The 121,896-nt window shown below is 40.5% G+C and overlaps 2 protein-coding genes across 6 annotated transcripts; both read left to right on the forward strand.

Moving 5' to 3' along the window:
- The first annotated feature begins 41,674 nt into the window (after positions 1 to 41,674).
- LOC140494680 (BTB/POZ domain-containing protein 2-like) lies at positions 41,675 to 90,943 on the forward strand. 5 transcript variants are annotated; one of them, XM_072594142.1, is made up of 9 exons: positions 41,675 to 42,148; positions 58,730 to 58,946; positions 61,356 to 61,529; positions 68,636 to 68,741; positions 71,694 to 71,891; positions 75,696 to 75,888; positions 77,444 to 77,531; positions 79,669 to 79,815; positions 85,753 to 90,943. In XM_072594142.1, the coding sequence occupies exons 1-9, from the start codon at positions 41,694 to 41,696 to the stop codon at positions 85,912 to 85,914; spliced, it is 1,740 nt and encodes a 579-aa protein (XP_072450243.1). In that variant the 5' UTR covers positions 41,675 to 41,693; the 3' UTR covers positions 85,915 to 90,943. The 5 variants fall into 5 exon arrangements, with proteins under 5 accessions (XP_072450243.1, XP_072450244.1, XP_072450245.1 ...); XM_072594143.1 differs by having other exon boundaries at positions 41,676 to 42,148; positions 58,730 to 58,886; XM_072594146.1 differs by lacking the exon at positions 41,675 to 42,148 and adding an exon at positions 42,482 to 42,588.
- A 5,543-nt stretch (positions 90,944 to 96,486) lies between these two features.
- Positions 96,487 to 113,242, forward strand: LOC140494430 (E-selectin-like). The gene is made up of 8 exons (XM_072593614.1): positions 96,487 to 96,544; positions 97,656 to 98,021; positions 101,053 to 101,160; positions 104,619 to 104,726; positions 107,625 to 107,732; positions 108,734 to 108,919; positions 112,944 to 113,123; positions 113,220 to 113,242. The coding sequence occupies exons 1-8, from the start codon at positions 96,487 to 96,489 to the stop codon at positions 113,240 to 113,242; spliced, it is 1,137 nt and encodes a 378-aa protein (XP_072449715.1).
- Positions 113,243 to 121,896: the final 8,654 nt, after the last annotated feature.

Below are 121,896 nucleotides of genomic sequence, written 5' to 3' on the forward strand. Positions count from 1 at the left end.
ACATAACAAAGGCTACAGCAAACTATGGTTAGATTCCTGACACATGGCAGGACATAACCCTGAAGCTGAGAAGATAAACCCAAAAAAGTGCAGCAAGCCTCTGCAACATTCTCCTTTTCAACAAAATGACAAAAGTTAAATCTGAACTATTGGATTAAGTCAACAACATCAATATGTTGTGTTTTGATTCTTTTTCAAAACAAGTAAAGCACATCATGTCTCACTGTTGATTCTATAACTTCCAGGTAATAAAGGGTGCTTGTGACATTTCTATTCAGGAGATCAGAATATTTCTATAATTAGACTTTGTATAATGTAGATAGTTAGTCATAACTTTGATAATTTCTTCCTGTAGTGAGGAGTTTCAGCATGTTGTCCTGCAGCTGTTTGAATAGAAGACCTGGGAATACTGCCTCTATCAAGAATAAACCCTCCAATCTTTGATTTAACCATTTGAAGATGTCAGTTATGCCTCAGTTGGTAAACATTGTTTGTACGTGAAACACAGAAAGTGTGCGCCAAGCTAGTTGATTGGTTTAGGAAAAGAAAATCAGTGATAGTTTCTGTTTGTGATTGCTATCCATGCTGGAACATATTTGTAGGTAGAACTTGGCTAAAGGCAGGCTTACACATAGCTATAATGTTATGTTGTTGTCTTGTCCAACACACAAAGTAACAGTCTTTTAGTCAAGGCATTGAAGACAACCTGGCAACTGTGGAACCTTACTGCTACAGAAATGGTTAGAGTAAGCACATTGGTGGGAAGAATAGAAGAGCTGAACATTATTTAATTGGAGAAACATTGTAGAAAGCAGCAATAATTTGTGATTTAAGGGTCCTCAAATGTGAATCACAAAAAGATCACAAACATATCCAAGTTGAGTAGGTAATAGGGAATAGAGTGTAAAATGGGGAGGTCTTGCTAAAACCATATGAAGCATGGGTCAGACCACTGCAGGAATACTGTGAACAGTTTTGGTCACTTTACCCAAAGAAAGATATACTGCCATTGGAGGCTGTTTGAAGAAGGGTCACTAGTTTAATTGCATGTATAGAGGAATTGTTTTATTTGGAGTAGTTGAGTAGATTGGACCTGTACTCATTGGAGTTCAGAGGAATGAGAAGCAACCTTGTTGAAAGAAATATGATTCTTTCATAGGTTGACAAGGTCATTGTGGAGAAGTTGTTTCCCATTGTTGCAGAATCTAGAACCAGACGGCATAATTTCAGAGTAAAGGATAGCTCTTTTAAGACAGAGATGAGGATTTCTTTTCTCTCTCAGAGGCTATGAATTGATGGAATTCTTTACCACAGAGGATTGTAGAGGTTGGTTTGTTGAGTATGTTTAAAGCAGAGATTTTTAATCAATATGAGAACCAACAGTTATGGAAATAAAGTTGGAAAATGGAGTTGAGGATAATCAGACCTCATTGAATGCTGGCATAGCCTCAATCAGCTGAACAGACCACTTCTCCTACATCTTTTGGTCTTATAGTCATCAACATTTTGATATGGAGAGACAAATGGCAATAAAAGAATATTGACTGAAATAAAGATTGTTTCTGAATCCACTTCCCAGCAACTGTTATTTATGGTATTGGATTCTGATTATGACTTCCTTTGTGAAGGCAATGAAGAACTTTCAGTCAAAGTAAATTTGCAGGAGTGCATGTAAACACCAATGAATGGATGTCTAGACCTCAATACCATTCCAAAATTCATTAATGCAAATTGAAGTACCACTGGGCAACGTGAGTTTAAAGCCTAATGGCATTATCACTAGACTATTAATCAAGAGACCCAGGTAATGTTCAGGAGACCAGGGTTCGAATCTCACCATGGCAGATGGTGGAAGTTGAATGAAATAATAATCTGGAAATAAAAGTCTAATGGTGACCATGAAATCATTGCTGATTATCAGGAAAAGCCCTTCTCATTCACTGATGTCCTTTAGGGAAGCAAATCTATCATCCTTACCTGGTCTGGCTACATGTGACTCCAGATCCATAGCAGTGTGGTTGACTCTTAACTATTCTCTGGGCACTAAAGGTGGGTAATAAATGCTGACATAGCTAGTAATGCCCACATCCCATTTATGAATTTAAATAATTGCTTAACAGCAGCCAAAGTAAATTAAATGCCTAATACTTCACTGGTGGGTGGGTTCCCTGCAAATCTGATATGTTTTATATTATGAGTAAATTAATGAAATATTTTTAGTTTAAGTTTTAAGTCTTATATGATACCATCATCAAATATATATTGAATGTTACCTAGATCTCCAGTGACCTGAAAGGGGAAAGTGAACTCAGAATGTAATCAAGGATTTGGGACTGGCTTCAGAGCATTGCAGCTAAATGAGTTTAATGGATAATTAAGTTCCTGAACTTGGATGTGGCATTCGAACTGTTTCCTTTTCCCCAGCCATTTCTAACTCTCAACCCCCCTTCACTTGCTGACTCCTCTTGGTATATGCTCCTGTAGATGTTAGCTGCTCTTTGATGTTGTTACTATACCACATAAAGCATAATCAAGTTGGTCCTATTCTCATCTGGCATCTGCATACGGGTACTTATCAACAGAGTTTCATAAAAAGGGATCAGGCAAAGAAATCCAATTATTGTAAGGGGAATAAAATTAAAATGTTATGGTTCAGTTGTTCAGGATACTGATGAAAGGCCACATCTGGAGTTGGTCTCCCTGTTTAAGGGTTGACCTTAGTGAGGTTTATAAAATCATGAGGGGCATAGATACGGTGAATACAAGGGTCTTTCCCCTTGGGTGGGGGAATTCAAAACTAGGGAATATTTTTACAGTGAGAGGAGAAAGATTTAAAAAGGTCATGTGGCCAATTTTTTACAGAGTGTTTTGTATGTGGAATGAACTGTCAGAGAATGTAGTGGATGCAAGTACAGTTACAATGTTTACAGGAGATTTGGAGAAGTTCATGAATAGAAAAGGTTTGGAGGTATATGGGACAAGGGCGGGTAGGACTGGTTTCGTTCGAGAACATGGTCAGCGTGGAATGGTTGAACTGAAGGGTCTGTTTCCATGCTGCATGATTCTATGGCTCAATGAAAGATGCAAATACATTGGAAGCAGTTCAGAGAAGATTCACTAGACTTATACCTGGAATGGGTGGATTGCCTTATGGGGAAACATTTGACAAGCTGGTCTTGTATCCACTGGATTTTAAAAGTAAGAGAAGACTTGATAGGAAAACAATAGATGTGAAGTGGACTCAAGTGGGTGAATATTGAAGAGGCTGTTTACTCTAATAGAAAATTCTAGAAGTAGAGGTTCACTATTTATAAATAAGGGGGTCACCTATTTAAGGAAGAAGTGAGAACTTAATTCTCTCAAAGGGCTGTGAGTCTTCAGAACTTTCTTCCTCAAAGGTAGTGGAAGCAGAATCTTCAAATATGTTTAATACAGAGGTGGATAGATCCTTGCTAAGTAAGGGAGTGAAAGGTCTTGGAGGTAGGTGAGAATGTGAAATTGAGATGATAATCAGACTAACTAAGATCATATGATATGCAGAGCAGTCTTGAGAGGGCAAATGGCTGACTTCAGCTTCTATCGCATATGTTCATAAACAGAAGGAGATTTTTATCAACTCAACTACAGTGCACACACCAGAAACTGAAGCTCGAATTTTCCTGTTCTCTGGAGTGTTTCCCTGCTGTTATGTTATTAAAAGCAATTTTAACTCAGTGATACATCAGAAAGAAGCTTTTCACACCTCATTCACCTTCCAGCCATTATTTAACTTATTGCTAATTGTCCATGTTCACTGGTAGGAATTTTTGTATTTAGAAATAAACTCGATAGTTTTGTAAACAGTTCTGCATGTAGGTTTACAGTCTTGCTGGAAATATGGGTTTTAATTGTTTGTTTTGTTTCGTGGCTGTTTTACTGCCTGTGTTGTATGGAAGAAAGTAATTTGAAAATCTGGTACGTTATCTCTGATATACAAGGTTGTTATTTGGAGCAATTGCAGCCGACTGCTGGTTATTCTGCCAGTAAAAGTGCCACAATTGTTGTGAGAGGTGATTTAACACAAATGCCCAATGAAGTTTTATCCTTCACAAATGAATCTGCTTTTCCACCATCAAACTAGAAAGTACACTGCAACAATTTAAGACAGAATATTGAGCGTTCTCTTAATTGATTGGAATAATGGGTAGGCAATGGCCTTGTGGTATTATCACTGGATTGATAATCCAGAGATCCAGGTGATGTTCTGGGGACCCAGAATTCAAATCCTGTCATGGAATTTGAATCCAATTAAGAGTCTAATTATGATCCTGAATGAATTGTCATAAAAGCACAACTGGGTTACTCATGCCCTTCAGGAAACTGCCATCTTTACCTAGTTGGGCCTATTTGTGACTCCAGACCCACAGAGATATACTTGACTCCGAACTACCCTCTGAGCAATTAGGGATGGGCAATAAGTACTGGCTTAGCCAGATTCACCCTCATCCCATAAAGGAATAAAAAAAAACCTCAGCAGATACTCTGTTAAACTCACCAAGGCTCCTTCTGCAGCACCTTCCAATTCTGTGACCACTACCATCTAGAAGGACAGCAGATACATGGGAACACCACCATCTGCAAGTTCTCCTCCAAGCCACACACCATCCTGACTTGGAAATACATTCCTGTTCCTTCACTGTCACTCAGTCAAAATCCTGGAATTCCTTCTCCAACTGGTTGTATCTACATCGTATAGACAGCAACAGTTCAAGAAAGCACCCACCACCTTCTGAAGGGAAGTTAAGGCAGGATAACAAATGCTGATTTGATAGCAATGCCCACATTCCATGAAATAATTGTTCAAAAACAGTGTAATCATAATTTCTGCTGAATTACACAATGGCCAATTGAGAATATTTCCAGAAAATTCCTGCCTTGTGTCTCAAGGACCTAGCATTAATTCTTTTCTCTGTCAAAAATATCTGCTCAATGTTAGCTTTTCTTCTGAAGCCTCTGATGGCGGGGTTCAGTTTGATGGGCATCAAGACTGCTGCAAAGAACTATCTGTCATTATTCTTCAGCTGTGAATGGAGAGGGGCCAAGTCAGCAGGTCAGTTGACCTTGGATGAGGACAACACACTTGAGCTCAATAGCATGGTCACCCAAGTTGAGTGCACTTTCCACCTGGAATTGTTGGAGCAGGAGACTGACTGATCCCCTCAAATCTTACCTTTTTCTAACCCAATGACATTGACACGAATGATAGTGACACCTACTGCTACGTTAATTGAGATCAGTTAATGCAATAAGGACTCGGGTTTGAATTGGTGCTTGGCGATGTGGTTTGAATGTTACATCTCAGTTCACAAATGAAGAACAATCTTTAGGATGAGTTACTGAAGTGGGTCTGGGCCATTCATCAGGAACTCTTACACATTGTAAATTCTATCAAACCTATTCATTGTGAAGTTTTCCTTACAATCAGATCTTTCTTTTTACAGTGATGGTGGTATAGTGGCAATGTCAATGGGCTGGTTATCCAGAGGACAAGGATAATGAATTGGGGAAACAGCTTCAGATCCTATCATGGCCACTGATAGAATTTAAATTGTACAGGACATTAGTGAGGCCTCTTCAGGAGTACTATGTGCACTTCTGGTTGCCCTGCTATAGGAAGGATATTCCTGAAGAAGGGCTGATGCCCGAAACATCGATTCTCCTGCTCCTTGGATGCTGCCTGACCTGCTGCGCTTTTCCAGCAACACATTTTCAGCTCTGATACTCCAGCATCTGCAGTCCTCACTTTCTCCTCGAAGGATATCATTAAACTGGAGAGGGTTCAGAAAAGATTTACCTGGATATTGTTGGGAATGGAGGGTTTGAGTTATAATGAGAGGCTGGATAGGCTGGGACTTTTTTCACTGGAGTATAGAGAGGTTGAGGGGTGACATAATGGAAGTTTATAAATCATGAGGAAGTGAATAAAAAAGGACTTTTCCCTTAGGTGAGGGAGTTCAAAAGCAAGAGGGCATTTTTCTTAAGGTGAGAGGAGAAAGGTTTAAAAAAGGTCTGAGGAGCAACTTTTTTTACACAGAGAGTGGTTCGTGTGTGGATGCAGACACAGTTACAGCATTTAAAAGACATTTAAAAGTACATATTTGGAGGCATTTGGGCCAAATATAGGCAGTGGGACTTGTTTAATTTGGGAACATGGTTAGTGTGGACTGGTTGGACTAAAAGGTCTGCTTCCATGTTTGTGTAACTCTATGACTCTAATAAATATGGAATAAAAATGCCAGTGATGGGAATAATGAAATTATCATTGATATTTGGGAAAACTCATTTGGTTAACTAATGTCCTTTAAGGGAGGAAATCTGTCATCCTTACCTGGCCTGCAGGTGACTCCAGACCTACAGTAATGTAACTGACTCTTAACTATTCTCAGGAATAGCCTAGCAAGCCATTCAGTACAAAGACAGTGATAGGCATCAGCTGGCCTTGCCAGTGATGACCGTATCCTGGGAAAGAACAAAAGAAAGCAAATTACAGCACAGTGACTCTGGTTTCCTCCCAGCGGATCATTGTAATCACCTGCAGCTGCTCCATCTATGTACACTTTTGTACATAATCCAGTTTTTTTACACCATAATTAAACCTTTGTCAAAAAGTTATTTATTTGACTGACCATTTAATTATTTCCTCATATCTCCTGTTCTGACTTGGTGCAAAAACTTTCTCACTTTATTTCCCTGTGAAGTGCTTTTTGATGTGTTCTTGCATTAAAGGTGCTACATAAATGCAAAGCTGTGTTTTTTTTCTTCTGACTATAATACAGTAATAGATATATATTATAAGAACCACTTGAGGGTGGAATCAAACCCGTGGGCGGCACGGTGGCACAGCGGTTAGCACTGCTGCCTCACAGTGGCAGAGACCCGGGTTCAATTCCCGCCTCAGGCGACTGACTGTGTGGAGTTTGCACGTTCTCCCTGTGTCTGCCTGGGTTTGCTCCGGTTTCCTCCCACAGTCCAAAGATGTGCAGGTCAGGTGAATTGGCCATGCTAAATTGCCCGTAGTGTTAGGTAAGGGGTAAATGTAGGGGTATGGGTGGGTTACGCTTCGGTGGTTCGGTGTGGACTTGTTGGTCCACCGAAGGGCCTGTTTCCACACTGTAATGTAATCTAATCTTAAAAAAAAACCCAAGTCCTTGGTGCTGTGAGGCAGCAATGCTTACCACTGTGCCACCCTGATAATTGAAAAAGCATTTCAAAAAGTAATTAATAAGGTTAATAACGTGTATTTGAACAATGCTCTTAACTAACCAGAATTACTTGTGTGTAGAGTGCCCTTTGATATTCTGGGTTTGTTTCCTGTTTCTGGTACGCTGAATATATCTGAAGTGATTATGTGGTCATGTGATATAATTCTCATATTGAGGCTGAGTAAATAGGGGTAGACAAGTCAACCTTGTTACACTGATCAAGATGTATTATTTGAGAAAAGGAGAGTCCCTAGTCTTCACACTGAGGATAATGTATTAGAAAATTTCTATTTTTCCAGCAAAGAGCCATCTTCATGTTGATTAATACCAAAGTCTTTAAAGTGAAATTTTAAACAGATTTTGCGACAAAAAAAAGTTTCTCTTTTGCAGTTTTTAATGCATTGCTTGTTCAGAAAGACTTGCAAGTATTAGCAGTTAGTGGTGAGTTTGATAAAACATATACGTGCGAAATTGGGGTGTACAACAGCCCACACAAACCAAAAGATAGTCAGGAAGTTACTGAAAAGAAATAGAGCTTATACAAATGCAAGTACATGTAGAAAATAGATATAAAAGTAAAGCAGGTCATGGAGGGTTAAGTTCATGTTGTTAAACACATGCAGCAAATGTCACAGTGATGGGAACCAACAGGGTGGAGAGAGTCATAAACAACAGTGAGTGAAGAGGAAGAGTCGAAATTCTAATCATAAAGAAACAGTTGATAAATACAGGAGGTTGAAATTGTGCCCCACCCATGCAGACCACACATTTGCTGAGTGTGTTCAGCTCTCATTTTTCATAATGTTATATAAATCTAAATTAATTTGCCATGATACATAATTTCTTTGTTTTGTTCTCTTTGCACCCAGTATCACTGGTTCACTGTAACTTGAAGGCTGCTCGTAAATTTGACTTTGTCACATCCCTAATTTAGAAAAAAAGCAATACAAAAACATTAAGAACATGTTTTTACATAATAAAAGATCTGAAACAGCTTCACAAGAGTGTCATCAAAGAAATAGGTCTTAAAGAGAAATTGGAGGAGGACAGCAAGTTAGAAAGGTGCAATTTAATGCCAGAGTTTAAGGCCTTAGGATCTGAAAGCTGAGTCATCAATAGTGGAGTGAATAAAATTAGGATTGCTCAAGAAAACAGAATTACAGGGGCATTGCTACCTTGGATTGATGTGGGACTACAAATTACAGATGTAGGGAGGGAGGCGCTGCTACAAAATTTATAAAATAAGATTTTAATTTATATAATTTAGTGATAGAAATGGTGTGCATTGATCTGTGGTTCTAAAGCCATACAGGATATTATGATAAAATCCATAGAAACAGATATCTACTTGGTTGAAGAAATGAGGATTGACTTAGCTAATGTCAAAAGGCCATTCAAAATCTCGACTAGATGAAGGAGAAAATTCATAATAATTATTAAAATTTACGTTAGATTAAGAATATTTTCCTCATAACTATCTATCCTCCTCCACACAGATACGTATTTCCATGGATACTGACCGGAAAACCAAATATACGTTTTAATTACTTGATATATCTGCTAGAGATGTACTTAAATATTTCTTTGCCTCAACTTTTAGTGACATGTATTTGAGTCTTGTTCATCTATTGGAATGTATATAACAAAAATTACCCCAAAGACATTTCAGCTTTGATGATATCTACTGAATTAAGTTATAAATACTGAATGAGTAATCAACACCAACAATTTTCAGTTAATGAAGCTCTCACAATCCATAAGATGATGTTTTATGTTTATTCAACAATAGAATTTCTCAAAAATGTTATTGTTTGAATTGTTTTTTGTTCATTCATTTATAATAAATACAAGTTGCCTGTAGATTGTACATTTCCATTAAGATTTTATGAAATCTTTTGGAAATGGGACAATTTATACTTTATAGTTCAGATGACTTAATGTTTGTGGGATAAAGTGCATTTCTGGTAGAACTTTTAACTCAATAATAGGATCAACTTCACCTTGCTAAATGCAACACACTACTTCCTCCACAATACATCAACTATAGAGCTGTGAGGTATTGAAAATTGTCCTGCCTTGATTCTATCTGGAGTGTTTTCAAAGTACAGACCTATAGATGATTCTGGATTTACTTTGATCATAACTTATAAGTTCTCAGCAACCAGAGGTTTTGTCAATACCGAACCTCAATAACTACATATTGTTCTCTTTGCTACATGTGTGTTTAAGTTAAGACAGTTGATCAGTTGGGGGTCATCAAATATGCCAATTCTCTGCTTTTTATTCAGTAAAATTAGATTAACTGAACAGAACTTAATCATGAAAGTCATGTGCTAACATCCTCATCACATAACCTAATCATGTCTATTCTCACTCTGCTCAAGGATATGGCCCCATTGTTTAAACTATGTATAAACATTAGTGTAGTATTAAGGGACTGCTGTTTCCTCAGAAGTCAATGCCACCTTCTGGTGAGATGTGGGCACCTATCTGTTTATAGATGGACATAACCCCTGGCACTATTCAAAGAAAAGCAAGGAGTTTTCCCAGAATCATAGTCAACCCCTTAACTAAAACCACCAAAAACAAATCTGTTGCCATTGGTTTCATTAGATCTTTGGTGGGATCTTGCTGTGTATACATTGGCTGCTGCATTTACTGCCATCACAACAATGATTGTGCTTCAAACGCTGGCTGTGGATACCGTGAGATCTCCTGAAGAAAGGATAAGATATTGTAAGTACAAGTCATTTCTTCTTCTTAAATAAATGCAAGTTATAACTGATAAGGAGAAAGTGAGGACTGCAGATGCTGGAGATCAGAGCTGAAAATGTGTTGCTGGAAAAGCGCAGCAGGTCAGGCAGCATCCAAGGAGCAGGAGAATCGACGTTTCGGGCATGAGCCCTTCTTCAGGAATGAGGAAGGTGTGCCAAGCAGGCTAAGATAAAAGGTAGGAAGGGGGGACTTGGGGGAGGGGCGCTGGGAGCATGATAGGTGGAAGGAGGTTATGGTGAGGGTGATAGGCCGGAGAGGGAGAGGTCGGGAAGAAGATTGCAGGTCAAGAAGGCGGTGCTGAGTCCGAGGGTTGGGACTGAGATAAGGTGGGAGGAGGGGAAATGAGGATGCTGGAGAAATCTGCATTCATCCCTTGTGGTTGGAGGTTCCTAGGCAGAAGATGAGGCGCTCGTCCTCCAGGCGTCGTGTTGCCAGGGTGTGGCGATGGAGGAGGCTAAGGACCTGCATGTCCTTGGTGGAGTGGGAGGGGGTGAGGGGGAGTTAAAGTGTTCAGCCACGGGGCGGTTGGGTTGGTTGGTGCGGGTGTCCCAGAGGTGTTCTCTGAAACATTCCGCAAGTAGGCGGCCTGTCTCCCCAATGTAGAGGAGGCCACATCGGGTGCAGTGGATGCAGTAAATGATGTTTTTGGAGGTGCAGGTGAATTTGTGATGGATATGGAAGGATCCCTTGTGGCCTTTGAGGGAAGTGAGGGGGGAGGTGTGGGCGCACGTTTTGCATTTCTTGCGGTTGCAGGGGAAGGTGCCGGGAGTGGAGATTAGGTTGGTGGGGGGTGTGGACCTGACGAGAGAGTCGCAGAGGGAGTGGTCTTTGTGGAACGCTGATAGGGGAGGGGAGGGAAATATATCCCTGGTGGTGGGGTCTGTTTGGAGGTGGCGGAAATGACGAAGGATGATATGATGTATCTGGAGGTTGGTGGGGTGGTAGGTGAGGACCAATGGGGTTCTGTCCTGGTGGCGATTGGAGGGGCGGGGTTCAAGGGCGGAGGAGCGGGAAGTGGACTGTGCTAACAATGACTCATGAGTTTCTGCTTCCTGCTATTGAAGTCTTCATTTTTATAGAATATGATTTCACCAGTTCAGAGGAGCTGAATAGGACTGTCCTTCACACTCTTGGACAGACAGCACCCCTCAAAAAAAAATCTAGTAAAATGTGGCTCTTCCTTAGGACGGTTAAATAAGTATTTAAAGGTATTCTAAAAAGGCTTTTAAAAAGGATAAAAGCAAATTACTGCAGATGCTAGAATCTGAAAGTAAAAGAGAAAAATGCTGAAAAATCTCAGCAGTTCTGGCAGCATCTGGAAGGAGAGAAAAGAGCTGACGTTTCGAGTCTAACTGACCCTTTGTCAAAGCTTTGTCTCCTTACAGATGCTGCCAGACCTGCTGAGATTTTCCAGCATTTTCTCTTTCGGCTTTTAAAAAGGCTCCCCAACATCCCAATGAATACGGTTGGTATTGAGGTTTACTAATGAGAAAGATCCAAGGTTAAATTCTAACCAGTGCTGAGTTAGCTGCTGAAACAAGGTAGTGATTCAGATGCCTGCATACTGAGTACAGTGCCACTAGGCTAGAAATTACAAAGAAATCATCAGACTTCCTGCTCCTGGTGCTTAGCCAGTGACTGCAGCTTGAGGGTCCTCGTGTGTGAACATTAGATATACAGAGGGGTAGGCAGACTGTGATGCTGCCATAATCATATCAGCCTGGCTTTTGACAAATGCATGGAAGTACTACTGGTGTCAGGGAACCATACTCTAACATGAGTCATTGTCTTTGTGCTGGAAAGGCAAACTTTTAAAAAAGGAATATATTCACTAAGTTTAACAAACATGAAAAATGGGCAAACCAAAAGTGAGAAAGTATTTCATCATCACCAAGTGGCTTTTGTATCCTTGAGAGTCTCAGCAAATCTGCAGTTGGTTCTGCCTCTAACATAGAGTCATAGAGATGTGCAGCATAGAAACAGACCCTTCAGTCCAACTCGTCCATGCCGACTAGATATCCCAACCCAATCTAGTCCCACCTGCCAGCACCTGGCCCATATCCCTCCAAACCCTTCCTATTCATATACCCATCCAAATGCCTCTTAAATGTTGCAATTGTACCAGCCTCCACCACATCCTCTGGCAGCTCATTCCATACACGAAAAAGTTGCCCCTTAGGTCTCTTTTATATCTTTCCCCTCTCACCCGAAACCTATACCCTCTAGTTCTGGACTCCCCGACCCCAGGGAAAAGAATTTGTCTATTTATCCTATCCATAATGCACCAGGAGTACTGGGGCAGCGCCAGTCATCAAAACAGCCAGGGAAGGGCTGCAGGTTACCTGCTGTGAACTGACCATTTTCCCAACATGGCTGAAAAAGCACCAGGCACTGGAAACAGGCCATCAGGAACATCTTCCTGATGAAGGGCTTTTGCCTGAAACGTCGATTTTACTTCTCCTTGGATGTTGCCTGACCTGCTGAGCTTTTCCAGCACCACCCTAATCTTGACTCTGATCTCCAGCATCTGTAGTACCTACTTCTGCCATCAGGAACACAAGCTCAGGTTAAAGGAGCAGCTAAGACGAAACAGGGGCAAAGGACAAAAGTACTTTTTTTAAAAAATGAGTAATGGTAACTCCTCAGCACCTGTCCCCAAATTATGTGCTCAATTGGAGCACTGTTCAGATGCCCTTTGGGTGGTAGAGTGGTTCAGTGGTTTGCACTCCTACTTCACAGCACAGGGACTCATGTTCAGTTCCAGCCTCAGGTGTCTGTGTGGAGTTAGTACATTCTCCCCATGTCTGTGTGGGTTTCTGCTGAGTGCTCTAGTTTCCTCCCACAGTCCAAATACATGCAGGTTATGTGTATTAGCCATGGGAAATGCAGGTTTACAGGGGTGGGGTTGGGTCTGTGTGGATACTCTTCGGAGTGTTGGTGTGGACTTTATGAGTTGAATGCCTGCTTCCACACTGTAGGGATTTTATAAAGTTCAGCAACCCAGTTGTTTTATGTTTCTTGCTCACACAGGGGACAACTCGATGCTGCACAAACACATTTCAATGAACTGCTCCAATCACTGCATTAACGACAAAAGGAAATATGAAGGAGAAACGAGAATATGGAAAGACAAATAGGACAGATTTCAAATGGATATGATGGTACTTCTCAAGTTAAATAAGGAACAAAACTTGGCTTTTGGTCTATTTTGAGAATTTAAGGTGAAATGCTAGTTGTATAGTTTCACATTTTGTTTTGATTCTATTTTACAGCTCTCAGCAATAAATTCCAATCAATCACAGCAGCAGACCTTAACGTTAAAAATCACACAACACCAGGTTATAGTCCAACAGGTTTAATTGGAAGCACACTAGCTTTCGGAGCGACACTCCTTCATGTTGTGTGATTTCTAATGTTGTACACCCCAGTCCAACACCGGCATCTCCAAAGCAGACATTAATGAAGACTGCTCATAATCATTTTGCTCTGACAGTACCCAGACTCTCTGGCCACCAGGGGGCACAGTAAAGAAAAACGTCCTGAACATTGTGAAATAAAGCAAGCAAAAGAATTCATTTTTAAATACAAATAGTTTTGACATAACAATCACTTTTAATGAAGTCAGATGTGTCCTAGACTACTTTTAAGTAGGCACTTGCATGGAATTAGGTCAAACATTAAAGACCTAATTGAAGGTATCCTTAACAGATATCATGATTTGGAGATACCGGTGTTGGACTGGGCAATCACCTGATGAAGGAGTGTCACTCCGAAAGTTAGTGTGCTTCCAATTAAACCTATTGGACTATAACCTGGTGTTGTGTGATTTTTAACTTTTAACAGATATCCTAATGTTAATTTTCTAAATGTTTTCTCAGACTACAGCCAATAGTGCATGGCCAGCTGTTTCTTGACCAATCTGAGAAATTGGTGTTGAGCCTTGTCTTTCAGTCTCTGCAATGCTATTCCTGATGGCATTCTCTACAGTTATAGGTTAGAGAATACCAGAGTACTGACTCAGTTACAGCATAGAAATGGCAATATATGACCAGGCCAGGATGGTGGGCAACTTAAAGGGAAACTTGAACGTGCTGGTTCCAGGGTATGCATTGAGTCAATGGCAGATGTGCTGAACAAGTGAACTGCTTTTTGCAGGATGGTGTCAAGCTTCCCAGTATTATTGCAAAGAATGACTGAACTGCAGAGGTGTTACAATGTAGAAGGAGGCTATATATCCCATCATGCACTGCAATGTACTGACTGGTCAATATTCTATATACTCTATTTCATTCTGTCTTGGAAAATAGACAAAATTCTGAAGAATTGGAGATGAGACACTCTTTTCAGAGTATTCATCGTTTGCTCTTGTAGTCAATGTGTTGCTGTGACTAGTTTAGATAAACTGCTAGTCAGCAATTGCTCACAAGTTGGCGGTGGTGTTATTGATAGTCAAGGGCTGAGGTCAGGGTGAGGGTTGGTGCTGGTGAGAAGTGGCTGGGCTCACTCTTCTTTGATATGATCATTACTTGTTGTAACAGTCATCTTCTGCTTTATGAGCACATGCTTAAGTGCTTTACAGCTTTTTCTGAGCAGAACATTGTACAATTATTAGCAAGCAATTCCACTGCTATATTTATTGAAGATGGAATGTCATTGATGAATAAGGGAAAGGAAGTTTTTCTGAGGAACTCCTGTGAAGATATCCTCGTCTGCAAGAGCTGGCCTCTGACAGCAACCTTCCTATATGTTAATTGCAAAACGATTTTTTCTGGGTTCCTTGACTCCATACATACTCAAATTGTGCCTTAATGTCAACAGCAACTACACTGGATTCAACTTCTCAGGGTTTTAGCTTTTACATCTAGAGTTTTATGATTCATTCCTCTGAGTTCTGGGAGGGAGTAAGGGATAAAACCCCACGTGCCTGATGAACTTAAAAGCCATTCTTCACAAATCTATAGGTTGCTTGGCTACTGCATCTGCAAAATATCAACAACCTGGATTAGAAATCAGATCCATAGAGGTAGATCTTACCTTCTCAAGATTAATTAGGTTGAACAATCAATCCTGGCTGTGCCAGTGACACTCACATCCCGGAAATAAATTTTTAAATTTTAATTTTAAATTTGGCCCTTAGCTGTGTTCCAACAATCCATGCACGCAAAGAAACATTACCTAATTAAATTCTTATGTCAGAATTTGAAATGATCCTAATGTGCTGAAAGTTTTAAATAAGTCCAAGGTAAGTTAGTTATAATTGAGTTGCAATTTAATTTTGTCTCCTCCCTTATGAAATGTAGTTAAAATCAGGAAAGGCAGTCTTTGTGTTCTATCACTTGGGTATGTGCCAACACAGAGACAAGTCACCTACACATTCTCAATTTCCAATATTCATTTCTTCCACTATACAGTAGATAGCCCCAAGCACAACAGTTTTGCACGATGCCTGTTGACTTACCTGCCCTCAAAAAATCTTTTAGTACTTTACATCTGTATGAATTGAGAGTTTTGTGTAAAGGGTTGATGTTGTTTTGCTTAGTTTTTGGGCACTGATAGCCCATTTTATTCTCCAGGCTATAATGGTGCATTAGCAATCATAACAATAATTTGCACTTACAGTCTTTAATGTGACAAACTCTCCAAGTTACTTCACTGAGGCAGGAGGAAGATGGACAATGAGCCATTTAGGCAAGGGTTAGTGTGAGTGACTAAAAACGGACAAAAGATGGGCTTTAAAAAGTCTTTTAGCCTGGAGGGATGAAGTTCCAGTTGTCTGAAACAATGGTTTTCGATCAGTGTGTTGTTGCAGTGGCAAGAAATTCATTTCCAGATGTTTCCATTGAATTTAATTTATGAGATTAGGCCAGGTGTTTAATTTTCAGTAGTACGACCTTTTAGATGCTTAAATTGTTTCTTTAAGACCTTTAAAAAATTTATTCTTGGGATATGAACATTGCTGACAAGGCCAACATTTATTGCCCTTTTCTAATTACCTTTTGAAGGGATGCAATAAACCTGTAGAATCCAGGGTTTCCAATCCAGGTAGATATTGGCAGTTCCAATAGCCAGATATACAGATAGATGCAGGGACCTTTCAGTCTATTGGTCTCATGAGGTTCTAGTCTTTGCTCTTCCAGCATTCAAAGGAATGATCTTTCTGTTATAATCCCAGCTGACATTACTGCTAGGAGAAAGTGAGATCTACAGATGCTAGAGATCAGAGTCAAGAGTATGTTGCTGGAAAAGCACAGCAGGTCAGGTAGCATCTGAGGAGCAGGAGAGTTGACGTTATGGGCTGGAGCCCTTCATTAGGAATGAGGCTGGGAGCCTCAGGGCTGGAGAGAAACATGGGTGGGGGTAGGGCTGGGGAGAAGGTAGCTGAGAGTGCAATAGGTGGATGGAGATGGGGGTAAAGACGATAGGTCAGAGAGGAGGGAGTGGATAGGTGGGAAGGAAGATTGACAGATGGGACAGGTCGTGAGGACGGTGCTGAGCTGGAAGGTTGGAACTGGGGTGAGGTGGGGGATGGGGAAATTAGGAAACTGATGAAGTCAACATTGATGCCTCTGGGGTTGAAGTGTTCCGAGGCGGAAGATAAGGTGTTCTTCCTCCAGGCGTCAGGTGGTGAGGGAATGGCGATGGAGGAAGCCCAGGACCGGCATGTTTTTGGCAGAGGGGGAGGAAGAGTTGAAATGTTCAGCCGCAGGGCGGTGTGGTTGATTGGTGCGGGTGTCCTAGAGATGTTATCTAAAGTGGTCTGCGAGAAGGCGTCCAGTCTCCCCAATGTAGAGGAGACCGTATTGGGAGCAACGGATACAATAAATGACGTATATGGAAGTGCAGGTGAAACTTTGATGGATGTGGAAGGCTCCCTTGGGGCCTTGATTGGAGGTGAGGGGGGGAAGTATGTACGCAGGTTTTGCAATTCCTGTGGTGACAGGGAAAGGTGCCAGGAGGGAAGGGTGGCCAGGTAGTCATGGGGGGAATGGTCTTTGTGGAAAGTGGATAGGGGTGGGGAGGGAAATATATCCTTGGTGGTGGGGTCCATTTGTAGGTGGCAGAAATCTCAGCGGATGATGCGATTTATGCGGAGGATGGTGGGGTGGAAGGTGAGAAACAGGGGGGTTCTGTCCTTGTTGCGGTTGGAGGGGTGGGGTGCGAGGGCAGAGGTGCAGGACATGGATAAGATGCATTAAAGGGTATCTTCAACCACGTGGAAGGGGTCTTTAAAGAAGGAGGCCATCTGGGGGAACTGGGAATACGGGATAGCATTTTTGCAGGAGGTAGGGTGGGAGGAGGTATAATCCAGGTAGCTATGGGAGTTGGTGGGTTTGTAAAAAATATCAGAGTTGAGTCGGTCCTCGTGGATGGAGGTCTAGGAAGGGGATGGAGGTCTAGGAAGGGGAGGGAGGTGTCAGAGATGGTCCAGGTGAATCTGAGGTCGGGGTGGAATGTGTTTGTGAAATTGATGAACTGTTCAGCTTCCTCGTGGGAGCACGAGGTGGCGCTGATGCAGTCATCAAATATTGTGGAGGAAGAGGTGGGGAGTGGTGCTGGTGTGCTGGTGTAACTCCGGAAGATGGACTGTTCCACATAACTGACAAAGAGATAGACATAGCTGGGGCCCATGCGGGTGCTCATGGCTACCCCTTTCATCTGGAGGAAGTGGGAGGATTGGAAGGAGAAATTGTTGAGGGTGAGGATCAGTTCAGCAAAATGAATAAGAGTGTCAGTGGAAGGCTACTGGTGGGGATGTCAGGAGAGGATGTAACGTAAGGCTGGAGGCCCTGGTCATGGTGGATGGAGGTGCAGAGGGACTGGATGTCCATGGTGAAGATGAGGCATTGAGGGCTGGAGAAACAGCCATCTTGGAGGAGGTGAAGAGCGTGGGTGGTGTCCCAAACGTTTGTGGGGAATTCCTGGGCCAGTGGGGATAGGACAGTATTGAGGTAAGTGGAGATGAGTTCGGTAGGGCAGGAGCAGGCTGAGATGATAGGTCGGCCAGGGTAGTAGATCTTGGGTAGGAGGTAGAATCGAGCGGTGCAGGGTTCCCGAACTATGAGGTTGGAAGCTATGGGTGGGAGATCCCCTGAGGTGATGAGGTTGTGTATGATCTGGGAGATGATGGTTTGGTGATTGGGGGGGGGGGGGGGGGGTGAGGTCATGGTCGAGGGGCGGTAAGAAAAGGTGTCTTCGAGTTGGCGCCTGATTTCAGCGGTCTAGAGGTCAGTGCGCCAATTTTTATTGTTAGGTAAGTATGATTCCAGATTAAAACCTGATATGATAGACCCTAACATTTTTATTTAAACTGTGGAGGTCAGTTACTGAACACATTCACAAGAATCTGCCAATCTACTTTGAAAACAAGTCTACTTTTAAAAAAATTAGATAAGAGACTAGTGAACCATCTTACACTAAAAATAGGTTGTAAATGTTTCATTATACTTTTTTTATTTCAAAAATATTCTTTATTCATAAAATAATTTGATGGTCTGTACAGTTGGTCATGCCATACATATGTAAACATTTACATACAGAGATCAGAATTTATCATTTGTATATACAGGTCTGTACGTTTTTCAATCATATGCCCATATATTTAGCTGAGGCATCAGCAGAGCCCAAATGACTGAGTGGGTCCCCTGTTCTTCTTTAGACAGGCAGATGTTACACAGTGGTCTTTCCCCACCGCGCCTTGGCGGCAGCTGCCCCAAGCTTCAGCGTGTCCTTCAACACATAGTCCTGGACCTTGGAATGTGCCAGTCTGCAACACTCAGTCAGGGTCAACTCCTTCAGCTGGAAGATCAACAGGTTTCGGACCGCCCAGAGAGCGTCCTTCACCAAGTTGATGATCCTCCAGGCACAGTTGATGTTCATCTTGGTATGCGTCCCGGGGAACAGACCATAGAGCACGGAGTCCCACATCACGGCGCTGCTCAGGACAAACCTCGACAAACACCACTGCATTCCTCTCCAGACTTCTTCTGCGTAGGCACATTCCAGAAGGAGGTGTGTGACAGTCTCGCTCCCCCCCGTAGCCGCTTCGAGGGCAGCGTGCGGTGCGGCTGAGAGTCTGGGTGCCGGGCGTGCATAAAGGATCTCACCGGCAGAGCTCTTCTCACCACCAGCCAAGCCATGTCTTGGTGCTTGTTGGAAAGTTCTGGCGATGAGGCATTCTGCCAAATGGCTTTGACAGTCTGCTCAAGGAACCGCTCGATAGGATCCGCCCTCTCCTTTTCCCGAAGGGTCTCAAGGACACTACGTGCTGACCACTTCCTGATGGACTTGTGGTCAAAGGTGTTTTTCTTCATAAACTTCTCCACGAAGGACAGGTGATACGGAACGGTCCAACTACTCAGAGCGTTCCGTGGCAGCGAGGCCAGGCCCATCCTTCACAACACCGGGGACAGGTTTTTTTTTTATTTCAAAAATATACTTTATTCATAAATGATTTGATGGTCTGTACATTGGATCATGCCATACATATGTCCATATTTACAAACACAGATTCGACTTTATTCTTGTCCTTTACAATCCTGTGCATTTTTTCAATCTTGTATATATACATATATTTGGCTGAGGCATCAGCAGAGCCCAAAAAAACGTCTGTATGGGCCCCCTGTTCTTCTTTCGGCAGGCCGATCTTACACAGTGGTCTTTCCCCACCGCGCCTTGGCGGCAGCTGCCCCAAGCTTCAGCGCGTCCCTCAACACGTAGTCTTGGACCTTGGAATGTGCCAGTCTGCAACACTCGGTCGGGGTCAACTCCTTCAGCTGGAAGATCAACAGGTTTCGGACCGCCCAGAGAGCGTCCTTCACCGAGTTGATGATCCTCCAGGCGCAGTTAATGTTCGTCTCGGTGTGAGTCCCGGGGAACAGGCCGTAGAGCACGGAGTCCCGCGTCACGGCGCTGCTCGGGACGAACCTCGACAAGCACCACTGCATTCCTCTCCAGACTTCCTCTGCATAGGCACATTCCAGAAGGAGGTGTGTGACAGTCTCGTCCCCCCCGCAGCCACTTCGAGGGCAGCGTGCGGTGCGGCAGAGAGTCCGGGCATGCATAAAGGATCTCACAGGCAGAGCCCTTCTCACCACCAGCCAAGCCACGTCTTGGTGCTTGTTGGAAAGTTCTGGCGATGAGGCATTCTGCCAAATGGCTTTGACAGTCTGCTCAGGGAACCGCTCGACAGGATCCGCCCTCTCCTTTTCCCGAAGGGTCTCAAGGACGCTACGTGCTGACCACTTCCTGATGGACTTGTGGTCAAAGGTGTTTTTCCTCATAAATATCTCCACGAAGGACAGGTGATACGGAACGGTCCAACTACTCGGAGCGTTCCGCGGCAGCGAGGCCAGGCCCATCCTTCGCAACACCGGGGACAGGTAGAACCTCAGTACGTAGTGACACTTGGTGTTTGAGTACCGGGGATCCACGCACAGCTTGATGCAGCCACACACAAAGGTGGCCATCATGGTGAGGGTGGCATTGGGCGTGTTTTTTCCCCCATTGCACCGGTCTTTGTACATTGAGTCTCTTCGGACCCGGTCCATCTTTGATCTCCAAATGAATTGGAAGATGGCCCGGGTGACTGCGGCGGCACAGGTCCTGGGGATAGGCCAGACCTGTGCCACATATAGCAATACTGAGAGTACCTCACACCTGATGACCAGGTTTTTTCCCGCGATGGAGAGCGACCGTTGCCCCCATCTGCCTAGTTTCTGTCTCATCTTCCTGATCCGCTCCTCCCAGGTCTTGGCGCACGCCCCAGCCCCCCCGAACCAAATACCCAGCACCTTCAGGTGGTCAGTCCTGACGGTGAAGGGGATAGAGGATTGGTCGGCCCAGTTCCCGAAGAGCATGGCCTCGCTCTTGCCTCGGTTTACCTTGGCCCCCGAGGCCCGTTCGAACTGGTCGCAGATGCACACGAGTCTGTGCACGGACAGCGGATCCGAGCAGAAAACAGCGACGTCATCCATGTACAGGGAGGCCTTAACCTGCAGGCCCCCGCTGCCAGGAATAGTCACCCCTCTCAGGCTCGCATCCTTCCTGATGGATTCGGCAAATGGCTCTATGCAACACACAAACAAGGCGGGTGAGAGGGGGCATCCCTGCCTGACTCCAGATCTTACAGGGAAGCTATCTGATTCCCACCCATTGATTGAGACTGCACTGACAATGTTGGTGTAGAGCAGTCTGATCCAATTTCCGATTCCCTCCCCAAAGCCCATTTTGGAGAGGACATCCCTCATATATGTATGCGATATCCTGTCAAAGGCTTTCTCCTGGTCAAGGCTGATGAGGCAGGTGTCCACCCCCCTGTCCTGCACGTAGGCGATCGTATCCCTGAGGAGTGCGAGACTCTCAGAGATCTTCCTGCCCGGTACAGCACAGGTTTGGTCCGGGTGGATCACCGATCCCAGAGCAGACCTGACCCGGTTGGCGATGACCTTTGACAGGATTTTGTAGTCTGCATTTAACAGTGAGATCGGTCTCCAATTTCTAATTTCCTCCCTCTCCCCCTTCCGCTTGTAGACGAGGGTGATGATGCCTTTCCTCATGGATTCACTCATGGTACCTGCCCGGAGCATACTGACATACACCTCCAGCAGGTCCTGGCCGATCAAGTCCCAAAGAGCGGAATAAACCTCGACCGGTAAGCCGTCGCTTCCGGGAGTTTTATTCTTTTCGAAGGACTCGAGGGCCTTGGTCAGTTCATCCAGAGATAGCGGCTGGTCCAGCCTCTCTCGTGTTCCGTCATCTAGGACCTCCGTGATAGAGGACAGGAACGACTGGGAGGCCGCGCTGTCGGTCGGCTTCGAGTCATACAGGCTGGCGTAGAAGGATTTGCTGATCCTCATGACGTCAGCCTGAGATGACGTTACCGAGCCATCTTCTTTCTTCAGGCTGCTGAGCACGGAGCTCTCTTTGTGCACCTTCTGGAAGAAGAAACGTGAGCACGTCTCGTCCTGCTCCACCGAGCAGACCCTGGACCGGAAGATTATCTACCGGGGACAGGTAGAACCTCAGTATGTAGTGACACTTGGTGTTTGCATACTGGGGATCCAAGCACAGCTTGATGCAGCCACTCACAAAGGTGGCCATCAGGGTGAGGGTGGCATTGGGTGTGTTTTTTCCCCTGTTGCCCAGATCTTTGTACAGCGAGTCCCTTCGGACCCAGTCCATCTTTGACCTCCATATAAACTAGAAGATGGCCCGGGTGACTGCAGCGGCACGGGTTCTGGGAATAGGCCAGACCTGTGCCACGTATAACAGCAATGACAGTGCCTCACACCTTATACATTTCTTTTATCCCAACAATAACCTCACAAATAGCCAATCACAGTGAAGATTTACTATTGTCTCCATATTCAGGCTTCCTGTTTAGGTTGGCACAATACAACCAGTTGACTTCTAACAAATATCTAGGTAATCATTCATTAAACACCTTTTCTTCAACTAGCACCTCTCCCGGAGACACCTAAAACAAGCTACAAATTAAACTTCTGAGCAAGTGCAAGCTTCTTAAATTCCCAGCAGTCCTACTGATTTCCTGCAAGAGAGTTTAGCACTCCTGTCTGCGCCGTCTGGCACACATACACTGACAAGAGTCCCTTTGGATTTTTCTGGATCTCTGTGTGTCCCTTGGACCTCTGTAGCTAGGCAACATTGCAGACTGTTTTCCTATCTCATTGTTTTAATGCACTTAACTACTCACCCCGATCTCTTCACTTCAAAGGTTGTAAAGCCTCATTACAAATGCAGATAAACAAACAGGCCTCTAGACATCTTGGTGCCAAGGTCACAAAATTAACCCCAAAAACTTAACATAGAGTCATAGAGCATAGAAATAAGCCCTTCGGACCCTGTCTATGCTGACAACAAACACCAAACCAAACTGATCCCGTTTAGCTGCACTTGATCTATAGCTGACTATGCCCTGGTAATTTTAGTGTTAATCCAGTGCCTGCCTCCACCACCCTCTCAAGCATTCCATACTTACCACCATTTACTCCTCACCTTAAATTTGTATCCTCTGGTCTTAGACATGTCTAACAAAAAATCCTCACAATCTACCTTATCAATGTCTCTCTTAATTTTGTATACTACAGTCAGATTCTAATCACCCCACCCCCACCCCCATCGCTCCCTTAATGATAAAAAAGATAAAATTAAAGTTATACATTGTTCCTAACATTTACCATTCAATGAATGAATCAGTGTAACTTTGAATTTTGTTTCCCACATCAAATTTGTGCACTCAGTTAAAATTTTCCACAAACTCCAACTGAGTTTAATCACATTGTTGTTTTACTTGTCCTGTTGATCCATTTGAATTTCATGGGGATGCATCAATTTTATATCAAACACGACTGTCAATATTGTGTACTGACAGATCCATGTCACAATAGGAAGGGAGCTGAAAGGTTCATAAACAATGTGAGATGGATTAAGAACCAGTAATGGAGTAATACAACTGACTACAAATTTGTGTAATTTGTAGCATTCTGCAGAACATTAAGATTGGATAGTTGATTTTAACTTGTAAATAAAAAAGTTTTATACATTTCTTCATATGCAATTAGGAGATTGTGAAAACCACAACTGAACTTAGTGATTCAGGAATTGATGATGCATGGAATTATTTGACAGATATAAATTTACTGGTTGTTTTATCCAGTGGTACTTGAGATATAAGCGGAATGAATTATAACTGGGAGTGTTTTCTGAGGCTCTCAAAAAGATTACACGAATTATGAAACTGCAGTAAACCTCAATGAGTTCAATTCCAGGAGAACAGCCATGAAATTTGTTTTAAGGAGAGCTTTGTTATAACTGAGAAGGAATGGGTGTGTTCCTTTGTAACGTGAGATCCCTACAAATATAGTCTATGCGGGATGAAATACCGTAAAGTTGTAAATGTGTGAAAAAGTCTTTATTTGATTTTCTGTCAGATTAAAATGACTTAAGCTTGCAAAAAATCAGTGCAGCAAAAAAGACATGTTACAAAGATATGTTACATCGCACATATTGTTATTGAAATAATTGTACATGTCGCTGCTTTAACAAGGAAGTTTCCAGAACGGCGTTAATGTGGATTATGGTTCTCATGCAGAACATTAGGTTCTAAAGTATTACAAATGCAATGAACCCAAATCAACAAAACTTGCCCTCACATTTTGAAATATTGAATGCAGAACTTTGGATAAACACTTTTACCATTCTGTTAATTGTTGTTTATGGAGAAAATAAAAATTAAAAAAGAAAATAAAAGTTGTTGTCTATTGGTTCTACTGCAACCAGTCACAGCCAGTGTGTGTTCCTCATTCTTTGCACAAGTAGTTTAGAGACTCTTAGAGACTGAGAAAAATGTATATGAATCTAATATTATTATTTACTCAGTTGAACAAATTATAAATGATAACATGATACTACGCTAGTGAGAATAGTGGATTGTGAGGACATGCTCAGCAACTTCAGATGAACATTAACAAGTTGGCCAAATGGGAATACATCTGGCAGATGAATTTCAATGCAGAGAAATGTGAGATAATGCATTTTGATGGAAGAAACATGAAGAGACAATGCAGGCTCAATGGTATGACTCTGAGGGGAGTACAGGAGCAGAGAGATCTTGGGGATTACGTGGATAATTCTCAGAAGGTGGCCAAGCAAGTTGAAACAGTTGTTAAGAAATCTTGGATTTATAAATAGAGGCATAGAGTACAAAAGTAAGGAAGTGATGCTGAACATCTACAAATCATTGGTCAGACCACAGTTAGTGTATTATGTTCAGTTCTGGGCACCTTATTTATGGAAATATGTTAAAACCCTGGAGAGAATGCAAAGGAGTTTTAGTAGAATGATACTCAAGGAAATATCAGAGAAATTGGGCTAATTCTCCTTGAAGCAGAGAAGATCAAGAGATGACCTGACTGAATTGTTCAAAATTATAAATAATATTTACGGGTAAAAAGGGTATTCTGTTTCCACTCATTGGTATGTCAGTAAGAAGGAGTCACAATTTCAAGGTTGTCACCAAGAGAGCTAGAAATGATATGAGGAGGCATTTCTCTCCTCAGAGAGTTGTTGGGATTTGGAATGCGCTGCCTGGGAGAATGTTGGAGGTGGATTAGATTAGATTACTTACAGTGTGGAAACAGGCCCTCCGGCCCAACAAGCCCACACCGCCCCGCCGAAGCGTAACCCACCCATACCCCTACATCTACATCTACCCCTTACCTAACACTACGGGCAATTTAGCATGGCCAATTCACCTGACCTGCACATCTTTGGATTGTGGGAGGAAACCGGAGCACCCGGAGGAAACCCACGCAGACACGGGGAGAACGTGCAAACTCCACACAGTCAGTCGCCTGAGGCGGGAATTGAACCCGGGTCTCCGGCGCTGTGAGGCAGCAGTGCTAACCACTGTGCCACCGTGCCGCCCCAAAAAACCTGTTGGAGGTTTCAATATTTGATCGTAATGAATTTAGAGAGCTATGGAAATAGAGCTGGAGAATGGGACTACCAGGGTAGTTCCTTTGGGAGCCAGTAAAGACATGACGGGGCAAATGGCCTCCATCTATACTGTAAAATTCTATGATGCTTTGATTCTATATTTGATCAGGAATTTAAGAGCTGCACACCATATCAATGACATGGAACCTGAAACCTATCTGAGATACAGACATATTGGTTACTTCTACCATAGATACAGTCAATATGAATTAAAAAATCATTGGCTGAAGAACTACAGAGAATAAGATCACAGGATTCTTTAATTCTTGTGCCATTCAAAATATTATTTTCAAATTGTTGTGGTGTGATTGCCCAACAGTTGGCCCTGACCACAATCTTCCTTTCTCTTCACTTGAAAAATTCCTTTCAGCTGTTGCTGGGTGTGGTTCAGCAGGATTGGGAATCTTTACATCTCTCAAGTTTAAAGAGAGGAAATATCAGAGTAGCTTTCTGCTGCTGATTACTAGCTATTAACTCCCATTTGAGGACAGACCTTGTTAACATCAGGCAAGTTTAATCAGGTTGCGATTTATATTGTAGTGGAATACTCTGCCAGAGGCCACTGTCTAGACACACTTGAGGAATATCACAAGGAACAAGATACAAGAGGTTGGTATTGATAGAAATTGCTGAATAAGTTGTTGCTGGGTGGTTATACGAACCCATTCTTCGAGAAGCTGAGCAATCTACAATGAACATGTTCTGTTATCATTAGAAATTTTCAGAATTCCTATCTTCTCTTTATCTTTAGCTACAGTTTCATTTCTCAACAGAGGAGAGAACAGTAGGAAAATCAACTGGAAAAAAATGTATGACAATACCTGACCAGAGTTTGAGAGCTCTAAATTCACAGCCAACTAAAAAAAAAATTTCTTTCTTATTCCCAATTGCCATTACATTCCTAAATACTCCACCTCTAAAATAATATTCATTTCCTTCCTTTTCCACTTTAAAATTTACATCAGATATAAACTCGAATTTTCTCACACAAAATTCACCCTTCCCCAAGCAAGTTAAACTTCTCTGAATGTTGGCTCACAGGAACCCTGACTCTGGTTATGTGAAAGTTTGCAGCCTGCATCTGTTCTGCTCAAAAGCAGGTCTGAAGCCACAGTTTTTGTACTATGTCATTTCTAATATAAAGTGAGAATAAAATATGTAGTGTTTCTTGGGCTGCAAAAAATCTACAAGAGTTACCAGTCCTTTTTGATAATGGCGAGTGATTTTTTTAAATCTTGTGAGGGAACCTATATTGAGGCAATACTGCAGATCAGATACTCTGAGCACTTCACATTGGCTGATATTCCCCTTCTGTGGAGGCACTTTCATGTTCATATATAAAAGCATTTGTGTTGCAATCCACCTCCTGGCAGCAACTTCAAACTTTGCAATCTTGATAGGGCTCGTAGTTTTTGTTCCCATCAGAAAAATCTAAATTTGAACACTATCCCACTGAAGCAATGGAAGTGCACAAATCAATTGGATGTTAAATTTTAAATAACTAAACAGAGTTTTTTAAAATGAAGGCAAGCTGATTAAGAGAACAAGTAAAGCTGGGCGAGTTGCAACCAGAAATCATTTTTGATGTCAAAATGTTCATCTGTGCCAAATGGTGAAAATTTCATGAAAGCTTCCTGTTTAGAAAGCTGATGTGGTCAGAACAGGGCGTAACTGGTAATGACTGAAGGCTGATACATTTGGAAAGAAACAGTGTACACTGCAAAATGGCATAGCATCTTGAATGGTCTGCAGCATTTAATATTGTGTTGACACAATAAACTAAAGCAAACAATTTTCATTCATGAAGGCACAATTCTAATGTAGAAAGGTTCTAAAGCAAAATTATAATTTCATGGCAGGAACTTTGATGTATTCTTATGGTTTGACTGAAGTGCAAATTAAATGATCATTGTCTTTGCACTAACCAGTATATTAGTAATCACTGCTTTTTATCTCTTGTTGATGGCGTACTTTATGGCTTTATAAATATCCAAATTCTTCCTTTTTCAAAGGAAATATGATCTTTGAATCTATTTATATGATTAAAAGATTTTATATAGAACAGGCAACTTTACATTATATCAATCATCATTCCTTGTGGGATCAAATCCCACTATAGCATATCCAATTAGCACAAAATGAACAATTAGTTACAGTGAGGTATATCTGTTAAATTATCCAAAAGCTGATTGACATTCCATGAATGAGTCAAAAGCCTTTGGATATACCAATAAGGAAGGAATGAGCACAAAACTCAAGGCTAAATCTTACATTTCTTTGGTTAAGTCGGAGTTGTGTCGAGTTTTTTGGAGGGATGTCTGTTGCAAGATCTAGTGAGTTTTCTCATTGGATCATACCATACTCACCTTATTAACTATAACCCACTCCCATGGCATCCCTCACATCTATTTCTGGCCCCACCTTACCATGCAATATTTTCAGAACAATTTGCTATTCAGTTGATATGTGCCAAGAGACCATCATACCTTCTGGTGTCTGCAACAGTGCAGCGAGTCATGCACCTGTCAGGCTGCCTCTGCGGGCAGAGTGAAACCCGCCATGGAGAGCCAGGTCCAGCACTGTCAGAGGCTGCTGGAGAGGTGCCCAAACCACACTCCATTCCCCTAACTACTGGCCTTCAGGATTGAAGCCATGGTGACAGTGGAGAGGCAACTTGGCTTGCACTTCAAGTGCTCCTTCCTCGCAAGAAGACAGGACAATGCGAGGAGGCATCAAGCAAGAGGAGAAAGGATACACAGACAACAGCCCCTACAAAAATCTCCACTCAAAACACTCAAGGGGTTTTTAAGCCACACACCTCCCCACCTCCCCACCTCCGCACCCCCCCCCCCCCCCCCCCCCATCTCCATCTTGCTTGTCTCCCTCCAAACCTTGGTAGATCAAATTGGCATGAAGACTTTGTGCATGTCTGGGCAATTTTTACAAAAGGACACTAGGGTTTCCTGACCAAAGTTCCAGAGCCACAGGATCCACAAATGAACAGGGTCCCTCCAGCCCAGCTGTGGAACAAGAATGTACACAAAGCCATAATGGAGGGCAGAGGAAGAAAACATATTGAAGGTACTTTGAAGACATGTACTCTATATTTTGCACTTTGTCACTGCTTTCACCTTACAACTAGTTGGTTGTCTCTCTGTGTGGCCCTGAATGACATTGTTACATCATGAGGTATACCTGCATGACCACACACAATGTTTTATGGATAGAGGTCTGTGTGAGACCTGCTGGGAGCAAGAGGAACAAGGTGTTTATAAGGCCTTGGGTGCTGTTAATAGCTTTGTCCCTCCTCCTCCTCCTACAACAGCCCATATCTTTCCCAGCTTCTGTATCCAAACATGACGGTGTGAATGAGTTGGTCAGAAATATTTGAGGCAAGGAGGTGCAGCCTGTACATGAGGCATCAATGCTTTAGGAATGGACAGGGATTAGGATCCTGCCGGGCTGTGTCCTATGCAGCGCATGAGTCTATGGGATATGTACTTTCCCCTTAAAAGTCTTAATATCAGTGGGCCCTGTAGCCCGGTTCTTCACAGGTTGAATCACTTACTCTGTCCAATCCAACTGTGGTCATTGCCATTTTCTTCCCCATTGCACACTTTTGATTTCCAACACAATGAAAGGGGATAGTGAGTGCTCCTTGGTCAGTGGCTCTCAGCCTTTACCTCTTTGTCTCAGTAAGTCCCCAAATATCCAAATCCCCTTCCTAGTAGCCTGCCCTGCAAACCCCATGTCTTCGCACCTACCAGGTCCCTGCACAACCCATCTCCATGAGCCTCCACCTGCCCATCTTATTCTTAACCCAACCACCCCATGAAATATGGGGTAACCATGCCCGGTCTGGTCATACACTTTTAGATAAAGCCACGGTTCCCCTGATTGTGGATGAACATATTCCCACATAACCTCCTGCCCATCAATGATTTATTGTATTCCACCTATAATGGATACTGTTACCCCACTTCACATTTGTGAGCAAATACAACCCCTTCCCCCCATCACCCCCAGCTTGCAACCTCTACTCCTGAACAGTAATTTGCTGTCTCCTTCATGCGGTAGTGACTCCCCATTGTCCTGCTCCAACATCCTTTTCCCTTTAGTTTCTCTGGGCAAACCGTGGTCCACCCCCTTAAGTGACCTAACCAGACAGTCTGTGTATGAAGTGCCCAGACCCCTGACTGTGGTTGTACATCTCCCTGATTGCCACTTGTTTTAAGCGAAATTCATAGAAATGCCTCCTTCTGTATGTACCCCTAGATGAAGGGGACCCCATTTCTTCAACTACTATTGTGGACCTCCATGAGTGGTGGAATACTTCTTTGTTTGATGAATGAGTTCTTGACCTCTACTTATACAGGGCTATCCAATTACCAGAATAATCAGTGATGTGTGTGTTTTCCCTCCCTAATAGTATAATCTTCTTGGTCTGGCTCAAAGGTAGGACTGGGAAGAAAGTCAGAACTGTTAGTGTCAGGCTGGTGAAAGGCCAATATGTTCCTGCCTGTGGGTGACTTTCCCAGAAGCAGGTGAAGACCGTCACCCTCTACCCAACTGGCAACAGCAGGCAACTGATCTCCACAATGAATTGCCCATTTTGTGGACAGGTTGGCAATGGACTTTCCTGATGGCAGATGGGGCCCAGAATGAGGCCAGTGCCAAATGGTTACCGGCAACTGGCTTGCCATTGGCTGGTCAGTATGGTCTCATGAAGCTTTCTGTTCCAATCCTGTCACGGTGCCACAGGTATCAATGGGCCACTGTTCCTGCTGGCCATCCCGTATTGCCCTTCTACAGGGAATGGCAGCTGTGGGCACAGTTTATTTTATTAAAGCAAATATCTTTTCAGGGGAGATATCTTTAAGATGGAGACAATCTTGCATTTCCCTCCTGCAGAAGTGCCCATCTCTAATGATGAGGGTGCTGAAGCTATATGTTCTCAGATTGTGTCCACAGCCTCAGGAAGAACCCCTCCTACACCCCCAGTCTTAATTAGGTAGTGATCAGGAACCATTTTCTATTTGGCTGCCTCTGGAAAAATCTCCCCAAGTTTGCACTGAGACAGTCAGTACTGGGTAAAAACAAAAACTGCAGATGCTGGAAACCAGAGTTTAGATCAGAGTGGTGCTGGAAAAGCAGAGCAGTTCAGGCAGCATCCGAGGAGCAGGAAAATCAACGTTTCGGTACCTGTAGGGTCAGGATATGCATATAATCCCAGCTCAATCCTGACAGCATAAGATTCTTTGCCCTGTATGCAACTGATCAAATGCATTACCTCAATATGATTTTGACATTCATGCTTAAGTAGGTTGATTTCTGCTTGAGGAATGCCAAAGGATGACTATTATGTCAAGATTGAACATGACTTTCCTCCAAACTCGGTAATGAAATCATGGTCTGACAAAATGGAAGATGGTATGATATAATTGTTACTGAACTGATAACTCTGAGCTTACAATCCAGAGACATATGTTCAAATTCCACCATAGCAGCCGGTAAAATTTTAATTCAATGAAATCTGGAATTAAAAACTAACCTTATGATGACCATGTAGCCTTTCAGTGCCCCCAGTTGGCTATTTGGCCAGGTTACAATGATTGGCTAATCATGGATTCCCAGGACATGTTGCCTTTTTACATAATTCATTTAAGTCTCTGAAAATGAAACTCAGCTACTTTGATTTCAATGCAAACGTTTACTGGTAGAATAATGTTGATGGAAACATTTGGTGCGAAAAGCCCCATGGATTATTTTTATGCAGTTAATGGTAGCAGACGAGACAGACAGAGTCAGAAAGGGGAGTAGTAGAGAGAGAAAGGGGTGAGAAAGAGATAGATAGAGGGAAATGAATAAGAGAAAAGGCAAAAGGGGTTACAATGAAAGGGATTTTAGGAGGGTGTGCAGGAGGTAGAGTGAAGGTGGGAAGAAGAGTGAGAAGGAGTGCGGGAGAGAAGGAGAGTGAGTGAGAATAAAGATAGGAGGAACAGAAAATAAGGGAGGATGTAAAGGGAGAATAACCAGAGTATGTAAATGAAGGAGGGACACAAAGTCTGTGAATCTTGAGACTGAAACTGAGCCAGCAAACCATTCCCTTCTCCTGCTTGCCCAAAAGACCTTTCTACAAAGCAATGTTGGAGAATAGGAAACTCCAGGATGAAAGGCAATCTGCTTCTGACCCCTTCTTTCCTGTGAATTCCTCTGTGAGCGCCACCACATTTGGATATACTCAACTCCTTAGCTCAAACCCAGTGACCCCCACTGATCACTAGGTCTTGAGGCCAAGTCAGTCTCCCTAGCACTGTTTCTTCGCGAAAAAGTAAAAAAAAAAGGCTTTATTAGTCATTCATTTAAAAATCAATTTCTTTCTCTAAAATTCATGTTTACTGTTGTACCAAATTATATTTTACTGAAATTTGCTCACTGGACCTCTGGACAAGAAAACAAAACTGAAATGAATCCCCTCCAGGTGAAAGGGTTGGACAACTCTGGTTTTAGTCCACATGTTCTCACTGTCTTGTTAGTGGATCAGTAATCCAGTTTTTGGACAAAATAAGAAAACATGGATCTGATTATTAAAACTGATGTATATATGTAAATACATGTATTGCACCCCTACTGCAGAATTTTCCTAATCAAGGACACAAATGGAACCTTAGCAACTACCATGTCACCAGCAAACAAGAAGACTGACACCAACCAATTAAGAAGGTGCCTCCAGTTACAGTCATGACAACAGCAGAACCAATTATTTGGTTTGCTGTTCAGTGAAAACACTCACCTCCTTGATAAGATAATGCTGAAACAGTCTGTATAATTGTATCTTCTAGTTAAAAAAGCTATTCACCTTCATTCACTTACTGCACTACTTAAAATATAATATTTGATTTTAAAAAGCTTTAAAAGGTCAATTAAATGTATTTATCCAACAGGTATGTCCAATGCCAAATACAGCAATTAATTCTGTTATTCATTAAAGCTCCTTAGATGGCACTTTCCAAACACAGACCACTACCATCTAAAAGGACAAGGGAAGCTCCCCTCCAAAACACTCATTATCCTGACTTGGAAACATTTTGCTGTTCACTCATCGTCAAAATTCTGGAAGACACTGCCTAACAGCACTGCAAGTATACCTACATTAAATGGGCTGCAGGGGTTCAAGATGGTAGCTCACCACCACTTTCTCAAGGGCAGCTAGAGGTAAGTAATAAGTGCTGGCCCAGGCAACCACCCCCAGATCCCCAGAATTAATGAAAATAATTTGGCTAGGTCTGCCCATTAGGTCAACCTATCCATATAGCCTTTGATGTGTATCCACCTATCAGGAGATGTATATGAACATGCAACATTTAATGGTGCTGGCATTATGACTTTTTTTTAGAAACGTGGTTCCAGTGAATGCAGCTATTGTCACTTACAATATTGTACACCGACAGCATTAAACTCCTACTCCATCTAGTGGCCATTATAAAATGCGGTTTTCCTTTCTGCATAATCACATTGGAACAAAAATTGCCAGGCCACGCTGACCACCTACATTCTTATCAAACATGGGCACTGACCCAAGATAAATTAGGCCTTTAACACTGTAACTATGGTTCTGCATCTCTCAGTCTGGTAAAGTCTTAAAACAGAAGTGTGTCATAATTTTGTTGCAAGTTTAGGTGAGATCAGGCTTCTTTTTAACAAAAGAAATATGGAAAACGTTTTGTAGCCTTTTATATCATATTCAAAATAATGTGTGAGCAATTTTGCTGTATGACATTTTTTCCCATTTGAATTAGTTATCAGTTTTTTTTTCTAATCAGTCATCATGGATTCTGAATAATGCTTCTTTAAAACGTTGGAAGCAGCTAAAGAACTCAAAGACAAGCACAAATTAAATAACTGGATGGTTAATATATGAATAGATCAATGATCTAAAATTAAGCAGGTTAGTTAAAAAAATGCATTTTTAAAGACTACAGGATTTTAATAAAGGAAACTAAGGTATGCTTTCCTCAGCTCATATTATGATAAGTGTTAGTGAAACTGACTTACTAACTCACAGGCAATGACTTTGTCCTATTTCAAACCATACAATTCAATTCAATTAAGTTTATAATTAGTGGTCTAACCTCAGAAACTGATCAACAGAAAACCCTGACTGCTTCAATATACTCCATGTACTTTTCGCTTGACACTTCAGTGGTAGAATTTCAGCAGTGTTTTCTAGTCTTTTGCTTTAATATTGACAGATATTGTGTGAATGTCTCTCTTTGTGTCTTCCACAGAAGTTGGTAGCTAAAACAGAAATTCAGGAACCTCCCCCATCATAATTACCATGTGGATTAGTGCAGCAAATATCCTCGTGCCAAGAACAAATGTTACAAAGTATAGATTTTACATAACTTCGTCTTGAAAATTAAACACTGTCAGTGTGTAGTGTTAATATAATTACAAGGGTTGACACTTGTGGAGACAGGAATGTTTATATCAGCATTATTACTCTGGAGTATGCCACAGCCAAAATGTTCATACATAGAGTTATGAGAAACAAAATCATGATGGTTGTTCTCTGCTGAAAATTTAATGTCCCAATAAAGAAAATGTAATTGTATATCAAGTGCACAAGATTTTAAATTTCCAATACCTGGCATGTGGCGTTTTTGTAACTGGACAAGAGAAATAAGGTGCAAGTCAATGATTGGGTTAAACTACTCTCCCTAAACTTTATAGAATCTGCAAAGGTGTTCAAACAAGGGATGGGGACTATTCAACAGATGCAGATAAGGAAGGGGCAGGCTGAAGAAACTACCACACACTGGATGGAGGTGCCTGGAGCACAGATCTGCAGAAGCGGATTCATAGAGTTCATGATTTTTAACCCATGATTTTCAAAACAGGTGGTTATACTCATAATTATTAACTATACCTCCAATGCTGTAATATATTGAGCCTTGCTTAAACTGAATAAAATATAGAATCAGCTGCCACCAACATTGGTTAGATTGAATCATTTATAGGTTATGAATGAATAGTTAACTGACCAGATCTCATAACTCTTCAACATAAGATTTTAGATTATGAATCTGTAGCATTTAGTAAAGACACATTTTGCAGAGCAGTGTTCAAACCGTTGCCCTGATTTGCTAGTCAATTGTACATGGCAATTGAAGCTTAAGCAATTGTTAAATTTAAATCAAATATTAACCAGCACAGCCTAGAAGAACTTCTGTTAACCACAAACTATTCAGGGGTATAGATTAAAATTGAGCATTTAGAGTTAGATCACAGTTCAGCCATAATTTTATTAAATTACAGAACAGGCTCAAGGGACTAAATGGCCACTCCTGCTCCCACACTGTGACTAATTATAACATTTTTCCTTTCCTTTTAATCGCCACAGGCAGTTGTATAAGAGCTGATCTCTTGGTAGATTTTCTGATCCTTAGCCAATTATACTATAGACTAAAATTGTTGGAAAAGCCGGTCATCTATTGAAGTGTTTTCAATTAAGTGGATAAGCTCTCAGTCGTGAGCCTGCAGTGCAGGGAAAGACAAGCTTGGCAACTGGACGATCTCAATTTCATTTTTTCTGATTTGTGGAATTTGCTGATAATTTTCAATTTCACTTGAGTAGTCCGATGTGTTCCACATCACACATACCTGAAAACTTCAACAAAAATATCATGCTTCATAAAGGGTTATCATGCTTCATAAGATCCTAAGACTTATGATTAGCAGTAGATCATTCAGTCAATCAAATCCCCTCCAACGCTCAATTAGATCATGGCTGATTAAAAATCTGGTTATCTCTACCTTGAATAAATTAAACAATTTAGTCTTGACAGCCCTCTCAGGTAAGTAATTCCAGAGAGAAAAAAAATTATTTCTCATCTCTGTCTTAAATGGGCAACGCCTTACTCTGGGATTATGCCTTTTTTAGTCCTAACACTCCTACAGGTGTACACAAACTCTCTGCATCTACCCTGTTAAGCCCCCTAAGAATCTTTAATGTTTCAATAAGGTCTCCCTTCATTCTTTTAAACCCCAATGAGTACAAGTACAACCTACTCAACCTGTCCTCATAAGAAAATTCTTCCATACCCAGGATCAAGATAATGAGCCTCCTCTGGACTATCTCCAATGTTAACACATCTTCCCTTAGATAAAGGGACCAAAACTGTTCATGGTATTCCACAGATCTGTGGTCTGACTGGTCCCTTTTATAATTTTAGCAAACATTCCCTGTTTTTATACTCTATGGGGGGGGGCAACATTCCATTTGAATGATAGAATCCTTGCAGCGTGGAAAGAGCCTGTTTAGCCCATCAAGTCCACACCACCCCTCCAAACCCACACAAACCCAGCTGCCTACCCTATCACTGTACCTCAGCACTTCCTATGACTAATCCACCTATCCTGCACATCCCTGTTCACTATGGGCCAAATTTAGCATGGCTAATCCACCTAATTTGCACATCTTTGGACTATGGGAGGAAACCAGAACATGAGGCAGAAACCCATGCAGATGCAGGGAGAATGTGCAAACAAAAAGACAGAGGGTGGTGGAAGGTCATTTTTCAGACTGGAGGCCTGTGACCAGTGAATGCCACAAGGATCAGCGCTGGGTCCACTACTTTTCGTCATTTATAGAAAGATTTGGATGTGAGCATTAGTAAGTTTGCAGATGACATCAAAATTGGAGGTCTAGTCGACAGCAAAGAAGGTTACATCAGATTACAACGGGATTTTGATCAAATGGGCAAATGGGCCAATGGGCTGAGGAGTGGCAGATGGAGTTTAATTTAGATAAATGCGAGATGCTGCATTTTGGGAAAGCAAATCTTAGCAGGACTCACACACTTAATGGTAAGGTCCTAGTGAGTGTTGCTGAACAAAGACACCTTAGAGTGCAGGTTCATAGCTCCTTGAAAGTAGAAGTGCAGGTAGACAGGATCGTGAAGAAGGCATTTGTATGCTTTCCTTTTTTAGTCAAAGTATTGAGTACAGGAGTTGGGAGGTCATGTTGCGGCTGTACAGGGCATTGGTTTGGCCATTTTTGGAATATTGCATGCAATTCTGGTCTACTTCCTATTGGAAGGATGTTGTGAAACTTGAAAGGGTTCAGAAAAGATTTACAAGGATGTTGCCAGGGTTGGAGGATTTGATCTATAGGGAGACGTTGAATAGGTCAGGGCTGTTTTCCCTGGAGCTTCAGAGGCTGAGGGGTGACCTTATAGAGAATTATAAAATCATGAGAGGCATGGATAGGATAAATTGACAAAGTCTTTTCCCTGGGGTGGGGGAGTCCAGAACTTGAGACCATTGGTTTAGGGTGAGAGGGGAAAGGTATAAAAGAGACCTAAGGGGCAACATTTTCATGCCGATGGTGGTGAGTGTATGGAATGAGTTGCCAGAGGAAGTGGTGGAGGCTGATACAATTGCAACATTAAGAGGCATCTGGATGGGTAAATGAATAGGAAGGGTTTGGAGGGATATGGGCCGGGTGCTGGCAAGTGGGACCACATTAGGTTGGGATGTGTGGTCAGCATGGATGAGTTCGACTGAAGGGTCTGTTTCTGTGCTGTACATCTCTTTGACGCTACACAGATAGTCGCCTGAGGCTGGAATTAAATCCAGATCTTTATTGCTGTGAGACAGCAGTGCTAACCACTGAGTCACCATGCCGTCCTATTGCCCTCCCTATTATCCCCTGAACTTGTATGCTAGCTGTTTTTATTTTGTTCATACACCGGGACTCCCAAATTCCTAGGTGCTGCAGCATTCTGCAGTTGATCTCCATTTAAAGGATATTCTCTTCTATTTTTTCTTACAAAAGTGCATAACTTCACATCTTCCCACACTGTATTCCATCTAGCAATATTTTGCTTATTCACTTAACTTTCTAAATTCCTCACTGTCTCACCACTTGCTTTTCCAACTATTTTTGTGTCATCCGCAAACTTGGATATAGTACATTCACTTGCATCATCCAAGTCATTAATATATTGTAAATAATTGTAGTCCCAGAACTGAACCCTGCCGTACTCTACTTGTTCCAGGTTGCCATCCTGAAAATATCCCCCTTACTCCAACACTCTGTTTTCTATTAGCTTGCCAATCCTCTGTCCATGTTAATACACTTCCCCAACACCATGGGCTCTTATCTGATGAATGGTACCTTATTGAATGTTCTTTTGAAATCCAAATGCATTACTTCAACTGGTTGCCCTTTATCTAGTTGGCATGTTATCTGCTTAAAGAAAACAACCTATTGTTCTAGGAAACTCTCCTACATATACACTATGAATTATTCCTCATGGCTACTCCCCCAATTTGATTTTCCCAATCTACATGAAGATTGGGAGAAGATGAAGATTAAAATCACCCATGATTAATGCCCTGCCTTTTTTTTATATGCTGTCATTATTTTCTGTTTTATTCTTTGTCCTACAGAACAACTACTTTTCGAGGTTCTATACAATACCTCCACCCGTACATCATTTGATCCAACATCACCTTTTGCTAATGTACTCATTCTATCTCGTACTAACAAAGCTAGCCCATCACCCTTATTTGTCTTTTCAAAAGAGCACATACCCCTGAATATTTAGACCACTAGCATCGATCTCTTTGTAACCATGTCCCCATAATGGCTATAATATCATACCTATTAACCTCTATTTATGCCATTAATTTTGTACATTTCAGAGCCATTAATTTTGTCTTTTTACTGTGGAATATAGAACGTAGAACAATACAGTGCAGAACAGGCCCTTCGGCCCTCGATGTTGCGCCGACCTGTGTACTTTTCTCAGCTCGTCCCCCTACACTATCCCATCATCATCCATGAGCTTATCTAACGATTGTTTAAATCTCCCTAATGTGGCTGAGTTGACTACATTAGCAGGTAGGGCTTTTCACGCCCCTACCACTCTCTGTGAAAAGAACTTGCCTCTGACATCAGTCTTAAATCTATCGCCCCTCAATTTGTAGTTATGCCCTCTTGTACAAGCTGACCTCATCATCCTAGGAAAAAGTCTTTCTCTGTCTACCATATGTAATCCTCTGATCATCTTGTATGTCTCTATCAAATCCCCCCTTAGCCTTCTTCTTTCCAATGAGAAAACACCCAAGTCTCTCAGCCTTTCCTCATAAGACCTTCCCTTCAGACCAGGCAACATCCTGATAAATCTCCTCTGCACCTTTGCCAATGCTTTCCCATCCTTTTTGTAATGGGGCAACCAGAACTGTACACAGTATTCCAAGTGTGGCCGCACCAGTGTTTTGTATAGTTGCAGCATGACATTGCGGTTCCGAAACTCAATCCCTCCACCAATGAAACCTAACACACCGTATGCCTTCTTAACAGCACTATCCACCTGGGTGGCAACTTTCAGGGATCTATGCACATGGACTCCAAGATCCCTCTGCACATCCACACTACCAAGAACCTTTCCATTGACCAAGTACTCTGCCATCCTGTTATTCTTCCCAAAGGGCATCACCTCACATTTAGCTGCATTGAACTCCATTTGCCACCTCTCAGCCCAATTCTGCAGTTTATGCAAATCCCTCTGCAACCTGTAACATTCTTCCAAACTGTACACTACTCCACCGACTTTAGTGTCGTCTGCAAATTTACTAATCCATTCACCTATGCCTGCGTCTAAGTCATTTATAAAAATGACAAACAGCAGTGGTCCCAAAACAGATCTTTGTGGAACACCACTAGTAACTGGACTCCAGATTGAATATTTTCCATCAACCACCACTCACTGCCTTCTTTCAGAAAGCCAGTTTCTGATCCAAACTGCTAAATTACCCTCGATTCCATGCCTCTGCATTTTCTCCAATAGCCTACCATGTGGAGCCTTATCAAAGGCTTTTCTGAAGTCCATGTATACCACATCAACTGCCCTACCCTCATCTACATGCTTGGTCACCTTCCCAAAAAACTCAATGAGGTTTGTGAGACACGACCTGCCCTTGACGAAACCATGTTATCTGAAATCAAATTGTTGCTTGCTAGATGATTATAAATCTTATCTCTTACAATCCTTTCCAAAACCTTTCCTACAACAGAAGTAAGGCTGACTGGTCTATAATTACCTGGGTCATCTCTGCTGCCCTTCTTGAACAAGGGCACAACATTTGCAATCCTCCAGTCCTCAGGTACGAAACCCGTAGACAATGATGACTTAAATATCAAAGCCAAAGGCTCTGCTTTCTTCTCCCTAGCTTCCCAGAAAATACTTGGATAAATCCCATCCAGCCCAGGGGACTTGTTTACTTTCACTCCTTCTAGAATTGATAACACCTGTGTGTAACTAACCTCAATCCTTTCTAATCTAATATCTTGTACCTCATTTTTCTCCTCTATAATATTCTCCTTTTCCTGAGTAAACACCAATGAGAAATGTTCATTTAGCACTTCTCCAGTCTCTACAGGGTCCACACTCAACTTCCTACTTCTGTTTTTGATTGGCCCATTCCTACCCTAATTATCCTTTTATTCCTCACATACTTATAGAAAGCTTTAGGGTTCTCCTTTATTCTATTTGCTAAAGACTGCTCGTGTCCTCTCTTTGCTCTTCTTAACTCTCTCCTTAAATCCTTCCTGGCTAATCTGTAACTCTCCATCGCCTATCTGTACCACCTTGCCTCATCAACACATAAGCCTCTTTCTTCTTCTTAACAAGAGATGCAATTTCTGTAGTAAACCACGGTTCCCTTACCTTATCACTTCCTCCCTGCCTGACAGGGACATACCTATCAAGGACACGTGATATCTGTTCTTTAAACCAGCTCCACATTTCGATTGTCTGTATCCCCTGCATTTTGCTACCCCATTCTATGCATCCTAATTCTTGCCTAATCGCATTATAATTGCCCTTGCCCGATCTTACCACACAGAGTAGATGACACAGAATAAATGCATCAGTGAAGACAGAAATTGAGTTAACATTTCAAGTCCAGTATGACACTTCTTCTGACTAACTCTGATTCTCTCTCCACAGATGCTGCTAGACCTGGTGAGTTCCTTCAGCACTTGGTGTATTTATTTCAGATTTCAAGCATCTGCAACATTTTGCATTTATCAAATCAACCACCAGTGAATTGACATGTTATGATTTCAGAAAAAGGGGGCTGTTAGTTCACTTTACTATCCTGTATATTAAAATGATAAAGGTTCATCGTTAATTATTTGTGCTTAAATGGCTAGACAATGGGCAGATAATAGATATAATGTTAGAGTTGAACTGGAATAGAGTTAGATAGAACACCAGAGAATTTACAGTGATCATTTCAGTAGATGGAGTTGAGGGAACTTTTCCACCCTTTGAATAGATAAATATGATTTATAATATTTATTTCTTATGGAAAATAACACACAAAGTAGAAATCGATGAAGGAATGTTGTTTGCCAAACACAAAAAAAAAGATAAGTGATAAATTCAGCAAAGGGGCCAAAATCATTTATCGTCCCACATGTTAATATAATAAATATGGTTAATTATTCATTATTTGTGATTGAAAAGGACAGAGATAACGGAGAGATTGGTGAGAGGTTGTACCAACAGCAATCAGAATGGAATTATTGAGTACCGATGGATTTACAAATAATAATTTCAGCAAATGGGGCTGAAATCATTTATCATCCTGCATATTAATATGAAAAATACAGTTAATAATTTATTATTTGTGATTAAAAGGTCAGAGTTAATTGAAAGATGTGTGCAAAAAGCTGTAACAACAGGAACAAGAATGAAATTATTGAATACCAGTGAATGTACAACTAATAATTTCAGCAAAAGGGGGGGACAAAGCCATTTATCATCCCGCATATAAATACAGTAAATAAGGTTAATAATTCATTATTTGTAATTAAAAGGGGCATAGATAACAGAGAAATCGGTGGGGTGCTGTAACACAGCAACCATAATGGAATTGTTGAGTGCCAATGGATTTACAAGTGATAATTTTAGCAAAGGAAGCTGGGGTTACTAAATTTAAGGCCATATATATATTAATGTTTGTGATTAAAATGGAGAGAGGTTCGAGGGGGGGAGGGTGCTGCGTTAAGTGGGGATTTCTATCTGGCTTTAAGGAGGGCCATGCTCTCTGCAGCTGCTGTTTATAAACAGATGCCACTTCAAGATGGCGGCGGGAGGGAGCAACCTCAGCGCCTGTAACCGAGTCAACATCCCTAATGGCGGCGGAGGCTCGGGCAGCCCGAGCCTGGGCACCAACTCCTCGTCGCCTTCCTCGCTGTCCGGCGGGGTCGGGCCGGGAGGAGCAGGAGCGGGAGTAGGTGGAGGAGGAGGAGGATCGGCGGCGGCGGTGGTCATTTACCGGGAGCCCATGTACAACTGGCAGGCCACCAAGACGACGGTGAAGGAGCGCTTCGCCTTCCTGTTCAACAACGAGATCCTGAGCGACGTGCACTTCCTGGTGGGCAAGGGGATGGGGACGCAGAGGATCCCCGCTCACCGCTTCGTGCTGGCCGTCGGCAGCGCTGTCTTCGACGCCATGTTCAACGGCGGCATGGCCACCACCTCCACCGAGATCGAGCTGCCCGATGTCGAGCCCGCCGCCTTCCTGGCCCTCCTCAAGTGAGTGCGGCCTTGGGGGGGCGGGGGAGGGTCGGTTATTCATCAAACTTTACATCGGGGGTTGAGGCCTGTCTGGATCATTCCTGCTTTGGGGGGGGTCGGCCCTGTACAAGTCTTGTGCAGGATTATTTTATTTTTTATTCCTCCCGGCCCTTTACAGCATTTGGTGCGAAGGCGTTTCTAAATTGATGTCCTCTCCTAATGTTTGAAGATGTTTTCGTGGCTTTATGTTTAAATTCACAGTCGGGAAGGCGCAGCCTGAAGTTTTTTTTTAATAAAATGGTTCACGCCCTTTTTTTTTGTGGGGGAGGCGGGAGGGTGGACTTTTGTATCCTGAGAGCTTCATTCATAGTCAGCAGAAGGTTGCAGCTGCGCTGATCCAGATGATGCTTTCTTGACTTAAATGGGGACTTGCTTCAGGCAGACTTGTCCTTTCTAAGGTACCAAAATTGCATCGCTTTCGGTTTTCGTGGCAGGCGAGGTTATGTTTCATGGTGGTGGTGGTGGTGGAGGAGAAGGATGATGCTGCTGCTGCACTTGTGGTATTTTTGTTTTTGGTTTGTGGACCGTGGAAGGGTCTCATTTTCGATGCTTATAACGAAGGCAAGATGGCTAATGCACCGCAGAGCATTGAAAGCTCCTGCACATCGTCAGTCTGAAGACTTATTTATTCAAATTAGATTTATGTGAAAAGCTCAATCCCTGCTATTCAAATTAGATTTATGTGAAAAGCTCAATCCCTGCTATTCAAATTAGATTTATGTGAAAAGCTCAATCCCTGCTATACGCTTAAATTTTAGCAAGTGTCAGCAACATGTTTATTTTTTAAAGGGGTCAGAGGTTTCTGTTTATTGCTCCACCCAATTCTTTGTCCACTGTTGCATCACTTATTGGAATTAAAAATTCAATAGCTTCCAGGTTTCTCTGCACCCCCCCCACCCCCACCCATTTAAATTGTAGTTCATAAATATTTGGTGAAAAGTCTGTTTAAGCTGTGAGTTTTAATGCGGCTGATACAAAATGCATATCATGACTCTTGCCAAACTTGCACAGGGTTAGAGTTTTCAATCCTGTAAAGGCCAGTTTAGTCTTTTTTTTTTGCTGTTGATGTGCATCAAGTGAGATATTGTGCAATGATGTACAAATTGACATAATACAGCTGTTATTGTCTCTGAAAAGAGACATTTTAGACTGACTATTGAATCTGTATGGCTTTCTTACTTATCCCTCTGGTTACTTGGTGTCAGGCTTTCCAAAGCTTATTTATAATAACTGTGTTGTCTTTGTCACTGGAATGGTGGCATTATTCACATGAGGACTTGCTTTAATAAGTGTAATTGTTTGTCTGAGCTGTGACATTGTGTTGCTATATTCAGCAATTGAGCCTAATTTTGTCTAATGTTGATGCACCCTTTCTGGTAGGGTACTTTTAAATACTCAGCAGGAACTGGAATTCCAGGTAATGCATCCTCACCTGAGAAGGGAAGGGAGGGCAGCTGAAAAAAGAACCCTTGTGACGTTTTCATTTTCTAATCACTTGGGAGATGCTACCAAATTGGTAACTAATGCTCTAGGGAATTTGTTTCAATCCACAGCAGCTGGTGGAGTTTAAATATCATTCGAGTTGAAATCTAGATTCTTTAAGGTGCCTGTGATACCACTGGTTATCATATTTTTAAAAATTCTGAATAGGTCACTTCATTCTGTAGTTTTTTTAACTTGCTCTGGCTGCCTTGTGGATTTTGTGGCATTATTCTTAAAATTGTAATCGTATTTGATTAGCTGATCCCTGTTAGGAAATAAAAGCATGCTTCGAAGTTACAAGTGGCTTTCTTGGTCAACCACAATATTCTGCCCTCTTGTCCTGAAGGTGGTGACGTATACCAGGATACAATTTGTGTAAACACTGTCCTCCTTTCAGGGCACAACATAAGCTCCTGTTTCCAACTGTGGATTAAATAATGCTTGATTGTTGGTTGAAAATGTAAAAAAGAACATTTTGTTTTCAACTAATGTCTACGCAGCTGTTATTTGCTGACCACTACTAATCCTGGAAAAAGAACCTCTAGTTACTGTACTGACAGACCAGCGGTTAAGTAGTTTCTCTTCGGTGTAGCTCTTTACTACATAGTGCATTTACCCATTAAACTACACTTTTAAGGATAGGTTAGCTCATAGACAATTGGTGTGTGATGCAGTAATGCCAACAGCATGGGTTTCATTCCTGCACCAGTGGAGGTTACTGTGGAGGACTCCCCTTCTCAACCTCTCCCTTTGCTTGAGGTATGGTGACCCTCCGGTTAAACCACCTGCAGTCATGTATCTCTAATGAGAGAGCAAATCAATTGTCCAGTTAGACTATGGTGATGTTTTTTCTTGTGGAATACATAAGTTCTTGTCAAGGTCTTAAATGTTTTTTTTTGTTGTAAACTGAGTTGGTTTTGATTATTGTAGGTGTGAATTTGCTGGGCAGAGGTGTTGGAATATCTGCATTTAATCTTCCATATGGTTTAGATTCAGCAAAAAAAAGTTAAATGGAATGTCTATCTTGTGATTTATATGGGTTCTTTGAAAGATAGTAGACTGTAAATTTACTGGTCCTCTTTTTTCCAAGGTGAATCATTTTTGATTTATGACATGTAGCTCCTTTTTAAATAAGCATTCCCTGGCAACCTCTAGTCTTATCACCTGCAGTATGATTCCAGTTTTGGTCTTTTTATTTAAGACTTTGTATCCATGTTTAAAATTGCAAAGTGACTATCCTGGTTGCAAGTCAAATATTTTTTCAGGTGCAAAATTGACAGTATACAAAACACACTAAGTTTGGTGGCTATTACTAATTGTAAAACTGTATACTTTACTATATTCAAACCTTTTCATCTTGCCGATCTGTTCCTGCTTATATAGATTATTTTCTCCAGTGGCTAGCTCACTTGGCTCCAATCTCCCTCAACTAGGATTAAATAACACCAAAACTATTGGATTTTTGTTAGACTTTGAGGGCAGCAGCATAAGACCATTGGAAATAGGAATTGGCCATTTGGCCCCTTGAGCCAGCTGCAACATTTAGTGAGATTTGTGTCTGTTCTAAGATTCCTCCTGTCCACTTTGCTACCCTTTCTCTGTAACTCAGATTCCACTACTGATCAAGAATCTATCTCTGTCTTAAATATATACAAGGATATGCCCCCCACAGCTCTCTGGCAAGAAGTTCCAAAGACAGTTCATCCTCAGGAAATTATTCCACGTGTTCGTCTTAAACTGGTGCCCTTTTATTCTGTGACTGAGCTCTCTGGTCCTGGACTTGCTCTGAGGAGAAACATCCTCTCTCTATTTATCCTATTAAGCTTCTTAAAAATCCTGGGTTTCAATGAAATCACCTCTTATTATTCTAAAGTCCAGTGAGCAGAGTGCCAGTTTGTTTAACCTTTGCTCATAAGACAATCCCTCCATACCAGGGATCATCTTATTGAATCTTCTTTGAACTGCTTCCACTGAAATTATATCTTTCCTTATAAGGGAACCAAAACTGCTCACACTATTCCAGATCTTATCTCTCCAGCACCTTGCAGTTGCAGTAAGACTTCGTTACTCTTCCATATTAACCCCTTTTAAATAAGGGCCAATGTTCCATTAGCCTTCCTCATTCCCTACTGCATTTGTGCTAGCTTTCTATGTCTCGTGCATATGTACCCCCCAAGTCCTTTTGTATTACAGCTGTCTGCAGTTTTGCTCCAGTTAAATATTCTGTTCTTTTGTTCTTCCTTCCAAAATGCATACCTTCCCACTTTTTTACATTAATCTCCATTTGCCAACTTTTTGTCCACTTGCATAACTTATCTATATTTCTGAATAAATGGTTTGTATCCCTTCACAAGCTGCCTTTACACCTATCTAGTAAAATGATTGCAACTTGTAAGGCCTCTTGATTTTATAATTGAAATGGCTCTATGCCATTTTGTGTATTGCAATATACTTAATTGGTAAAGTTGTGACATTGTGTTATACATGAATAGTGAGTGATTTGTAGAAGCACTCTGCATGCATGTCATCTTTGCTAGTAATTATAGATTCAGAGTGAAACCAGTGACCACATCAATTATGGGGTGCTTTGTTAGAAATATATGAAATGATGGTGTTCTGTCTGAATTTTATAAAGACTAATTAAAACATTTTTATGACTGAATTATTGATACCACAATCAAGAAGGATAATAATGCCTTTACTTCCTGTAGTGTGGCAGTTCTGTTTTTCAAACTCTGCTCACTTGCTTTTGTGATGTTTTTCTGTTCTTCTGACTTAATATGCCTTTCAGCAACTTGTATGCTTAAAGATGAATACTATTTAGACATTCCACTCTTTAAAAATCTAGTAGGAATCACACTAGAAATACCAATCAAGAAGACATGACTTTTCTTTCACTATGACTTTTTTAATCGGTTGGTCAATGGTAAGTCTCACTGACTCTGTGTCCGAACATACAAATTAAGAGCAGGAGTATTCCTTGGACTATTTTTTTTTCCCAATCAACCTGTTCAGTGATGTTATTACAGACCTCTGGAGCAGATGGGACTTCCCAAGTAGGGACATTACCATTGGGCCACAAGAGGGCTTCCTTTGACCTCATACATTCCTGCCTACCCTTGATGATCTCTCCTCCCTTGCTAATCCAGAATCTGTCTACGTCTACTTTAAAACCATTGAAGAACTTTCACTGCTTTTCTGAAAAGAGTTCAAAGACTCATGATGCCTTTTCGAGGAAATTTCACCTCATCTGTTTTAAATGAATGACTCCTGATCTTTTAAATAGTTACACCTTGTTCTATAATCTAGATCAGGGGTGGGGAACCTGCGGCCGCCTTGGCCATTGTGTAGCGTTTTGAATGAATCCAAATTTTGCAGAACAAATCTTTTATTTTTTACTAATTTTTTTTGTCCTTTATTATTTTTATTTTAATCTTAAAATGAATGTATTTAAAATAACAGAGTAAAAGAAATACAATGAAAGGTTCTCTGACTTTGAGAATCATGACATCACACTCAGATTAGCATTTCAGCCACACCTAGTTGATGTCTTCAAGGCTCCTAAAGAACTACAGATTGAATTGATTGAGCTCTCAGAAGATGACATTTTAAAGTCCTTATTTGATGCTAAGAAAGATCCAATTGAAATATGGAAGAATGCAATAGAATACCTGTACCTTTGGCAACATGCACGAGAAATGTTTTCTTGCTTTTCAACCACTTTTTGCTGTGAATCTACATTCTCCGACTTAACCCAAATAAAGTTCTCCCTTTAAGGTCACAATGACGGATACCTATCTAGAGGATCAGCTAAAACTGCAGACCTCCATGCTGCAACCAAATATTCAAATGCTTTCCTTCAAAAAGCAGTCACAACAAAGTCATTAAAAGGTTAGTTAACTTTAGAATTAACATTTTTTCATTCTTTTTAGTTAGTACATTGTTTTGTAAAAATCTAACTACTAATGTGAATTTTGAAGAATATATAATTGAAGCTTCTTGGATGCAGAGAGTGTTCCCCACCTCTGATCTAGATATTCCCTTAAGAGGAAACATCTCTACATCTCCCTGTCAAAACCTCTTGGGATTTTTGTTTCAATTAAGAAGTATCAGGATGAGCACTTAAAATGCCAGGGCATAGTAAGATATGTTAAAAACAAGATGCTGGAAACCAGAGTCTAGATTAGAGTGATGCTGGAAAATTACAGCAGTTCAGGCAGCATCCGAGGTGCAGGAAAATCGACATTTCGGGCAAAAGCCCTTCATCAGGCCTTCCTGATCTTTTGCCTGAAATGTCGATTTTCCTGCTCCATAGTAAGATATGGACCAAGTGCAGTAAATGGGATTAAAGTAGTTTGGTGTTTGTTGGTTGGCATAGACATGATGGGCTAAGGGGCCAATTGCTACACTGTGACTGTGACTATGACCTCTTGCTCTTCTAAACTCCAATGGCTAAAAGCCTAACTTGTCTAGCCTTTCCTCATAAGACAGCTGTTTACCAAACCAGGCATTGGTTTGGTAAACCTTCTCCAAAGTATTTATATCCTTTTTTAAATAAGCTGAACGGTACTGCGCACAGTATTTCAGATGTGATCTGTTCGTACCCTGTATATCTGAAGCATAACTTCCCTAGTTTTGTATTCAATTCTTTTTGCAATAAATTATAACATTTTTTGTTAGCTTTCCTAATTTCTTGCTGTAGACCCTGCAAAATCCTGTCTTCAGTCATCTAGAAAATTTGTGGAATGGACCTGCCCAATGTAATTTAATTGTGGCGCCAGTTGGAGGAATTCTCTGGTTGTCCAACAAGTGATTTTACCAAGAAGAGTATGCAGCCACTTTTGAAGTTTGCAAAGTGCAATAGACAGTTGGACATGCAGAGATTTGAAATAGAACATTTTTAAAAAAAATTAAATGTGGGATTTCTTATAATGGAGACATTTGATGTTGAACAAGTGTAAAATTACTCTTGCCAAAGTCATCAAGCTGTTTTGCAGCAGTTATAAACTTAGGACGGTATCAAAACCCAGTTACAGGTTATTCTCTGCAATAATGGGCGTTTCATTAATGCGAGTTCATTGTAACAGGATTGACTAGTTGGAGACACTGTTTCTAAAGCACAAACTTCTAAAGCCTGTGTTGGTTATAACTCCATTCCAGCCCTATTAGTTTAAATTATGCTGCTATCACATGACTTTCTTAACACAGGGTTGCACGAGAACGGAATGACTGCGTTGTAGAACTGACTATATCTCATTCAATAGTCTAACTCTTTCTTTTGCAAGGTTTTTTAACTCCAAGTAGAAATTCTCGTTTTTTTTTACTTGATTGTAGTATAGTGGGCCTCAACAGTGCACCTCCTGGAGAAGTATAGAATTATTTTAGTGGCTTCTGGATTTTCCTATTTAACTTCACAGGTTGAACTCTTTAATTTGTTCATGGGTTGTGGGCATCACTGCATTTATTGCCCACCCCTAAACTGCTTTGGAGAAGGTGGTGGTGAGCTGCTTTCTTGAACTGTTGCAGTCCTTTGGGTGTAGGGACAGCCACACTGCTGTTTGGAAATGAGTTCCAGAAGTTTGATTCAGCAGCAGTGAAGAAATGGTGACTTAGAATTCTCTGTTAGGATGTGGTGTGGAGATGTTGGAGAGGAACTTGCATCTGGTGATATTCCCATGCATCTACAGTTATCTCACTCTCCTCTTTTCCCCCCTCCCCTCTCTCTTTTCTCTTTTTTTATTCCCCCTTTTTTTTAGGAGCCACTGACAGTGACAATCTTAAAACTATGTCTGGGTAGCTGCAAACATCGATATATAAACTTGAGTTTTTGCAGTGCCTTTTAACAAAATGTAAGGTGCAGTTTTGGCGATGTCACATGGTGATGTAATTTGAATAGCAATCTGGGGGCCAGGCTAATTCCTCAGGTAGGGAATTAAATCTTCCCCACTACAGGTGGTGGAATTTAAATTCAGTTCATCAAATTTGTTTCATGCTCACTATCGATTTGTACTAAAATCATAGTTCGCTAATATCCTTTTAAGGGAAGGAAATCTGTTCTTTCTTGGTCTATGAATGTGTTTCCAGACCCACAGCAATGTGATTCCTAACTGCCCTCTGATATGGCTGTGCAAGCTACTCAAGGGGAATTAGGACTGGGTTTTGCCAGCAACACCCATCTTCAGGAAAAGATACACTTTCTTTGAAAAGGTTAATGCATTTTTCTTCTCTAGAAGATTGACTCCTAGTGACAAAGGACAGAAGCTTAAATTACAAAGACCAGGGCTAGTCTTTGATTATCAAAGGCTAAATCTTATGAAATAACCATGGTTATGATATCTTTCCTAAGACTTATTTTGGTGGCCAGAGATAGATAGAACAGGAACTATATATTGGAACTCTTGAACATGGAGATGATCCTAAAGATACTTTACAGTGATTTGCTAGAAAGGTTTGTCCATTCTGAATTATTTCTAGTAATTGTGCATAAAATTTAGCAAGATGCACACTCTGCAATCTGAAAACGTTGTTACAGTTTTATTGGAGAGTTGATTCCATGTGCTTTGTAGTGCCAAATTTATTTAGTCTTTGGCGACTGACTTGTATTGCAATACAATCCTGCCACGGCAGATGGTGGAATCTGAATTCAATAAAAATGTATACTTGAGTCTAATTATGACTGTTGGAAGAATACATGTGGTTCACTAATCTCCTTTTTAGAGAAGGAAACCACTGTCCTTATCTACTGAGACCTACACGTGACACCAGAGCACAGCAATGTCGTTGACTCTTAACTGCCCTTTGGGCAATCATGGATGAACAATGAATACTAGCCTAATCATTGCCCAAACCTTGTGAATAAATTTAAAAAAAAACATTAGAAGTACTGACTGGTTTCATACTTTAGGATATCCCAAAACCCAATCATTGATCCAGTAATGATAAATAGGAAGCAAATGGAAAAGTTCAAGGAAACCATACCAGTGTGAAATATCAGGGAGAGTTGATTGAATGCTGTGTTTCAGGAGACAGTCACGTCCCTTAGACTGGCTAACTCCAATTTAGCCAGTGGTCAGGGAGAGGGCGGTGTGGCTATGAATGAGGCAAATAGAGGGATCCAGGAGATAGAGTTGCAGGAATCTCACCCTCTCCTTGTCCCAACAGGGTCAAGAGTTTTGCTCCCTTTGTGGACTGGAATGGGGACTGCAGGGAGCATGAGCTGACTGACCACAGCACCATGATGCAGGGAGCCATTCAAGTTGGTGGATAATATAGTTAGAGACCTAGACACTGTTCTCTGTGACCAGGATAGAGTCCTGAGGGTTGTGTTATCTGTCTGGTGCTCTAGTTCGGTATATCTCACTTGGGCTGCAGAGGGACTTGGAGTGGGAGGGTAAAAATCCAGTGATTGTGGTCGACACAGTACCAACAACATAAATAAAACTAGGGCACAGGTGCTGCTAAGGGAGTATGAACAGCTAGGAGTGAAATTGAAAAGCAGAACCAAAAAAGTGGTTATCTCTGGATTGCTACCTGAGCCATGAGCTAATCGGCATAGAGTCAATAAGATTAAGCAGGTAAATGCATGCTCAAAGATTGGTGTGGCAAAATGGGTTTGAATTCATGGGACGTTGACACCAGCACTGGGGAAAAAGAGGCCTGTTCTGAGGGATGGTCTTCATTTGAACTGTGCTGGGATTAGAGGCCCAGTGAATTGCATAACTAGGCCTGTAGACAAGGCTTTAAGCTAAATGGGGAGGGGAGGGTTCAATTATAGGGGAAATTAGAAAACCAGAATTAAAGGAGATGGTAAGCGTTCAGAACTCAGGAGATTTATTAAAATCTCCAGCACAGACACAAGTACGACAATGTATAGAAAGGGTTAGCAATCAAACTTCAAGCACACTGGACAAACGAATGACCATGAGAAGAGGATGGTTAATACAGGACCAAAGGTGTTATATCTGAATTATGACACGATGTAAACCCCTCTGCTAATTTCAACCCAACACACACTAGCTCACCTCTTGCTGTAATCTGTTGACTCTCGAAATTCAAAGAACTATCTCCGGTCACTATTTAAAGTAAACATTAACAATCTTATTCTTTAAGTCCAACAGAGTATTAAAACCAACAACCATTTGCAACTCCTTTCTCTATCATTTACTTTCCACTCTACAATACTAGTCTGATTTCAAAACCCTAATTAAGATTTACAAAAAAAAATCATGTTTCAAAACCAGTCAGCTGATTCTTCCCCTTTTAACTTTTCCACTATAGATTTTTCTTTGGCTGAGATGTTCTGCTGCACGTACTACTTATGGATAAGTGCCTTTCAGAGAGCTGCTCAGCTAGCAGTGCACTTGTTGGTGTCCTTGGTGGTTCTCCCCCCTAACTGTACAAAATGTCTGGTTTTATACCCCAAAACATTGGATCATTTCATTGGTTTGATGTCATCCCAAACAGTAAAATTCAAATTCAATTGGGTTTTGGTATCTGGGGCATAATTTAAACTGGCTGAATTTGAATTTGCTTTTGTTCCATAGCAACACCAACTCCAGCTATTTGTTTCAACCAAGTGTTTTATTTTTTACTTTGTTCAGGACTCTGTGCTTTCAGTCAGTCCTTGCTCGCTTTTCAACTCTCTAAAAGTACTATTCACACCTGTACCTTCATAATAGAATGCATGCAGTATAAGAAATAAGGTAAATGAGCTTGTGCAGATTGAAATTGGCAGGTGGGACGTGGACATCACGGAGACGTGGCTGCAAGGGGATCCGGATTGGGAACTGAATATTCAAGGATATACATCCTATTGCAAAGATAAGTAGGTAGGTAGTGGATGGGGTTGCCTTATTTGTAAGAAATGAAATTAAATCAATAGTAAGAAACTAAGTAGAGTCAGATGGTGTAGAATCTGTCTGGGTAGAATTGAGGAACTGTGAAGATTTTAAAAATAACACAGTTGAAGTTACGTACAGGCCTCCAAATAATAGTCAGGAGCTAGGACGCAAGATCTATCAGGAGATAGAAAAGGCAAAGTTACAGCGTTAATGGGGGATTTCAACATACAGGTGGACTGGGAAATCAGGTTGGTTGTGGTTGACAAGAAAAGGAATTTGTGGAATGTTTGAGATGGCTTTTTGGAGCAACTAGTGGTATTGCCCACTAGGGAACACAGTACTGGATATAGTATTCTGCAGTGAAGCAGACTTGATAAGGGAGTTTAATGTGAAGGAACCCTTCAGAAGTAGTGATCATAATGTGATTTGAATTTAATCTGCAATTTGACAGAAGAAAAAATCAGAGGTAACAATATTACAGCTGAATAAACAACTGAGAGAGGAGTGGTGTAGAATTGACTGGGAGAGAAGCCTAGCAGGAAAGACAATGGAACAACAATAGCAGGTATTTCTGGGAATAATTCAGGGGACACAGCAGACAGACATCCCGAGGAAAAAGAAGCGTGATACAAGGGGGATGAAGCAACCATGGCTGACTAGGGAAGTCAGATAGCATGAAAGCAAAACAAAAAGCAGAAAATAGGGCAAAGGGCAGTGGGAAACCAGAGGATCGGGAAGCTTCCAAAGACAGACAAAGGACAACAAGATTAGATATGAGGGTAAGCTAGCCAATAATATAAAGGAAGACTGAGTTTCTTTAGTATCAATGGCAAAAGAGAGGCAAAGGTGGACATTGGGCCACCGCAAAATTATGCTGGAGAGTTAATAGTCGGGACAAGGAATGGCTGAGGAACTGAATAATTACTTGCCAGTCTTCATGGTGGAAGACATGAGTAATATTCCAAAACTTTGAGACTAAGGGGGCAGAGCTGAGTATGGTGGCCCTAACCAAGGAGAAAGTGCTGGAAAAACTGATCTGAAGGTGGATAAATTACCTGGACCAGATGGTCTGTACACCAGAGTTCTAAGGGACAAAGCTGAAGAGATAGTGGAGGCATTAGTGCTGATCTTACAGGAATTGCTAGAATCAGGGAGGGTCCCAAAGGACTGGAAAATTGCTAACATGACGCCCCTGTTTAAAAAAGGAGTAAGGCAAAAGACAGAAAGTTACAGACCACTTAGCCTAACCTCCATCATGGGTAAGATCCTGGAGTCCATTGTGAAGGATGGCATTTTTGAATACTCAAATGTTAGGTAAATAGGGCAAAGTCAGCATGGTTTCATCAATGGGAGATCTTGCCTGACAAATCTGCTAGAATTCTTTTGAGGAAGTAACAAGCAGGTTAGACCAAAGATGTTATCTACCTGGACTTCAAGAAGACCTTTGACAAGGTGCTGCACAAGAGGCTACTGATAAGGGCTCATGGTGTCAGAGGCAAGATTGTAGTATGGATAGAAACTTTGGCCTTTTGGCAGAAAGCAGTGTGTGGGGATAAAAGGGTCCTTCTCGGGATGGCAGCTGGTGACCAGTGGTGTTCCACAAGGCTTTGGGTTGGGGTCACAACTTTTCACTTTTTATACATTAACAATATCGGTGAAGGAACTGAGGGCATTCTGGTTAAGTTCGCAGATGATACAAAATAGTAGCATTGAGGAGGTGGGGAGGCTGCAGAAGGATTTGCACAGGTTAGGAAAGTGGGCAAAGAAATGACCGATGGAGTAAAAATTGGGAAAGTGAGGTCATGCACTTTGGTAGGAAGAGTAGAGGCATGGAGTATTTTCTAAATGGGGTGAGAATTCAGACATCTGAAATGCAAAGAGACTTGGGAGTTCTAGTCCAGGATTCTCTCAAAGTAAACTTGCAGGTTGAGTCAGTTAGGAAGGCAAATGCAATGATGGCATTTATTTTGAGAGGGCTTGAATATAAAAGCAGAGATGTACTTCTGAGGCTCCGTGATGCTCTGGTCAGACCACATTTGGAGTATTGTATGTGGTTTTGGGCCCCTTATTTCTGGAAGGATGTACTGACACTGAAGCGTGTTCAGAGGAGGTTCACGAGAATGGTCCCAGGAATGAAAAGCTTAACGTAAAAGAAGCATTTGAGGATTCTGGGTTTATACTCTATGGAGATCAGAAGGATGAGGGGCGGATCTAATTGAAACATATAGAATACTGAATGGCCGAGACAGCAGATGTTGGGAAGATCTTTCCATTGGTAAGAGAGATGAGGACCCAAGGGCATAGCCTTAAAAGGAAGGCATTTTAGAACTGAGATGAAGAGAAACACGTTCAGCTAGAGAGTCGTGATTCTGTCGAATTCATTGCCACAGAAGACACTGGGGACCAGTTCATTGAGTATATTTTATGATAGGTATGTCTTTGATATCAAGGGTTATGGGGAGAAAGTGGCAGAATAGGGTTGAGAAATTTTGTCAGCCATGATTGAATGGCAGAACAGAGTTAAGGCCATTCAGCCCATTATTTCTGCTCTAATCTTATGGTCTTGTCTTAGGCTTGCATCTCCACTTTTTGTCTGCTTAGATCCTGAAGTTTGATCAACTTGTTGCAGGGATTTGAATTTGACCTAGAAATTAAAAATAATGAAATGTATTAACTGTCACTTGTGGGATCAGAAGCATGCCAGTTGATCAAATATTCCAGGTAATCAAGCTGTGCATGTAACCGTAGTAAATTTTGACCAAGCAAAGTTTTGAGACATCAATATCCCTTTTTTAAAATAAACTATGTAAAAGCATTAACACACTACCTAAAATCAATTGGTATAATTGCAACATTTTAAGAGGCATTTGGATGGGTATATGAATAGGAAATGTTTGGAGGGATATGGGCTGGGTGCTGGCAGATGGGACTAGATTGGGTTGGGATATCTGGTCGGCATGGACAGGTTGGACCGAAGGGTCTGTTTCCATGCTGTATATAACTCTGACTCTAATTTAGTAAGTAATAGGAGCATATTTCAGAGGGCACACACATCTGTTATATTATTTGCATCAGTGATATTTGTTATATGTAATTGTTGTTGGTTTATTCAGACTCTGCAGTGTTATTATTTTTAGGTTAGTAGTTATCCAGTTCTGTCTACCCATGTTAATCTGAGATTTCATTTGAATTGCTGAATAAATCAACAGCACAACATTTATGTTTTGATACAATTGCATAATTAGAATAATGGGAGTGAGGAGTTGCTTATTATGGTATTGATGACCTTCCTGTTTTAATGAAATGTCATCTTTTTGGGTGACACTAAGCCAAGAAGATGGTTTGGTACTTTTTGAAAATGCTTCATACACTTTAAAAGCAGCAACTTGTTGGCTGAACTATACTTATTTCCTGAATTATGCAGTATATAGAGTAGCTAAAAAAATAACAAGTTGTAAACCGTACAAAAGCATGTCAGCAGGCAGTGGATACCAGCTTTTATAAAATCTGTAATTGGGAGAGTCCTACAGCATGGAACGTGACCCTTTGGTCCAACCAATCCACAGAACATAATCTCAAACTAAACTAGTCCCACCTGCCTACTCCTGGACCCTCTCCCTCCAAACAGTTCCTGTTAATGTATCTATTCAAATGTCTTTTTAAACCACATCCACTACTTACTTTGGAAATTCATTCCACACGCGAACCACCGTCTTGTGTGTAAACAAAACCAAAAAACCTTGTCTTTTATAAATCTGTCTTCTCTCGCCATAAGTGTGCCCCCTAGTCTTGAAATCCCCCTTCTGAGGGAAATGACAACTACCACTAACTCATCTGTGGGAGAAAGATCTGCTACCTGTCCACCTACAGCATGACCACATAAGAAACAGTCAGGTCTGCAAAACAGAGATCAAGCCTGCCAACACAGACCACATCCACGATGCCCCAGTCTTGGCCAAACCGGCTAAGAAAGAAACCAGACATGGCCAATCTACTCCCAGAGCAGAGAATGCACTTCCCAAACAGCTCTGTGAGCTCCCAGTCCCGATTAGCATTGCAGTCCCATACCCTATAGGCAGGCTCGTTTCCCATTGAAACCAATATAGCATAAGCAAACAGGCAGACGGAGGGACCCCGGAAGACTTCCTCCGCTGGAGGGACACCACGGACCGCCTGGATGCCAGGAGAAGGGACATTCGCTCATATTAGTGTGGACGGGAAATACAATGAAGAATCCTCTCATTTTAACATTCTCACCTCATCACTGAGATGGCTGGAATCTCCTGTGTCAATTACAAATGAATTGCTGCTGCTGGACGCTTGATTAATTTCCATTCAGTTTATTGTTTTAATCGCTATGCAATTTTCACCATTGTACTGTAACTGCTTTGCGCTTATCACCTTTGTGTTGTAACCCTATAAAACCTGCCTGCACCTTCTGCCCAGGGAAGAGAATCGTGAAAGAGTCCCAGCCAATCCAGCCTTTCTTTATAACGCAAACCCTCCATACTCTGCAACATCCTGGTTCATCTGTTATGAACTTCTCCAGCTTGATATCCTCCCTGTAACTGGGTGACCTGGAGGCCTCACCAATGTCCTGTATGTCCTCAACATGACTTCCCAACTACTATACTCAAAGGACTGAGTAATGAAGGTAAGTGTGCCAAACGAATTTTTAACCACCCCATCAATATGGACGCAAGCTTCAAAGAATTATGTACTTCCACCCCCTATGTCCTTCTGTTCTACAATACTACCCAAGGCCGTACCCTTGTTTGTTGTACCAAAATGTTGTACTTTGCATTTATCCAGATTAAACTCCATCTGCCATTTTTCATCTTAATCACCCATTTGATCAAGATCCCTTTGTAATTTTAGAAAACCTCCTTCACTGTCTATATTGCCACCAATTTTGGTGTCATCTTCAAACTTACTAACCATGCCTTCTATATTCTCATCCAAATCATTTATATAAATGCCAAACGAAGAGGACTCAGAACCAATCCCTGTGGAACAGCACTGGTCACAGGTCTGCAGTCTGAAAACCCTCCACCATTAGTCTCCTGCCATTAAGCCAATTATGTATCGAATTGGCAAGCTCACTGAATCCCATGTGACCTAACTCTACTAATTTGTCTCTCATGCGGAACCTTTTCAAAGTCTTTACTAAAATCCAAATAAATAACGTCTACTGCTCTGCCATCATCAGTCGTTCTGAGAAAGTTACTAAAAAATTTAAATAAAGTTTGAGACATGATTTTCATCAAATGATTGGCTGTTTGGGAACTGTAATTATAGGATTTGTGCACGAACACTGGCAATGCATAATGTTCTTTGGGAAACCACACTCCTTTTCTGAATAAGGAATTATTGATGAGGATGCTGTCTGAGGGAAGTATTAGGATTTCTGGGTTGGCGTTTCCACTATTTCAAAGTTAATGGTAACCAGGCTTGTGCATTCAATAATTCTAACATAGGTTTGATAGGTGATGTGCAAAGTTTGATTTAGTATGCAAATGCATTGTATGCTGTATTGTACAGACCACAAAAGATCTGGGTTCAAACTCCCATATGTGCTGAATTATTGGATCTTGCGTGAGGCAACAATGCAAATGCTACAGTTGGCTTCAATGATCCTAAATTAGAGGAGAAAACTTTTTTAAATGTTTCTGTGCCACACCATACTTGAAACTTTTGTATGGACGTGGATATCATTGGCTGTGGCAGATGCTCCCATCTCCTCTCGCTATATGATAGTCATGGGTGCTCTACTTGAGTGGCTTGGTCTTTCTTTATAGTTTCTTATCCTTGCCTGGTGTTGGCATTGCATTGTTTTCCAAATATAATGGATGTTCTCATCTTTAAACTTCGTTGTTTGTTCATGCAGGAAGATTTTAAACTTGCTTCACAATCCAAGCAGTCTTTTGAAAAGTTCCTTCGCAGAAGCTTGGCGATTCTGTCAAAAATTTGGATTTTTCAATTTGACCAAAGAAGCTTATCTTGTTTTGATATGAACCCATCATATGCCTGCTTATAAATTGAATTATTTTAAATGATGCTGCTAATCAATATAAATTAATTTCAGTCAAATTTGGTGATTGGATTCAATAATCCACTTTTTTTTTTAGGGTTTAAGTTAGTGTTGTGTACCAGACTGAAATTAGTGTATGTTTGAAGTTCCAGAAAAGTGACTTGTTGTATATTTGTTATCCTGCAGATTCCTTTATTCTGACGAAGTCCAGATTGGACCAGAAACTGTTATGACTACACTGTACACTGCTAAAAAGTATGCAGTACCTGCCCTTGAAGCACACTGTGTGGAGTTCTTGAAGAAGAACCTCCGAGCAGACAATGCATTTATGCTTCTTACACAGGTACGTTGGAACATTCATGTCGTGCATGATATCTGTCTGCAGAAGGAACTAAGAAGGATGGTAAGTGTTGATCCCTATTACTCAAAGTATATAAGCCTTCAGTTTTGTTTTTTGCCCCATGTAATATTGGCTTCCATGGCAAGAAAATCGGAATATTATAAAAACTTAGTGTGCAGTGTTAATTCACTCTGAAGGTTGATTGCATTATAATCATTATAAGTACTGCTGATTTTTTTTTTAATCTACCCAGCAGCACTACTGAATTGTGGAAATTTAAGGCAAATTCTGGTTCAAACTTGACTGCTTTAATTAAGTCGCTGGATATAATCTGAGATTCAACTGTTCCCTTAGTTTAATAAAGTAAAGCCTACTTCATTAATCACTTCATATAAGGATGAACAAGCTTCTGCAGTTCACCAAGATTCATGAATAGTTAACAAGAATGACAATCCTATGTTTTTTATTTTCACTGCTACACTCCTCTTCTCTATCCTACCCCCCCCCCCCACGTGCGTGCACACACGCATGTACACACACCTCCTCCCCCATTATGCACGCACACATTCATACTCTTTTCCTGAAGGTGACTACTTAAGTTGTGGTACCCTTTATTGGAGTTTTAAGAGTAGTCTTTGGCCTCATTCTTTGCATACAAAAGCAAGGTACTGCAAACGCTAGATATGTTCACGCCAAGGATAGGCAGCATTCCTTAGGGTGAACTGGATTATATTTCATTTAACTATATTCCATAACTTTTTTTGGAGCTGGAAAAATGTTAGACTATTTCCAGTAAGCCCAGGGAACATTAGTGGATTGTTTATTGTAACTAGTTCCAAATATGCCAGCAGCAAAGTTGAGTATATCTTTTCCACAAACTTTTTCTGACCCTGCCTATTTGTTTTTAGTTATAGAGATTAACATAGATCGAACTATCCATCGAGGATCAACTTTTGTTTTTAACTTGTTTGAGTTTATTATTCAGAGGTAGATTCAAGTGTGCTAACTTGAATCTGAGGTTGATGCCTTCACAAGGCAGAACAGCTGATAGTCGTTGTATGATAACTTAGAATCTCTGTCTGTTAGCTTTGAATTATTTTCTTATGTTTAAGAATTTCTGATAGCACCTTGCAGCTGGTTTAGATGATTCTGATGTTTCATGATGCAACAAAACTGGGGAAAATGGATTTTTGTAGGTATTACTAGATTTGAATTAAAATCCATGTAGTGTTGATTTAGTTAAGATAATGGAATAAGAGCTAAATAATTTAGCAAGTGCAGTTGTGAATATTTGGAATTCACAAACACCTGAAGGTAGTATGGGCTCACTTGGTGAGTATATGTCAAGGTTGACTGACTTTCGGAATTTCAAAAAAATTTGTTGACACGGGTAGGATTGGGTTCAGAATTGGAGGTAAAACAGAAGATTCATTAAGATTGTATTGAATGGTGAGACAGGTAGAGGGACCCATGGTCTACATTTGTACCATTTTTCTTTTTAATGTTAAATATAAAAGCTGATTGCTGCAGGGTGTGGTGAAACTGCCACAATGTGATTAAATCCAACCTATCCTCCAGTTACACTGTAAGTAAGCAGGACATCTGATACCATGCAGCATAACCTTCAAATAGAATTGTTTAGTCTGGTGGTAACCTGGGAATTCATGTCAAACACATACATGACGTTTAAAAAAAATTTAAATATTGGGATTCCCACTTCATATCTTGATGCATTTACTTTGCAATTTATTTTATTTCCTTCCTTGTAAAACTGTTAGGAACATTATAGATATTAGCTTAAGTTTTAAGCTCCTAGTTTACTAGTGTTTAGGATTGATAGATGGCATTCATTTTAATAACATCAAGGTTGAGTAAAGGGAATTTTTTTTAATGGCAAAATTGAATAAGTCTTGGGAGGTGGTACAAGTTGCAGGAAACTAACAATGGAAAAAGTGGTATGAATTGGGGGGGTGTAGATACATTTTTCAAATGAATCAAAATGAGACCTGAAAACCAAGAGGAAAATGGACAAATTTGGAAATGACATCACCCCAATGAAAATGAGGGGTACTGATCGATCAGGTGATTTGCTCAATGACTTAAACTTGGCATAGTAAGTAGGCCACAAGCCTTGGTACCTAAGATTTCAGTTTTGGCAGGATGGTTGGAAAACTTTAGTGACTCAAATTTTCCAACATTAACTACTAGAATTTTTCCCAGAATACATAACACAGCTGTGGGCCATAACATTTTGTTTTAGACCCTCATGCTTAGTCAAGGGATATGTGGAAACAGGCAGTGAGTTAATAGTAACAGTACCATCAAGCAAACTGATGAATCATACGCATTGGCTTGCGGAATGGTTTATTGTGCTAAAATCACTTTTCCCATTGTCCTTTTTTATACCATACATAGCTGTGGTATTAAATTTTTAAATTGCAGTTTTTACAACTATTTTTAATAATATTGCAGAGGCACAGAGCTATGTGTGGTAATACCTCCGTAATGTCAGGCGAAGCAGTCGTGGGACAGCCGTCTGGATGCCAGGGTTCAGTTTCTGTATGGCCACGGAACAGGGAGGATCAAGAGAAAGCACTAAACTGGGACGAGGAGTTTAAGGAAGGAGACCAAGTTGGAGAGGGAGAGGTAGGGCAGGAGAGACTTGAAAAGCAATCCAGTAGAAAAATGTTGGTGGGGTTTACTTTTCAAAGGCATGAGGGGAGGGGGAAAACTACTGAACTAAGGGATTAAATTCCTGTGTTTTCTGTCTCCATCACCTGTAATTTTATAAACTGCTTTTGTATTCCATTGTGGGAAACTTTTTGGTGAAATAGCAAATCTCTGTTAATACACTTGAATTAAATTCACAATATAGTGTTATAAACTTACTAATTTTACATTATTGATCTGTATTATGCTGCATGAGGTAACACCATTTAAAGGGGATTCCATTTTGATTTATAGTCTGAACCGTCAGATTTGAAAATGGTGATTTGAAGTTAATGGATGGCAATCTCAGTATAAATTTTTTGGGTTTTAAAGGGAGATAGAAGTCTTGAGGAAGCAGCATTGAGAAAAAGTAAGGACTGTGGTTTTATATTCGTGTGTGCAAAATATTTAATAAGCAATGTACAACAAGGAATATGTTGAGATTAACTTTACTACCAATGACAATAGGCCATTTACCTGATTTGTTCTTGTGTCCTTATGACACAGCCCCCATTTATAACATTCAACTGCATTGTGAAGACCCGTAATATTTTAGACTGCATTATTTGCCGGATTACACAATATTATTAACAATTACTACATTTAATAATCAATTCAATTCAACTTACTTTCCAGAGGGAATGAGTTGGGATGGTGAATTCTTTTCTAGATGGCCAACAGAAAGCAAGGTGAAAGCATTTGGACAGAGAAAGTCTGCAGTAAGTTTGTAGTGGCTGAATGCTGTGTAAGCAAGGGCATGTTCTGGAGGGTAGTATCACCACCAAAGCAGGTGGACATTACTATATAGTGACAAGGAGGAATTTATATAATCATTCTAAATATTTACCACTCTTGGGCAAAAATTCTTCGTAATACTTTTTTTTTCACAAATTGCATTTCAATCATTTAAATTTGTCTGACATTCCTGGTTTAATTTCTAGTACCATTCTGGAGTTCCATATTTGCAGAGCCACCGAGAAAGGGCGGGGAGTGTAACTTGTCGTTGCGCTTGCAGAGAGCCCACGTGGACATGAGCTGAATGGCATGAATCTTTTCTATAATTCTTTATCACCCATCATTTCATCAAATGTCTATTCTATACTTGTTTCCTGCTTTAGACATTTTTTTTTAATGCTGTAACCAGATTACTGTCTACTCCTTTTGGCTTGTTTCTCTTATGTCATGCTTTTTCTGTCAGTCAGTCCCTGTGCTTCATTGTATTAGACTCAATACCAGAAACAGAACTAGCCACGAATTGTCTTTGCTTTCACACTTCTAAAATCCTGTAGGCTTGAACCCACATCTACCATTCTTTTCCATGGTTACCAATTAGATCGCACACTGAGCATTCTTCTAATTTGACATTCTAATCCTTTCATAAGAGACTCATTTAAATATAACTGCAATATTCTTTTGATTACAAAATAAAACTTAATAAATAGCAGGTGTAGACCTTGAGCCTATTAGGATCATGGCTGATCTTCCTCCACTCCATTCTACTTCCTTGCCCATTCCCAATGTTCCCTGATTTCCTTCTTTTTACAAAAAAAATCTGTCTATCCCAGCCTTGAATTGGACTTGCACAACCCTCTGGAGTTAAGTACCAAAGAATCACATTGTATGTGTGAAGAAATTTTCCCTCTTAAAATATTGTTTTAGCTGCTGTACAGTAATCTCCATTTTTAAAAAATTTATCTACAGCAATTTACATGTATTAAGTCTCTTCTCCTTCAGTTTGTTACCCAGTGCAAAAATGCAACCACTGCCCCTTTTTGAAATTGAATAGCATTCTTAATCTTCCTCCCCTGGTTATTCTTCAGGTGACAGTCCACGTGGAAAGGGCAATATTGTGGTTGTCACTCTAGCCAGATGTGGTAGTTTGTTTGATCAAGAGAAAGCTTTGAATATTTTAAGCCTAACTAAATACATTGCCCTGCATGATATCTGCTAAATAAATACAAATAGAAGTTGAATCAATTTTTTTGCCTGTCAGCAATATCAAATCATATAATGTTGTGTTTTAACACATTAAAAGTAAAACTGGTAAATTTCGATCACTGTTGAAATCCACGGTATTGAATGCTCCATTTTAAAGCTTTTTTTTTGCGCCAAGAATACTTTTTTAAAAATCTATTCCCGACTGGTGAGTAACAGTCTTGTATGTTTGTAACTTTTATCAATGTTTTGAAATCTACATTTGATGTAATAAATAGCAAAAATGAGGCTTCAATGTTTTCCTATTTGTTATAACTGGCAGTAAAGTGCTGTTAATGAGCTGTTGATAAATCAAACGGTTTTTGTTTCGTACATGATGTGTTTTTTCAGTTTAGTTTGTAAGTAGGAAACCTGTAAACTGTTTCTTTATTGAGGAACTGGCAAATAATGTGTGCTTTATAAACTAAGTTTTTTGTTTCATTGTATCATTTTTTGACTGTATATTAAGTGTTAGTTCTGTTCTGTTATATTGAGTGCTTACTATGATTTGACCAGTCTTTACACTGAAACCAAATGGTTGAACAGGTTGCTACTTTACCCATGTGAAGTTTGGAAAGATTATGTTCAATGATTTGTGTTATTACAGGAGGTTTGCTGAAATTATCATCGGAAAGAATGTACACATTGTAGAGCAGCTGATTAGGCTTAGTTTGATTCGACTAATCTTAGAGTAAGGTTTCATGCTCACTTAATCAAGATCATCATGCTAACAGTTTGTGAACATCTATTTCTCCTCTTAACAATCTGAAATATTCCTTCCCAAGCTTTATTAATAAAAGTGCAAAACAGTGTTCGTTTACTGGCTAAACTGCTAGTTGCATGAAGTGACATTGCTTTAATTTAGATTCCAGGTTGTTGACACCTAAGATCCAGCTTCCAACTGTTGCATTGCTTAATCTGGCTTCCTTATCTCAGTGGACTCAGACACAGGAAAACTTAGGTCTGTGCTCAGATTGAGTCTGATTCAGCAGTGTAAGTGATCTGAAGGAGAGTCTGTATGAAATCTAAACTCGTCAGAATTTCTTCGTCACATATCCACCTGTTTAGGTCTTGTTAATGAACTAGTTTAAATGGTCAGTGAGCAAAAGTGCAGAATATTGTCAGGCATCTAGTTCCTAAGTGACTCCATTTCAAATTGAAGAATGGAATAAATTAGAGATGAAAAATCTTTTAAGTTAATGTATATTTGAGCAGTGTGATGAGTATTCAGAAAGGTTTGCTGTTATTTATATCTCAGCATGACCGCGTTCAAAATTGTATCTAGTGGTTAAATCCACCTGTTGGAACAGAAAAACCTCCAACTCTCTGCAACCCGATTTTACAGATGTGCAGTGAATTCCTGATATCTAAATCATCATTTAGCTATCTGGCTTCCAGTTAATATCTGTTGCTCCTCTAAACCCAGGATTCTTGTAGGTACCAGACTTCTGCCTTTAGAGCAGTGGTGGGACCTACTCAAATTATTAAATTGTATTGGCTTCCTTGATCTTCTGGCTATCAGAATTCATGTTATGTGCCAGGCTTATTATTTTCAACTGATGAATTCATGGCCTGGCATCTTTCCGGTACTACTTGAGATGCAAAATTATAGTTAATATTAAGTCAACAGGAGGCTTCGACTGGCTGGCTGTTAATTAACCTATATGTTTGCCATCAGTCTTTGTGAAATAGTTGTTTATAATTATCTATTTAATTCAGATTTTGAGGAGGCGATGCATGATCTTGTTCAAGTGGACGTCAGGAAGTCTCTTCACTCTAAAAACCTAATATCTTCTCTTTTGATTATGTTGCCTAAAATGCAAGATGTACTTCACTGAAAAGACGTTGGACAATATCACAAGAAAAAGAGAAAACTGGAATCCTGCTCCAAAGAAAAATTCCAATCCAGTTTATTCTGAATTAGGACCAGTGAGAACATTGTTATTAGTTTTTGGCCTCTCTGAACATTTTATTGTGTTGGATGCTGAGAATGGGAATGGACTAGAATATCATATGCCTATGATTTGAATAGCTTGTCAGCATACTGACCATCAGAAGATAGCGAAACTGGATGAGGCACTGCAGGGTTGTTTGCTGTGTCAATGAAATTGTATTGTGAATTCAACCTGTCATCTGAAGAAAATGAAGTTGCGAGTGATTTTATTCTATTCACTTGGCTGTTTACCTCTTCTTTTTCTCTTTACAAGAAAGGAATGCATTACCTTTTGGCGATACTGCTCCAAGAGCATATGCATTAAAACTTTTCCAAACCAAATAAGAACCAGGAATTTGAAGTGGGATTCCCCCAAGCTGTAACTCATTCATGCCTTAATTGAACAAAAGTATTTTCTGTCAATAGTCAATTGATCAATAGTCATGTCATGGTGACAGAAAGTGGCCATAATGGTTGTATATCTTTTTGGTTAAACTTGAACTTATGTTAGTATCTATTTTAAAACTTTATTAATGCAGATCTTTATTCTTTTAATAATCATATATGAGCAAAATGTCTCATTTTGATTGTGATGCCTTGATTATTACTATATACTCTCCATCCAACACCACTGACAGCATATCTCCTGGGAGAAAGTTTTTAAAAATAAAACTACATTTAATAATTGGTTAATTTGTGGAGGGGACCTTCTAGGTGATACCTTTTTGGTTCATTATAGTAGATTACTTCGGCTGCCTCAATCAAAAAATGATTGGCTTGAAGGAGTTTAGCAAATTGCCATCATGCAGGATGACCCACAATTCCAGAAATTCACTATTCCTTGAGAACAGGATCTCCACATTTTGCTCAGATCTAACCTTGCACCATCTAAGATTTTGTCCCTCAATCTATTTAATTGACAGAGGAGAAAAAAACTTCCAATTGGAGCATAGTGTATTTTCTTTATAAGCTGACATAACCTGTGGTTTTGGTAAGGCCACACCTGGAATGCTGTGTACTGTTTTGTTGCTGTAGCTAAGGAATAAAGTGCTTGGAGCAGATGCACTGAGGATCCACTTAATTGATTTTTTTTTTGGAATTGGAGCATCGGCTGGCTCTGTTTTGTGTGGAGTTTGGAAGAATGAGAGGCGATTTCATTGCAGCATAAGATTTTGATAAGATTGCACTGGTTCGAGGCAGAGGGGCAGTTTTTTTTGGCCCCTTCCCACAAAACTTAAAACTAGGGAAATTTGGCATACATCTTGCCCTGAGATGAGGAAAACTGTTTTCCCTCATTGTATTGCCACTCATAGTCATAGAGATGTACAGCATAGAAACAGACCCTTTGGTCCATGCCGACCAGTTATCCCAACCCAATCTAGTCCCACCTGCCAGCACCTGGCCCATTTCCCTCCAAACCCTTCCTATTCATATACCCATCCAAATGCCTCTTCAATGTTACAATTGTACCAGCCTCCACCACTTCCTCTGGCAGCTCATTTCAAACCTGTATCAACCTCTGTGAAAAAGTTGCCCCTTAAGTCTCTTTTATATCTTTCCCCTCTTACCCTAAACCTATGCCCCCTAATTCTGGACTCCCTGACCCCAGGGAAAAGACTTGGCCTATTTACCCTATCCATGCCCCTCATAATTTTGTAAACCTCTATAAGGTCACCCCTCCACCTCCTACACTCCAGAGAAAACAGGCCCAGCCTGTTCAGCCTCTCCCTATAGCTCAAATCCTCCAACCACTCCTTGGGTTTGTCTGCCTATCTGGTTTCTCAGTCATTAAGTATATTCAAGATTGAGATAGAACCCAAAGAAATTTGAAGGATATTGAGATTTAGTAAGAAAGTGGTGTTAAAGTTTAAGATCAGCTGTGATTTTTACTGAATTGAGGAGGTGGTTCAAACTCCTGTTTTCTTTTAAATCAACCTGAGTTTATACTTCCTTAAAATGTTGACTCCCAAATGCTTTGGCATACCTTGATAACTTTTTTAAACTGACTTATACTGAGAATTAGTTTATTGGCCCTCCTGTACATTCTCTCCAAAGCCAGCTTACCCACAATATGAAGATACCAAAGTGTAACAGTTTTCCAATTGTGGAAGGACGAAGTAGTATTTAGCAAAATCAGGAAATGCTGTAAATATTCAATGGGTCAGGTAGCATCTGTGGAGAGAAACAGAATTAATGTCTCTGGTCAGTGAGCTTTATCAGCACTGTAATCTATACTTACCAATGTCCATCTTGTCCCTTTTTAAAGATGTGCATTATGTTAGCCTGTTTTCAGTTTATGACTGTCCTAGAATGCAGTAAACTACTAAAATTATGGGTACATGTCAAGTCCCCTTGAGGGATGTCTGGATACTGTACATCTGAGTTGCTCTTTGTATTTTAATTCCTTGATTTGATCTAAAATACTAAATTCAATGAGTAGGATATCACTGGTTTTCTTGATGTTTAAATTTTCATCATGGAGGATAAGTTTCAAGAATGCATTTATTCCTACCATACTCAGTAAGTCCTTTGCAACTGTCCTTAAGTATCTTTCAATTATTAGGTCGTCTTTGTTCTCTGAATCATTGCATAGCAGACAAGTTTTTTCTTTCATTGCTTCCAGAATTTTCTGAAATCTTTTTCTATTTTGCTTTTTAGTTGATGTAAATAGCTTTTTGTGTTTCCTTTGCTTTTCCTTAAACTAAAATCTGGTTCAAGATTAGACTTTTTCTAGAAATATGTTCTTAATATGTATTTCCATCCAGCTTAAAATAAATGCTAACAAATTTAGGAAATTGAAAGCGAAAACTTCTTAATGGAGGAAATCTACTTATCAGCTTTAATGGTCTTAATCAGTTTATTTTTACTCCATGACTACTTGCACTGTACTTAAACACGAAATTGAATAACTACTTAAAGTAAAAGAAAATTTATTACTTGAAATGAGTTTCTATTTTAAATAAAAAGCTGCTGTAGTCCCGAAAGTCTGGCTTAGTATGTCTTCCAGTGCTAAAAAATTGCAAATTTTGATGCCTATAAAATGTTTAGTCACTTTTTTTGGACTGTTTATTTGCAGGAGGAAAATATATGCTTGTGTATATATAGTGCAAGTCTAATGCACCTGTTTGTTCCTCAGGCAAGACTCTTTGATGAACCACAGCTTGCCAGCTTATGTCTGGAAAATATTGATAAAAACACTTCAGATGCAATCAATGCAGAAGGTTTTACAGATATTGATTTAGGTAAGTTTATGACTAAAGCAGATGAGTTTTTAGCCTTTTTTAAACCACTTCAGTTTTTAGGTATGCAATGAAGAAATATTTTTGAGAAGTGATAGGAAATGGGAAAAATTGTTTTTTTAGATTTTTTTCATTTGTTAATTCTACTTCTAATTCAAAATGGATGTTGTGATTCTTATGCCACTTTTTAAAATCTTTCATGATTGAAAATATTAATTTCAAAATGAATTATTAATTATAAGTATTCTGATTTAAATGATATTCCAAATTTAGAATTATGCAGCTTAGGACAAAAATGTAAAATAAAAAGCAAACAACCTTTTGTTTATTCAAAGGTTTTTGATGTCACTGGCTCGGGCAGTATTTATTGCCAATCCCTAATTGCATAGAGGGCAGTTAAGAGCCAAGTATATTGCTATGGGTCTGGAGTCATATGCAGGCTAGACCAGGTCAAGATGGTAGTTTCTTTCCCTAAAGGACATTAGTGAACCTGATGGGGGCTTTGTTTCCCCAGTAATTGGCAATGATTTCATGATCATCACTAGACTGCTAATTCCACATTTATTTCAGATAAAATTCCAATATGTGCCATGGTAGGATTGGAACAGAAGTCCCTAGAACATTAACAGAATCTCTGGATTAGTATTCTAGTGATAATGCCACTAGGCCAACACCTCCCCTCCCTAAATGACATGACTGGCATAACCTTCATTCTCAAGATGTAAACTATGTATGAGATATCTTCTCAACCAGAAATTGTGCACCTACATCTTTAGTTGGCTCCAAATTTTCTTTGGCAAAACTTTTGCCTTAATTAGAAAAGTCTGATCTGAGAAACCAAATATCTTGTGTTTGTCAAAACCTTTTGATACATACAATGTCTAAGCAGTTCAGTGTGGAAACACCAACAACTCCATATTTCCCTGAGTAGAGAGATAAGTTAGTTTGAATTTCCTAGATCTGATGTTTTCTCTCTCTCTCTCTCTCTCTCTCTCTCTCTCTCTCTCTCTCTCTCTCTCTCTCTCTCTCTCTCTCTCTCTCTCGCTCAAGACCATCAAACCAGTTTTTACATGCACTGGTTATAATTAATCAGCAGTAAACAATGTTCTTATGAATAAGACTCCCAGAGATGGAAGGGTTCTTTCGAAACAGCAGATACTCTCCTGTCCTACTTCATATTTCAAGACTGTCTTGGCAACTTATATCAAGTCTTAAGTATTTTTATTTATAGTCAGTCAAATCCAAATTCCATTTAAAAGAAAAATCAATGTACAGTGGAACCTCTATTATCGGAAGGACACAGGCGGGGTGTATTTCATTCGTTAAATCAAGTTCAGGATGATCGAATGCCAGATAACATAGTTTAACCAAGCATCAGGACCTTGTGATCTTGCCAGATAATGTGAAATTCAGATAATCGCGTTTCCTCTGTATATGCGATTATACCAAATTTTAATCCCAGTCAAACCTGGAATATCTTGTGGTCCCCTCAGGATTATTCCTCACTTACCATGCAATGGCCCAACCACCAAATTTAACTGTTTCCACAAGAGATTTGAATTTTTCTCTCCTTTATTAACTATTTAGTGCATTCAATGATGTAGCTGCTACTATCTAGACAAGAGGAATCCTGGAGACAGTAATTTTCTTTCAGGTTGTCTTGGCTGTTTTGTACATGTTTTACTACCATAACGAGTTCCTAAAAATCCTGTTAACTGTTCGTAATTACTCCAGATGTTTTTTTAAAATGTAGTGTAATATGCCTGATTAATAGTTAGATGTAAATTTTGTCTTAAGTTTCTGATTGCATAGTAGCCTGGACTTGGATTTCTGTAGTATAATGGATCCTAACACTTTCTAATATTTTATCCCATATTTAGTCCTTCTATTTGGTTTTTAGCATAATGCAAAATGCTAGTACCAAATCATATAGTAGGTATATAATGTCATATTTTCCTTACTCAAGAATTAATATTCAATGATTGACCTGTATAACACAGAATGGAACTGCATATTGATAACGAATTTTACAGCCTTTGTAGCCATTCAGGCATGTGCTACTTTTCCTGAACTGAAATTTGGTGCAATCCAAATACCTTTCTTTCCCCTCACCAATATCTTCAAATGCTTTACAAATTCCTGAGTATATCTTCCTCCAACAACCTTTCAATTCCATCTTAAATACTGCACCTATGTCATCTTGCTTGCAAATTTCCTCTCGTACCACACCAATCCAAATCTTCTGACTGATTGTCATATAAGGTTCTGAAAGCCACTTGTTTATGACAAAAGCCTGCTTACAATCTAAATTTATGTAAAATAGGACTTCTTTTGAAAGAATAAAAATACATCTACAATCTGATTATCTGTGCATTGATTTACAATGTGCTCACATACTTGTCAGTTGCAGACTCAGTTCCCAAAATTTCTTATTGTTCTTTTAAACTTTGTTTATGTCACTGGATGTTTAACAATATAAATTACAATAGAGTTTCAAAAAGAGAATTCAACAGATGGTGAAAACTAAATAGTGGTGTGTACACAGTTTAAAAATCACCCAACACCAGGTTATAGTCCAACAGGTTTAATTGGAAGCACTAGCTTTTGGAGCACCACTCCTTCAGGTGGTTGCTTGTGCTTGCAATTAAACCTGTTGGACTAAACCTGATGTGATTTTTAACATTATCCAGATGGATTTTCATCAATATGTCGTAGTGTTGTTACTCTGCTTTTGGCACTTGGAGCTCTCTAACATTTTGAACTTATTCTCATCAAAGTTCTGGTCTTGGACATTTTGGTTTCTGAACTGGAGTTGCACTATAAGTATTCTATGTATTGGCATATGGGACAGAGATTAAGGATCTTTGGATACTTTTTTGGAGTGGTGTATTTGTTACTAAGAAAAAGTCTCATCTGGAGGCTTCCAAGTTGCTGACTTCAACATTTGTCTCTCAGATACGCTGATGGCAGTGCTAGAACGTGACACTCTTGGAATTCGAGAAATTCGGTTATTTAATGCTGTGGTTCGCTGGGCAGAAGCAGAATGCCAACGACAGCAGCTTCAACTTACTCCTGAAAACAAACGTAAAGTGTTAGGAAAAGCATTGTCACTGATTCGTTTTCCTCTAATGACCATTGAGGAGTTTGCAGCAGGTAACTGACTATGGCATGATTTATTACTTGAAAGTATAAATGAATTTCTAAGACTTTATGTAGTCCAGTTCTCTTCATGAAACTGTTGAACTTGTGTAGTATGTTTTAATTTAGTAGTCAGTGCTTCAGATGTCAGTGTTATGTACATCTAGGCATTATGTACAGCATGGAAATGGACCCTTCAGTCCAATTTGTCCAAGCTGACTAGATATCCCAACTGAAATCTAGTCCCACCTGCCAGCACCCAGCCCATATCCCTCCAAACCCATCCAAATGCCTTTTAAATGTTGTAATTGTTCAAGCTTCCACCACTTCCTCTGGCAGCTCATTCTATATACGTACCACCCTCTGTGCAGAAGACGTTGACACCTTGGGTCTTTTTTTTTTCTCTTTCCCCTCTCTCATCCTAAACCTATGCCCTCTAGTTCCAGACTTCCCCAACCCAGGGAAAAAACTTTGTCTATTTATCGTATCTATGCCCCTCATGATCTTAAACCTCTATAAGGTCACCCTCTCAGCCACCAATGCTCCAGGGAAAACAGCCCCAGCCTAGTCAACCTCTTCCTCTAGCTTAAATCATACATGCCTGGCAGCATCCTTATAAATCTTTTCTGAACCCTTTTCAAGTTTTACAACATCTTTCAGATAGAAAGGAGACCAGATTTGCACGCAATTATCCAACAGTGTCCTGTACAGCCGCAACATGACCTCTCAACTCCTATACTCAATACTCTGACCAATAAAAGAAAGCATACCAAACGCCGCCTTCACTATCCTATCTACCTGTGACTTCACTTTCAAGGAGCTATGAACCTGCACTCCAAGGTCTTTGTTCAGCAACACTCCCTAGGACCTTACCATTAAGTGTATAAGTCCTGCTAAGATTTGCTTTCCCAAAATGCAGCACCTCGCATTTATCTGAATTAAACTCCATCTGCCACTTCTCAGCCCATTGGTCCATCTGGTCAAGATCCCGTTGTAATCTGAGATAACCTTCTTTGCTATCCATTACACCTCCAATTTTGGTGTCATATACCTCCTATGTCACATCCAAGTCATTTTTATAAATGACAAAGTAGTAGACCCAGCACTGATCCTTATGGCACTCTACTGGTCACAGGTCTCCAGTCTGAAAACTAACCCTCCACCACCACCCTCTGTCTTCTACCTTCGAGCCTGTTCTGTATCCAAATGGTTAGTTCTCTCTTATATTCCATGAGCTTGAACCTTGCTAACCAGTCTCCTATGGGAAACCTTGTGGAATGCCTTACTGAAGTCAGATCACATCCACTGCTCTGCCCTTCTCAATCCTCTTGATTGACTTTTTGAAGTAGTAACAAAGTTTGTGAGACATGACTTCCCACACACAAAAGCCATGTTGACTATCTCTAATTAGTCCTTACCTTTCCAAATATATGTGCATCCTGTCCCTCAGGATGCCCTCCAATAACTTGTCCACCACTGTCAGGCTCACCGGTCTATAGTTCCCTGACTTGTCCTTGCCACCTTTCTTAAACAGTGGCACCACATTATCCAACCTCCAGTCTTCTGGCACCTCATCTGTGACTATCTCAGCAAAGGGGCCAGCAATCACTTTTCTAGCTTCCCACTGAATTCTGGGTTACTCTTGATCAGGTCTTGGGGATTTATCCACCTTTATGCGTTTCAAAACATCCAGCACTTCCTCCTCCTATGGGCATTTTTCAAAATGTCACCATCTATTTCCCTACATTTTTATATCGTCAATGTCCTTTTCCACAGTAAACACTGATGCAAAATATTCATTTAGTATCTTCCCCCATCTCCTGCGGCTCCACACAAAAGCCGTCCTGCTGATCTTTGAGGAGATTCTCTCCCTAGTTGCCCTTTTTTTTTATTGTTAATGTATTTGTAATAACCCTTTGGATTCTCCTTCACTCTATTTGCCAAAGCTATTTCATATCCCCTTTTAGCCCTCCTGATTTCCCCCACCCCTCTCCCCAGTATATTCCTACTGGCTTTATACTCTTCTAAGGATTCACTTGATCTATTCTATCCTTTTCTTCACTAAATAAATTGAGGGTTTGGTTATCCAGCATTCCCTACACTAACCAGCCTTTCCTTTCACCCTAACAGGAATATACTGTTTCTGGACTCTCATTTTTCATTTCTGAAGCATCCCATTTTCCAGCTGTCCTTTTACCTATGAACATCTGCCCCCAATCATCTTTTGAAAGTTCTTGCCTAATACCATCAAAATTGGCCTTCCTCCAATTTAGAACTTCAACTTTTATATCTAGTCTGTCCTTTCCATCACTATTTTAAAGCTATTTTAAAGAATTATGGTCGCTGGCCCCAAAGTGCTCCCTTGCTGACACCTCAGTCACCCGCTCTACCATTTTTCCCCAAGAGTAGGTCAAGGTTTGCACCTTCTCTAGTAGGTACATCCCCTCACTGAATCAGAAAATGTTCTCTTACGAGAACATTTATCAGAACTGACTGTACATATACATCTTTTTTTCCACTTCCATGTGGCCATTGATATCTGCCCATGGTGTTTGAGTGGTAGCTATGGAATTGGGACTGGAGGGCACGAAGAAGTAATAAGTAATGTGGATAATGGGAAACCTGTAGATGTGGTGTACTTGGGTTTCCAAAAGGCATTTGAGGTGCAACAGCAAAGGTTACTCCACACAAAGAAAATGAGACTATGGTTTGGGATAACATTTTAACATAAAGGATTTAGCTAACAGAGTTAATGGTTCATTTTCAGATAAATAAATAGTTATTAGTAGAGTGGCATAGAATCACCGTTGGGACCCCAATTGTTTATGATCTGTTAATGACTTGGATGAAGGGACCAAATGTATGATTCTTAAATTTACTGATGGCATAAAGTTAATTTGGAGAGTATGTTGTGGTGGGGATAAAATGAGGCTCGACAGGGAATGAGTGGGCAAACATTTGACAGATTGGGCATAAAATGGGAAAATATGAACTTAGAAAGCATAGCACCATTTCTTTTTACAGAAAGAGATGTTAACTTTTGAGTTAGAGAATCTGGGTATCGTGGCATGTGAATGTCCCAAAGCTCATTTCCAGGTGCAGCAAGTGATTAGGAAAACAAATGGCATGTTGCTTATCGCAAGGGGAATGGAATAGATTTTTTTTTTAGTCGACCTATTCGGAGAAGTTATTTACACATCCATAAATCAGGTGGGATGTGAACCCAGGTCTCCTGGCTCAAAGGTATGGACAATACTATTCCATCGATAGACTTTACCATTTGCTTATTCAGTCACAGCTGTCCAATATTGTCCCCAGGGTCCTGGCAGTGTGCTCCTTTTTCTGTTGTCACCAGCAACAGCACTTCTAATGCTTCCGTGCTAAAGATAGTCACACTGGGTCCTGCACCACCTCCGACGCTGGACATAGACTGTCGGGTCCTGGCTCAGAATCAACCAGAGTCCTGGCTCATCATCTGATACTGTCACCTGAGATGGGTTCAGGTTAAAATCAATTCAGTAATGATCTCCTTGAAAGGAAGAGCAGCCTAAAAGGGTGGGGTCTCCTACTCTTGATCCTTGTTTGAGAGATCTGGTCATCACATGGTTTCCACTTGCATTTTTCAGAGGGGCCCACTAAATATCAATTTTTTTTTGTGTGTGGTTTTCTCTCCTGAGCATAGGGCAACTGAAACCAATTGCCCACTCCCTACCACCACTATGGCTTAGTTTCTTTATTTGTCAGACAAATGGAAAATTTAGTTTTCGTGATAACTAATTTCTAAAATCCGAATAAAATAAAATGTTTTACCTCCCACAGGACCTGCACAGTCAGGAATTCTAACAGACCGAGAGGTCGTTAGTCTTTTTCTACATTTTACAGTCAACCCGAAGCCTAGAGTAGAGTTTATAGACAGACCTCGATGTTGTCTGAGAGGCAAAGAGTGTAGCATCAATCGTTTCCAACAAGTGGAAAGCCGTTGGGGCTACAGTGGTACAAGCGATCGAATAAGGTAAGGGATTTCTATTCGGGTAAATCTCCAAGGTTCATTGGTGACAGGAATTAATAATTTGATGCTGAGATTTATGGACTCTGGATGCCCCATTTTTATTTGATCTTCCTTTTTATTTGTGAGAATTGGACACCTAAACTGAGGTAGTGTACAAAAGTCCTTGCGTCTGCTGTAGATCTATTAATCATCCAGGATTCCTGTTTCAGCTTGTTACCCAATGATTCCCCTAATAGAAGGTTGACTGTAAGTTCCACTTTTCATGTCACTACTCTGCAAACCATTTCCACCCCCCCCCCCCATAGCAAGTTCAAATAAATTGCTAATGGTGTCTAGACTTCAGTGAAGGACTACATGTGCAATAAATAAGTATCTATCAGCAGCACTTGAACAACAACAGAAGGGAACAAAATGTGAGGGAATTTGTGGAAAAGGCAGTGTTTTCAGAAGCCAGACCTTGATCTAAAGTCAATTTTTAGACATCTTTACCTAAGCTTGGAAATGTGTTCCTACTTAATTAGTAATATAAGATACTTTCTTGGGATATATAGCAACGTGTTGCAATCTGGAATGCTACCTTAAGCACTAACCAGGAACTGATTTAATAGCTTTCAAATATGATATATACTTGAAAACTTTTAGGGTTAGGAAGCAACGATTAATTTATTAGCTATTTCAAAGATCAGAATTGGCCACCTTGTGTGTTGCATGATTCCGATGCAGTTGTGTTCTTATTGTTTAAACTAAATTTGCAAGTCACTATCCGATTTTTAAAAAAGGGTATCCAAAGTTGTTTCTCTATTAAGAGCCCCTATGATGTGGAAGCAGGCCATTTGTCCTATCCAGTCCACACCGACCTTCCAAAGAGTAACCCATCCAAACACATTCTCCTACCCTATACTTATCCCTGACTACTGATTTCCTGAGGAAAGGCTTATGCCTGAAACATGCTCATGCTCATCGGATGCTGTATGACCTGCTGTGCTTTTCTAGCACCATACTCTCTCCTCTAATCTCCAGCATCTGCAGTGCTCACTTTCTCCTGTTGCACCTAACCTACATATCCCTGAATAACCTGAAATTTAGGGTATCTTAAGCCTAATTCTTCTGTTACTTGCTAAACTAAGCCAAAACAAGATATTTGTTCAATATTCATTTATCATTGTGAAACCTCTTCACACTTTTGAAGTGTGGGAAGATCTGCTATCTCATTGGTCAGTTTAGGTCCCAAATCCACTAATTGCCTTTCCACAACTATTTGGGTTTTTAAATATCTAGTAGATTTTCACCAGTTGAAAAGAAACTCTACAGCTGAAGTTCAGGTGTAGTTTCAAAAAGTAGCATCAGGTCAAAGGGACTGTCATCCAGATAGAATGTACTGAGAGCTGCAGTTTAGCATCAGTATGATTTTAGGCAATCATACGAGGAATATTGTGTAGTAATAGCAGTTGAATTATGTTCCCTACAATATAAATTTACTGGTCAGTTTTCTTCTGATTGGAAGATGACATGGATTTAAACTGTTCTAATATGATCTTTTTGTTTTTTAATTCCACAGGTTTACTGTGAATAGAAGGATATTTGTGGTTGGGTTTGGCTTGTATGGATCAATACATGGACCCACAGACTATCAAGTAAATATACAGGTAAAATAAATCCAATTTCTATAGCATTGTTCAGGAATAGAAAGTCCTGTTCTAGAACACTTAACAACCAATTGAGCTTTTTTTTTCCCAAGTGTAGCTATTGGTATAATATAGGAAATATTGACCGTTCGCTTGATCATTGAAGGGTCTTGAACATGAATATAACATTGTAATCTATTTGTGGTGATTGAGGGATAAATACGAATCAGAATGCTGTGAAGAAGGTAGGGCATAAGGTATTGGAATCTTATGCTCATCTTTTAAAAGGGCAAATGCAGCTTCTGTTTAGCAGTTGAACCAAAGGATGGCTATGTAGTGTCTCAGTAATGCACTGATAGTTTGGATTAAATGTTCTGGAGTTGGAGCTTAGCCAACAGCTGCCTGATTCGGAGTTGAATATGTCACAAACTGAGCCACAGGTGACACTGATACCCTAATTATTCCTAATGCTAACGCAAGTCACTTTGTGCCAAAATAAATTGTGATAATCAGCAATTAACATTACTAGATGATTTTAGAATTATGAAGGAAATATGGTAAGAAAAGTGTGTGTGGACAGAGGGGGATATCACTGGAGAAGTTCGACAGTTTTGGTAGCATCTGTGGAGTTAAAGCAGTGGTAATGTTTGAGATTCGATTACCCTTCATCAGAACTAATAGAGGTCTATATGCTGCAGATAGTGGGTGAGGACAGTATGTAGTCCAACAGGTTTATTTGGAAGCTTGTACTTGTACTCCCAATGTAACCTGGTGTTGTGTGATTTTTAACTTTGTCCACCCCAGTCCAACACCGGCACCACCTCCTCCTCACTCTTCCTGCAGTAGGTGGAGATGGAGCCCCAGAAAGAGAGCACAGCAGTCAGGGAACTAAAGGGTTGGACATTGGTGAGGGAGGGAGAAAGAAAAGCTGAACATGAGGCAACAGGTGAAAATGGGGTTGGCTGTGCCTGAAGCAGCCCCATGTCATGACAAGGGCCTGAGCTGTGGGCTGGGTTGGGTGAGTCCAGAACTAGAGGGCATAGGTTTAGGGTGAGAGGGGAGAGATATAAAGGGACCCAAGGGGCAACTTTTTCGCCCAGTGGGTGGTGCGTGTGTGGAATGAACTGCCAGAGGAAGTGGTGGAAGCTGGTATAGTTAGACATTTTAAAAGGTATCTAGATGATGGGTTTATAGGGATTTGGGCCAATTGCTGGCAAATGGAACTAGATTAATTTAGAATATCTGGTTGGCATGGTGAGTTGGACTAAAGGGTCTGTTTCCGTACCTCCTACTATAGGAGGAAGTCGGAGTGTAACAGTAAATGGAATTAACTGGGTAGGGACAGCTAATTTGCATCATGAATATTTTAAACCTTTTTGAAAAAAAACAAACTTTTGCTCTTTCATTTAGCTTCAAATTATTTCTAAATTTCTAAAATTAAATATCTACGAAAATAAAATTCTCGTCGATCATCAGACTATCTCAAACACACTTGTACACAAGTGCTATTTTTTAAAAATCCTAAATTGTTGTGAAATGTGGAGGTGGTAAAGATTGTTATTACCTATCCCTTTTGGGTGCCTTGAGCAGGTGATAGACTCTCTTCTTGGACTTTGCAGTTCTTTGGTGATGCTCAGGTGGATTAGTTGGAGATTATACCCACTTCAGGATGGCTTTGTGATTATTTATAAACTCCTCTCAATGAAGTTCCAATGATGTAATACCTCTTTTTTTTAATATATATATATATATATATTATACTGTTCACAGGCCTGGGGTACACTCAGAATAAGCTTGGCTAAAAGCTGTAGTGTTATATAGCAAATGTATCTTCCTTTTACTGAGATTAGTGAAAAGTTACTTTCTGTATAAGGTACAGCTGTCTGCCTTTTCATACATACATTGCAAGTAGTTTGGATGCTTTGGAATGCTTTCTAATGTCAATTACTAGTAAATTTTTGGTTTTGCAACTTATCTGTAAATATTTACAATTAACATTCTATGATGCTGATGTTAATTTAATTTGCATTTGACTACAAAGAATTTACGTTGTGTAAGTTTAGCCTGCATTCATACAGTGATAGCTTTGTTCATAATGAGTTCTAAATTTACAGATATTCTTTACTGATGGCGTTTATAATGTTTGATTCTTCTTTAGATTATACATACTGATAGTAATACGATTCTGGGACAGAATGACACTGGTTTCAGCTGTGATGGATCATCCAACACTTTCAGGGTTATGTTCAAGGAACCAGTGGAGATTTTACCCAATGTTAACTATACTGCATGCGCTACATTAAAGGTATAGCAAGAAACATGTTTGTTTTTAAAAATTAGCACTTGCATTGTGTTAATTCCTGCAAGTCAGTGGTGCATCATCTCTTTCAAAATTGGCTTTAAGTTGTTGAAATTCATGTCTGTGAATGTTCATTGGTCTACTAGCTACTGGCAATAACACAGTGGAAATTCAGGCAAAGTGTGGCCAATGAACATAACTTATATTCTTAACATTAAACTTATTTTACTGTAACTTAATTTTGGTGTAGCATCACTTGTATGTCAAAAATAGTGTTTCATTTTCATCCAAGCATTATCAAAGTTTTAAGATGTTTAAATTATTCCCAGATATCTTTCCTTTCTGTCGCTCTTGTCTCTCTTTCTATTTATCTTTTTATTTTAAAACGTACATACATTTCTCTTTCACTGATATGAAATGTCCTGGGTAGGCAATCATATTTGTCAGCAAGTGATTGCTGATGACATTTCTTTCTTTTTAGATTGTATGATCTGGTAGCTGTTCTGTACCTTTTTTTTCCTTAAAGATGTACTTTCAGAATTTTTGGATGTAGGTTTGCTCGCTAAGCTGGAAGGTTCATTTCCAGACATTTCATTACCTTACTAGGTAACATCCTCAGTGGGCCTTAAGTGAAGAAATGCTGAAAATTCCTGCTTTCTATTTAAATGTTTGTTTGGGTTTCTTTAGGTTGGTGATTTTTATTTCCGGCGGTGAAGTCACTTCCGGTTCCTTTTCTCAGGAGGTGTAGATAAGGTCTAACTCGATGGGTTTGTTGAGTTCCAGTTGGAATGCCATGTTTCTAGGAATTCTCATGTGTGTCTTGGTTTGGCTTGTCCTAGGATGGGTGTGTTGTCCCAGTCGAAGCAGTGTGTGGATACTAGTGAGAGAGGGTCACGTCTTTTTGTGGCTAGTTGATGTTCATGTATCCTGATGGCGAGTTTTCTGCCTGTTTGTCCAATGTAGTGTTTGTTACATTGTTACAATAGGAGAATTCCTAGAAGCATGACATTCCAATCAGAACTCTATCAACAAACCTATCGAGTTAGATTCTGGATTAGTGGTGCTGGAAGAGCACAGCAGTTCAGGCAGCATCCAGGTAGCTTCAAAATCGACACTTCGAGCAAAAGCCCTTCATCAGGAATAAAGGCAGTGAGCCTGAAGCGTGGAGAGATAAGCTAGAGGAGGGTGGGGTGGGGAGAAAGTAGCATAGAGTACAATGGGTAAGTCGGGGAGGAGATGAAGGTGATAGGTCAGGGAGGAGAGGGTGGAGTGGATAGGTGGAAAAGGAGATAGGCAGGTCGGACAAGTCATGGGGACAGAGCTGAGCTGGAAGATTAGAACTAGGGTGAGGTGGGGGAAGGGGAAATGAGGAAACTGTTGAAGTCCACATTGATGCCCTGGGGTTGAAGTGTTCGGCGACGGAAGATGAGGCGTTCTTCCTCCAGGCGCCTGGTGGTGAGGGAGCAGCGGTGAAGGAGGCCCAGGACCTCCATGTCCTCGGCAGAGTGGGAGGGGGAGTTGAAATGTTGGGCCACGGGGCGGTGTGGTTGATTGGTGTGGGTGTCCCGGAGATGTTCCCTAAAGCGCTCTGCTAGGAGGCGCCCAGTCTCCCCAATGTAGAGGAGACCGCATCAGGAGCAACGGATACAATAAATGATATTAGTGGATGTGCAAGTAAAACTTTGATGGATGTGGAAGGCTCCTTTAGGGCCTTGGATAGAGGGAGGGAGGGAGGAGGTGTGGGCGCAGGTTTTACAGTTCCTGCGGTGGTAGGGGAAAGTGCCAGGATGGGAGGGTGGGTTGTAGGGGGGCATGGACCTGACCAAGTAGTCACGGAGGGAACTGTCTTTGTGGAAGTCGGAAAGGGGTGGGGAGGGAAATATATTCCTGTGGTGGGGTCTGTTTGGAGGTGGCGGAAATGTCGGCGGATGATTTGGTTGATGCGAAGGTTTGTAGGGTGGAAGGTAAGCACCAGGGGCGTTCTGTCCGTGTTACGGTTGGAGGGGTGGGGTCTGAGGGCGGAGGTACGGGATGTGGACAAGATGTGTTGGAGGGCATCTTTAACCACGTGGGAAGGGAAATTGCGGTCTCTAAAGAAGGAGGCCATCTGGTAGGTTTTGTGGTGGAACTGGTCCTCCTGGGAGCAGATCCGGTGGAGGCTGAGGAATTGGGAATACTGGATGGCATTTTTGCAAGAGATAGGGTGGGAAGAGGTGTAATCCAGGTAGCTGTGGGAGTCGGTGGGTTTGTAAAAAATTGTCAGTGTCAAGTCAGTCGTCACTAATGGAGATGGAGAGATCCAGGAAGAGGAGGGAGGTGTCAGAGATGGTCCAGGTAAATTTCAGGTCAGGGTGGAATGTGTTGGTGAAGTTGATGAATTGCTCAACCTCCTCACGGGAGCACGAGTTGGCACCAATGCAGTCACCATTGTAGCAGAGGAAGAGGTGGGGAGTGGTGCCGGTGTTATTACGGAAGATCAACTGCTCTACGTAGCCAACAAAGAGACTGGCATAGCTGGGGCCCATACGTGTGCCCATGGCTACCCCTTTGGTCTGGAGGAAGTGGGAGGATTCAAAGGAGAAATTGTTATGGGTGAGGACCAGTTCGGCCAAACGAATGTGTCGGTGGAAGGATACTGTTGGGGACGTCTGGAGAGGGGAAAAACAGAGGGCTTGGAGGCCCTGGTCATGGCGAATGGAGTTGTAGAGAGATTGGATATCCATGGTGAAGATGAGGAGTTGGGGGCCAGGGAAACGGAAGTCTTAGAGGAGGTGGTGGGCGCGGGTGGTGTCTCGAACGTATGTGGGGAGTTCCTGGACTAGGGGGGATAGGACAGTGTCGAGGTAGGTAGAGGTGAGTTCAGTGGGGCTGGAGCATGCTGAGACAATGGGCTGGCCAGGGTGGTCAGGCTTGTGGATCTTGGGAAGGAGGTAGAACCGGGCAGTGCGGGGTTCCCGGATTATGAGGTTGGAAGCTGTGGGTGGGAGATCTCCTGAGGTGATGAAGTTCTGTATGGTCTAGGAGATGATGGTTTGGTGATTGGTGGGGTGGGGGGGGGTCATGGTTGCCACGCTGGCCTATTACCTGCCCTCGACCTCTTAATTTCCAACTGCTGCCGGGACATTAACTGCCTCAACCTGTCTACCTCCCTCCCCCACTCCAAACTCTCACCGTCACAACGTGTAGCCCTCCAAACCCTCTGCTCTAATCCCAACCTCACCGTCAAGCCAGCGGATAAAGGGGGCACAGTGGTAATCTGGCGCACTGACCTCTACACCGCTGAAGCCAAACGTCAACTTGAGGACACCTCTTCCTACTGCCCCCTCGACCATGACCCCACCCCCCATCACCAAACCATCATCTCCCAGACCATACAGAACCTCATCACCTCAGGACATCTCCCACCCACAGGTTCCAACCTCATAGTCTGGGAACCCCGCACTGCCCGGTTCTACCTCCTTCCCAAGATCCACAAGCCTGACCACCCTGGCCGATCCATTGTCTGAGCATGCTCCTGCCCCACTGAACTCATCTCTACCTACCTCGACACTGCCCTATTTTTTCCCCCCCTAGTCCAGGAACTCCCCACTTACGTTCGAGACACCACCCGCGCCCACCACCTCCTCTAAGACTTCTGTTTCCCTGGCCCCCAATGCCTCATCTTCACCATGGATATCCAATCCCTCTACACCTCCATTCGCCATGACCAGGGCCTCCAAGCACTCCGTTTTTTCCTCTCCCAGACGTCCCCAAAAGTACCCTTCCACTAACATACTCATTCGTTTGGCCGAATTGGTCCTCGCCCATAACAATTTCTCCTTTTGAATCCTCCCACTTCCTCCAGACCAAAGGGGTAGCCATGGGCACACGTATGGGCCCCAGCTATGTCTGTCTCTTTGTTGGCTACGTAGAGCAGTTGATCTTCCATAATTACACTGGCACCACTCCCCACCTCTACCTCCGCTACAATGGTGACTGCATTGGCACCACCTCGTGCTCCCGTGAGGAGGTTGAGCAATTCATCAACTTCACCAACACATTCCACCCTGACCTGAAATTTACCTGGACCATCTCTGACACCTCCCTCCCCTTCCTGGATCTCTCCATCTCCATTAATGACGACCGACTTGACACTGACATTTTTTTTACAAACCCACCAACTCTCCCAGCTACCTGGATTAGACCTCTTCCCACCCTACCTCTTGCAAAAATGCCATCCCGTATTCCCAATTCCTCCGCCTCTGCCGGATCTGCTCCCAGGAGGACCAGTTCCACCACAGAACACACCAGATGGCCTCCTTCTTTAGAGACCGCAATTTCCCTTCCCATGTGGTTAAAGATGCTCTCCAACGCATCTCGTCCACATTCCGCCCTCAGACCCCACCCCTCCAACCGTAAAAACGACAGTGCCCCTGGTGCTCACTTTCAACCCTACCAACCTTTGCATAAACCAAATCGTCTGCCGACATTTCCGCCACCTCCAAACAGACCCCACCACCAGGAATATATTTCCCTCCCCACCCCTTTCCGACTTCCACAAAGACCGTTCCCTCCGTGACTACCTGGTCAGGTCCACGCCCCCCTACAACCCACCCTCCCATCCTGGCACTTTCCCCTACCACCGCAGGAACTGTAAAACCTGCACCCACACCATCTCCCTCCCCTCTATCCAAGGCCCTAAAGGAGGCTTCCACATCCATCAAAGTTTTACTTGCACATCCACTAATATCATTTATTGTATCCGTTGCTCCTGATGCGGTCTCCTCTACATTGGGGAGACTGGGCGCCTCCTAGCAGAGCGCTTTAGGGAACATCTCCGAGACACCCACACCGCCCCGTGGCCCAACATTTAACTCCCCCTCCCACTCTGCCGAGGACATTGAGGTCCTGGACCTCCTTCACCGCCATTCCCTCACTACCAGACGCCTGGAGGAAGAACGCCTCATCTTCCGCCTCGGAACACTTCAACCCCAGGGCATCAATGTGGACTTCAACAGTTTCCTCATTTCCCCTTCCCCCACCTCACCCTAGTTCTAATCTTCCAGCTCAGCACTGTCCCCGTGACTTGTCCGGACTTGTCCTACCTGCCTATCTCCTTTTCCACCTATCCACTCCACCCTCTCCTCCCTGACCTATCACCTTCATCCCCTCTCCCACTCACCCATTGTACTCTATGCTACTTTCTCCCCACCCCCACCCTCCTCTAGCTTATCTCTCCACGCTTCAGGCTCACTGTCTTTATTCCTGATGAAGGGCTTTTGCCCGAAACATCGATTTCAAAGCTACCTTGATGCTGCCTGAACTGCTGTGCTCTTCCAGCACTGCTAATCCAGAATCTGGTTTCCAGCATCTGCAGTTATTGTTTTTTACCTCTATCGAGTTAGACCCCATCTACCACCCCCGAGAAAAGGAACAGCAAGTGATTTCACAGGAAATGACATCACCAACCCAAAGAAACCCAAACATATAAATAGAAAGCAGGAATTTTCACTAAGGCCCACTGAAGATTTTACCTAGTAGGGTAACAAAATGTCTGGAATTGAACCTTCCAGCTCAGCATGCAAAAAACCTCAACCTGAGCTATGAATCTTGTCAAAACTCACTTTCAGAACTAATAAGCAGTAAGGAAATCTTGGCGTCCCTCCCTTTTTTATCCCTTCCCTACGTGGAAAGTGCCTCAATTGGCTTCTCTGCCTATCCATTCCTCAAAATTGTTGTACAATAAATGCATTAAACAGATGTGAGTTCATTATACTCTGATTCAACCTGCATAGTTGAGATAACACAGCCTTCTGTCTTCAAGCTTGTTTGAATATAACTTAGTTTTCAAGATTACTTAAGTAATTTTCAATTAAATTTGATTTTCTTTTATGGCTCTATGGTACAATTTTTGGTACTGAAGATTATTTGACTCTGATTTTTTTTTCGTTTATACATGTACAGGGGCCAGATTCACACTATGGAACAAAAGGACTTCGTAAAGTCATCCATGAATCTCCGACAACAGGCACGAAAACAGTCTTTACTTTCTGTTATGCTGCTGGAAATAATAATGGAACATCAGTAGAAGATGGACAGGTTCCGGAGATTATCTTTTACACGTAGTTGAGCTCAGCAAGTCCTCAGAGGCCTTGGCTAATCTGTCAAATACAAACTGGTTGTATGCTACTGTATATTTGAAATGAGGAGTAATGTGCCTACTGCTAGGCACATGTTTTGAATATTGTGCTTTATTTTTAAATGTTATTGGCTGGCAGTGTAAAGAAATAAGCTTTTTTTCCTTGCTCTCTCCCCACCCCAGCTCTGTATTGTCACAGAATATGGGAGTATTGATATTGTGGTGCCAATTCTAAGCAAACATTTTGCTTATTGATGTGTGAAAAGCACTTATGTAACCAGGGCTGTAGCAAAGCTAAGTACTTAAGCCTTGAAGTTTCAGTTTAAACAACCAAAGTGTTATGACAATAAAGAAGGACCTTTTTGTGGTGGTGGTCAAGGCCAAAGCCATTACACTGACTAGAGGAGAGCTTCAAATAAGCATATATAACATGTTCTGTAAAAACTTTGGATTGGACCAGAAGTCTGTGATAAAAGAAACAATATCAAGATTTTAAAAAGGGAGTGTGTTAACTTGTAATGTTTAATGAAGTGAATTAGTAAATAAAATGAGAATGTTCATCAGCATTACATTGTAATTAGAAACCTACAGTATGTAATAATCTGTTTTCAGCTCAATAGCTGTTAACAATTGTAACTGGTGTACCAAACATTTCACTAGAAAATTGTTTTCAGACTATTGCCATAATTATGTGAGTTTGTCAGCTATGTGTGGGCCCAATTTCCAGGAACATTACCTAATTGATCACAGTTTGACAAGGTTATTAATGTTTTTCTGATATTGATACATAATTATAGCAAAAGTACATATGTTTAGTAAGATTATAGAAAAATTCGCATGTTTTTTCCAAGTTAAAAGTGATTTTGTACTCAGTTTAACAAACATCACACAATAACTACAGTTCAAAATAAATACAGGTTGCCACTCAGCATTCTATTTCTGCCCTTTATACTGCCCACTGTAGTGTCATGCACTTTGTATTTCAGTGAAAATGCTGTTGAGTTGACAGACCTGCAATCCCCTTTGTTTTCATGATCAAGTGGGATCTGAATCAGAACCGTGGCAAATCTGTGAGCAAGATGTCATTGACGCGACAGCTTTCAGCAGATGTTCTGATTAGAAGGGACGACAGTATATAAGCAGATTAAACAAAATCAGAAGAATATAGAGTGTTGTTTTACATTTCTAGCATAGATTATAGCACCAACCTAAGGAATATAAACAGTTTGAAATAAAGATCCCATTCCCCACACAACTCCTGCACCTAAGAGCCCATTATGCTAACTTGCATTTCCTCAAATGTATTATGCACAGAATATCTTGTGGAAATCGATTTGATTTGTATTAATTTTTTTTTCCCTTCGCTCAACAACACCTCTTCTTTCCCCCCCCCCCCCCCCCCCCCCCCCCAACCACCACCTGTAACTGATTATGATTTGCTATATTATGCAAGTTTGCCATGAAAGGTTTAATAGATACTGCATTGGTTTCAAATTACCAATAAGGCAACGTTTATTTGAAAATGCATTTAAATTCAAACCAGATTGAAAAGAAATGCCATACCTTCTCAGTATGAGAGCCACTCATTGGTTTATGCATCTATACCAGTGCTGGCTCTAGATTTGGACCTATTTACTCTAATCCTATGACCCAGCTGTTTTCCCCTTGTACCTTTTAAATCAACTGTGGAGTTGAACAGCTAATCTGACTCTGTCTTAGCAATTAAACCTGTCTCTTTCAATGAGTCATGCAGAGAAAATGGTCTGTTCGTTTTTCACTTTGTCTTATCAACTATGAACAATAGTGCAGCAAAATATTTTAAAATGTTTTCTAGAAGTTTAGCCACTTTTAGTGCTAGCGGGAGTAAATGCACAAAATCACAAATTCTTCTTTCAAGAACAGTTGGCATTTTTCTTGTTCCGTTTAGTTGCATTGGTGCTCTATTCACAAGTGCAGTTCTAATGTACATGTTGCTGTGCAGGCACCTTTTAATAAACTAAGTGCAGAACACTTTCATAACTAAAGGCATTGTAAAACATTTGTGGTATTAATATTTGTATGTGGAAAGCTGAACAGATAATGGTGCTAATTAGCCAACTATATTGGTGTAAAACTGGTAGTTCTGGCCACTTGAAATTTAATCTCTGCTTTGTAAAATAAGATTTGGCACTATTTTCTTTTATCTAGCAGATATCAGGAAGACCATTTTGATGCCTAACCCTGTGGATAGATTTTCTTTTTCCATTGGGATTAAATCTGGTTTGTGATAGAGGAAATGGATTGCCCTCATTCAAGACCTTTTTTTTTTTTGTTCACCCCAACCCCACCCCACCCCAAAATAAAATCTGTTGGCCACTAAAATTCTTGTGATTTGTAAGGCGCTCAACGATTTTATCATAACAATTTCAAAAATACCTTGGAGTAGAATTCAGGGGCCTGCAAAATGCAGATTCATTGCCAGTACTGTGAAATAGCTAAGATACTACTTTTAAAAAGTAAACATTTTTGGCACATTCCTTATGCTTAAACAATCAGTGTTTTGATGTTTTTTTTGGTGGGGGCGGAAAGGGGCTTGGATTGACTTCCTTTAAACTGAAGTTTATAAATTGAACAGTAGTGTGCTGTGACACATGGTTGTCTGCCAGCAAAGTACACTTCATAGTTGTGACTACAAGATTTTAAGGTTCTAAATTATTTTAAAATGAAACCTAAAAATGTTAATACTTTTGTGAAGTAATATACATTGCAGTAATGATTGAGTACTAAAGTATTATGTGCAAATTTAAAAATAGCTAAATAAGGGAAGGGTAAGATGCTCAGTAAGATAAAATACGAATGAGGCTTTATTTTTGGTTCTCTGCCCCCTACCATTGTTAAACTGTTCTAATCTTGATCATTTGAGACTAATTTTAAAGATGAGGGACCCATTTAAAACAACAAAATTCGTTTTATTCAAAATTGTCAATTGTTTATCTCCCCTGACAGATTCTATTTTTAAAAAAAAGCTAAATTTCAGCCAATTGGAAGCTAGATTTTTGTTGGGAAATGTTTATCTGAAATGATATTAGTTTTTCAAAGGTTGTAACAGCTGAAGAATGCAGCTTTGTGCAAATAGATAGCCTACTAGTGAAAGCAAAGTTATGTCTGATTTGCAGCTCGGAAGTACCTCCTTTAGTTGCTGTTGATTTTCTAAAGTATCATTTCTGTGCACTTGATCTACTGGAATCAGCTACCAAGTGCAGCTCTGTATAATTGGAAAACTGGAATAAAAATGTGTCACATCAGCAGTTAGCCACCATAGTGATGCACTGAAACTTGAAGGCTTGCTGAACAGCAACTTTGTTGTTGCCCTTTCATCAACCAATACACAAACCGTGGCATTACTTAAAATAACTTTTTGCTTATTTTTAGACTATGAATGTATTGGTAATTTTTTTTATTTTAGAAAACTGCCTGTTAGCATTCGCAAGCAAATATATCATGTAAATTAAAAAGGAGTACTTTAGAATCTTAGATGCTGTACAATGAATGTATAAAATGATCAGTAAACTTATCCTAAATGTATTCTCATTTCATAAGCTTTGAGAGCCCATCTTGTAAAGATGTCTACAATTCAGGAAGACGTGGAAGTGTGTAGTGTGGTATTGTGTATGATTGAATCATCAGTGTGTAAATTCACCAATACAGTATACAGTACAGACATTTGAACAGGCTTTGTATTTGAAAACTTTAAAAAGTAAATTCAAAATCATGCAGATTAGTTTGCAACATAAACTTAAAACATTGAGTATCCGAACATTCCCAAAATAGATATGATTCCGGCTGCATCCTGAATGTGAAGCCGTATAGTGTTGATTCCAAAAGAATATTCCTTCAAATTGATTTTGTCAAAACTCATGCATAACTTGGTAAAGTCTACAGGATATAGTTGCAACAACCACCTTGTCCCCTTTCAATAGCCCAGTCCTAAACAAATACACTACAGTGGGGCTATCTGTTCATAGCTTGACTGATTTGCAGCTCTCTGAAACTTTGTTTTCAGTTTGGTGTTTTTTTTTAATTTAAAAGGAGAAAACTTAAGTCAGTAGATGCAGTAGCTCCATTAGCTTTCTGTGGTCATTGAGCATTTTTAAAACTGAATTTTATGATCATAAAATGTAGTTACTCTATATTAATATGCACTTTACAAACCACTGTAGATCCATAAATTTATAGAGATCACTGTTTCTAACAGTGCTATTAGTTGACCATAAGGGGTACTACAGTGCAGTCCTGCTATACAATGTAGAATACTTAAAACCATAGTGTATTTTGGTTTTATTTCTATTTTACGTGTCTATGACTTTGTTTGGACTACAGGTGCACAAAGTTCTTGGGATGTATAGTAATCTAATTGCCTCTTCCGGGAGGCTGTTACGAAAGGAAGCAAGCGAGCAAGTTGGTCAGTGAATGTTAGGATGTTTTTGGTAAGAAATTGCAAGTTCATTATGGTTCTCCTCACTTGGCACTAGAAATTCAGCCCTCAGTGTAACCGATCAAACATAGTTTTGAATATTTGCACGTGGGTTGTATTAATGGCATAAAGTGCATAAAGAATGGCTCCTGGTAAAGGCCATCCATGATTCTTTGACTATACTATTGAGAGGTATAGAGTAATGCATTGGTAGGAGGGAGTTAGCCTAGCAGTTGTACTATCAGGGGTTCTGACTGAAGTTTGACTGATGCGTACATTGTATCAACCCCAGAGACTGAATGCTTTTACTCCTCCTATCTGTTATTTTTATATATAAACAGTTTGAATCTTATTCATGGATTTGTATGGATTGCTGCATTTAAAACTGCTTCACATCCTCAAGTAATGTCAATGTGTGCATGTTACAAGTAGGATGACACCATTTTAAAAGAAAAAATCACTGTGGCAAACAAATTATTTGATACATCCTAACAGTACAAAGCTCAGAAAAAGTTGTGTTTCACAAATCTACTTTGTTACAAATAAAGAACTTTAAAAATCAATCCTGTGTAATTCACGTTACTGTCCAATGCATCTAAATATTGCAGTGTCCTTTAAAAAAAGTTTGCAACCAAAGATCATTCTTTGCAGAAATGACTTGAATTTCAAAAAGCCTTACCTTTTATAAAGCTAATGAGCTGAACAAAAAAAACAACCATTATAATAAAGCAAAACTGCAGATGTTGGAGATCAGAGGCAAACAAAAACTGAAATTTGCTGGAGAATCTCAGCAAGTGTGGAAGCATTTTGAGAGAAAAGTGAACAATTTGAGTCTAGTGGCACTTAGGAATTCTGAAGTGTCACTGGACTCGGTTTTTAATGGCACATTTTAAACTGGTGATTACTGATTTTTTTCAAACAATGTAGAAAATATGATTGGTTTGTGGGGAGAATGTAGTTAAAATGTAGGGGAGACAATGGTGATAAAACCACTGGACTTACATTCACTGAATAGTTTAAAATAGCAGATTAGTCCATTTGGCCCCTTTAGCCTGTTCTGTCAACTAGTTCAACCACTACCTCTCTATGTTAAATTCCACTTTCTCATCTATCCCCAAATTTTTTTTTATCCCCTTGCCTAACAGAAATCTATCTGACTCTGCCGTAACAATTTACATTTACTACTTCCATTCTCTTCTGTAGCAGAGTTATAAAGTTGCACAACCTTCAGAGAAGAAAGGTCATTGCACTCCTAAAATGGCGACACCTTGTTCTGGACTGATTCACAAGAGAATCCTATGTATTACAACATGTGTTATACTCTACAAATTTCTTCCTACAGCCCCTGTTTTCTATTTTTCCGAGTAGAGGAGAAAACAGGGACAGGGTAGTGAGTTGGATGATTTGCCATGGTCATATTGAATCACAGAAGAGTCTCAAATGGCTAAATATCCTACTTCTGTGTTGTTTTTGTTTCAGTCAAGTTGCCAATAAAAATATGTCCAGGCTGTCTAATCTATCTCCAGACAACCACTCATTCCGGTTATCAATCTGGAAGACCTCTGATCTGTCTTCAATGCATCTATATCTTTGCTTAAGAAAGAGAATCTAGACTGTATTCAAATGCAATCTTAATTTCCTCTGTAGTTGAAGTGTAACATCTTTTTATGTCCAATTCCTCCACGTATATGGGATTGAATCCCATTTGGCTTCTTGATTAGATGCTGTACCTGTGTACTAACCTTTTGTGATCCATGCACTAGAATATTTCAATCTTTCACATCAGAATTTCACTGCTGTTCTCCATTTTCAGAATTCTCTGCTTTTACATTCTTCATGTCAAAGTGAACAACATCATATTTCCCACATTCTATGCCAGAATTCTGCCCACATGCTAAGCCTGTCTATACCTGCAAAATTCTGTCTCCTTCACAACATACTTTCCTACGTATAACCAGAAAATGCAATGGAAACCCAGCAGGTATGGCAGCATCGATGCAGTGAGAAAAAAACATCAAAGTTAATTTTAAATCGGAGATACAATTTTGTTAAGCAAAGATATTCAGGGGCATAGGCCAAAGGCAGATATGTGGAGTCAGGTCAAGGATCAGCCATGATCTCTCTCAATGATGTAACAGGCTTGAGGGCCTGAATGGACGACTACTGTTCCAATGTTCCCAAGCCCAATATTACTTAATTGGAACTGAAGGGTTTTGGGAAATTATGCTTTTTATACTTTTGATAAAGTGGTGGAGCAAATGAAAATGCTGGTGAGAGCGCCTAGAGCAAAAGGTAAAGGATAATGGTAGTAGAGAAGTAATATGGATGCCATGATTTGGAGATGCTGGTGTTGGACTGGGGTGTACAAAGTTAAAAATCACACAACACCAGGTAATAGTCCAACAGGTTTAATTGGAAGCACACTAGCTTTTGGAGCGCTGCTCCTTCATCAGATTGTGTCCTCCACAACCATCTGATGAAGGAGTGGCGCTCTGAAAGCTAGTGCTTCCAGTTAAACCTGTTGGACTATAACCTGGTGTTGTGTGATTTTTAACTTAATATGGATGCAAAATAGATGTTAATAACAAAAAAAACAAGTCAGCTCTGCTGAGAATAAAGCCATGCAATCAAGGTTTTGTAATTTAATTGAAGGATAATGTTCATGGTCTGGAGTTATTGAACTCAATGTTGAGCCCTGAAGGCCATAAAGTTGAAAATGATATGCTGTTTCTTCAGCTTGCATTGGACTTAATTGGAACACTGCTGTAAGCCTAGATTAACATGAGAACAAAGTGAATATTGGCAAGTGACTGGAAGTGTCATTCTTATGGACCAAGCAGAGGCCTTCTAGCAAAATGTTCCCTAATCTGCATTTCGTTTTGCCAATTGCAGAAAGTGTACCAATTGGCCTTTTCCTTCCTCAGCTCATTCTCCAAGGGCCCAAAAACACCTTCCAATTGAAGCAGCAACTTAGTTATACTTCTAATCTGGTCTACTGTATTTGTAGCCTTCTCCACATTGGTGAAAGGAAATGCAGATCTCCATCATCCACAGTACTTTGCTTTTATACTTACCTACTTACCTTGATGTCATCTGTGCATCAAGTTACCATGTCATCACTCCCTGCATCTAAGTCATTGACATAAATTGTAAAATATTTAGGATTCAGCATAGACCCCTGTGAGACTCCATTTATCACAACCTGCTATTAGACAAGGATCCATTTACACATTTTGGCAATAAGCATCTTGTTTTCCACCAGCCAGAAAATATTCCATTTATGCTACCTCTTACAACATGAGCTTATAACTTCCTCAATGGGGGGTGCATGGTGGTTCAGCAGTTAGCACTGCTACCTCACAGCACCAGGGTCCCAGGTTCGATTCCAGCCTCGGGCTAATATCTGTGTGGAGTTTGCACATTCTCCCTGTGTCTGTGTGGGTTTCCTCCCACAGTCCAAAGATGTGTAGGTGAATTGGCCATGCTAAATTGCCCATAGGTTAGGTGCATTAGTCAGAGGAAAATGGGTCTGGGTGAGTTACTCTTCGGAGGGTCGGTGTGGACTTGTTGGGCTGAAGGGCCTGTTTCCACACCGTAGAGAATCTAATCTAATAACCTTAGATGTGACAATATCAAATGCTTTCTGGCCATTTAAACAAAGTTTATCTTTCTATGGTTGAGGGGCTTGAGTGTTCCATTGATCCTGCTGATGCTCTCAGCTCCTGGCAGGGTCACCCATGATGGTAAGGTCAGAGGGGAGGAACCATACAATGAACAACCCAAAACAAGTACTCAGTAGTGATCCAGGTAGAAGATAATTGTGTGTTATATCGACAGCTGGTAAAGGCTGCAGCGGGAGTTACACATTTGTCAAAGTTTCCTTGCCACTGAAACCAGATCTATCTTTGATCAGTGTGACTATTGATGCGCAACAGGATTCCCACGTTTAAAAAATAACAAAGCACAAAGCAGCTGCCTGGATCAAATCCATTGTTAGGAAACACCTGCCAAAAGTATTCTTGGAAATGTGGCTGTAGGATCAAACTCATCAGCCATGCGAGGTTCCACAGAACCCATGACCAGTAACATGGAATTTCCTAGCTGGACAATCATACTCATAAGTGAGGGATTGCTGACGATGACAACTATCTCCTATTTATCCACAACACATGTTAACCCTTCAAAGAAATCTAATAAATTGATTAAACATGACGTATCTTTCATAAAATCATGCTTATTCTCCCCACTTACCTTGAGTTTTTTCCAAGTGCCCAGTTTTAATTTCTTTAATGATAAATTCTGACTGGCCTATAGTGTCCTGCTTTAAGCCTCCCTTCCTTGGAAATGGTTCTGAGTTGTGGGTTCAAAACCCACCACAGCAGCTGCTGCAAAATATACTTAATTCACCCAAATGTAGAAAATGAAGCCAGTGAAACAAGGCAATAGCAGGTTAATCTATTTTTGGCAGTATCAATTGAAGGACAATGGTGGTGAGCTCCCTGCTCTCCCAATTGTGCTATGGAGCCTTTCACACTTATCTCAAGAATGTAAACAGTAGTACAGGAAGGAGTGAAACCTGTGCAGGTATAATAGCATAGATATTCTATGAATTGCATTGGAGTAGTTATGACTGAAGTTTAAAGATACTCAGGGGTATTAGCAAATCCAAAACTCAACTGTCAAATCACTTTGATGGAATGTTACTGTTGCAAGTAGAATGTAAAACTATACTGCCAAATATCATTTTGAGTGAGTCCTACTTATATTGTGGAATTAAACTCTAGAGTTATGCAAACATATATGCATCTGTCATCTGAATTGTTTTCATTTAGCTTGCAAACTCTGGATTATATCTTGTTGCATATGCTAGTGAGCATCGAGAAGGGAGGATTGATTGAACACATGGCTGGAGAACTGGAAGAGGAGTGAGAACATTAGATTTCAGAAGCATTGGGACCAGTTCTGGGCTGGTTGAAACATGTACAAGACAGGCAGACTGCATCTTAGCAGGACTAGCACTAGCAGATTAAGCGGTTTTAGATTTGATTCCCTACAGTGTGGAAACAGGCCATTCGGCCCAACCAATGCACACCAACCCTCCAAAGGGTAACCCACCCAGACCCACTTTCCTCTGACTAATGCACCTATCACTATGGGCAATTTTAGCACAGCCAATTCACCTGGCTGGCATATCTTTGGACCGTGGGAGGAAACTGGAGCAAACCCACACAGACAGTCGCCCAAGGCTGGAATCGAACCTGTGACCCTAGCACTATGAGGCAGCTGTGCTAACCACTGAGCCACTGTGTTCAGGAGGGTTTAAACTTGATGGACAGGAGGATGTGAACCTGAGAGGGATATCACACTAGAAGGAAGCAAAATTAATAAAAGGAAGTAGAAAAGTAGAAGTAAAAAATAGAAGACAGAGGAAGTAGGGGTAAATCTGAAATAGGATTGATCAAAAATAACAATACAAAAACAAACTTCCCAGCTTTCTATTTGATTGCACATAACATTCGGAAAGAGATTGATGATTTGAATGCCCAACTGAGATATGACTTAATTGCCATTACAGAGACCATCGTTACAGGATAACCAGAATTGTGAACTGAATACCCAAGAATACTGAGCATTTAGAAGGATAGGCAAAAAGGAAAAGGAGGTGAGCTAGCAGTCTGAATAAGGAACAAAATCAGTATATTAGTAAGAGAGGAGCTTTGATTGAAGGAACAAGATGTTGAATTAGTTTTGGTAGAGTTAAGAAACAACATTGTTAATGACCACCAAACTGTTGTAATATTGGACACAGTATAAAGGAACAAATTAAAGATGCGTTTCATGTTGGTCATACAGCAGTAATGTGTGACTTCAATTTATACAACTGCTCATTAACCAAATCAGCAGTAATACAGTGGAGGATGAATTCCTGGAGCATGTAGGAGATGAGTTTCTGGAGCAATATGTTGAAAAGCCTATCAGAGACCAGGCTATTTTGGATTTAATATTGTACAATGAAAAGGCTAATAATTTGTAGCCTTGCTATAAAGAAATCTTTGGGAAATAGTGAACATAATATCACAGACCTGTGAAAATTTAGACATTCAACATGCTCAACACAGAAATTGTTGGATCTCTGGAGACAAAGATATCAAAGGAATACAGAGGTAGTGTGAAAAAAAATAAATTAGAGCAAATGATCGGCCATGAGCTAGTTGCTACTTTGGCAGACTGAATCGCTTATCCATGTTCCTTATTGAAACATATTATATCCTAAGGGAACTTGACAGGGTGAATGCTGAAGGGATGTTACCTTTTATGGGAGAGAAAAGAACTAAAGGATGCAATTTATAAATAAGGGTCTCCGTTTAATATATAGAAGAAGAAGATTTTTTTTCTCTCAGGAGGGTCATGAATATATAACTTCATTATCTAGCAGTGGAGGTAGAATCATTGAATACTGTTACGGCAGAAGTAAATATATTCTTATCTAACAATGGAGCCAGTGATTATTGGAAGTAGATTGGAATACAGAGTGGAAGCCACAATCAGGTCAACCGTGATCCAATTGAATAGGATCAAGGTGAAGGGGCTGAATGGCCTATTCCTGTCCCTAATTCATATGTTTCATATGTTAGCATCATCCTTATAAATCTTCCTTAAACTTTCTCCAGTTCTTCAATCTATTTTTCAGAATATGTTTCCTCAAGAAATTAGAGAAACCACATTGAACATGGACTGTACCAAGATCTACCAGGAAAGGGAGGAACAATGTCAAAATATTTTCAGGTTTGTTTTTTAACTTCAGTTTAATTACACCATATCTATAATCCAATTAAGTAAGTTTTAGCACTAGTTTATTTGATTTAAAATTGGTGATTCATTCAGTAACTGACTTATTTTCACAGTCAAGGATTGTTGGGTCATTCCTTCTTAAATTCAAGCTGTTTATGTAAATGAAGCAATTCTTCTGTTGTTTTCATTGGGTTCAATTCTGTCAGCATGTGGATCAATATTATCTCAATCCTTTTTACGTCTGGTAAGATATGCATGCCATGATCTTAGTTTTGTCACTAAACGATTGCACTGATGTATATGCTAATTTGTTTATTATAATCAAATTTATGAATCTAAATGTATCGGTCAAGTAAAAAAAACAGCTTGATCAGTCTCTGTGGTTACAATGTCTCAAAGAATTAAAGTCTATTCATTGGGCATCATAGTTACAAATATGTTTTATCCATGGTATTTAAAAGAAGTTCTTTTTCATGTTTTCAGGTTATCCATACATGTCTGAAAGTGTAGTCTATAGGTTACAATGGGGTGCAAGATCATTTGAAAGTTCCAGGGAATATTGCACTTGGACATATGATGGACTAGCTGAAATCTACAATGAGAATCTGCAGCATTATCTGTCATCAGTTGCAAGTGGCAAAGAAGTCTGGATTGGTGTGTCAAAATGTAACTCGGTCTGGTGCTACAGTGGCACAGGTAAAATGGTCTCATACACCAACTGGGCAGAGGGAGAACCTAACAACTACTACTCCTTCATCTTCGGAGCAGAGAACTGTGTTTTGATGCTCAGTAGCAGCGAATGGAATGATGAAAATTGCTCTGAGGAACACTCTTTTATGTGCCAAGAATGTAAGTACTCGTCCCTCATTTCTCAACACAGAAATTGTTGGGGGCAGATATTGATGGTAAGGGGCAGGAAGATTAAAAAGGATGTGAGGAAAACCTTTTTCACCTCTAGGGTGATGGGTATCTGAACTTCAGTGCCTGTAAGGATGGCAGTGGCTGAAATCCTCATAACATTTAAGAAGTATTTAGATGAACAGTTGTGATGCCAAGGCATAGAAGGCTATTGGGCCACGGCTAGAAATGGGATTAGAATAGTTAGATGGGTGTTATTGACTGATGCAGACTACATGGGCTTAAGGTCTTTTTCCTTTATGAGTCTAAGTTAGTGATATTATGGAGGTTGCAAGGAAATGAGATAGAGTATGGAGCAAGGACTGAGAAAAAAAATCTGTAAGAGACTGTGTACTTCATTGAACTGTAAACTGGAATGGAAGTGAGATTGTTCCATAGAGTCATAGGGTCATACAATACAGAAACAGACCCTTCAGTTCAACTAGTCCAAACCGAACATAATCCCAAACTAAACTAGTCCCACCTGCTGCTCCTACCCCATATCTCTCCAAACCCTTTCCTATTTGTGTACTTATCCAAATATCTTTTAAACATTGTAATTGTACCCACATCCACCACTTCCTCAGGAAGTTCATTCCACACATGTGTAAAAAAATTGTCCCTCAAGTCTTTTTTAAATCTCTTTGCACTCACCTTAAAAATGTACCCCTTAGTCTTAAAATCTCTCATCACAGAGAAAAGACAACTACCATTAAATCTATCTATACCTCCCCTTATTAGAAGAGAGACCAGGAATGTTTTGCAATTTGGAAAAATATCAGGTGGCACACATTTTTAACAATGCAAGACAATACAATGTTATTTTTTTCAAAGCATTGAGATGGTTACTTTGTAGTCAGAGTAGCACTGGAAACCATTGAGGTATGGAAGCACTGCCTGATGACAGCCCTCAGATTGATCTAGCTGCAGCGTGTTTTAGATCTGTAGGTGCAGAGCAGCCAGAGATCTCCAGAGCTGAAAACCTGAAAATCTCTCTCTCTCTTCCTTCTCTTGGTTTGAGTGAAAAGACAGGAAATCAATTAAACTTACAGTGAGGAATTCTAATAAAAGGAAAGTCCCAGGTCTGTCAGCTCAACAATCAAATTGAAGAATGACCATCACTTTACAGACAATGCTATGCTACTAGGGTTGGTTAGCTCAGTTGGCTGGATGGCTGGTTTGTGACATCAGCAGTACAGGTTCAATTTCTGCACTGGCTGAGGTTACCTCCTGAAGATCCTGCTTTCTCAGCCTCCCTCCCTCACTTGTTGGTCACCCTCAGGTTACACTCACCACCAGTTGTTTCGCTCTAATGACAGAACAGTCATAGAGTCATAGGGATGTATGGCATGGAAAAAGACCCTTCAGTCCAACTCATCCACATTGACCAGATATCCTAAATGAATCCAATCCCATTTGCCAGCACTTGGCCTATATCCCTCTAAACCTTTCCTATTTTTATATCCATCCAGATGCCCTTTAAATGTTATCATTGTACCAGCCTCCACCACTTCCTCTGGCAGCTCATTCCATACACACACCACCCTCTGAGTGAAAAAGTCACCCCTTATGTCTGGGACCATGGTAATTTCACCTTAATATTGCAAAAATTAAAAGTAGCTGCAGAGACAATTTAACCCACACTTGGGATTTGGACTTTTGATATTCAGAATGTTTTTTTCTATCTATATTTTCCACACATAATATTTGTGCTAAACCCTCTGTCTCTTGTCTGTTTTGTTTGTGAATGAATGTATCTGTATTTGGAGTTTTAAATGGTTATAGTTTACATTGAACAGTAGCTGATTAGAAATCCTTTCTTATGACTGCCATTGTTAAAGTTAAGTGTGTATAATAAATAATTATTTTCTGTTAATGATAAGGCTCCATATCCACAGACACTCACTCCCTCTATTACTGACACTCAATGCAACAATGTATACCATTTACAATATGCACTGCAGAAATTCCCATAGCCATCTAGGATGACAAGTGCAATTTATACATGGAAACATTACCCTCTGCAGGATTTGTCTGAGCCACACACACTCCTAACTTGGAAAAATATTGTTGTTTGCTCAATGCAATTGGATCAAATATCTGGAACTTCCTCACTAACAACATTGTGAATCTACCTACAACAAATAGAACACGACAGTTCAAGAAGGCAGATCACCACCACCTTCTCAAGACCAACAAGAGATAACCAATGAATGTGATATCCCATGAATAAGGAAACAAATTAGTGACTGGCACCAAATGCTAGCCTAGTCAGTGATGCGCACATCCCATGAACAAATAAGAAAAAAAATGTACTCCCCTGACTCCTGCTGTGCTCTATTCCCAGTGAACATAACTCCAGACACTATTTTTCCATTGACTACCAACAGCCCTCAGTTAGGTGCCTTGCCTTGATGCTTACCTGCACCCTTCTTTCACATTTTCCACTGTGCCATGTGATCTATTAGTATATCTTTCAACCTAATAGTTCTTTGTTGGTGTTCACCTGTCTGATTCCCTCAGCTCAAACCTCTAGTTTTATGTCCCTAGCATCAGACATCCTTGGAAATCCTCCCTTACATTTTGTTAAATATGAACTCGAGAACCCACTGAGACAAATATTCTCTGAAATCATCATTTAAAAAGCTAAAACCGTGTTCCCAGCCCAGGTGTTACTGGGTTTCAAACACAAATATTGGCTACATCCTTCAATACTTTGAACTGTGGACAAGAAAAATATCATGCCACACATTCCAGGAGAAAAGAGCTTGAGGATAGCCTGTTTAATTTGCAGGATTAACCTATCTTTTTGCTTAAGTTCTTATCTTTATTTATTGGTACTTATGTAGCTATACCTTATTACTTAATCAATGCACTCTCAACAGCTAATCAGATTTTATAATGTCAATAATTAAGCTGAAAATGATTCATGACTGAATATATCATGTTAGAGTGCATAATGCAGGTGCTAATACCTTTACAGTGCATTGCAAAGCAACAACTTGCAACAGAAGAGGTACATGTGAAGAATTGCCTGGTGGTTTTAGATGCCATTGTGACCACAAGTTCTATGGAAACAATTGTGAAAATGGTAAGAACTGGAGAAAACAGCAGTAAGTATGTACCCAAAACAAAATCTCAGAATACTGCTACTCCTGACACTGATATTGGAGTGAGTGGTTACCCAGTACCTTGTTCATTCACCATGACTAAATATTGATATTGACAATTTATCCTATCACTCTAATGGATATATCAATAACTTGGTACTTGATTGTGGTAATACTTTTAATTTATATCATAATTGCTGAAAGCTGCTGTAGCATAGAATTCTATTATATTTCATCCCCACTTATCAGTGAATTAGAAACAAAACAGAAAAAGCTGGAGAAACTCAGCATCTGCAAACAGAGAAACAGAGTTAACATTTCAATACCACTCTTCTGAATTCAAGCAAGTTCTGCTTTTATTTCAGATTTCCAGCATCCACAGTATTTTATTTATATAAAAATGAATTAGGTAGTTCAAAATGGAATATCTGGTAATTGCTGCATGGTACTATATATCCAACTGGTATTTCAATGCTCAGAATTGGAATTAATTTACATGTGGCATTTGAATTGACTGCACACCTTCCCAATTAATGGTCTTTACCTTACACAGGTCTTAAAAAATTAAAATTAGGTTTTTTTTATTCATTCACGGAATGAGGGCACAGCTGGCTTGGTCAGCATTATTGCCTTTCCCTAAACTGTCCTTGAAAGGTGATGGGATAAAGAATTGAACGATGGAATTCTTTGGCATAGAGAGAGGATTACAGTATTGCCTTTATCCTGTTGCTGAAAGTTAATGAATAGATTTTGGTGAACTAAGACTTGTCATTAAACATAGAAAATACAGTAAATGACCTGTAATGCACAATATTCACATGTAGAATTTATTTCATAGAATCATACAGTGGTGTAAAACATAGAAGAAACCTACTTGGCTCTTTATATCTGTGCTAGCTCTCTACAAGAGCAACTCAGCCTGTCCCACTCTCCAACATAATTTATAACCTGTAATTCTTAACTTCTGTCATCGTCATATATTCAACTTTGGTTTATCTTTCAAACAGGAGATCTTGTGATGTAGTCACAGTGTAGTGGTGGTATCACTGGCTTTGTAATGGAGAGGCCTAATATATTCCTCTGGGGACATTGGTTGAAATCGCACCCCGGCAGGTGGGCTTTTACAACAATCAACAAGAGTTTCATAGTTACCATTTAGGAACCTTGCTTTCAGTTCCACACTCTGATTGTATCATTTTAAATTCCAACAGTTGCCAAATCCAGTGATATCACCCTGCTCCAATTGAGGCTGGATCGACGATAGAGACTCCAATTTCTTACGCTGTGACTATCTGCCATTGGCGTATGCTGGAACGAGTTATAAGTTAATACTCAACCTGTTTGACTGCATTATGATCACATCTTCCTTGGGCATTAGGTCCTGGACTGGGACTTGAACCTGGAGTTTCTGGTTTAAGTACAGGAGTGTTGTCATTCCACCACAAGATCTCCTGCTTGAAAGATACATAATTGTATCATCTGGTTCACTAATGTCCTTTAGGGAAGGTAATCCGCCATCCTTACCCAATCTGTTCCACATGTGACTCCAGACCTGCAGAAATGTGGTTGACTCTTACCTGCCTTCTGGAATGGCCTAGGAAGCCAGCTGAAGTGCATTTAGGGATAGGCAACACATGCTGGCCTTGCCAACAGTGCCCACATCCTATTAAAGATTTTTAAAATGGGCCAAAACATATCTGCAAATAAGTGTGTTGCTTCAGAAGCTTAGAGCATTTGAGTGCCATTTTATCTATGCAGTCAGTGCACATCAGATTGCTGCCAACAGCTGGGAGTTGATCACCATTCCAGCTGAGGTGGCTTCGGGATTGTGGGTTGAACCTGTGAGTTGAAAGAGAACTCAAATAAAAAAATCTTTCCAACTAGAATTTTCAATGACATTTTGTTTTGAGCCTCTGGCTGTGAAGTTTTGGAGGACAATTGCCATTTTGCACTTACCTGTGATCAGCACAATAAAGCAGAAAAGATAAGCATAATAAAGATTGATTTAATTATGCATTATAACAGAGAGGACTACATCCCAACAATAAAAGGTAGGAACTGCTAATAGTGTGAATATGAACAGCATGAGCACCTTCCACATCACTTCTTCGTTCTTGGTTTTACAGCAAACTTTATTTTAACCACAACTTTATTTAACCAGCACTCTTGATAAACCGGTAAAAATTATATGCCTCAAATACTGCAATGTCTGACTATTTATGTTATATATAAAGTATAACAGTGATATGTATACCACCATCATTACATTTCTGTTACTTACTGTATGTTTTTACATTGAGTTTAGGAGGAGTGTTGATGTTTTTACATAGACTTCTTGAGCGGCCATGATATCTTGAAGCTTTCTTTGGTTAGAGTTCACTGCAGTTATATGTACTTCTTGATTATCCAGAATATTTGATCAAACGGCACACTCCTGGTCCCATAGGTGCTGGTTAATACAATGTTTGCTGTATTATAATCTGTATTTTGTCCTGAATTATCATTTCTAGAAGCTTCCCTATCACTCAGTTTAAACTGACTGGCCTGTATATGAGTTTATCTTGACATATTCTTGCAATAAAAGTGGAGAGGTGGGTTTGTTGGACAAACAAGAGAGGAATAGAGAACGAGAGTTGGCAGAATCCCTTTCACTGATAATTAGGCCACAGGGTCACACCCGTTGGGCCACACATTTGGACTCTCCTGCATCCCATTAAATGGAAGATAGAACTGGGCTGGAGCAGTGTGGGCTCCCTAGTTTACATAGAATCCCTGCAGTACGGAAAGAGGCCATTTGTCCCATCGAGTCTGGGCCAACTCCATGGTCCATTGCTTGTTTTTTCTGGCCATGGATATTCTACAAAGCTCAGCCTTAAAGTGCGTACTGTCTTTTGTAGAATCATCTGAGCCATACATCTTAATGCTATGTTTGTGTTTGCTACAGCCTTTCAGTTGTTTATAAATATTTATTGTCATAATAAAGATTTATTTAAACACTTGCTCTATAGAATCCCTACAGTGTGGAAGCAAGCCATTTGGCCCATCAAGCCCACACTGCCCCTCCAAAGAGCATTCCATCCCCTACCCCATCCCTGCATATCTGCACATTCCTGGACTTAACAGGCAGCTTAGCATGGCCAATCCACCTAACCTGAGACTGGAGGAAACCCATACAAGACACAGGGAAAATGTTGCCTGAGGATGGAATTGAACCTGGGTCCTTAGCACTGTAAGGCAGCTGTGCTAACCCCTGTGCTACCTCCTCATGCGTTATAAGTCCTGGGATAATTTGCCTCTTTAAATAGTTTCATTCAGAACTCTGTTCAAAGTGACAATGTTGACAAGATGCCCTACACACATACATTACACTTGCAACATGTTAAATGCCATCTAGCAGATATGGACCCCCATGTTCATGCTTGTACCACTGTCTCTACAGAGAAATGCAAAGCCACAAACTGCAACAGAAGAGGTACATGTGTTGAATTGTCTCATGGTTTTAGATGCATCTGTGACCAAGGCTTCTATGGAAACAGTTGTGAAAATGGTAAGAATCAAAGAAAAGCTTTTAAAAGGTATTTCAGAATGTAATCGTTTCAAGTTATTGACACTTGCTGGAGTTGCACTCTGTATGTGTTGCTGTATGTGTGTTTTTTTGTCCAAGTGGACATTCTTAACAATGTAAAATGAAATGTATACACAGATGGTCCAAAGATCAAGAGGCAAAGATTCTTTGTTCCACCGGCATCTGGTCATTGCAAACATTTAGGGAAGTTAAGATTAAACAAGGGAAGATAGAGTATACACATAGAATCAAGCCTGTGATTTACAGCAATTTGAGAAAATCTTTTTTCTGTCTTTCCCCATGAGGCCTCCTTCCCCAAAAGACACCTCTTTGTCTGACTCCCCCAGCTGCCCTGCTCAGAGCCTTCTCTCACTATCGCCACCTGCTGATGGAGATTCCCATTACACATGCCTCCATTTGCCACTTGCCATCCTGGCAACTACACAGTGCACCATGACCATGTGTTCAGAAATTGCACATTTAGCAGGTTCAATTGCGTCATGATGTCTAGTATTTGTGCGTCAATATTAGTGTCAGCATTCCCTTCCTGCATCACTGATTTGAGGGATGGAATGATATCCAGTATTTGCTTGACAGCTTCTCAATTGTACTGGTACTTTCCAAGGCATCCAGACTCTGTGGTGGATAACCCACATTGGGGTCTAGGTCAGTCAGTGCCCCAGGAGTCGGACGATCAGCTGCATTTGTTGCTTCAGTTTCTGCTTCTCGGCAGGTTAGGCTGCTCTGCTTTCCAGGGCAGGAGGAGGCCTCTCTGCACTGGATTCACAAGACACAGGTCACTCCAGGATTCCTCACGGTTATCCAGATTCACTTGAGACATCATACACTGACTCTTCAGGCTCTGCAACACCACAGAGTGAACTGTTTGCCTCCATATCATCTATCAGACCCAGGGCCTCAAGCAAATTCCTCTTTTTGTGAACATTGTCTGAGGCTACTCCACAGTTATTGATGTAATAACATAGACATTGCACCTTCCCCCCCCCCCCCCCCCCCCGCCCCACCTCCCCAAACCCCCATATTCAGCTGTTTGATGACTCTGGAGGGTTCAAGGTTCCACACATCATGTATCATATTCCAATCCCTGACATTCTGATTTTTGAGGAATACCTTTATACTGTTTGGAAAGGCAGTCCTGTCCGTCTTGCAATCATTCAATGCTTCTCATCTCCGCACTTCTGTCTCAGACGCTACTTCAAACGTTTGGCTTAGCCTCATGCGATATGGCTAGCTGCTCAATGACCTGGCCAGTTCCATCAGAAGGTGTAGGTAGCATAAGGAGATGGTTCAAGGAAAACCTGGGGCTCATCCAAAGAAGAGCTGGTGTGGAAAACAGTACACAGATGAAGAGTAGAGTACTATTATAACCATAAATCAGCTCCTAAAGGTACTCAGGCCAAGTTTGTTTACTCTAAGGAGGCAAGGGGCACAAACAGTAATGCAGAGTTCACATAGGCCATGACTCTGTTGCTGACAGGATGGTGCAGCTCTTGGCAATGATATTGAACTAGACTTTGCACCATCTGGAGGAGTGTGATCTCCAAGTTGCATCCCTGGTCATTGTGAATCTAAGTAGAAAAACCAATCACATGCTATCATCTGGTTACAGTTGAGGTTCTCTTGGTTATGAGTGAAAAAAGCCTGCATGGACTTGGTAAAGACATTCTTGGTGCAAAGCATACTGAGTCCCATTATTACTGGGGTCAAAGGCCATAAAGTCCATTTCAAAGACCTCTAGAGATGTCTTGGGGATGAGGATCCTATGTTAGGATAGTCGCTTCCTCATTTTGACCAAAGCACACCTCTCTGCAGCAGTAGTCATTAATATCAGCAGCCATCCCAGGCCAGTAACGCCGCTGTCTGGTCAGGGCGGTTGTCTTTTCCATCGCTGGTGTCCTGCTTGGTCATGAATAACCTGGCACTGTTTGATATTGTGGCCTGAGGGAAGAGGATGCCCACATTGGCACCACCTGAACCAACAGGACTTGCTGTCAGCCATGTCCGGGGCAAACATCAGGAACTGTACAGGGCAGCTGCAGACTGACAGTGGTTGTCTAGGTGTTTCAATATGGCGACATTCCCAGGAATGTCAATTAATTCCGGGATCTCCAGTGAGTGGTGAGTTGCACTGGGAATGGCTATGGTAAAATGAGGCAGAAATTGGGCATGATGCTCACCATAAAGGCTGAAGTGCCAATTCATGTGGGGGATTTGGTGACAATGCAGTGAGAAAACACTCTTAGCCTTGCAGTAAGAATCACTCCACCAAACGCATCTCACATTCAGCCAAAAAAAAAGGTAACACTCAGCCCAAAGAGCCAATGCCCATGGTCACAGCCCAGACTTTCACTCCATGGAATACCTTAATCAAAATTGCTCTATAGTGTACCCTTTTCCAAGATGAATTTCTGAAATCTTCAAATCTACTCTGTTAGCCCAGTGTTTTTAAACTACCCTCAGTTTTATGACCCCATTTTGAGTCTTTTCCAAAGACCCTTTACCACCCACCATATTCAGGGTCCAGAATCGAACTCTGTTTTCTCAATGAGCCTAAACAAGTTCTAGTTCACAGCCACTATGTTATATATTTTGTCCTATATTAGGATTAACTGAGCTATATATTTGCTGTTTTGCTACATCCCTTCACCATTGATGCTAAGAATTTGTGCTTACAATACAAGTTTATTTAAAACTCATAATAGCTCATTCCTTTTAATAAACATCAGTTGTGAACTTTACTTCATGTGAACATGCTTGGGCAGAGCCCTACCTACAATTATTACACATGTTTGCCCAAGTTAAATGCCTCTTGGCATCCATGGGGACCCAGTGTTAATACTGGTGCCAATGTCTTTCCAGAGAAATGCAAAGCAACAAGCTGCAGCAGACGAGGTACCTGTGTTGAATTGGTTAATGGTTTTAGGTGTTTCTGTCAGTATGGCTTCTATGGAAGGAATTGTGAAAATGGTAAGTGTTGGAGAAAATCTTTTTTTGAAAAAAATATTCAAGATTATAACCTCCTCATCACTGAAGTATGATGTGGTGTGGTCTTCTGTCTCTTTATCCTATTGGACATTCTTCATGTAAAACCTTAATGGTATCAGTAAATTACTGCACTGTGAAGAGTTTCACGATTGAAACATGACCTACATTTGCCTAGCACCTATTGTCAGACACTCTCCAGCGTGGCCTAGAGCCTTCAATGATCTGTCCCTTCTTTATCCCAGAAACATTGAGATTAGTTGCAGTTTTCAACTGTTCCTTTGACTGAGATCAGCTCATGAACAACACAGGAGTCTTCATTTGTTAAAAATGAAGTGATTTAAGTGAGTGTATGTCACAAATACAAACATATTTCCTATTTGTATCCAGCTCATACTTCCTATTGAATTAATAATTTGAGTTGTTTTTCTATGTTCCCATGCTTACTTATTACAACGGATTGATGTTCAATGTCTTGAGGCAGTCTAGATGTAGTGTCAGAAAGTGCATACCTTTCCTTAGGCATCTGTTCATGTACCATTCAACATTTATTCAGGCAATTATTGGCTTGCTTAAACATTCCTTCCATATCAATAATTAATTTCTGTTACTATGGTACCATTTATCTTTGACTAGCTAAAACATGAAAAGTATATTAAAGGTAGAGATTGATAAATGCTTGGAGATCACAGGGATTGTAAGATATGGGAATGGTCGGGGAAGATGTAACTAAGATTAAAGGTCAGCCATGATTTTATTGATTGGCATAAAAGGCATTAGAGGCTTATTCCCACACCTATCTCTTATGTTCTTACTTCCTTAAGTGTGTTCAGATGTCTCCCAATATGTCTCAATATACCTTAATGGTGACTGCATAGTTTGAAACTCTTTTGTTTACAACACAAATTCTGATGCACTACACAATAACTTTTTTGGTCTCGTATTCAGTACACAAAATACTCTGCATTTACCTCTTTGTTTTACAGTCATATCATGTCCAATCATTACAAATCCAGACCACAGCATGATTAAATGTAAAGGATTATATGGAGAGAATCATTTCCAGGCTGTATGCACATTTACCTGTGATCTACGATTTATTCTAATTGGAGACAATTCAACAATCTGCCAAGCATCTGGCTCCTGGACAACTTACAATACAACCTGCCAAGGTCAGTCTGCTAGTTTATTAAAAGCAAATTGTAGTATATGATAAGGTTTATAGGTAAATTAATTTGAAAAAGTTACTGGCTCTTTCAAAGTGACAAGGCCTGCCATTTTTGCTGAATTATTGTTAGCAATTTCAATACTGGTTAAGAGAACCATTTCTTAAATTAGGCCCGAATGTATATCTAATACAGAGCTTTATGAAACAACATCAGTGGTACTGTCCCACTACATAAGTACACGAAGGACAGATTCTAAATGTTAGGTAATCCCCCACCTGCAGAAATAGATCCCAGTACTCAAGGCAAAGGGATAGTGGATAAAATTGGACAAAGGAGGCAGATGGGGAAAGGATTAAGGCAGAACATGACAGAGAGAAACCTCTCAATGCTACAATTCCTTTGACTAAAAGGCTAAAATGCTACTAACCAAGCCAAACAGAATTCCAAATCCATTATGTGAGAATATCTTCATTGCTCCCAAAGTCCATTGTCCAGAATATTATGGAAATCACTGTCACATCACTCTCTCTCACCTCCTTCAAAAGCTTGGAAACATTTCTACTATTCTAGCCAGAAGATGATGGAGAGAGCTTGACACTAATTTTTACATCCTTTATAAATAACACAACCAATCCAACCAAAACAGTTTCAATACAGTCCTTTTCTCAGTTGAGCACAAATGAATCCTCAGTTAATGCCATCACCTGAATATATTTAATATATAATAACTATATCTTTCATCTCTCATTCTACATAATCTTTGTATCAGTTTGGATCAATGCTAAACTTCCCACCTGAGAAAGTGCTTTGAGGGTTCCAGTCATGCTCCAAGCCTTGAGAATCTACCCTGATATGACATGGAATCGATACAACTCATGCCAGTGTTTATGCTCTGCTAAGGTCTCTTCCTATCTTCCTTTACCAGAATATCCGCTGTTCTCTTTTCCCTCATAAACTTCTCTAATCTTCCCTTAAATGCATTAATGCTATTTATATCAACTGCTCCCTGTAGTATTGATTTTCACATTATCACCATTCTCTGTAAAGAAGTTTCTTCTAAATTCCTGATTTGATTTCTTCATGATTACCTGACATTAATAATCTGCGGTTATGGTCTTGCCTACAAGAGGAAACATTTCTCTCTGTAACCACTGTATCAAACCCTTTCATGATTGGTTTGTCATCTCTCAACTTTATTTTTTCAAGAGAAGAGACCCAGGTTGTTCCCACCTCTCCTGATATACTGTTGTCTCCACCCAGCTCCTAACAACCCCATTCCTGGTATCACTCTTGCAAAACATTATTGTCCTCTCTTCAGTGCCCCTCTCATTTTATTTATAACACAGTGACCAGGATAGTACACAGAACTGGAGGCGAGGTCTAACCAAAATCTGCCTACAGTGCAGTAAAGAGGAAGTACAACATTGTCAGATAAACTAGGGAACTGAAATTATGTCGATTTACATGAACGAAAAAGGAACACAGCACCACTCAAAGACGAGCTGTGAGTTCTTGTTGACCAATATCTATCTTACAAACACGAGTATCATAAACCCACTAACTGGATATTTATCCAATTTGCACAGATTGGCTCCAATATTTCTCTACAAAATAACAGTGAATACACCTCAAGGCTACTTTGTCAGCTGTAAAGCACTTTGAGATATCCTAAAGATGTGATGGGCATTCAAATTCTTTTCTTTCCGTGCGGATCTTTTTCTTCATTGCTAAAATGTGTCAAGATACTTTCCTGAATGAAAGATATACCAACAACGTTGTTTTTTTGGGAATGCAAAATGACATTAATGCAATGATTGCCTTCTCTTGAGTCCTGGATATTGCCTCCATAAGCAATTGTTCAGTGGCATAAAACGTTGCTGGAAAGCAACATCTTGTTGAAGCTTTTTGCCTTGCACTGATCAGAACAATCACAAGAATACAAATTTCAAGCAACCATAACAATTCATACTGCAGAACAAAACAGTGCTGATTATTGTTGAGTTGACTTCTCTGCACACTTATATTTTGTATTATAAGTTGTTTAGATTTGCTCAAAATGGTGGCATTCTTGTGTTTATTCTGATGAGCACAATGTCTTTGGTAACATGTCTGCCTTTCTGCCAAGTTGTCTATATCTTGCCTACATCTAATGCTCCAACTCTGTTGATTTATGTAACTGTGTCTTTACAAACAAAAAATGTTGACTCTTACTGTAAATGACCAATGAAACACCATGAAATTCTCCTGGGATGATGAGAACTTTGTGTAAGCTTGTTGCACATACATTTAAGAGTTTTCCAAGCAGCCAAATTCTCAAAATCTTTGAATTGTCTCTCTGTAAATTTGTAAAAGTAGCCATTATCTCCTGTACACTACCCAAACCAAGGCTTGACACATTACACCGGATTTACATTGCAGACAATGCTCAGCTAGTAGACACTGCACTGAATTAATGCGTATTACACTATCAAGGTGAAGAGGCCAGTACTGCAGGGAAACTCTTAGGTACACATCTCTCTGAAATCAGTTCAGAAACCACCATTACAGTTATAGCAACATTCTTATAATGATGTGAAATTAGTTCAATGGTGCCACAAAAGTGCCAAAATGATTGCACAAAATATGTTTTGGCAGAAAACAATCAGCTTGTCACTCATATGCTTAAAATACTTAACTTTTGTCCCGAACTAAAGAAGTACTGTTTAGTAAAGTTTCATTGATGACAAACAATCGCAAAGCAATCAGATTCAAATGGCTCTCTGAACTCTTACAAATACCACTCTCTGTTAGAGCTATCACCTCTTAATTCAGATGATGCAAAAATTATCAAGAATCTTGCACTTCTGAAATCACACAGGTCCTTCAGGTTTCATTACACAGAACAGCAAAAATTGTGTTAGTTCCTGTTTGCTTTGTTTTTTATAGAACTGAAATAATGTGATCTCTACTTAGAAACAGTTTAAATTTTCCACTTGATATAGCAAGAAACTCCAAAGTACTGAGGTTAGAAACATGAAATAACACAATTTATTAAAGAAGGCTCTTTGAACAGATGTTTGGTTTCTATATTACACAGCTGAAAAATGTGTTGCTGGAAAAGCGCAGCAGGTCAGGCAGCATCCAAGGAGCAGGAGAATTGACGTTTCGGGCATAAGCCCATTTCCTGAAGAAGAGCTTATGCCCGAAACGTCGATTCTCCTGCTCCTTGGATGCTGTTTGACCTGCTGCGCTTTTCCAGCAACAGATTTTTCAGCTCTGATCTCCAGCATCTGCAGTCCTCACTTTCTCCTTCTATATTACACAGTCATGAATGCAAGACATTGGAACCTTTTCAATGAGAAAATGACCAAAACACCAAACTACTATCTATTCATTCTATTGAGCAAATTAAAATATAGGCTTTTATCAATATAACACCACAAAGTCCTAAATCTGTAGATGTCTTTCCTATCAAAAACTAACATGATTCAAAAGAGTGGAATTGTCAAGTCCTGTTCTCAAGAAAAGCCTTCAGTGATTGAAATTCTCACCCAAGTTTGTCGATGTCCTCACTGAACAAAATGAGTCATATTTTAAAATCCTCCTCTTTGTTTCTAAATCCCTCCATAATATCCTCCTTATCTCTAATACCTTCCAGGTCTAAAATCCTTCATCATGCCAATTCTGGCCTTTATTCAGTCCCAATTTCAATAATACCACCATTTGCAGATATATTGTCCCCTGACTAGACTCCAAACTCCAGAACATTGTCCATTTTTCTCATCACTGTCCTCCTTTAAGATGTTCCTCAAGATTTATCTCTTATGTTACTTGGTGTCAAATGTTATTTATTAACACTTACGTAAAGTGTTTGCTCTTAGTCAGCAGAATCTTCTTTTCTTGGAGATAAATATTGGTGCCATATAGCTAAAAACATTTTAGTGGTAATTTATCTTCTCTTGTTCCAACATGATTTACTTCAACTAGCTGTAATACATACTGAAAGAATCATTAATGGATATTTACTGATCAGTTTGTTCCTTCATAGCACTTACTTGTCCACTTCTAAGGAAACCAGCACACAGTAGTGTGAATTGCTCCGGTCCCTATGGTGCGAAGCATTACAACACATCTTGTTATTTTTCGTGTGATGATGGCTACACTCTGGAAGGGGATCAAAAAACCATCTGTGGGGAATCAGGAAACTGGAATTCATATGATGTACAATGTAAGTATTATTTAATTATTGGTTGTTGAAATTTATGTTCTTCGATATTTGGAAATTGTACAAAACTGTTACCTGGTATTTGCATACATCCTTTAGTTAACCAAGAAAGAACAAGATGAAAAATAATACTTAGTGTAAAATTTTTCAGCATACCAGAGTCAAGCCTGAAATAGTTCCCCACAGACAGTTGGAACAAAAGGTCTGCCAAGAACTACTGTTGAAGAACGAATTAACCACAAGTTGGCCTTTGGGTCGTGCTATGATTACTGGCAAACTGCAGGTGTGAAGCCACGATATATCCATTAACCACTTTCCTCAATCTTACATTTAATAAAAGTGAAAATAAATGAGAAATATCAAGTTATTTAATTATGAAGTTAACAGTTGTAAATCAAAAGTTTCCCAAATAAATATTATTGAAGCAGAACATTTAATCCAATGGATCAATGAAGTCTGGGTGCAAGTTTAATTGTAGTTAACTCCTGCCCCTTACTTTATTTTTTTCAGCAGCTAAGAGGTCACATAAACTTCCCTGACTGAGGTAGCTGATGACTGCTAGAGCTCTGCCACTGACATCAGTGTCTCAATTAGAAGGAGCTTTGCAAGACCACTGTAGAACGACTTGGCTGTCAGTTCTTTCCTCTTCTCATGTTTAATTGTCAAGTTCTCAGTGTTTACATTGCCTGACAGCTGTAATTTAGTCACAGATATCAATCCAAAACAAGCAGTTGAGATGAGGACCCTAAAACAGGCAATTAGCAACACCTACATGAGCAGGTGAGAGGTGAACCCCAAGAGGCACAGTCAACATCACCTAGAGGAGCAGATGGGTGAGGGCCTTATAGCAGACAGCCAGAGACAGAGCTGGAGTAATTCAAATTGACTGGTATTGGTTCTTGCTCTACCACACAGATAGAAGCTAACTGCGTGATGAAACTCTGACAAGTGGTTTAGGCCTATCTTTTAATCCTTAAATGTTAACGTTATATACAAATTGATGGTAAAGTTAATGAAATATATAAAAGACAACATAATTACATGAATAATATAACGAAATAATTAAACTCATTAAGAATAGCAGTTCAGGAGATGTGTCAAGACTACACTATGTGAGAGCTCCTAGATGGGTTACATTGAAGAGAAATACTGGATTAGTGATGCTGGAAGAGCACAGCAGCTCAGGCAGCATCCAAGGAGCAGCGAAATCGACGCTTCGGGCAAAAGCCCTTCATCAGGAATAAAAGGCGGGCTTTTGCCCGAAGCGTCGATTTCGCTGCTCCTTGGATGCTGCCTGAGCTGCTGTGCTCTTCCAGCACCACTAATCCAGTATTTGGTTTTCAGCATCTGCAGTCATTGGTTTTACCCACATTGAAGAGAAATCCTATTTAGCCAGTTTATTGAAGTTCTCTGATGGAGTAATATGCTGTGGATCAAAAACAGACTTTGCTGAAGGAACTCAGCAGTTCTATCAGCATCTGTAGAAAGAAAGCAGAATTGCTGTTTCAAGGAGAAAGACCCTTCTTCAGAACAGTTCTAGATGTTGAACTTCTCCAGCAATTTCTGTTTCTGTTTCAGATTTCCAGTATCTGCAGTTCTTTGTTTTATTTTTAAGCTGTGGATCAAGTTAGCATGTAAATGCATTACATTTGGATTTTCAGAAGGCATTTGGTAAGGTGCCACATCAAAGGTTTGACAAACAATAAAGCTTAAGAAGCACATGGTAATAGAGTAGCATGGATTGAAGAATGGGATCTTATCTTGCTTAATAGCCTGCTCTGCAGCCTTTGGAACTGTGTGCCTCAGAAAGCAGTGGATGTAGGGTCATTGAATATTTTAAAGATTAATGTGAATAGATTACTGTTAAGCAGGGGAGTCAAGGGCTATCAGAGGTAGATGGGAATTCTAGACAAAACAGATCAGCCATGATCTTACTGAATAGTGGAGCAGGTTCGAGGGCTGAATGGACTTCCTTTATTCCTATTGTGTATGTTCATGTGGAGCACAACATGCATAGAATTATTTTTCAAATCTGGAAATATTCTGTATCTGAAAACCATGGGCAATGCTATCTTAGAAAACCAACCCCACAATACCAATGCATAACCTTGTTCATTGATTGTTACAGTTCACTAATCTAATACCTCTATGTTATGCATCTGCAGGCTCTATGAATCACCTCAAACCAATCCTCATTTCTGTGGGAGTAGTAATAGCAACGGCACCTTTAATGCTATCAATCATCTGTTGGTGGAAGAGGAGAAAATCTGAAGGTAACATGCCGATACAGTCATCATAAAGCTATTACCGCAACATTTAGTATAATACTTCTGTTATGAGACTTTATGGATTTTTCTGCCAAAACTATTTGTTAGCGCAGAAATGGATAGAACTACACATCGTCAGGAAAAGAAAGGTGAATGTGGGTTTATTTCCCACCTCACACAGGGCAGTGGAAATCTGGTACCTACACCCCATACACTAATATTCTCTATTTATTAACACAGAGTACAATGAGATGGTTTCCCGAAAGGCAGGCTGGATTAAAACTCTCCCTAGTGCTGCATATAATATAAAGGCTCCCACTCGAAACATTATCATCATTCTGCTCTTTGAGTGGTGCGGGGGTTCCTTTCCTACTCACCTAAACCCCTTCACCACTGCTTTTACCAATTATGGTGGTAGATCTGAGAGACGGAGCCAATTAAAACCAGGAGAATCAAGGGATAGTAGAACAATAAAATACAACTAACTTATTGCATTCAAGACTGAACTAGAAAAGGGAAGCAAAGAAGCAAGGTGACAAAGAAGTAAAAATAGATGTACAAGGAAATAGCAAAGAAGTGAAAAATACTGTTACATTCAGTCTGGATGAAGGTGAAAGAGGAAGAGAAATACATCTAGTTAAAGACTGGTGATCACATTGTTTGAGAAGTACAAACCTCATACTAGATTGTGATTAGTTAAATCTAAGGGAACTAAGCAAGGGAACATAATGCTGAGCGTCAGTACAGTTGAGAAGAAGGAATTTGAACTTAAGACGATGATAGACATATAATGTATACTACAACTGAATAGACAAAAATCATGTGAAGCTAGTCATGATCGAGGCTGTTTTCTAATCTTCCTGTTTGTATTTTTCTATTTCCTGTGTCTCTGTCCATACTCAGTTGTCTTTTGGCCAAGAGAAACATGTTTGAATTTAGCCTTTGAATTCTACAAAGGTGCTTTAGTGTGAGTAGCTATTTAGCAGGGAAGTATTTAACCACAGAAATCTACCACCATGACATGCCTCATTTGGGCATCGATCAACAGTGGCATTTAAGGAGGATGATGCTTTTCAATATTAATTACAACAGAATGCTGAACTCAAGCCACCTGACTACAAAAGCATAGTTTTCTTATCTATCATTCAGATTGTTTTGCATTTTTGGATTAGTCAGTGACAGATTGTACATTCAAATCCTATCGTGGCGTGCTGTGATAATAAGTTGAGAAATCTACATTCCTCTCATTCTGGCTACTTGTCTTGTGAATTCTTTAATTGCTCCATTTTTGAAAGTCATGCCTACAGTTGCCTATAGCACTGAAGTACCCTCCCTACATTGCTCCTTCATTATCTCACATTCTTCCTTTAAGAAACCTCTCTAAATCTTCTTGAGCAAGTTTTTCTTCTTTCTTAGTTTTCCCTCGTGTGGCTTGGAGACTTATTTTGATTAATGGTGCTCCTGTGTAGCACCTTGGCATGCTTCAGAACATTAAAGGCACTAGAAAAATATACATTCTTGTTGCTGTTGTTGATAGTCATAAGAAGCTGTCAGAAATGGAAACTTGTGAACTCTATTTGTCTGATCGACAACTGATTCCAGTCTCATCAACATCACAATAGCAATGTATCACATTCATTTCACTGGGAATGTTGCCAGGTTCCATGTCCCCTTTGCATAAAAAATCCAAATGCTGAAAAACTGAAAACAAAAACAGTCAAGTCTGAAGATTTGCAGTTAATCAATTTGAAAGAGAGTACAAAGGTAACATTTTGTACAAAACACTTTGTCTGTGTTCTAAGCCCTGCTGTACTCAAAGGGCTACAAACATATAATGGAAGGAAGGCCCTTGGTGAAACCTGGAATTTTAAAAGGAGAATGTACGGATCATTGTTGTGATATTGCTGGCTGTCCAGTTACTGAAGCAGGAGTAACTCTGTCTTCCACAATTGTTCATTTGCATTTTTTACATTCAAATCATAATCCAGTCTCTTCTCTCTCCGTTCTAATCACTTCTCCTTACAGAGGAAAACCAGCCTCCTAAACTTAGACATTTACAGCACTGATGAAGGCCATTCAGCCCATTGTTGTTGCACAATGAGCAGCAATAGCCAAGTAGCATTATTAATGGTCTATTAAACCAGGAACTCAGCTAATGTTCTGGGGACCCAGGTTTGAATCTGCCATGGCAGATGGTGGAATTTGAATGCAGTAAAAGATATTCTGGAAATAAGAACCTACTGATGACCGTAAAACCATTGCCAATTGTTGGGAAAATCCCATCTGGCTCATTACTGCCCTTCAGGGATTTGTGACTCCAGATCCATAGAAATGCAATTGACTCTCAACTGTCCTCTGAAATGAGGTAAAAACAATAACTGCAGATGCTGAAAACCAAATACTGGATTAGTGGTGCTGGAAGAGCACAGCAGTTCAGGCAGCATCCAAGGAGCAGCGAAATCGACGTTTCGGGCAAAAGCCCTTCATCAGGAATAAATCCTTGATGAAGGGCTTTTGCCCGAAACGTCGATTTCGCTGCTCCTTGGATGCTGCCTGAACTGCTGTGCTCTTCCACCACCACTAATCCTGTCCTCTGACATGGCCTAGCAAACCACTCAATTGTATCAATCACTACTAAGTCTCAACAACAAAATGAAACTGGATGGACCATCTAGGCACCAGAAAAGACAACGGCAGAAACAGCCCTACCGACCCTGCAAAATCCTCCTCACTAACATCTGGAGGCTAGTGGCAACATTGGGAGAACTGTCTCACAGACTAGTCAAGCAACAGCCTGATATAGTCATACTCATGGAATCATACATTACAGACACTATCCCAGACACCACCATCACCATCCACGGATATGTCCTGTCCAACCGGCAGTACAGATTAGCAGAGGTGGTGGCATAGTGATATACAGTCAGGAAGGAGCTGCCCTGGGAGTCTTCAACATTGATTCTGGACAATGTGAAGTCTCGTGGCTTCAGGTTAAATATGGGCAAGGAAATCTCTGCTGATTACCATGTATGTTATTCCTTGGCTGAGGAATCAGTACTCCTCCAAGTTGAACAACACTTAAAGGAAGCACTGAGGGTGGCAAATGTATGCTGGATGGAGGATTTCAATGTCCACCACTAGGAGTGTCTTGGCAGCAGCACTACGGATGGAACTGGTCAGGTCCTAAAGGACATAGCTCCTAGACTGAGTCTGTGGCAGGTGGTGAAGGAATCAACAAGAAGGAAAAACATCTTGACCTCATCCTTACCAATCTACCAGCTGCAGATATAGCTGTCCATGACAGTACTAGCATGAGTGACCACCACAAAGTCCTTGTGGAGACGAAGTCTTGCCTTCACATTGAGAATACTCTCCATTGTGTTGTGTGGCACTATCACCATGCTAAATAGGACAGACTTCAAACAAAACCAGCAAATCAAGACTGGGTATCCATGAAGCGCTGAGGGCCATCAACAGCAGCAGAATTGTTTTTCAGAACAATCTGTAACTTCATGGCCCAGCATATTCTCCACTCAACCGTTACCATCCAACCAGGGGATCAACTCTGGGCATCAAAATGGCACAGTGGTTAGAACTGCTGCCTCATAACGCCAATGGTTCAATTCCAGCCCTGGGTGATTATCTATGTGAAGTTTGCACACTCTCCCTGTGTCTGCATGGGTTTCTGCTGGATGTTCTGGTTTCCTCCCACAGTCCAAAGATGTACAGGTTAGGTGAAAAAGCCATGCTAATTTACCCCTTACTGTCCAGGATGTTAGCGAGGGTAACTGTGGAGTGCACATCGATTCTACATTGCCATTTGATCATGGCTGATATGATTCGCATTTCAGTGAAATTTGAAGCTGGATCTTCTTTCCAGAGATAGGGACGTTATCACTGTGCCACAAGACCCATTGGGAACCCATAAACACACCCAACATGTTTGCTCCTCAGTGACCATTTTAAAATGTTAATAGACTATGACAAAGTTCCTAAGCACAAACACTGTCCGCATGTACTCCAATTAACATTAGGTACCATCTATTATCCATGAAGTATGTTCTGGTTGGTTCATTGTAGTGTAGTGATAGAGTCCCTCCCTCTGAGCCTAAAGGCCCGGGGTCAAGTCACACCTGCTCCAGGGGAGATTACGTTATCTCTGAATAGCTTGATGTTAAAAAATAGTCCTCATTCATTCTTAAAGAGACCAACATTGCCAATTGTTAGATTAGATTAATTACAGTGTGAAAACAGGCCCTTCGGCCCAACAAGTCCACACCGACCCGCCGAAGCGTAACCCACCCATTCCCCTACATTTACCTCTTACCTAACATTACAGGCAGTTTAGCATGGCCAATTCACCTGACCTGCACATCTTTGGACTGTGGAAGGAAACCGGAGCACCCGGAGGAAACCCACGCAGACAAGGGGAGAATGTGCAAACTCGAGTCAGTCGCCTGAGTCCAGAATTGAACGTGGGTCTCTAGCGCTATGAGGCAGCAGTGCTAACCACTGTGCCACCGTGCCGCCCACCAATGTTCTTCATTGTAAAATCACAATGAGAAGGTGGCTGAGTAAGATTTATTATGAATTAGGATATCATATTCAATATTCAACAGTGCAGATTGTGATTATCTCTTAAATAACGTTGTACCACTTTTTCATTTCCTTTAGGGCAAAACAACACCAGCGATGACTTGTAAGTATTGAAACTATTAAAATCCTTCAGTTCTTTACTTCTGAGACACAGTTCCAGATGGGGCTGTTTTTATAAGTGCCTGCAAATTCAAGAATGCTAACACGATTGCAGCTTTTACAATAGTGCCACATAATCTAAACACAAAGACATCTGATGTTTCACTGAGATCAAAGAAAATGACCAAATCTGTGGGGATTTTTCTCTATGACAAAGAAGTGATATCCCCTGAAAATGATGATTAAAAATAATCAAAGAAATTTCTGGCAATAAAATGCAGAATGGAGAGTGAAATACATGATGCTTATTGCAAAATGTACTGTCCCAATAATTTCGGAGTCATTAATATTAAAATCCAAGTCGGTACGTGTCCTAGCAGTTTTAATCAATAATTCACAGATTCATAATGACATGTATGTGGGTAAGTGCTTGTGTAGAGAAAGACAATGACAAACCAGACAAAAGCTGCCAAGACACGATCTTAGAGTGAAGCATTGGCTGACAATGGGTCCAGGACCTACCTTCAAGCAGAACATAGTTGACAGGATGTGACATGGTTGTGTATCATAGAATCATGACTCATAAAATCCCTACAGTGTGGAAACAGGCCATTTGGCTCATTGAATCCAACACTGACTCTCTGAAAAGCATCCTCAAACCCACCTCCCTCACCTCTCACCCTGCATTTCCCATGGCTAATCCACCTAGTCTGCACATCACTGGACACATTGGGCAATTCAGCATGGCCAATCCACCCTAACCTGCACATTGAGTGGTTTGCTAGGCCATTTCAGAGGACAGGATTAGTGGTGGTGGAAGAAACCAGAGCACCTGGAGAAAACCTACGCAGATATGGGGAGAATGTGCAAACTCCATGCAGACAGCCACCCAGGGCTGGAATCGAACCTGGGTCCTTGGGGCTATGAGGCAGCCGTACTAGCCACTGAGCACAGTACCGCCCTAAACTGTGTACTTTGACAGAAGTTTAATTTCATCAGTTACTTTGGACCAATGCAGATTAAACTTATCAGTTTTCGCCATGAGGTATGTTGACGTAATAAGATAATTCCATAACTGAGTATGACCAATACAGGGTACACATCTCAAGAACTCCCATGTTAAATGCTCCCTGGGTATTTGGGCACTAGAGTGAATCAATGGAAAATTATGGGTTGTGTGCCTTTTCTATTCTAACACTCTGTTCTGGGAGCACCAAACTGCACAATTACAATATCATTACTGACATGTCTGACCCTAATTCCCTAAGAACTTATAAATTCTTGTCGGTGAATGGAAGCATCGGCCCATTAATTTTAAGCAGCAGAGAAAATAATCAAAGTAAGCACAGCAGGCGTTAACAATAACCGCAACTTTCAGCAGAAGCCCATAGAACTATGCAAGAACTAAACCTAACTTGAAAAAAGAAATCAACATCACAGGATTTGCTCCCATATGAAAATCTCTGCCAGCTGTATAGAACCAATGTGTCATGGAAATATTCAACCAAATTCCTGTGTCATTCATTAATGCGGAGAAACTGCTGAGTTCTCTTCCTGCCCTGGAATTTGGATTATGATATGCGGCAAATTAATTTCCACAGAACTTTGGACTCTCAAAAGCTAATAAGTCAGAGAGTTTTACCGTGTAATTACAAATCCCCACTGATTTGATTCTTTCCAAGGAAAAGCAATGATAATGAAAAATGGCCCTGTTGCAAGTGGAATGTTTTTCAACACAACTGCATGACACAACTGCATGACAGCTGTTTGTAAAGTGGCCAATGTCTATGCAACTCAATTATTAAAGACTGCAA

The sequence above is a fragment of the Chiloscyllium punctatum genome, chromosome 24 (genome assembly GCF_047496795.1).
Source record: "Chiloscyllium punctatum isolate Juve2018m chromosome 24, sChiPun1.3, whole genome shotgun sequence".
NCBI classification, from domain to species: Eukaryota; Metazoa; Chordata; class Chondrichthyes; order Orectolobiformes; family Hemiscylliidae; genus Chiloscyllium; species Chiloscyllium punctatum.

What these genes read in the sequence shown, in the direction of transcription:
- LOC140494680 (XM_072594142.1), top strand. Translation starts at nt 41,694, where the DNA reads ATGGCGGCGGGAGGGAGCAACCTCAGCGCCTGTAACCGAGTCAACATC. An exon ending in CATTGAGGAGTTTGCAGCAG is followed by an intron (nt 71,892 to 75,695) that starts GTAACTGACTAT and finishes TACCTCCCACAG; the next exon opens with GACCTGCACAGTCAGGAATT. An exon ending in ACTATCAAGTAAATATACAG is followed by an intron (nt 77,532 to 79,668) that starts GTAAAATAAATC and finishes ATTCTTCTTTAG; the next exon opens with ATTATACATACTGATAGTAA.
- LOC140494430 (XM_072593614.1), top strand. Translation starts at nt 96,487, where the DNA reads ATGCTCAACACAGAAATTGTTGGATCTCTGGAGACAAAGATATCAAAG. An exon ending in GATATCAAAGGAATACAGAG is followed by an intron (nt 96,545 to 97,655) that starts GTAGTGTGAAAA and finishes TCATGTTTTCAG; the next exon opens with GTTATCCATACATGTCTGAA. An exon ending in TGGAAACAGTTGTGAAAATG is followed by an intron (nt 104,727 to 107,624) that starts GTAAGAATCAAA and finishes ATGTCTTTCCAG; the next exon opens with AGAAATGCAAAGCAACAAGC.